The sequence below is a fragment of the Lutjanus erythropterus genome, chromosome 15 (genome assembly GCF_056507025.1).
Source record: "Lutjanus erythropterus isolate fLutEry1 chromosome 15, fLutEry1.hap2, whole genome shotgun sequence".
Taxonomy (NCBI): Eukaryota; Metazoa; Chordata; class Actinopteri; order Lutjaniformes; family Lutjanidae; genus Lutjanus; species Lutjanus erythropterus.
Window position 1 is genome coordinate 33,013,297 of NC_139331.1, and position 126,639 is coordinate 33,139,935.

The following is a 126,639-nucleotide window of genomic DNA, read 5'->3' on the forward strand; positions in this document are numbered from 1 at the left end:
TATTGTGAATGTAGGATAATTTTATCTAAATAAATGAGTGTTTAATGTTCTTTCTTTCTTTCTTTCTTACTTTCTTTCTGTGTTACAGTCCACCTCTCTGTGTTTCTCTGTACCCTGTAAATGCCAGCCTACAGATCAGATTTCATCAGCTGCTCTCATTAATGTGTTTATTTACTCAGCACTCAGCTCATCCTCTGGTGGCCCTGAATTTGACTCTTGTTCGTGTGTGCGGGCGGGTGTGTCGGTATGCATACAGTAGACATGTGTCTAAAAATAAAAGTTACAGTTAAGCAAGGCCACGGTTTGCCAGTGTCACAGCCGCATTTTCCGTCCATTTTCTGAATTTTAAGTCACTTTCAAAAAGGTCGAACAAATCACATTTGCCAGAAACACAGAGAACATTTCAAGAATCGATTGTTTTCGGTCTTTGAAGTCGCTGTTGAACGCATTTCCTGTAAAAGACCAGAAGCGGAAATGCACTGAGTCAGCACCAAACAATGCTCATACAAACACAATGGACATGAGAGAAACAAGATGAGGACTGAAGATGACCCTGGTACAATACAGCTAATAGTAACAGTGACATTTAGCCTAATATTTTACATGATTCCTTACAAATAAATCAAATAAAATAATAAAGAACAACGGTTAAGATGCACTAACTAATGTTCTTTCTATACATGGAAGCACCAGCAGCTCTGAGTCTTGGTGTTTAGACTTTCTCAGTCCTTGGATGGAGACCCAGAGACCTGAGTTTTCCTCCTGTCTGTTTGCAGGATGGTGATGGAGGAGGGGGGGCAGAGAGACAGAGGGAGGGGGACCCCAGTGACGACAGGAGCAGAGGGGAGTCAGATCTTAATAGAGCTCGGTGAGTGACCTTTGACCCCTAATATAAACCTCACATGGCCTCTGTAAGACACCCAGGTTGTTATTTTTCTCTTTTCAACACTGTAGCATTTATCTGATAGTTTGTGCTGTGCTTTATCTTATTTTTATTTCCTGTTTAACTCTTAATTGTGTTGAAATGTATTTTTGTATTGTTTTGATGTTCCTTTTACACTTTGTCTTGATGCTTTTTATGTTTTATGTAAAGAACTTTGTATTGCCTTGTTGAAATGTTCTGTATAAGTAAACTCGCCTTGCCTTTAAAATGCAGGATGTTCATTTTTAAAACTCAGCTACTTTATTCTCTGTACTGAAAAAGGTTCTTAAATTTATCTCTCCATCAATAGCAGTCTGAGGAGAGGAGCGGTTATGGTCTGAGATTGATGAGATTGTCATGAGCCCAGAGATTTTTGTCTCTTTTACGGATGCAGCAGAGCTCATGAATATCTTCTTCTTTTCGTTGCAGCGGAGCAGAACCTTGATGCCATTTGTCTCTCTACGTATCGAACAGCCTGCAAGCTCAGGTTCATACAGAAGAGATGCAACTGTAAGTCAACCCTGGTCTCCTTCAGCAGGGCAACTTTGGTTAGAGACTGACATTTATTGGTAGTTAAATAAAATAACCATCAGCATCATCATGTCAATACAGAGACTCTTTTTGTCATATCTTGCAGAGGAAAACAATATTAAAATGTGAGCTTTACCCCTTTTTTAAATTAGTGTCTGTTGACACTATGAACTGTAAAATACTGTCACAGCAACCGTTTTTTATCATAAGAAAGGAGGGAAAGATTTTTACACTAAAATAAACTTTCCAGAATCAAATATGCTTGTCAGGATTTCACTGACTCGACTCCTCTTGTTACAGTGCATCTGATCGACATATACAACGTGATCGAGGCGGTGCGGGACGCTGGTCTGAACGCTGTGGAGCTGAACGCCGGCATCTCCGTGACCAGACTGGAGAACTTGGTGTCCTCCCTGTTCAACCAGCTCAGCAAGCGCCTGCCCACCACACACACCATCAACCCGAGAGAGAGCACCGTCCTGTTAGTCGAATTCTTACTGGCCGCTGTTGACAGGTAACTACAGAGAAATCTGCAAATTGTGTTTTTGGATGTCCAGCTTTTGCATGTTGACATCCTGTTGTGTAAATGTAAAACACACGTGTATTCCTGTCACGATAACTACTTTTGTTCGACTATATGTTGCCCCCGAAATAATTGCAATCAACAACACTGCTGTCTTTTTAAGACCATTTCATGTTGCTAATAAAATGATAATATAATAGCATAATAATGCAAGTACACCCTTTCAAATAGTGATGAACTTTTAATTCAGACAGCAGATGACCGGAGGACAGAAGCAGTGCAGCCAGAAATAACATCAGCATAGGTTTTTTGGTTTGGTCTGTTTGTTTGGTTTTTAGGCGGTATGAAGAAAATGCTTAGATGCTGTGCCCAAGTCTTAGGTAAGTCGTAGGGAAAATCCTGCTGCTGACCCTGGAATCATGTCGGCTAAAATGTTGGTGACATTCTTATGTGAACAAACGGGCATGTAAATACAGCGAACAATATCATACAATATACTGACATGACCTTGATCGTTTTGGCTGACCTTTATAAACCGAGAGAAACATTTTTTTCTGTGTGTGTGTTTGTTTCAGCGAGCCAGGCAGCCGTCTGACCGTGCTCTCTGTGAAGGCGATGCTGTCCATGCTGTGTGGAGGGAAACTGATAGATAAACTCCGCTGTGAGTGAATATTTTTTGGTTTCTTTACTCCTCTCTGACAGCAAACTGAATATAATATAAGACATTTGAGGACGTCCTCTGAGGCTTTGAGAAACACTGATTGACATTTTTCACAATTTTCTGACATTTTAAAGCAAACAACTGTTCATCCATTAATCAAGAACAAAATCAACTAATTAATCAGCTATGAAAATAATCGTCAGTTGCAGCCTTAAACAGTCCAGAGCGACCAATAAATTGTACAATTAACCCAAATAGTGAACATAATAACCGCAGGAAGTTTGTGTAAAATGAAAGTTGAAAGTTTTGTTGATAGTTTTAACTCTGTACTCTGTTATCATGCAGGACGAGGCTGTTTAGTAGAGTGAAAACTGAACTGATCTGTGTTCAGGGTTTCACCGCGCTCTTTTCCTGTGAGATGTTTTTAATGTCTATATCATAATAATAACCCAAACTTTAACAGTAACGGGGATAAAGGTCTGGTGTATCTGTTTTTGAAAAGGTTTTCTTGTACCCCTGAGAAGACAGGACGACCCCCCTGTGGTGCTTTGTTGTTTCTTGACCCCCCCAGTTGGAGACCAGTGGTTTAGGACACATTACTGTGAATCACATCCACATTTTTACAGGTTTTATGTTCAGTAACTCAAAACTTTCAGTGTGGATTTAACATATATGTAGATATATTGACTGCATACATGTCACATATGTGCCACCTTGTGGAAAATGCAGGTCAATGCCGCTGTTCGGCCTTTCATTAATAATTTTGTGGGGATAAAAATGTGCTCGCAAAGTCACATTAAGCTCGTCCCCACAAGTTTAACCTTTAAAACTCAAGTTCACTTTGTGGTTAAAGTCAGAGTTAGGGTCGAGGTTAGGCATGTAGTGTGGATACGGTTGCGGTTGGGAAAAATCTACAGGAAGTTAATTTATTTAAATGCGGTGCTCTCCTAATTGTGTGTGTTTGTGTGCAGATGTGTTTTCTCAGGTATCTGACACCGGCGGTGCGTTAACACAGTCCAAGTTTGATAACTTTCTGAGGGAGGCTCTCAAGCTGCCCACCGCCGTACATGAAGGACCGTCCTTTGGCTACACAAACAATTTAGCGCGCTCAGTCTTCCCACAACAGGTACGCTCACACTCCTCATCTGTCTGTCCTGTGTTATATAGATTTATTTCACTGTTTCTTTAAACCAAATTTTCTCTTTTACCTACTATTTTTAATAGCAATATTATATTATTGACAGTGTTTCTGCAACAGAACAGATTCCCTGTGTAGGATTATAAGAACTGAATCTGATTTTAATGGTTTCATTTTTGTTTTGAGTTTTTTTTTGTGTGTTTATGAAGAGTTTTGTCTTTTGTTGTTGTTGATGTAGAAGAGGGTGATGCTCAACATGTTCCTGGATATCGTAGCTGATCCTCCTCCGTGTCTTGTCTGGCTGCCTCTCATGCACCGCATGGCCAATGTGGAGCATGGTACACACACACACACACACACACACACACACACACACACACACACACACACACACAGATACACATACACATATCAGGTGGCCAATTTTATCAGTTGAAATTTACTTGCACTGCAGGAAATTGCAGCAATGCGTGTTTCCATGCTGCTTTTTTTCCCCAGAAATTTCTGTTTCAGTTATTTTTTTAACTAATGAACTGTGGTCCTGTTGCTATTTTTATTTATTACTATTTTAATAGGAATATTTTGATAACCAGTAAACTTAAATGTTCAAAATCAAAGTGATCTTTTGCAGTGACATAAGCTGCTTCAGATATATTTTCGTTACAGTTCTAATAAAACTGTATATATTATATTAAAGTGTCAAACTTGTTGTCTCCATCTTGGATAAACCTCCAAAACTTTGAAACACTTTTCTGTGACCTTCTCCTGTGTCACGATGCCAGCTGTGTTTTCTCTTCTTTGTCCTGTGAGACTCTGAAACTATTGTTGACAGATGTTGTCTCTCTTTCAGTCTATCATCCCGTCACATGCTCCTACTGTCGAGGAAATGGCATGACAGGCTTTCGTTACCGCTGCCTCAGTTGTCGCGGTTACCAGCTCTGCCAGAACTGCTTCTGGCGCGGCAACGCCAGTGGCTCTCATAGCAACAAGCATCACATGAAGGAGCACTCGTCCTGGGTGAGTGTGATTACTGAATCATCACACCAGGGGGCACTCTGTGTGTGTGTGTGTGTGTGTGTGTGTGTGTGTGTGTGTGTGTGTGTGTGTGTGTGTGTGTGTGACCTCCATCTTTGTAAGGACAATTCTGAATTTTAGATGTTGACATTTTGTCTGAGCCTCGTTTAATCAAAGGGCTGAGACTTAGTTTTGGGGTTAATGCTAGCATTCAGATTAGTTTACACTGGTTAAAACTGGTTTAAAAGACGTTCTACCATAAAAAACACACATTTTAAACACACAACAGATCATCACAACATATCCTAAACTTGTAAATATCATTTGATAAATCCAGACATGGACTCAGTAGCCAAATACGGGTGTATTTCAATTCAAATGCTGCTAAGTTTTGCTAATTATGATGCATTTATTTCCAAAAATCTAAATGGAAATGTCACAATCCTACAAAATGTGAAGATATTCCAAAAAATTGTTCTAGCCTGAAGAGGGAAATGTTTTCAATGGAGAAATTATGTATTAATAGATGGAAACATAGTTGTTGAATTATTCATCACCCAGGCTTGGCATAATTTGTCTTATTAATGTTTCAGTTTCGGAGATAAATCTCTTCACGAGTGCAGCTCCTGGCTGTCCAGTAGCATCTTCTCATCTCAGGCAGCTCAGCCCAATAATCCTCAGCAGGCTTTACATATCATTATATCATTTCCAGCAGGATTCAGTTTTGGACTCTGGTTTATTCTCAGTCTATCTGCTTCACTCCAGTGTTGTGTTGCACCAGCTTTTACTGGTACACCAAAGAAACACAGTTAGATCTACCTCTCACGTCTGTTTGATGAGGTGTGCTGCATGAAGCATGAACTGAAGCCAGAACAGACAATAATTGCCTGATGATTGATCTCGTGGCTTTAAAGAGTTTTAACTTGATACAAATGCGGCGTTATGATGTTATCCACAGACGATATCATGTACTACAGGGACTAAGTTGTAAATTAGATATGAATATTTCTCATCTTTGTCATCATCCACTCTAATCATTCAGCCAACTGTTTGTTTATCTGTTTTTTTTTTTTATTTAGACCCTTATTTGGTGTTCCCAGCTGTTGTGTCAACAGCTGTTGTGCCTATAAACACTCAGAGGTGGCAAAAGTACACACATTCTTTACTCTAATACAAGTACAGATACTACTATGTAAAAAAAAACTCTGGTAAAAGTAGAAGTACTGATTCAACACAAGTAAAAGTGAAAAAGTACAGGCTCTGACATGTACTAAGTCAACCTCTCTTGTCTGATTCACCTTGTTACGTCTTTTACATCATTTCACATCTGTTGTGTGTGACATGGACTGATAAATGTCTTTTCTGTGTGTTATTGTGCCATTTGTTTAGGTTGAAATCAGTCTTGATATCAGGAAGGGGGGCAAGTTAATGCTGACCTGACATTTGTGTATCCCTTTGCTTTACCTTTTTGCAGAAGTCGCCGGCGACAAAACTTGGTCGAGCCCTGGGCAGGACTCTGGGCTGTGTATCATCCAGAGAGCCCCCTCATCCAATCTACCCCGAGGAACCTGTGAGGCCCCTGAACCTCGCCAACATAGTGTAAGACCTCTCAACACTCACACACACTTACAGTTGACATGAGAGGGTCCCTCCAGGCTGTTTTTGTGATTGTTGCAGACTAAAATGCCTGATTTCATGGCAGCTTTTCTAAAAAATAGCAGTGCATGTTGCAACATTTTTGCAATGAAGTAGCAGGAACAAATGAAAACTGCAAAAGGAAGTGGCGTTTTTTTTTTTTTTCTTTTCATTCGTTCATTCATTCTAATCAAGTCTCCTTACCAAAAAGGCTCTAGGTTACAAAAACCTCTAACAAAATATGATTTATTTGTAGATGAGGAAAATTATGAAATAAGAGTGCACAGACGATTGATAAATGTCAGTGACAAATGTGTTAAAATAAAATATAAATGTGAAAAAATAGTTAATAATAAAACAAAACATTGATTTGACATAGTTTGGACAAAATTGCGAGGACGCACAGAATTCAAGTGGACTGGTCAAATTTGCATGAATTGTTACAATCACAACATCACAACTTCCTCTTGGACTGATCAGAGTTGCTCAGGATTGGACCATCTATAGAAAACTGAACATTTGAATGAAGAAGTAGCACATCCCACGTCATGATGCTGCCAGATAGTAATAGAATAGAAAATACTTTATTGTCTACTCTTTGCATGTGCAAGGTGAACTTTGTCTTTGCTTTTTTTTTTTCTTTTTTTTTTGCTGTGCAGAAAATACTTGTAAAAAGGAGACATTTAAAGCACAATATATCACATCCAAACTGTCCACATTAAAACACATTTACACAGAAACACAATAAGAGTGACCTACATTAAAAGGAGCATCAGGGTTAAGAGAAAGAAAAGTAGATGTCAAGCGCTGTGTGCTGAGGTAGCAGGTCGTCTTCAAAAAGAGGCTGTCCTTGCTGATCAAGATATTTTATGGCAACAGACACAACAATTTTCTTGGCACATGGAAGTCTGTGCCGTTGCCCTGAGGGCAGCAGCTGAAAGTGGTGATTTAAGTGGTGGCTCATCTAAGATATTACCACTTACGCCTTGGACTGTTGGCTGTGGTGGCAGGATAGTTGGGTTTGATTGCAGCCTGTAATTGTACTGCTCAACTACAACTGGCTGTCACAGATAAATATTTTGATGATTTTATCATAAGAAAACAAAAAAAAACATATTATATTTACCTTATTCGAATGTAGGCTTGTTGTTTCTTGATTAAGACTCAAGAAAACCACGTTTCCACCCAAATTACTTGGAGCTTTTAGTCCAAATACTTTTCAGAGAAGTAAAAGAATCCGTCATCCGTTGTTTGTTTCCAAGTCCTGACAAGTTATGTAAATCAGTCTGCTCACATATGAAAAAGTGATAGCGGGTTTTATAGGTCATTTTTGCGAGTGACTGTACAAAGATGGCACCGTTGTTGTTGTCAGGTCAAGACTGACCTGTGAACAAATGCATACAAACAGGGGAGTTTATTTAACGTTTATTTTTCAACCAATGAGTGGTGTTACATTCAAGGGTTTATGATCTACATGGAGAAAGAGCAGCTTTTCTTTCTTACTTTGACTTGACATACAATCCAAACCCCAAATCAGTGTCCACATATATATAAGTCTAGCCTTAATTTAGTTCCTCCAAAGGTTTCTAGTCCTTTGAGTTCCTGTAGTGGAACATTTCATTCTTATGTGAAATTCAATGTGCCATTCTGTAGTTACACAGCTCAGTGACACTGAAAGTAGCACTATTATCTCAACAGTATGGATGAAATGTGCTTAAAATAAAAAATAAAAAATCAACACACAGTTTTCTTGGAATCATCAGCAAGAAAATTACAAAACATAACAAAATAGCACGGTAACACAGTTTGATTGGCCCAATATGGAACTATATTCAGTGTTAATGCTGCTTAAGACACTAGTTAATGTTTAGTAAGGCAGCATTTTTCATTACAGAGAGTGAAACATTTACTCACACAGAGGAGACTCTAAAATAACTCTCTGGTCCGTTATCGCCGGTGCAGTTACATGTACACACAAGTTCAGATAACACGAGACCTCAGAGGTCCCGCCTCTACCGCCAACCACGCTGGTGGCTCCGCCCCTTGTGGTGGATCCACACTGTTTGATTTTCCAAACTACAGCAGACTGGGTCATTACATACCTCGCAGCACTGGGCGCATATTCAGGCCAGCACACACAGAGGCTGCACTTAGCACAGATGTGAGTATGCTCATCACGACGCCGTGTCAGGTTTATTCCTCCTCTACCAAATGTTTCTGTGTTTTTTTTTCATTTCCCTTCAGCCTGCATTCCCTCTCTTTCTCTCTCCTTCTGTCTGCTGATCTTTGCCCTGTCTGTGTTTGCTCAGACTAGCACAATTCACTATTGCATGATTGCACTCAGAGGCATGTGAGAGTGTGTTAGTATGTGAGCCTGAGTGAAAGAATGTGGGTTTCCTGATAGACAGAGCTTTGTGTTTTAATGTTTTAATGTCGTGATTCTTATTCTATGTTTACACTGGTAATAATATGGGTCTCATTCATTGTCTCTCTGTATGTGTGTGTGTGTGTGTCTGTGTCTGTGTGTTTGGTGTTTCTGTGTGTGCAGCCCTGCTCGCCCTATTAGGAACACCAATGAGGCCGTGATGCTGTCCTCACCAGTGCCAGAGTCCTCCAAGAGGTAAAGACTGACATATTAAAGAGTGGATGCCAGTTTTGTGTCTTCCATCTTATTAGAAGTTTGCAAATTTCTTGAGCTTACAACCATTTCTGACAGTGGTAATGAATCACTGGAGACAGCATGAATGGGAGGTTTAATAGCTTCCTTAGATTCCCTTGTTCCTTGTAAATGACTTTTTCTTCTACAAAAACTGTTCACCAACTGCCAATTTCATTTCGCTGACTTGATTTGGTGAGAATGAAAAGGAAATTTGGGGTGTCTTGTGCAGGAATTTGTAACAAGATGAGTTAAAGAAGATTGACTTTAAAGGTGGAGTCAGGGAGTTTGGAGAAAGATAGTTGACTCAGTGATCAACTTGATGACCTGGGAGTGAGACTCAGCAATCACCAATCTTTCTCCAGAATCTCTTAAGCTCAGTTCAGACCAAAGATTCACGATGAGACTATTTAAAACTTGCAACTACTTGCAACGCACCGTTCTGCAACGCTCTGAAAACTTGCCAGTTTAGACTCATGCGATTAGAGGAGACGGTGTGTCATCTACATCACAATGACTGCCTGTACTGCTCTCACTGCTGGAAAGGAATTATTTGCTTCAGCTGCATTTCTTGTATTGATTAAACGGCGAAAACATAAAAGGTGTGTGAGTGTGAGACATGGTCGAATTTTGAATGCAGCCCCAGACCTGCGAAAGATCTGAGAGAGAGATCAGTTTAGCCCAAAACATTTTCTTCCCCTTTCTATCCAGATTTTAACTACAGCGTCGATACATTACGATATCAGGAGCCGTGCAGCTGTGGATGATCAGGTGTGTGTGTGTTGGTAACAGACAGCTGGTGAATCAGAGAAATATTATTTTTTTGGTTGTGTTCTCAGCACAAAAAAAAAAACCAAAAAAAAAAAACCACAGACCTCTGTCTGACCTGATTCTGTCTGAATGTGGACTAAAGCCTTCTGTCATACAGACAGAGCTCTTCCTCAAACAAATTGATGAGGTAATCCGCTTTTTTCTCCATCCAAAACTCTGACATTACTCTCAGTTTAGTGACTAAGCTGTGAGCTGATTGGCTGTTGAAACAGGAGACGTTCTAGAACCAGCGGATGTCAGTTTGTCAAACTCGGCCCTCAGTCAGCTTGAGTCGAACTGAGTTCACACTGCTGCAACGTCTCCCTGCAGTGTACTGAACTGGTTTTGTCTTGTTGTGAATCTTTGGTCTGAACTGAACTTTACTCCACCTTTAAGTGAACTAAAGCTGAAACACTTAGCTGATTAATTGATTAGTTGATTGGAACATTCATCTGCAACTATTTTCATAATCAGTTAATGACTTAAGTCATTTTTTCAGTTAAATTTACTAAACATTCCAGTTTTATGTTTAAAAATGTGTAAATGTGCTACTCTCCTTTGGTTTATGTTACAGTAATTGAATATATTGATTATTTTGAAAGATTTGTGGCTGTTCCACTAGTTGGCTCAACATGCTGCAACCCAAGAAAAAATTGTTGAGCCATTTCTTGTTGTTTCTTAAGGTGTAGCACATTCAGTTCTCTCACTGTACTTTTCACTTTTTTATCTGACATTTTGTGGACCAAATGTTTTTTGATTAATAAAAAAAATGACTGTTAATAATTAATAATATCTTTTTAAAAGTAAATGTTGATTGCAGCTCAAAATTTTGCAGAGAAATAATCAGATTGCATTTGAAAATGAAAATAAAATACATCCTCAGCACAAGTCAGCACATTAAAGATCTACATGATGTGGTTTACCCTTCTGCTTCATGAAAAAAATACTTCTTAATACATTCATAGATTAATAGATAAAATTTTCTGTTTCTTTTAGTTCCTATTTTTTAAATGTAAATATTAAATAAACATTGGAGGACTGAAAACATCAAAGACAACAAGTTTGATGGTGATTCTATACGAATACATTTTATTACCAAACCAAAGAAAACAAGATAATTTTAACTGTATGCAGCGTGTGCAAAACAATAGCAATAACAAAATATGTAAGAAATAGAATTTTATTTTTTGAAAAGAAATAAAATGATGTGATATTGTTGGAAATGTTGAATCAGTGAACGATTTATAATTTAAAGTCATGTTAATTCACAGACCGGATGTGTTCATGTCCTGTCTGTTTTTCTCTCGTCCAGTTTGGGAGCCGCTCAGCGTATGAACGAGGAACACGCTCTGATCGCTGCGTATGTAAATCGCCTCCAGAGCAGTCCATGGTGAGACGCAGCAGGGGGTGGTTACATAAGGGAGACAGTGTGTAAAGAGGACAGCAAGGTGCAGCAGTGCAGTTAGGACTTAATTCAGTCAGGCTGCTTCTAAATGTGATCTGGTAGTTCATCATTATAATAAAGAGCAAAGATCAAGTACAAAAAACTGAATAAATCATGTTTATTCATGATAAACTGTACTCAGGTTCTGCCAGAACCTCTTGTCCATATTCGGTCCCTGAGCTGAACGATACACACTTCTACTCTTTTCTTGAAGAGTAGCCATTTTTTAGGGGTTTATTTAACAGAACCTATTTCATCAACAGGGTACCTGATTAAAAACTGATAACCACTGAGTACATAGAACAAATCTGAATAAGATATCTCATCAATTGCTTTTGTAATAAATTTTTTAAATTGTAAAGAGACTTTGTGGACACCCTGTATATTTCTGTGAAAACAGGGAGTGAGGAAGGAAGTCGGCAAACGCGACCAAACATAACGTGAATAAAACTTTAAGAACATGAGGATGATTTCCGCTTGAGTCGTGTCACATAGATTTTCATTTGCAGTGGTGGTGGTTTAACAGTGGAGACAACAACTCCCATGATCCCACACCACCCTATGATGTCATCAAACTATGTATTTTGTTACTGTTTTCAATGTGAGAGACCCCTAGTGGCAGAACTTACATATTGTGCGTTTAAAGGCAAGTTTTGTGTTGGAATTTGTGTTTTGCTAAATTTTTTCTCCAAGATTTTCATTTTACTGCATCAGTTCCAATTATTGGTAATTGGTTTCCTTGCTAACTAATAATAGGAGTCGGTATCAGCTGTTAAAAAATAAATCAGTTGATCCTTAATCCATATTGGACTTATCAATGATTACTGGTGTATCTGGGGTTGGCGTGCCGTGACAACATCAATCAGGCTCCCATTTGTCACCTACCGTTGTTCACAGGAGACATTTGACGCAGTTTTAGTGTGTGTGAACACTTTGCAAGTCAAGGAAATAATAAGGAAATAAGGAAATAACTGATCATTAGTAACTGTCGCTGTCATGAACTTGTGGATGTCTCTGCTGTCTGTGTATGTCAGTAGTGTGGACAGTCCCAGCAGGCAAGATGAGGAGCACAAACTGATCGCCCGCTACACTTCCAAACTGGCTGAGACTGACGGCTCAGGAGTGAGTCAATAACACTTTGTTTACACACACACACACACACACACACACACACACACACACACACACACACACACACACGGTAAACTGCTAATACATGAATATACAACCAGGTACTTCTGTGTGCACAGAGCTACAGTACATGATTGTGTGTGGTCCCTTTGTATTCTTAAAGCCACTAAGATCCTCTTCAGGTTGTTAGATGATTTGTGATCAGCTTGAAGTCAGTGAAAATCCAACGAGGTCCAGTAATTCTGTTTGTCTTTCAGGTCATACCAAACCGGAGCATCAACTTTGATGTGAACAAACAGAAGAGGGAGCTCATCGCTCAGCTGGAGAGCAAAAACAGGTAGAAATGTTTGAATGGATAGATTGAGTTATTCATTTTCATTCATTCCCTTTTAGTTTGACTCCTGCTCTGGTAAGTCTGTGACTTGAATGGAGAAATTATGCAACGTATCATTATACAGCAAAACATTTTGAGGTAAACTTTATGAAAGCTACTAAATTTTATATCCCTACACTTAATGACATTTTAAAACATATAAAAAGATTATATTATATTTTTTAGAACTATTAGGCACAGTTTATAGGAGTTCAAAGGATTTTTTTCTTTTTTCTTTCTTCTTTTTTTGAGATCTGTCCACATTAATGATGTAATCAAAGTAGTGTCAACACTTTGCCATGTATTTCTCAGTCTTGTCTTCAGAGCTGCAGGATATTTGTTCATATCTGTGTGTATTTCTTTGCTTATTTACTGTGTGTCTTAATGTATATAATATGCGCATGTTTGAGTTTGTTTCCCAAGTGCAGCTGCTTGTCATATTTAGAAGATATTTCCTAAATCCAACATGTATTTTCCTCCAGAGAATCTGCCAACGCCTGCAGAAGCATGTGTGTGTTGTTGCCTTTTCGCAGTCTGTTCAGCCATGTAACGCCCCCCCAGCCTCAGCTGACGAGTATGTTTTTCATTTCCCAGAGAGATCTTGGCAGAGATCAAACGTCTCCGTGCAGAGCATGACGCAGCGTGCCAGTCCAGCCCGGAGAAGGGCAGCACCAACCCGACTCTGCTGGCCGAGCTTCGCCTGCTCAGGTAAACAAAGACTCCACCAGGGACTCTGCAGGAGCTGGGTAGTCCGGCGTCCTGCTGCACGTACACATACGATAATAACATATGTTTTATTGGTTTTAACTAAACACATTTTGAGTCATACGTACCGAAATTATGCCCAAATTTTTGTTTTTTTGGAAAACAATCACCGCTTAGCCCGCACTTCCTGCATTGTTTACCACAGTGTTAGATTTGGCGGGAAATCTGCCGTGTTGCTTTGCAGCACAGAGGGAGAGTGCTTTATGGCAGATGGTGTTGACAGATGGTGGATTTTGTTTAAAGCCAATATAAAAATCACTTCCAACATGTTTATGCTTTTTCGAAAAAACAAAAACTCCAAGGACACTTGATATAAAGCAATCCTGCTTTTGGGAGAGCTGCATTATTGATGGTTTTAAGTGGAACACAGTGCAGCTTTAAATACACTGAGTGTGGATTTTTATGTGATTATAAGATCTTTAAATTTATTCTCATGCTGCAAGTTTTTGTTTGTAGAAAAATGAGACAGTCTCTCTCTATGTGGTTGGTAGCAGTCTGCCTTGCTGTCGGTGTCTTTTTGGATGGGGCCACTGGGGGGCGCTAAAAAGTCAAAATTTATAAATTCTACACACGGTGGCTTTAAGTTGAGCAAATCAAACAAACTTTGAAAAGTTACCAATTATTTCATGCTGGAAGAAGTTGAACTACAGCAAACCTACCTTGGGAGAAATCTAGAAATATAGTTGGCTAATTAAAGCTGCTAAAATAGTTTTAGATGATAAAAAAATTCTTAATAAAATATAACACAAAAAAGTCACTCAAGTTTATTGCAAAAAGTGCCCTCTTGTTAGAGGTCATGCAAAGGTTAAAGCAAAAAAAGAAAATGCCCCACTATTCATGTGAAATTGCACAGAATGTCAGCTTTGGTTTTATAAGATGCAGTCAGTCAGTAGAAAAGCAACGCTAAAATAAACATTAAATCATTCCTTTCCTTTTATGGTCCAGTTTTCTTTTGTAGTGTCAGTGGTTAACTACCTAAAATGGCAAAAAAGTAATTTGACTGCTTGAATCACTGTGCAAGCTGCTGCAAAATATAGGTCAATTATTTTTTAAATTACATTACTGCCCAACACAAATGACAATACGTACTCTTACTCTTGTAAATGATGATAAGTAGAATATTAAAAATATACTGTGATACATTAAGCATTTCTCTGAAAGTTCTTTTATTATCTGACTTGGAACTAAATCATACGCATGTGTACATCACCAGTTCTTCCCTCCTTCTTCATATCTCATCGACAGATAGTGTAAATATTTATCCAGTGTGTAAATTATTGTCATTATCAGTAATGCTGCTATCTGGAGTTGTCTGATGGTGTAACCTCATGCAACTTGCACTTCCATCACATCCTTCCCTGCCTTATGAGAGTGATATGAAGCTTCCAGCCTCTACAGTGTCTGTGTGTATCTGCAGGACAGTTCAATAGCTAGTGGTTTCTCAGATATATCTATATCTTGATCATCTCCTCATTTAAATCTTTGCATTTTTGATGAAGAAAACCTCTTGTAAAATGCTTAAAATGATATATTTAAAATGGCTATTTTGAAGTCTTTGTCACTCTGCTGTTGAAGCTTTATTTTGGGATCATAATGACTCAAATCTGGAGTTACTGTGTGACTCAGACTCTTGTTTTACTTGTTTATTTACTCATTTACCCTACCATGTGAAGGGGAGCCAAGCAGGAAAGAGAATAGCTGCTCTAATGTTCCATCCAGACCACATACTGTTTGGGGAAAAAAGATTGTAAACACCTCTATATGTTTGTTACTCCGTTGTAAATGTTATTTACATGTGCTGGCTCTTAAATCTGACAGCGTCTTGTGCTGCCAGCTCATTGACGAATTTATCATTTGAATGCAGTTTGGATCAATTTGCTCTCCTCAAATACTTTGAAAGAAAGCCTTTGTGGTCTGTATGATGAACATCCCTGCTGCTTCTGCCATCTGAGAAACCAGTATACACCAGTCTTGGGTCTGCTTTCACGGTTTAAAAGTTTGGTTTCAAGGTTTTGTGGTCTGCCTCAGATGCTCATGACGCTCTCATGTTCCCTCTTCCAACTCTGAAACAAAAGAGTCACACAGGAAAATGTGAAGGATTCCTGACCTTGTGTTCCCTCTCTGTTGATCTCCAACCAACCATGTTTCCATACAATTGCTCTGTGATTTGCATTTTTTCTTGCTCTCACATGTCCTCTTCAGTTTAGGAGCAGCGATCTCCCGAGAGTCTCTCAAGGATGAACTTGTGCTCAGAAACCTATTTGAGTGCATCAGTCTCTTATTTCACTAACCAGGGGAATTGACAAGTGTCTGCATACGTGTAAGAGAGAGTGAAGAGTTTTAGTACTTTCCCAAGTATGTTTTATTCACTCATGAACATCATCCAACAGAACGCTGAGAAAACTTCAAAATTTCAAGGCAACTTGCTTCAATAGATTTTTGAGTTCTGAATCCAACTCCGACTCTTTTGAAAAAGTTTTACCAATCAGTAAGGTTTTGTTGAGATAATTTACTTCTCTTCTTTAGATAACCTTGAATCCTATGCTGTTAACTTAATATTTTCAATTGCAGCCATTTAAACCATTTTCATGCACCCAGATAATGACCATTCAGGTTTGCAGCTCACAGTTAACCACTTTTAAAGTGGTTCTGCTCTTGGTATTTAAGATGAAAAAAGATTTCCTGTTCATTTAGGCTGCGTAAATGTTATCTTGCACTTTTAATGCACCAGCTCGGTTTCTAATGTACAATAAGATTAAGACATTTGTCTGTGTAAATGCACAGGCAGGAGTCAGTCTCTCTCTCTGGCTCTCTCTCACATGCTCGCACAGAAACCCTGATCATAGTGACAATGTTTGAGGGAAATAAGCGTCCAAAAGTCTGGTTACACTTACTGACAATGCTCTTTGCCACAAGTGCACCAAGTCTTTTTCACGTAAGGGCCAAAAAAACTAGCAATCTTTCAAAAAATGTGAAGTGAAAGTCGCTGTCTTACACTCATAATTGCATAAACTACACTACAACTTCTCCTTAAAATACAAAACTGTGAAAACATTGGTTATTTGATTAGTATCGGCCATGAAAAGCAGGAAATATTGTGCATCCATAATAGATATAAATGTCTTATTTTCAAGTTATACACTAATGAAAACATACTTGAATGAATGTTATATTCTTCCACTAAATCTTACACACTGGATTTTAAAAAAATAACCAGTAAGAATACCTTTGAAGTACTGGATTGATAAGCAGTATCTATAAGAGTACCTGGAGTGTGTTAGCGTTGACCCAAGATAACTTTACACTTCTGCCTGCACAGGAAAACCAATTTAAAAAAAAAAAAAATCAGACATTGACATATTGACTGAATATGCAATGATCCCTCCAATGTGTTTATCAAACACTTAGACATGTAATGGTGGCGGGATATTTTTCAGTTTGATAATAAACTTTACTTCCAAAATGGCATCAGGGCAAAGAAACAGTAATTTTCACCAGATTTTTAAATAATCAGTCCCTCCAGGAAGTTGTGAACAATTCACGCAAATTCAACCAATCCCAGGGAATTCTGTGCAACCCTGCAATTTTGTCCAAACTCTGCAGTTTTTCTGCAAATTTGACCAATCATTGTTGCTTCCCACGAGTCCCCCACACAAACATCACACATGTACGTCTCAATGAACCAACTTTATTATTCACAGTTTTTTGCATTTATATTTTATTGTATCACGGGTACCGAAAAGAACACAACATTTGTCGTTGTTATTGACATTTATTAATGCCCTGTACACTTAAATTTTATAATTTTTTTGCCCCCAGATGTGGGTTTTCATCTACAAATAATGCATATTTTGTCCTCAGCCTTTTTAGTGAAGTTCCTTAAAACACTCAGAGTGTGTTTTTATTCTCCCTGGAACAAGTTGCCTTTGATTTTGATGAATTATTAAAAAAAAATCCCAACTTTCTTTTGCAATTTTCACTTAAGTACCGCCTTAAAACATTGCAACATGCATTGCAGTTTTTTTTTACAAAAGCTGCTGTGAGATCAGTTCTTTAAGGCTGCAACAACAGCCTGAGCCAGAGTTTTCAGCTTTCTGTCCTGTTGCCTGTCTTTACTCTTGTCCTTTTGTAACCTCTCATTCTTTCATGTTAACTGTGTCTCCTGCCTCCTGCGAGTCCTTGGATTCTTTTTATTTCTGCCTCCTGACACTCTGTTATGTGGTATTCACGAAGGGTTGGTGTGTGTGTGTGTGTTGCAGACAAAGGAAAGATGAGCTGGAGCAGAGGATGTCGTCTCTGCAAGAGAGCAGGAGGGAGCTGATGGTGCAGCTGGAGGGACTGATGAAGCTGCTCAAGGTGACACACACACACACACACACACGGATTGCTTATTGTTCTCAGCATGGTGTATTTTCACACACTAGAGGGCAAAGTTTCCCTTCTGCTTCACACCTCCTCGCGTCTGTCCTCACAGTAACAAGCCTGACTTTTCCCTGTGCTGTTTCCGCCTTCATAATTTCACCTCTTCTGGCTCTGACTGTTATCTGACCTCTTCTTTTCCATCCTTTTCCTCCCCATTTCTTTCCGACTGTCCATGTTGTGGCCCCGTAGGATGAGGAGCAGCGACAGGCAGTAAGTTTATCCCCCCTTATGTTGGGTCACAGTGGTGTAAATGTGAGATTTAACACTAAATTCTGTCATGCAGAAACTTTAAGGGCTGGTTTCACAGACATGACTCAGATTCATCCAGGAGTAGGCCTTAATCTGTACCAGTTAAACTAAAACATTTAAGTAGCTTTCATGAGTGTGGCTGAAATTTAGCTTAGTTAGTCAGAGACTTTGGACTCCCTGAGTAAGTTAATTAGTGGCTCTTTGATTGAAGTTGGAGTTTAGTTTTTTAGTCCACAAAACACTGTTGGAGTTTCACAGGTAAATGCCTCCATTCTGCTCGTCTGGTGTAATCTAAGTCTCCTAAAGACCCAACATGCCAAGTTGACTTGCAAGACACCATTTACAAAATGTTTTTAACCTAAATCTTCACTGTAGATCCTCACCATGGAGCCACGCTTGTGTGTGTGGACACCGTCTGAACTGGCTGTGTGTGGTGTGAGTGTGCGCGCACGCAAGGGAAGGGCATGTCAGGGCTTTAGGAGACTTGGATTACACCAGACGAGCAGTATGGAGGTGTTTTCCTGTGAAACTCCAGCACTGTTTTGTGGACTAAAAACCTTAACCCGGCCTTGAGTCAGCATGAAGGGTGGAGCATGAGCAGATAATGACTGAATTTAGATTTTTGGGTGAAGTATCCCTTTAAGGGGCAGGGGGTAGGGGGTTTGATCCCAGCCTGTGGCCCTCTGCTGCATGTTGGTTTTTCTCTCTGATGTTTAATTAAGACAAAAGGCTAAAAATCATCATCTAAAAAATGCTCTTTAAAAATCCATAATGATTTTTTTTTTCTCAATCTCAGCACTATAAGCAACAGTGCAACTGTGCAGAGAGTCAATTCAGGGAATTTGAGATCTTAGTACCATTTTTGCATCAGTGACAATAAACAATACAATTCAATAAACAACTATAGGTGTGTGCTTGCGCACATGAACAGGACTAAGCATAAATTAAACCTGCCTCTTTGAAGGCAGGCTAAATCTACAACTATTTTAAGATAAATCTGTGCAAGTTGCTTTGAGTTAAAACAGTTTACATCGGCATTTTAGTCTGGCCTGAAACCAGCCTCTCATGTCAAAGTAACTTTACAAGCAATAAGGAAACTGCTTCATTTTTCCAAATCGGGACTTAAATAATGGCTCCTCTTGTTCCAGCAGTAACGAGAACTTTTACTACATTTTGTGGATGATGTCAGCTGCTGCAAATATGACAAGTTAGATGTTTCTGAAAGTCATAAATGATGACACTGATGTGTAATAACCCTTACAAATCCATGTCTCAGGCGCAGGCGGCTGGCTCTTCGCACGCCTCTCCTTCTCGACCGAGCCCGTCAACCGTCCGCTCTGTGGGCGCCGCGTCTCCCCAGGCTCATATGTACCCTCCTCAAGATTCGCTCTCTGGGGTGGGCGGTGACGTACAGGAAGCGTTCGCTCAAGGTAAGTCTGAAACTCACAGTAAGGCAGAAAACACCGATTTGTCTTGCAAATAAAGTGTAATGCAGATCTGATGGCTCTGAGACAAAACACAATAAATGTCTCATCATTTGTCCCTTTTTCACCTCTTTGAGACACACAGGACAGATGTTTCTTTTTGGATTTAATAACTGTGGTTTCCCATCAGAAAACTCTGTCTGACAGCAAAGTAAAGCAGTTAAAATATTCTAAATATAGCATATCCTAAAGCTGATAGAGATTTTTTTTTTTTGCTGCTGACCCTGTCCACAGCAGTTCATTGCTACTTCTCCAAACTGGGGGCATGTCAGCGGCATATGGAGGTAATACACTTGACTATGGATAAGTGCCTATTAAAACCCCACAGTAGGGGCGCCCCTATAGCTCAGTTGGTAGGTCGTGCGCCCCATATACTGAGGCTGTTGTCTTCTGCAGCAGCGGCTGGTTTGACTCTCAATTGTGGCCCATTTGCTGCATGTCATCCCCTTTTTCTCTCTGCCTCCTTTCCTGTCATGTCTTCAGTTGTCCTATGATTAAAGGCAAAAAGCCCAAAAAATAATCTTAAAAAAAAAAAAAAAAAAAAAAAAAAACACTTTAAATATTCTGAACTATCCCTTTATGTGTGGGGCATCAGTTGGAAAAGTGTTAACTGCTTTTCAAAAAGTGAATTTAAATGAAGCTCCATGTTTCAGGTTTGCAGATAAAAGCTCTTACGCCAACCCTCAGAATAAATTTATTGGTATTTTAATTTTTATCTGTAAAACCATTGATGTTTCACAATTCCAGCTGTGTTTACCACATGTTTTCATTGACTCTCGGCTCGGCTACAGACACGATCTCACTGTAATTTCCAGCCAGTGTTTCAGATTAGTCTCACCTTATTAACAGTTCATGGTGCACTGTAAAACCTTAAGCCTGTAATATCAACCACTTGACAGGAACAAATTGTTTGAGAAAGTTCCCATTTGTCAAGGAAATCTGTGTCATAACAAAATGTTAAGTTTAACAAGAACAGATCCTCAAAAGATTGGTGTGGAACGCTGAGTCAAATCAAGCCAAATTTTTTTATTCATACACCCAAAATCTCAAATCACAAGTTTGCCTCAAAGGGCTTAAAAGGTGGTAGGAAAGCTGCGCTCCAGCTGCTCAAAGCTTTACTGTGTTTAATGAATTCTGCTCTGCTCCAGAGGTACTCCTGAGAAAAATGTGTCATGATGTGTAAGAAAGGGGAAAGACGGGGACTTAATTATAAAAGTGATGAGTTATTACGCAGACAGTGTAAAACCGTCACTTAAAGCTCATAAAGTGAACGATCACATATCACAAAAATCCAAAAATTAACACTTTTAGTCTTTAGTTACTACTAAACCGTCTAATTAGTTTAAATCTTATCCTAAAGTGATCATTGTTTTATTTTTGTCACGTCTCTCTTTCACAGGACCGAGAAGAAACCTGAGGAACGACCTTCTGGTAGCAGCCGACTCCATCACCAACACCGTGTCCTCGCTGGTCAAAGAGCTCCACTCGGGTAAACACAAACACACATTTCACAAACAAAAACAAACATTCGGTCTGCTGCCTGTCAGTTTTGGGGCTAAAAATGGTCAAAAAACAAAAGAAAAGGTTCATTTTTTTAATGTTTTCTTTATAAAAGCTCATAATAAATCTTCAGACAGTAGTTAAGTTTTTGTCTGACGCGTCTTCACCGTCTTTTTTTTTTGACAGATGATGTTCGAGAGGAAGAGGAGAGATTGCTGAACGGGAAGGACAGAGGTTAGTTAATCTCCTCAGTATCTCACATTATCGTACTGAATTATTATCCCCTCTTTACTCGCTCATTAACATTATCATTATAACTCCTAACCTTTGCACTGGGACTAACATGGGCGGCTTGAGATTGATATCAGTGCTGCTGAATTAACAGGCTTCAGAGCCAGATGCTAATAATCTGTCTTAAATTTCTGTCTTTTATTGTGGAAAATCAACCCCAAACAATTAAATAGCATAATAAAGGAATAAAGTATATATATATATTTTCTGACAAATTTTACATAAAAGGCCGTAGGCCTGCTACTAATAACTGCAACCAATTTTTAATCTCTTTTGCCACGTGAACTATTATTCATGGAAAATCACATTTGATACTGAAAGCACAGAAATTGAGGGTGAAAAATTTCTTTCAGTTGTTGACAGGAACAGACCTTCTGTTGAAATCGTGAAGCCAGCATTGTGAACAAATAGGACTAAAACTATTAAAGAACTTCCTCCAAGTTTTTAGATCCTTAGATTTTTGAAGCTCTTCTTCTTGCGTAAAAGAAAACAGTTTTACCAGCAAGTGCTCATTTTGCAGACACGTCCATTTCAGAGTGTTAAATCATGGTGCCCTCAAGGCCCTGAACGTAACATTTTGTGTGAACAGGTTATTATCTCAGGAAACAAGATCAAGAATAGACATTTTCAGGACTTGAGGATCTCTCTTATCCTGTTAGTTTAGTTTCAGGACAAGTTATAACTTGATTGTTCTTAGTGGTGTAAATCCCAGTGGGGCTTCACACAACTCCAACTCCAATCAGCCACGTAACTGAAAACACCTGTGTGTGTGTGTGTGTGTGTGTGTGTGTGTGCATGCATGCGTGTGTGCGTGTGTGTGTGTGTGTGTGTGTGTGTGTGTGTGTGTGTGTGTATGGTAATGCATTATAATTTAAAAGCTGGTTATATATTTTATGATTCAAGTATTTTTATTGAGTTTTTTTTATTTTATAGACAATGTAATGCAGCATAAAACAATTCATTACAGTAAGTCAAAGAAAAACAATTGACAAAGCAAACACAACAAATAGCAGATCTTGGCTCTAGACTTGTGAGTCCCAAACTTTTTTTTCTTTTTTCTGGGGACAGACTTTTTAAAAACCACAAACCATCTCATCCCAGTACAGTAAGACTTAATTAGTAAATCTTGGGAAGAGTTAAGTTGTGCATAAATAAACATGCCTGACCATTTTACTGCCATTTCTGCTTGACCTTATATTATGACTTTACTGACTTGAGTTATTGAAAAAAAAAAAACGTTAAATGCTTAATGAATGAGAAATAAATGCATGTAGGCTGAGTTAACAGTCTACATTTTTAAAATTTACTCTAATCAGTAAAACGATATAGAACATTTTAGCATTTTCGCCCTTCATAAATGAAGCAAAATAAGTGCATTTAGAACGAATTAAAAGGCTCTTCTTTTCTACTCTCCTAAGTAAAACAATACCTACTTGTTTTATTAAAGGTGAACTGCAGATATAAATCTTAAATCTGCAGAATTTCTTCTGTAGTCTTTTATTTATTTGGCAACCCAAATAAAATCTTCTGTGAGCCACCTGTGGGTCACGAGCCAGATGTTTGGAATGACTGCTCTACGTGATCCAAAAGAAAACATATTATTAAATAAAGAAAGAGAAGAAAAAAGAGTGTGCAAAGCACTTTTACAAATAAAAAGGTAGGAATATTTTCAATCCTTTATGTTTCTTTTTCATTATGTACATTAAAATATTGGTCCAGACTTCATAAAACCTCCCTTGGTAATTATTAATATATATAAAATGAATTTATCATAAGTAAATAGAGTGCTGATGAGGGTCCAGGGAGCATTACTCTGGTTCTGTCAACAAAAAGCCAGTTGGAGTTTTGCATTGGATTTTGGATTAATGCACATAAAAGCTCTATAGGCAAACAAAAGTTTATAATTTTCAAAGCGTAAATGAAGTCACCAGAAGTAAAAAGCTAACATTGGTCTATAAACGAACTACACCACAGCCACATGACTTCAGTGTCACCGCCGCTGAGTGACTAGTGTTCAGCATTATGTTTTTTAATGTCCCCGACAACCTCTGTGGTCTCATTTAGTCACTTGTCAGCAACCGCCTTTTTAAGACACGTAAAAGTTTCATGCTTGAAAACGTGAAAACCTCTTAAGCTTGTGTTAACCATTTCATACATATAAGCAAGAACTCATCAAGTTTGAGACAAGGGAGCTGGAGATGCAAAAATCCTAAATCATTTCTGGGATTGAAGACTCATTTCTGCAGCACTCTGTACTGGTGACTACAACACTGTCTGCAGAGAAACCTCAGTCATAGGTGGAATATATAAGTTAGCTAATTGTGAATAAAAATGAATATACTGCTGAGTCCCTCTGGTCATCATCATGAGCTGCTACAGTAAATGCATGTTTTCTTGAGGCTTTTCCCGCACGTCTGTCTGTGTCCGTGCGATCACGTGCACAGCCTCTGTTCGACTCCACTTACTCTCCAGGTGCTCCCGTCTGTACTGCAGCAAGCTTCATTAACATGCCATCTCATTAGCCATGCTTTATGGAGCCCCTCCTCTTTACAAGAGGACCGCCTGCGGAGACAAAGTGGTGAAACTGCTTCCTGGACTAGACCCTTATTAGAATACTAACCTGCAGTACTAACCCACCGACCCCCGAGCAGCCAGTCAGCCAGCCAGCCAGACAGGCAGGACCCCAGGGTTCAGCCCCACTGTTCACAGTTAAGTCATTAAGTCTGAAGGTAAAATACTGTCCACAATGTAGTTTTTTCACTGGAGTTAGTCAATTTGTGTAACACCTGCCAAGTACATTCACGTTTTATGTTTCTATGCTCAGACCTGGTCTGGTTCTTGTTACAGTTTCTGGCAGAAACCTGTAGCACTTGTTTTAGCTGCAACTCGTCCTGTAACTGCTAACAAAACCTTCTTTCTCTCTTCAGCAGGTTAAAATGATCGCAGGACAAACAAAAACAGTAAGTGTTTTTTTTGTGTTGCTTTGTGTTGATGATAAAAACTCAACTCAACAAAAAAGTACTGAAATTATTTAGTTTCAGTTAGTATGAGACAGATTTTTTTTTAGCACGCTGCTCAAAGGGTGGTCCAAAGGTGAGACTATTTCTCACCTTTTCTTTATTTAATCATAAATCAGTCAGCAGATGAATTTATTAGAAACATTTCTGCTTTAGAGCAAAAAGACTGCCTTCATGTTTTATGGGAAAAAACTGTGAATTATTTGATGACTCAAAGCAGCAACTTGTTTATGTGTTTGAACTTGTTTGCACAGGCCTCCAAAAGGCTTCTTATTATTTCCTCCTGATCCGCTTTTAAAACATTTTGTGATGTTTTATTTCAGTTCATGCTCAAAGTAAGCATTACATTACAGTGTCAACCAGGGACAGGAAAAAAATCTAATAAGTGTTTTTTTCCCCTTGATATTAGAAATTTAAAATTAGAATCACAAAATATTTTAATTTTTTTAAGTATTATTTTCTTTATTAGAGCACAGGAGTTATTTGTGTCATAAAATCAAATCAAAATCAGAGAAAAAAACTTAATCAGTCACAAGAAAGTATTTATACCAGCTTTGAAATAATGCATGGTGTTTTGTAGCAGTGATAACCTGCTGACAATTAAGGAAATTTAGAGAAATGTGCTTATTCCCTTTCTTCCCATGAGTCAGATGAGAAAACTGATGCCATTGTAAAGTCTCTTAGGTAAATATGAAGCCATAACGAGCAGCCAGTTAGTTTATCTGAGCATAAAGCCAGGATACAGTAGTAATTTGTTTAAGTTGTACAAAAACCAAACCAAAAACAGGACATTGTCGTAATTATCATCGTGTTCATTAATGAAGTTTAGAAGTGCTTGATAGGCAGATTTTTTTAACATCTGGACAGAGCCAGGCTAGCTCTATCCCTCTGTTTCCAGTCTTTATGCTAAGCTAAGCTAACAAGCGGCTGGATCCAGCTTCATATTTACTATACAAAATATGGATGTTAGGTTTGGTTAAATTTTAGTAGCCCATCAGCCATTAATTGGTAACTAATTGGTTGATTTTTAAGAAAAAAGTCAAAATATGATTAAAAACAAGAGGGACCTGTTGTCTGCCTGTCTCAACCTCACTAGTCAGCTTCTCGGTGACACGGAGTGGCTGATGCAGACATAGACGGTGGACAGACAGGCTGTTAGTGAGAGTGACGACCACACTGGACTGTGTCACCCAGGACTGATGAAGTGATATTTGTGATGTAGCGCTGGTCTGTGAGAGCTGTCCAGCAGTCAGTGGTCAGAAGAAGCCTGTCTGCTCCGGCTAGCTTGATTTTTAGCTCATCATCATCATCTTCCTCCTCCTCAGTATTTTTTTGTGTATTTTAGTTACACTGACTCTCCATGGGATAAGATACTCAGACTCAAGATACCGAACAGTCTCTTTGAATCCCTCGTCCTTGTCCTCGTCCACACTGATTGGCAACATATAAGTCCCTCATTGATAACCCTGCACCAGCGCGTGTCACACTTTCCCCCCTCTGGCCAGCAGCGACGGTATCATGGCAGCTGGGTGCTTTTTCTTAATGTGAAACAGCATAGAGTCTCTCCAGGAGACACAGTACCATGTTTGCAATATATTGCAAATTCAACCGATCCCCGTGAATTCTGTGAGAGGTTGCAATTTCGTTCAAACTCTTGCTTCCCAAGAGTCCTCCACATAAACATTGTACCTGTAGGCCTCACTGAACCAACTCAGTGTTTATTACTCACAGTTATTTGCATTTATATTTTATTTTAGCATAGCAAAAGAACACAAGATTTATTAATGGTCTGTGCACTTTCGTTTCATGATTTTGTGCCCCCCGGGTTCTTCATCTACAAAAAAAGTATATTTTGTTAACTTTTTGTAATCCCAGGGCCCTTTTGGTAAGGTAATTTAAAACACTCAGAACAGAGTTTAATTCTCCCTGGAACAGGTTGCTTTTGAATTTAATGAAGTACACAAAGGAAATACCAACTATCTTTTGCAATTTTCATTTGTTCCTGCAATTTCATTGTAAAAAAATGCCTAAAAACATTTAGGGCAATTTTTTAACTTAGGGGTCATCACACAAGTTTCTTTTGACTTTATCGCCTTTCTTGAGGAAATATTTCTGCACCAAGCTTCATTTTTTACCTCAGACTGCTAGCTAGCACAGTTGTTAGCACAGTGTGTGTGTATGCAAATTAACCAACGGACCAGCAAGTGTAACTGGTCCAAAATATTCTTGGTGGTTAACAGTTTAATGGTTAGCTGTTTACTTCCCTAATGCAGACACAAGAGTGGTTTTATTCTCATCTAACTCACATCAATAAAGTGAATAAGTGTTTTTCTGAAAATGTCAAACTGTTGCTTTGATCCTGTTTGACAGAACATAAAAAAGTGAACTTGTGATTAGCTGTCTGACTGTTCTGTCTGTCTCTCCTCAGGCAGAGTGATGATTCATCACGGCCAAAGAAGACTGACCCTGCTGGGATTGAAGTATATCTTCTTATATTCATCGTTAGCCAGTGGGGATTAGGGCTCCACTGCCAATCAACCAATCACGATGCTGGACACCAAATGACCGCTGGGTCCCTACTGATGTATAGCTGTGATTCTGTGTGTGTCTTGTCACTGTGGTTTTACTTTTGTTTTGATTTGATCATGCCTAGCTAAAAAGAGGAATCTGAAACCTACTGATTTGTACTGTAGCCTGTGTGTGCGTGTGCATGCTCTGCGTTTTTCAAGGTGCGAGAGGGTCGAGTAAGTGAGAGGGACACCGCGAAGAGACGGAAAGATGAGTTTAGAACATTTGTGAAGGATGAAAGTGCAGGAAAGTTTCAGGATGGAGATACGGGACGAGAATACGTTTAGGAAAAACAAAAGGAAGTGAAAAAGATGAGAAGCGAGTTGTTACGTTTTAAGTTTCGGCACTGTGTGCTTAGTATTTATTGCTTTGATTTGATTTTTGACATTTATCCATTCGGTTTGAGTGTTCATGTGTACGTGAGTGTGGTCAGGCCCTGCTGAGACGATAAGCTTTAATGGGACAGTTTCCTGCTGTATTAACCCCCCCGCCCCCCCTCTGGCTGAGGCGATGCAGGCTGGAAAGTTGGAGTCCCAGTCTGGTCCAGGTGTCTGAAACCTGGACGAGTTTAGTGCTGGGGGTGCTGGTATGACAGCAGCTCAGGTTGTCCAGGCCTCTCTGTGTATCTCGGTACTGCAGTGGGACTGTGTGTGTGTTTGTCTGTGTGTGTGTGTGTGTGTGTGTGTGTTTGTCTGTGTGTGTGCGTGTGCACGTGTATGAGAGAACATAAGACTGTTTGCTTCAACAGGGTCAGTGTAGCAGCAGAGCAGCAAAGTGTGTGGAAGAATGGGCTCTGGAAGTGTGTATCACCTTTCTTGTTTCTTGTACTTAAATATGCTCACTGCTTCATAAAAAACATTATGGTTAAAAGATTTTGCTGGGGAATCTATAAAAGCAGCGTAATATATATTCACATCTTAGCAAAATGCTAGCTAACTGGCTAGCTTATCTAAATCAATTGTTAGCTAGCTAGTTGACTTGTGCTTTGCTCTGTAGCAAAATGCTGGCCAACAATCTCGCTAATGTACATCAATTTTTAGCTAGCTAGTGACATCTGATAGTTGATGGAGTAAAAGGTTAAAAGGAGAAAGTTGACCCAGGTACCAAGCTTATTCAACCAGACGTAGGAAGGCAGGGTTCAACTTTAATTCATTTTTTGCCAGGCAGAGGAGTCAGTTTTTTCTTGCCCCCAACAACTTGTTTTATTAGTAGTTATTAAATAAGAAAGACTGAAGATTTTTGAGGGGGCTTGTATGTCTTTATGAGACAGAACAGCAGAAGATATGACAGGAAAGAGGGAGAAAGAAAGTGGGGAAGATGACAGGCAGCCACAGGCAAGAGTTGAATCCACGGCCGCTGCAGAGAACTTACAGCCTCAGAACATGGAGCGAATGTTCTACCAACTGAGCTGCCAGCAAAGATTATAGTTAACTGTCGTATTTAATCCAGGGCTGCAATAGTGAAAAATGTCCATCAGTTTTTAAAGTCCATGGGATGTCTTTAAATAAATCCTTTTCAGTCTAATACTGGAAGGTTTTCAGTGTTAATCAACAAAAAAAGCAGGACGTCTCCGTATTTGAGTAGCTGAAAACAGCATTTTGATTTTGTATTGATTATCAAAATATTTTAATTGTTTAGTTCTTTTTACCACTTTCCCAGTTGGGCAAGCGGTTTACATGCCCGGCATGGCATTTTACTTGCCCCAGGCAAGTGGACAATCCTTGCTGAGCCCTGGAAGGGTCAATTATTTATTGCATTTTGATAGATGTACACACATAATGAAAAATCATGTAAACAGAGACACAATTAGACAGAGTAACTTTATTACTTTTTAACCTGGACCCTATTTTCACGTTTTCTTGTCCTCTAGTTTGGCTACAGTACACTCCTTGTTGGGAACTGTACGCCCAATAAAAGCGCTTGTTTTGCCCCCGACAGGCGCAGATTGTTGTTCTAAGTGTCTGACATAAAGGGAAGGCTCCCTGCAGACGTTTTTAAAAGAGTAAGATCTTTTTTGTTTAACCAGAAACAGCTGTTTTATTGCTCTCATCAAAGCCACCAGACTCCATTTAAAGAAAGAGTAATTTTCCACCTTTTGAACCAAAGATTGAATCAGCAAAGTTTCTTGTTCGCTGCCAGTTCTCTCTGCCAGTTTCCTCACATTATATATGCGAAAACAAGATTAGGGTTTTTATGTAATAAACACTTCCTGCCAACAGTAACTCCTCACATTTTGCTACTCTTTGATGCCTCTCAAGCTTCCTGTAATATGCTCGGGATTGTGGGAGCTGAAGTTCCCACCCAGCACCCCAAAAACTTTTAGACTGTCTGTATGCAAATCAAACGTAACCCAAAGTGACTGACTGAGCTTTATTTTTCATGTAACAGATGTGAAATAATTTGATCAAAAATATATTTTTAACATTTCAGGGCATTAGTTTCAGCTGTACTTATCTGTGTTGTACATTTTTGGATCAGTTGGACAGTTTGTTTAGTCTTTCAGACTTCACCGGCCCTCCAGATTGTTTAACTGACTGCCTGTGACCGAGATTATCACATTTTCAGTCGGCTGAATGATTGACTGCCTGTATGAGTGATTTAATAAATGAATGAGCTCATGTTTCTGTGTGTGTGTGTGTGAGAGAGAGAGTGAGAGAAACCGAGACTGACAGGACAGACGTGTCCTGACATGAAACTGTAAACACCTTCGGCTCCGAACCTGCTGGAGCTGACGGTGCGAGTGAAAAGTGTTGATCTGTTTTTCATCCACAATAAATAATATTTAACGTCAGACTCTGAGCTTCGTCTGTCTTTGTGACTCTTGTGTCTTAATCTCCAGGACTGAAAAGGCTGGGCAGCAACATGAAAACGAGATTATGTGATGTATAATTCAATAACTTCTCCATGTTTTTCCACTACTGTGTCACAGCTCTTCCATGACCTCAGCACTTTATTCCCTCTCGGTTTGTTGATGTTCATGTTCCTTAAAAGTCTGCTCTGCGCCGCAATTTGGCAAAACAACATGTAATATGTATGTAATAAATCTAAAACAAGTTGGAAACCACACTCTGCTATATTCCTGGAAAGTTACCCATTTGTCAAATTCCTTGACTTCTCTCATCTGGAATACAGCTTTTCCAAACTCTGCATAAAAATCAACTATAGGCAAGAGAAACCTAAAACATAAGAGCGGTGATTCTTTTTTAATTTTTTTTTTTTCATGGATTTACATGATAAAGTTTTGGGTTAATAGTGAAGCTGAGCCTCGGCCTCACAAATGGTCACCTATTTTTAGGCTGCATCATCAAGTAGCCTACAAAATTAAACCATTTTAGGAATGTAGGACACAAAAATCCAGTGGTGGAAGAAGTATTCGGATTGTTCCTTAAGTAAAAGCATCAGCAGTATAATTTAAAATACTCTATTACAAGTAAAAATCCCCAGAGTATCAATTCAGAACAGGTCTGTGAGTGTAACACTCTTATATATTATATGTGTATTGTTGCTGATGATGTAGTGGAGTAAAACTATAAAGTGACATTAAATGCACCTAAAATTTGTACCGAACCACAGAAGTTTTTGCATAAAAAAATAACACATTATTAAACTTAAATTTAATGGTAAACTCAGAATGCAGACCTCTGCCAAGACCAAAACGCTCCGTCTCACAGTGTTAATGAAAGGGAACATTAATTTGTGCATCCGCCCAAAATGTACATGGTCCTTCTTTGGTCCATGCTGCACGCTTCATACACGTTTCATGAAAATCGTGTTTTATTTATTTATTTTGATAAACCTGCTGATAAACTGACAAACAAACAGCACTGAAAACAACCGCGTTGGCAGAAGTGAAAAAAACATTGTTGCTCAATTCTGTGCATTGAATTGTGCAACAATGTAGAAGTATTTAAGTATTAGCAACAAAATGTATGTAAAAGTATCAGTAAAAAGTAAAATCAGTGCTGATTATGCAAATTGTTCCCATTCAGAGTGTTCAATGATGTATATTATGTATAGTATTTGAATATTACTGATACTGATTTTATTTTGTTACATTGGAACTAATTTTAAAAATGTATTTTAATTAATTATAACATTTTAACAACTGATCATGTGTTTTACGTGTAAAATGTAACTAGTAACCACAGCTGTGAACAAGTAAATGTAACGGAGTAAAAAGTACAACATTTACAGCTGAAATGTAACGGTGTAGACAAGTGATAGACCGATTAATCGGGCTGATTTTCTGGCATTTTGAGATGAGCAGCATCAACCGATGCCGTCTGCAGGCAGCCTCGTCAGTGTGGCTGCAGTGGGACGATGTTTGCGCTCCACCTTGTGAGTTTTAGGAACGTGATAAAAAAGTTAATTTCAAGCAACAAGATGATGCGTCTTTGTATCTGTATTCAGATACATGACTGTACGTGGCTGTGGTTTATACTGGAAGTCACGTTAAAACAAGCATGTGTTGTATTTTCCAACCCTAATATTGATTGGCAATTATTGTACCTTTAAAGCATGAAGTTGATTTAATATTGGCATATAATCATTTATGATATATATTTCCACATGCTCATACTGTACGTTTTCTATTTTTTTTACGGACTTGTGGGTGTGTGTAAGGACTTGTGTAAAAATGTACTTAGATAAAATTAAAAAGTAGTACTCTGAATATGATTGCGTTACATTTTGGAAATATTTCTTTCCTGAATAATAACAAGCACATTCAGACAGAACAACTATCTGTTTCTACTGATTATTTGTGCTTTCCTGAACAATGTATTTGTATTTGGTTGCATCCTTACAGGCAGTGAAACCAGACAGACACAAAAATCACAGATTTCCATCCAGACTGAACACAGTGATCTTCGGAGACACGTGTTATATTTTGCATCATCTTCCTGAGTGTTTTTGGTCATAATAACCCAGTTTCTATAAATAACCCCTCCAGCATGGACTCCAAAAATACTCCCAATATTTCTCTGGCTGCGTGTTTTTTACGTTCTCCCTGATTTAGTGTCCTCATTAGTATGGATGAGCAGTTCTCACGTTTCCCATGAGCTTCCCTCAGAGGTCACCCCTCTGTGTGTGTGTGTGTCGTATATATGCGTTTGTGAGGGTGTGTGTGTGAGGCGGGGGTGTAAACTATAGACTGAATAAAGCTCATTGAGGTTGTCTGTTGTTGGTGACCTCACTGACTGCTATAAATAACCCCCTCCACCCCCCCCACCCAACACCTCCTATACTTACTCACAACACCCGGTGCAGTTATGACCCTTTTTAGTGAAGATCGAAACACTTTCTTCTCCTCAGAGGTCAAACTGAGTTTAACCTTTTCTCTCTCTGGACCCACAGCAGGCAAAACTCAACCAGACAAAATGTAACGAAGGTCAGTTTGATCTGATCGGCAGTGGAAATAGCAATTAATTCTGAAACAATTCATGTAAGGGATGTCACCAAAAACTCAAGGCCAGGCTAAAAAGTCCACAGTACGATAGTTATTGCAATATTAAATAACACTGATGGCTTAAAAAAATCTTATTTGTACTTAAAGTGCTTCTGCTTTCCTTCTTCAAAAAAATAAAATAAAAGTAGCCAACCTGAACTAAGATCTTTGGCTATGAAAGCTTAAATTACGATGCACTGCTGCTTTTTATAAAATCAAATAAAAATGATCAAATAAAATAATCAGCCATGTAATATCATGGTAGTTATTGACACAGTCAGATACAATATCAAGACATTTTTTGATCCCTAATTTATTCCCTAATTAGTCATTAACAGACAATTAATCATCAATTCTTTTGATAATCTACTAAACTAAGTCATGTATTAGAGAAGAGTTCTAAATATTCTTTGGCTCAAGCTTTATTATTATTCTGTTTTATTGTAATACTGGTTGAAACTGTTCCAAACATGAGATATTATATTTAAAGGTCCAGTGTGTAAAAGGATCTATTGGCAGAATGTGGTAGAAATCAAATATAATATTCGTAAGTGTTTTCATTAGTGTAAAATCACCTGAAAATAAGAATCTGTTTAATTTTAAATTGGATTTTTTGTTTTAGGGTCGTTTGCCAGACAAAATAAGCAATTTGAAGAATCTTTCTGGGTGTTTTCCACTATTTTATCGCATTTTAAGGACTAAATTAGTAAAAAGTTAATTGAAAAATGATTAATGGTTACTTGCAGCCTGAGTAAGAAGGATTTCACAGGACTATTTTCATTCATTTTTCTATATTTCTAGATGTTGTTTCAAAGAGAGAGACCACATAACTGTCTACATGTTTTACACTGAATCCATACTTTAGTATACGTAGGTTAAAGCAAAACCAGATGAACACTGTTCTTAAAAAGAATAAACCAACACCTGTTTGATTGATATTCTCCTGAGTGAACAATAAAAAAAACATTTCATTATTCATATTCATTGAGTGCAGAAAAAAAATATAGGATTTGGAAAAATCAGTAAAAGCTTAAGTTTAAGATTTTCCTACTGAACTCAAACACTCACACTACATTTACTGCTTTTTTTCTCTCTTTCCTGTGTCCACAGCAGTTGAGAGAGCAGGTCTTAACACGTTGCAGCAGGCTTTGACTTCACCTGCTGATGGACCCGAGGAGAAAGGAGGTAGACTGGGAGAAACTAACCCGCTGAACAAGAAAACGGGCTCATGTGCTGCTTTCATTTGTGAGTTGTAGGTGGAGACAGACAGGTAACCTAAAGGAAACATGACCATAAAAAAAAAACACCTTTGTGCAACAGCAACTGTTTTTAAAACTGTGTCTAACAGACAATGACTACATTTTGGTAGGAAATAAGAAATAGGAAAGAAAGAATTTCATCATCTTTTTATATTGTGAAAACTGGAAAGAAGAGATCATCAGTCTTCTTAAAGCTCAGGGGACGAGATATTGGTCCTATTTAAAGGGTCACATACCTAAAAAAGGTTTGGGAACCTGCCACATCATCTAACTAACTTGCAGATCCAATCTTAGCTGTATGGTAACCATGGAAGTAGTCATTAGGACCTGATTTAGGAAAAAAGTCGTTACAGATTAAATCAATGTTCTAATCCTTACTTTAGATACACAAATACAAACTCTCCTAACTTGAGTATAATTTTTAAGCTGTCCTAACTTTCACTTTTCTACCAGGTAGTTGCTTTTTTAGCCCATCTGAGTGCCAGCTTTTTTAGCCCACTCTCTTTCTTTTATTTAATTAGTGTGGTTGTAAATTTCCGAAAAAGAACATCTTTGGATTTCTCTACAGATGTTACCAAAACCTCTAACGCATCTGCCATCCATTTTTTCTATGTTTTAGCATGTTTAAATAAGGAAAACCAAAGCTGTGTAGCACAGCAAGATGAGAAAATTAGCATCTGTTGCCAGGTAACAGACACAGAAGTTGATAAGTGATGTTGGATTGAGTATTTAGATTTTCCTCACCTGAGATGAAATATGATGAAATCAGATAAGACAGGATTCCTAAAGTTAGTTAGGATTTGCTTCTGTGATGCCAAATTGTGAAAAGGCCTATCTTAGACTCTTCCAATCTTATCTTAAAGTTAGAATCAGAGAGATTTGTCCAAGTTGTTCCTAAATGCATCATTTCAAACACCACCACACACTTTTAGTGGATCATAAGTGATGATTGAAAGATGATATTTATGAGTTTACATGTTGTTTCTTTAGGAAAATGATGCAGATTATATTTTTAAGACTTAATATAAGAACTATCAATAACGCTTTGATTTCCAGGTCCCATAATTTCATGTTAAATAGGTGGTAATTACCAAGTAAAATATTTAAAATTTACAAGAAATTACCCCCAAATTTCATGGTCAATTATATGTTAATTAGCAAATTACCATTTTCATGTAGTTGGTGGTAATTACAAAGCCACATATTGGAAATTTCTCTGAATTTACATGCAAATTACTTCAGATTTCTTGTAAGTAAACAATGATTTGTGAGTATTGTTTTCATGCCAGTAATTACCACTTGCTCATTTAAAAATAGTGGAATGCAGTTACTAAATAATGTTGGGGTAATTTTCATAAATCAGTATAATTTCATCAGAAGAAATTTCATTTATGATACTTGCTAATCATCACATTTACCATGTAATTTGGAGTTAATTGCAGTTGTTTTCAAAGTATATGTGAAATTGTAATTACCAGCTACTTGCGAATTATCACATACTAACCATGAATTTTGCGGGTAATTAAAAAAAAAATAAAATGTATTACCTGGTAATTACCTCCTATTTACCATGAAATTATGGGACCTGGAAAGTTGAATGAATATGATGAATAAGCTATCATAGTGACCTTTAATACACTAAAATTCAACTTAAATCCTTTCTTAAAAAATCAGTTGCTTCCATGATTATTGCTTATGGTTGATCACAATTATGGGGTGGAGGATGTTTGAACTTCTTTTAGCTTCCAAAAGAAGGTGTGCCAGACAAAGTTTGGGAACCACGGCCCTGAGGAAATATTCAAACAGCCACATGTGCGACTAGTACAACTGAAAATGTACTTAAAAGTTTTCTTCCTGTCCTACGGCGGCTGAATCATTATTGCTGCTGAAGTGGGCAGACGGTACTGAAGCAGTATTAGCTCGCTTGGCATTAAATCTAAAGTCTGCACTTGACTCTGACCTGTAAAACAAAAGCAGACAGTTTGCCTTCAGGCTGTAACACACTGACATCAAGCATACCGTATATTGTTACACGAAGCTTGTGTTAACCTTTCCAGTGATTATGAGCGTGGCCAGACGTTAAACCCGGGACACAAATGAGCAGCTGGACTCCTACAAGGTCCCTGTTCCTCCCACTCTGTCTGCACTGTGCACAGTACACCTATACTGGAATATTACAAGGCTCCACGTTTACTGCGTGATAATTCAGACCAGTATCGCCAGGATTTAACGTCCATGTTAACAATTTTTCTTCTTCTCCTTTTATTAACCATAACCCAGATCTCTTCCTAACCTAGAGCAGATATTGTAGAAAGCAAAAATTTGAGGTGTTCTGCAGAATCATCCAACAGAATCGTTCTTGTCTGGTTATAGGATTGGTTATTTTATTAAACACCAAACAACACTGTTTATTGCATGGCTTCGTTAAAATACTCAATTCTGATTGGTCAATTACAGCGTTCCAAGGTCTGTTATTTCTATATAACAGACCGGTGTCATTAAGAATACACCGCTGCTGTGGACACAGTTCTGATCATAAACTCTGAAGGAGCAATGAAATCATTAACTTACTAAAATCATTTTAAAATTCATATTTTGTACAAATTATTATTATTATTATTATTATTTTTATTTTTATTTTTTTTTTGGTGCATAACCACATAACAAGCAGGATAATGTACAGTGAGCAGGTCATTATTGTGAAATAAAGCTGTAAAATCATTTCAAATTCATATTTTACATAAATGTGTGCCAAATATAAACCGCTTCAGGATGATTCATGTCCTGCATCATCCTATGGGGATTTATTTCACAATAACAACCTGCTAAATGTACATTTTCCCCTACACATTGTAATAGTAATCTATTTCACAATACGTTTCTGTTAGCAGCAATCTGTAAAAACAACCTCAACTTATTAAAGTTATTTGTTTAAACACAAAATAATTTAGGAATAAGTGCCATTTAAACTCAATATCACCTGAAATAGTGAGTTTTCAAAGTAGATTTATTTATGATATTGGACTTGCATGTATTACTGCACATTTCTGAATAACACACCTTACAATCTTAAGACCTTGGGTGTGAAGTTAATCCTCTATTTTTATTATTTTCCTTGAGGCAAAAGCGAGCTGTCTCCCGTTCTTTATGCATTTTCTATGTGTTAGTAATTAGCTTGTCTGGCAACTTAATTAAGCACACAGTTTATTTTAGAATATGTGCTATGTGAGCACAAGATAAACAGAAATAATAAAAGCTTTAAACTAGATTTGAATTAGTAAAAGATGAGGTAATAATGTTGGTTAGGACTGTGTGATATGACCAAAAATAGGTCATTTCATATCTAGATAACGGTACATTTCATTGTATAGCACATCGTATAAGTCTACAGTCAGAGTAAAACATGAAACACTTACATTAGAGCCTTAAATTTCATATTTATGTGGCTCATCTATCAGTCAGATACTCACACACTCTGCTGTCAGGCTCCAGGAAGAGATCGAAAATGATTTCTACTGGCAGTTAGCGTTTTTCAGGCTGTCTTTTTGAGCTCCTCATCATCTGTGACACCAGCAGTTCTTGGCTGCTTGACAGATGATTCACTCTCAGGTTTGTTTCTGCAGTAAAAGACGTCGGGAGACATTTTGACTCGCTTAATTTATGTGCTCTGTGGCAGTAAAACACGTTACATGAGCCATGAGAAACTCCTGTAAGTTGAGCAGGGGTTTCTTTACACTGTTAGGACCAACTAACTCTCAAAAAAACACACTTTAAACAGATTTGAACCTGCTAGATAAGCAACAATAAGGCTAAACAACCCATAATGCAACACAGGAGATACTCTTTCCATTTAAAGGACCAGTGTGCAGGATTTACTGGTATATAGCAGTGAGCTTGCAAACACCACATTTCACCCTCCCCTTCCAGGGCGTGTAAGATACCTATGGTGGCCACAAAAGTCAAAAAGCAAAACATGACAGCCTTTAGCTAGAGCCCATGTTTGGTTTGTCTGTCCTGGGCTGCTGTAGAAACATGGTGGCCTTCATGGAAGAGGACCGTAGATGTATAATACGAACTAGACTCAGCCTTGCCGCCAGTTTTTCCCAGTGGCCACTTGCAGTATTGCAGCAAAAAAGTTCCCCACTAGACCAAAAATCTATGGGCCGAGCAGTAAGTAGTGTGTGAGGGAAGGGGGGAAACACTACTACGCATATTCAGCAGGCTGTATAACCAGGAAGTAATCCTGGAAACTGGAAAACTTTTTAAACTTGTGCACCAGGTGAGCAACTCTCACTGGACTGAATAGGTACCATCTTTGCATTCACTATCTAGTTCATTATAATGTATCTATGGTAACCCCTCAAACACAAGGCTAACCCTGCTCTGGAGCAGGACCAGCAAGCCCTAGGCTTCAGTTAAGAGTTAGCCCACTTTGGAACGGCCAGGATAACGCTAGTGTGAAAGCTCTCTTAGCTCCAGGCTAAGAGAACTCTTGATCTGGGGCTAAATGTAGTGTGAAAGGCCATTTTTTAAACCCTGGGTTTTGTCAAATTTCAGGCGACATCCTCAAAAACTCTGGGCTAACTTTGCTCTGGAGCGGGGCCAGCCAGCCCTAGGTTTACATCAGGATTAGCCCATTTTGGGATATGCAAATTAGGTTTCTTTAGCCTGGGGCTAAGTGCTAAGTGAAAACCCTTTTGCTGACTCAGCAATTTCTCATAATGATGTCACTAAACCTGCTTTGAAATATTTCTAATGTTTATAGGTCATCTTTCTGTCCAGGTACTCAACAACGGACTCTTTCTAAAGTTAGATTTAACTGATGTTTAGTTCAAGGAGAGAGCTGTTGGTGTTTGTTCAGTCTGCTGCACTTCTACACCTGTCTCCATCTGCTTGTGTGCGTACACGTGCGCGCTCATGTATGTGTGTGTTGTGTGCAGCTGTAGACTTTAGGACCCCGCGGAAACTTTCTCTCCGGTGCGGCAGCCTCTGCGGCTCGTGAGAGAGGAGCAGGCCGGTTGGTGTGTGTGTGTGTGAGAGGAGCGCGAGCCAGCAGCGGAGAGAAGACCCGGTAGAGCGCGAGGAGGGAGAGAGAGAGAGAGTGAGAGAGTGAACGAGAGGAGAGAGAGAGCGACGACCGGAGGGACGGACGACACGGTAAATATAAACATTACATTTTAGCTCGTGAACGCACCCCCGGTACAGCCGTTAAGTTCGCCACAGTCATCTCCTAAAGTCATCGCTCGCGCGCTCCGGAGCCAAACCGTCGGTTCCGTTTTAGCAGATGATGTGCGCGTGAAGACGGAGCGGTTCGTACACGGGGAGAGTGAACTTGGGGAGTTTTTGTACGGTGAGACCGGACAGCCGTTACATAACGACTGTGTGTTAAACGTTGTCCGGTGCAGCGTACCCCCTTCCGTCTCCATGCTCCCCCCCGACAGCAGCAGGTAACGTTAAACCGGAGCGGTCCGTCCTCTTCTCTTCTCTTCAGCCACCAGATGCAGACAGACACATCAGCGCGCGGAACCGTCACCTCCGCGGAGAGCGAGCGGGCGGCCGGCGGGAGCGCGCCTGCCGAGGTTACTGAGTGCATTGGGTCTGGAACGCGCCCCCGTGTGTGTTTTTTACCTGACCCAGTAAGATTATCGGCGCTACACACTCACGCACGTGTCTCTCACCGGCTGCCCGCCCCGCACACACCCCCGCCGGGATTATACGGCGTTTATGAGAGGCCGTCCGGTAAAGGCCGCATGAGGTCGCTCCCAATATTAATTGTCATAAAGCTGGGCTCCGTCAAGTTTGCAGGAAGAAGTACAACACTTCCGCCATGGATTTTAAAAATAAAAGTCTCATTGACGAACGTTAGACACTGACCTAAACACAAATTTGCTTGTCGATGTAGGTCTCTAATCAAAATACTTTAACGCAGTTTGACCATATCGATATTCTGAATTGATGAATGCACATTTAACAAGCTGGGAGCCCTAAATTTGAATTGATATTCTATTATTAAAGATTAAATTTGTATTTTACCCATGGATCTTCAACAGGTGGTCCGCAGCCTGTAGGGAGTCCTCAGAGTTACTGCAGGGGGGCCTACAAATTACTGCTTGATGCATTTTTTCTTAAAAATTTAAATGGTTGTCTAAAAATACAAATTAACCTGAATTAATATTCTATTACTGAAAGATTCAATTTGTGTTTTAGCCCATGGGCCTTCAACAGGTGGTCCGCCAGAGTTACTGCAGGGGGGCTTCCAAATTACTGTTTGGTGCATTTTTTCTAAATTTAGATGGTTGTATAAAAATGCACATTAACCTTAATTAATATTCTGTTACTGGAAGATTTAATTTATTTTAGCCCATGGGTCTTCAACAGGTGGTCTGCAACCTGTGGAGGGTCCTTAGAGTTAGTGCAGGTTTTTTTTTTAATGACTAAAAATACACATTAACATGAGTTCAGCATAATATAATTTAGGATAAATTGGACTGTTTGTAAACCTAAACATTTAATTTACAGCACATTGATAGAAGCTAGCTAACCTACTAAATCACTGTGTGGCAAACTACTTTGCTACGTGTTTTAGCACTGTTACTGTTCAGTCTGCTTTATTATTATCCTGCTGTTAACTGCAGTTAATTCAGCTGTTACAGGTGAGCACAAATGAGAGAAATCCTGAAATGTTCAATGCAATACACCTAATAGAGGATCCCTAGTCCATCTTTCAATCAGCTGAGGGATCCATCGCCTGAAAAACATTTTAGGCTTAATATATTGTAGGGCTGCAACTTTAATTATTTCCTTGTTTTGTTTCCATCCTTGTCTTTCTATTGTCATTAATTTCTTGATTAATCAAATAATATTTTGATTAGGGCTGCACAATTATATATTATCAACATTTCAACATGGCCAAGTGCAAAATCCAAATCACAGGAACTGCAGTTTTTTGATCAAGATTATATGTGAAACAAAACAGTATTATAATGATTTAGAGATACAGAGATGTTCTGACCTACAAATCTAAGAAAATATTCTTTGGTACGCTCCAACAAATGTCACTTTGTCCTGATTGCAATAGTTTTTTCACTGAAAATTAATTTTGTGATGTAAAAATGATCATTCATACTAATCCAGAATCATATTGCAGTCGCAGTAAATTAAAATAATAACATTAAGATTTTTTCACTATATTGTGCAGCCCTAGTTTTTATCTGTAAAATGTCAGTAAATAGTGAAAGAAATTCCCGGAGTCCAGGAGTTCAAGCATCTTGTTTTGTGTGACCACAAGTCCTAAATGTCATGTTCATCTTATTGTCACAGGGGACTAAAAGCAGAAAACATGCACATTTGAGAAGCTGGCACCAGTAAATATTTTCTGTTTTTTAGTTCTTTTAAGTCTGGGTGTTAGAAGTACCAGTACTTGGATGGGGTCGTAGCTATCATTAAGGACACTGAGGTCATGTCCTGTGTATTTTTTCTAGGAATTATAAAGTTAACACTTATTCCTCGGCTTAAATTCCACCACCTTTAGACCAACAATAAATAAATAAAGTATTCATCGTTTGCTCTTGAGAACTTAATTCCTGGCAGTGTGGAGAAGAAATGATGGCTGAAGTAATAAACCATGACAAATCTGATTAATTAACACATCTTAGAGATTTATTTGTTGGTGTTTTATCAAGATCTGCTGAGGATATGTGTTAGAACATGATGTGTTGGTGGAAATGGACTCATGACCTCAGATGACCTTATTATTTATGAATCCTAGTCCACTTGGATTTCTGTGAAAATGGACACGTGTTAGAAGTTGGACATCTCAGTTGAGTTACCTGCCTTTGTCTTTACCTGCCTTTAGAATTTGTTGACCTGTGTATCTGTCGTGATGTTATACTAGTGAGGATGTGAGTGTCAGTCAGTTCAGATAGCAAAGATACTCAGATACTCAGCTCTGTCAGTGTAATAATGTTACAGCAGCACAAAAGATAGAGTAAGAGGAAAGAAAACAGATAAAGAGCTGTTTAAATTAAATGAAGAATGGTAAAGAAATGTATGTATTTGATGCTTTTAATGTGAAGATGAATCACCTACTTCCCTGTCTTATCACTGCCTCACACTCTCTACCTTGACATACCTCTGAAGCTTTTTCTCTGCGCAACCATTTTTCCTCCCAGTAGTACAGGCTTGTGCTTGGGCCTTTGACTATAGTTTAATTTAAACCACAGCTGCATGAAGACTTAAACAATTTGAATAAACATATATAGAGTTGCTATATGAGTGTGAGGTGTGTGTGTGTGACCTAAATACGCAGAACTTGGAGGAGTTGGTTGGCCTGGAGCCTGGAGCTCGTGTAGGGAGCCCCCGGGGGTGTGGGGTGGATACTGTACACCCATTTCTGCAAAGTTTCCACCCTTGTCTTTCCGCTGGTAACCCTGGCCGGCTGCCTGTTGTCTTCGCAGTAGGTGATGTAAGGCCACAGCGTGAGGAGTGACATACTGTACAATACGTCTTGAGGAAAGCCAGACATATTGGCTGCACTCGCACTGTGCTCAAATCCAAATCACTGCTGAGATCCAATTTTGTTTTAGGCACATGCAAACATTGTATTTTAAGCTGCTTTTGTGTGTAGATTGTGATCAGTATCTGACACCAGTCTGAACAAATCACACACCTGAACTGACTCGCAATAATACAGACACTAAAACTTGACCTGACACCTGACATGCTCATGCAGAAGTGAAATGGAGGCAAAGTGACCTATGCTATCATGTAATATATGGTGTAATTTGGATGCTAATGTGCAGCTAAACTAATGCTATTTGAAAATAAGTCGGTTTTAATTGTATAACCCAAAATTACAACTCTATAAAAAGGTGTGTGGCAGGTGTTCTCTGTCTGGTCAACAGTTTAATCACTAACCTAAATGCATAACGCACTGATCTATGTGCATAATTTAGATGATTTAAACCAAGAATCTCTGTGTGGCACCTAGTTTGTGGTGATTTGATTAGTTGCAAATTTGTTTGGGAATGTGCAGCACTAAAGGGCAATATAAACTGACAGCCTAAGGACCTTAATGCCCTGTGCTGTTCAGGGTGTGGCCGTTTGGAGTGGGTGCCCCTTTCGTAACGCGCCGATTGCTTGGCACCTGGTGTTGCTGCTTGCAGCATTGTCAGGAGGCGTGCCCATTTGGAACGCCTGCCTGCTCAGAGCCACACATGTACACTAAATGTGGTTGCAATAGCCTAAAGCCTTCAGTAGATATGACATTTTTTGTAACATAACCCCTGCCCTCAGCATTTAAGCAAACTTTGAGGGCATGACTGCATGATGCAGGGCAGTATTTCACAGTAGGGCACTGGTTGGTTGGTTTTTTGATCTTTGGGTAAAACATAATGCAGCTGCCATGTATATTCTGCAGTGCGTTCTGTACCTAATGGATACTTAGAGGTAACATGATACTGACACAATGCAAAGAGAACTGAAGGAACTGTTGTTATTAGAGCCCCACAACTAAATGTTGCCACAAGTTCCCCATGTGGCTTTATCCGGTCCTGCATAGCTATAGTACCTTTGCTTTATTCTGCATTACCAGACAGTAACACACTACAAACAAACTTTGAAAAAATGAGTTTATTAACCTTGTCTGCATTTTTAAATGGCTTTAGGATAAGCACAGTAATGCACTTTATGGTATCATGATATTGAAAATAAAAGACAAAACTTAAATTAGCCTGGTTAGTTATTTTTAGTACTTCACAGCTCGTAATTATGAATTTTTGCTTGCTAGTCACAAGCTATAGCCTTTTTAAAAGTCTTTTTTATGTCAGATCACTGAGCACAAAACCAATTTAAGTGATAATCAGTGAGGAAATCTAATGGGTCTCAGAATATGACGTAGCAAGGACAGAAACATGAGCTTGAGGAATGTTTAAAGCCACCAAAAGGAGTTGTATGTCTAGATTTGCAGCCTTCTCTCTTCCTCTTCTGGGTATAAATAACACACTGTTAGACTTTGAACGTGCATGCACATGCATATACCAAAATCCAATTTTGTGTACAGGTGATTCGCTGATGCTTTCCATAAACAAAAATAGGTGGCATGGTTTTAAGAGCAAGAAAGTCCACATATAGATGAGCTGGGGTGGTTGGATGGGTCAAACAAACACTCAACCTTCACCCAGGACGCCGGGTTCGTACCCCATGAGAAAACAAAACTCAGTGTTATTTAAAGTTTTAAGTAACATGACATTGCATGTATCAAGTAAGTGTGTCACATGACTCATTCCACCTATGTCATGTGACTTTTGTAACATAATGTTCTCATTTTTAGGGATGGTCCTATCCATACTGGCCAAAGTTAGTGGATCAGATGTATGTGTGAAAAAGTTTAAAAGGAAAGAAGCAGCAGTTTTATATAACGAAGCCATGTTACGGGCTAAATATTTCTTCCTTCATGGGAAGAGAATATTTATTTCACAGTTTAAGCATGCATACATACAAATGTAAATCAATTAACAGCTTAGTTGTTTAAGAGAGGGAAAAAGACATTATTGGAAAGTATTTTTGTTTTGTAAACCCAAGATAATGGCAAAGATTGGTGTATCACCTGCACACAAAATTGGACTTGAGATTTTGAGTGAGCAGTAGTCCATCCTTTACTGGCTGTCTTAAAACCTGCTTAACTTTTTAGCAGTTTACATGCGTCTCAATTTGTTTGAAAGACTTACAGTATGGACAGATAGCAGCCTCACAGCCAGTTATGTGCACATTTTGTTGAAGTCTGTCATTGGTAAACACCCTTTAACGGTCTCAAGAGCTTACAATCTGCCATAACAGCTGGAAGAAAACTGAGAAAGCAAATCAGGCTGAATGTTCAACAAATCAGGGTTTTACACTCCAGATTTGTTCAGCGCTGACAAATCTGTCCGAGTGCCCATTGTCAGGAGACATTTGATTAGATACTGAATTTCTCTTGTGCTCGCTCAATACTTTTGTCACTTATTAACTTCCAACAAATTAATGGTAATGAGTCTGATGAGACAAAAGAGAGTCAAGATGAGCCCAAGTACTTACAAGGTCACACATGGCTGACTCGCCACTGAGCACCTCCTTCACAGCTGCCCTCCATTTTCCTGCACTGGCTGCACCAATGATACGATGTATGCTTGGTTGCTAGGAGACATTAAAAATGTCAAATTGGAGTAGAGCTGCAACAATTAATCAATTATGAATCAGTTATTAAATTAATTTGCAACTAGTTTGATAGTCAGTTAATCAGTTTGAGCAATTTTTTTAGAAACCCCCCCCCCCCCCAAAAAATCCTTTGATTTCAGCTTCTTAAATGTGATTTATTTGCTCCTCTATGACAGTAAACAAAATATGACATTTGTGGACGTCACCATGGGCTTTGGAAAACACTGATTTTCTTAATTTCTCACCATTTTTTGACATTTTATGGACCAATCAACTAATCAATTAATCACGTAAAACGTAAAAAAAAGCCAAAGTCATTCGACTTCTCCAATTGGAAGATTTGCTGTTTTATATCATTGTAGATTTAATCTCAGTGGGTTTTGGACTGTTAGTCAAACAAAACAAGCAATTTAAAGATGTCACTTTTGATTCTGGGAGATTTTTAGTATTACTGTTCATGTTTGTTTGTTTTTTTTCATTAGATGATCAATAAAAAAAACAAAACAAAACAGCGATAGTTGATCCTGGTCGCCTTAAAACACACCTTTGTTGCATGTAACCTCCCACTTTCCTTCTGTGTTATCTGTACTACCTGCTGTTAAAAAAAGCCAAAAAACAAACACAAACAAACAAAAAAGGAAAAAAAAAAAAAGATAGAAAACTTATAATAATCAGTAATTCAAATAACTGTGAGGCGTTTGTAGTGTTCCCAAAATCAGACAAATTGAGATTAACAGATGTAGGGCCAGATATACAGTAAGAAAAAAAAATCAGCTTAAATGTGATTTGTCTCTGTTTATACCATCACATCATCACAAAAAAAAACAGATCTGAGTCATGTTAACGGGTTTTGAGGGATTTTCGATTTTTGTCCCCGTTACCTGCAGTTCAAAGGTGGACATTTTGTCTAATGAAAAGGGACAGTTTCATCCGGCCACATCAATCACACTGTGACAGCCATGTTGAAAGCTACCCTGATTCCTGCAGATTCCTTTGAGGACACCTGTGTGTGTGTGTGTGTGTGTGTGTGTGTGTGTGTGTGTTAACCTGTTACTGCTCTGAAATGGAATATTTTGTGGGAGGCCATCAATCAAGTACAGTGCAGTTCATAGAGACACACACCTGTTGTACAGCCTTGACCTTGGGGCTGTGTGTGTTAGCAAGAGGTGTATCGACTCAGGAAGAGAGAGGAGAAAGGGATAACAGCATGTCAGCCACTTACTGAAAATGATTTCTTACTTAAACTTCCTAAAAATTTCCTCTTACTGTAAATCCACTCATGTCACGATGCTGTTTGTGTGTGTGTGTGTTCTTCTCCCAGGAGAGGGGGAGGACAGAGCGAGCAAGTGATCGTCCGACCAACAGACAGACCGACCGACCGACCGACTGACCGACAGATTGAATGAAGCTGCACCTGGTGCTTCTGAGGGCCTTTCCCATGTTTTGATTTGCTCCATTTTTCACTTTCTAAACTTGGTTTCACCGAGCCGCTCCCTGCCATGCCGTCCAACAGTCCTGCTGCCGCCGAACCGCCCCAGACACCCGAGAACGACACCGCCAATGATGTGGTAAGGAAGATTTGGCTTAATTTGGAAGTAATGCATCATTACTACATCTGAACGGTAACACAAGTGATGCTACTTGCACAAGTACTTTTACTATTGAGTGAAACTAGCTGAATCACAATGATTAAAATACACCAGTCTACTTTAATGTCATGCAATCAAGGTTTTTATGAATATACAAGTACATGCAATGTATGGAGTCAGGTGTTAATGCTTAAACAATATTGTCTTTTACATTAAAGCACAAATGCAATGCATGTATTTATTACCATTTATCAACTGCATGTATTGTGTGTATCTGTTATATGAGTATATCTGTATTTTTCCCTGTTTTTAAAACAAAAAGCAACCCCTGAAAAGTCTTTTCATTCACTCCATTCTGAAATTTAATAATTATAGGAAACCGAATCAGCAAAATATCATGACCTTGTTAATTTTTAAAATTGTTTTAATGACAATTTAATTAATGAATTTACAACTCCTTTGTGAAATGTATCAGTTCATTAAGTTATTTTTAATTTATTATAATTAAACAGTGAAAACAGTTATAAATGTTTCTTTTGCACTCTTCAGACTATAAAAATGTGTCAAGTGTTACAGCAAGTATCAGAAGTACTCATTTTAATTGGTTCAGCATCGTACAAACTCATTTTTTATACTGTTGAGTAATTGAAATCATGGCAGTACATCAGTTGTTTTGCAGATAAATGTTTATGCATAAAACATTAAAATAATTCCCTCTGTAAATGCTGTTGTAAATGGAGACGGAGATACCAATAAAGATAAGATAACATAAGATAAGATAAGCCTTTATTGATCCCTAGTGGGGAAATCCAGGTGTTGGAGCAGCACAAAGGCATAAATAGTCATAGACAAATAATAGAAAATGAAAAAGAAATAATTTGAAGTAAAGAAAATATAAATAAAAATAGAATTAAAGCAAATTAAAGCAATTAAACTCAAAATTACACCAGTGGCACATTGGTGTAAGTAGCAGCAGAGTAAGATAAATGTAAACAGCATACACCAGAATAATACTGTGTATATAAAATTTAAATATTTCAATAGAGTACAGAAATACTGTATTTATGTCAAATATTTTAATAAATATACTTAATTTTCAAACCAGTAACTTTAACCAATACATGTACTTGTACAGTACGACTCTCTCAGCTGCTTCTCACTAGTACTGCTCCTATCACTGCTATTATTACTGCTTCTATTATTATAAATATTAAATTACTACTACTGTTATTTTTGTAGCCACATATATTATTACAACCACCACCACCAGCTTTACTACAGCTATCATTACCACTACTCCTTTGGCTTCTGAGCTCGCAGTTGAGAGCTTTATTTAGCCAACACACACAGAAAATCTGGCAGGCAAGACTGTGTGTGTCTGTAATAATTAAACTTACAGTTATTTATTTACATTCACTTCAGGCCTTTCTGCGTTCCACACACTCACCCGACCACATGCAGGTGAAACTAGCGCAGAGTTCAGAGTCTCAAACTTTTTTTTTTTTTCTTTTTTTTTAACCCAAATGAGCACGCACACACACAGACGCGCACATTAACACACAGTCAGACATACACAGGGTGAAAAATGGCTCCTTTCATTTGCGCCCCCAGAGCCCAGGGCAGCCCTCGTAAATCTGTGAGAAGTTTGAAGTTCATTCTATAGCGCCGCTGCTATATAAAGAGCCGTCCCACTCACTTACTTCCACATTCACACACTGGCAAAGAGCCAACACGTACAAAGTTTCCCTTATAGAGTTTTCCTTTTACTATAGAGTTTGTTGTGCTTTTTAACTTCCTGAGACTTAACTCTGCCTGGAGAAATCTGAGGGAGTCACACAGTCTGAGGACAGAGAGGAAGACATGGCAAGTCACTGTAAGAGATAAAGGGAGAGAACAGAGGTGTGTGAGGTTTGACTGACTGCAGCTATAATGTATTACACATGGCAGAGTCTGCTGTTGCAATGTTGAAGATGAATTTTCTGTGGGCTCAAATAAAGGTAAATATACTTTTGAGCTTGTGAAATGGTGCTCAGAAAAAAATCCAAAGTCTGCAGTAAAGCTGCAGCTGACAATTATTTTCATTGTCAGTTAATCAAAAGATTATTTTCTCAATTTACTGATTGAAATCAACTGAAAATTGTGGAAAATGTGTTTCCCAAAGCCTAAGGTGACGTCCTTAAATGTCTTGTTTTGTCCACAACACAAAGATATTCAGTTAACCGTCATAGAGGAGGAAAGAAACCAGAAAATATTGACATTTACGAAGCTGGAATCAGATCATTTTTCTGAAAAATTATTCAAACCGGTTAATCTTTTATCCAGATAGTTGCCAATTAATTTGACAATTCATAATCTTTGCAGTTCTAAGCTGTGTTTATGTATCTCCATTTGTAAAGCTGTGAAAAACTTAAATGTAAGTTAGTGAATGTGTAGAAAAGATTATAAGATGGAAAAAGAAGTTGAGAATGTTTAAATGACATGTATGCACAAATCATATCAGTGTTGAGGTCACACAAAGACTTTTGGCTGTAAAATCAGGCCAAAATACACACTTAAAAGTCCAGTGTGTGAGATTTATCTATTGGCAGAATAAGACAGGAATGGAATATAATATTTAGAGCTGCAACAATTAATCAACTAATCGACTATTAAATTAATAATCTAACCAATTCTTTGGATAAAAAAAGTCAAAATTCTCTGAGCTTCAGCTTCTTAAATGTGAATATTTTCTGTTCTTTTTACTCCTCTATGACGGCAAACTGAATATCTTTGGGTTTTTGACAAAACAAGACATTTGAGTACCACTTTTTGACACTTTATAGACCAAAGAACTCATTGATTAATCAAGAAAATAATTGACAGACTAATCCTTGATGAAAATAATTATTAGATGGAGCCCTAATAATATTCATAGGTATGTTTTCATTAGCGAATAGTCATCTGAAAATTTCTACAGTAGCCCAGAATGGACACAGCAAACACTGGCTCTAGATAGGGCCTTTTGCCTTCATGAGTTCTGCAGCTACAGTAGGTTCTCCTACATGGTTGGACAGAGAACGTGAGATGAGGTGTTTACAGTCTGTCACTAAATCCTACACACTGGTCCTTTAAGGTTGTGAATATATAAAAAGATTTAAAGATGCTGGAGAGAAACTGAGAATGTTTAAATAAGATGTACACACAAATCATATCAGTGGTGAAGTTGTACAAAGATGTGCTTGTGTGTGTGTGTGTGTGTGTGTGTGTGTGTGTGTGTGAAATTACTTATGAACACCACTTTACAAGCTCAAAGCTTTACTGACCCTTATTTGAACCATATATTTAATAGCTTGAGAATTTACTGTATCTTTTAAGGTTGTCAAATGTTTGAAAGTATTGATACTTTTTCAATAAGTTTCATTTAAAACAACACAATATCTGTTAATAATAGCATCAAAAGTACTAAAAGTACAGAAGCTATTTTAAAAAAAAAGATTGAAGTGTTCATTCGAGATCACATCATTACAATATGACTTTGATAAAAGTCCTTTAAATATGTGTAATTTTTTTTATATCATCAAATAGATGCTGTTTGTGTGGTTCAAGGAGTCAAAAGTATCAATATTTTTATACTTTCTCAATACCATGTGTTTAAAACGATCCAATATCCATTAATTGTGTTACTGGAAATACCAGAGCTATAAAAAAAGATTCAAGTGCTGATTTAGGAGTCATCTAAGTTCAGTTCAGTCTTATTGCCCTGCTGGAAATTTGGTTTGCAGCAAAACCAGACAGTGTTCAGTGACTTTTCAGTGAAAGTTTAAAATTCTGCTATTGTGACAACCCTAGTATGTCGAGCACTGCTCCTGTCCTTTCTATCCCTTAATACACCGGTCGCAGCTGAGCACAGTCTTTGACAACGTAGGTCATCTGTCCTCTCTGAGGCCTTTGCTGGCGAGTGCCCACATTTACGTATATGCTTTAAACTACAAAGACATTCTTAAGAAATGTCAAAAGACATATTATGCCTTGGGGACATGTCACATCCTGACTAATGTTGTTTTATCCCATCTCCAAAACCTTTAGGCTACAGTACACTTGAAACAAACAAGTTTGTCTGACGTGTCTAAAGGCAAAAGTGTTTAAACCTCTTTTGAATTTTAACGTTTTTGCCTGAAAACGTCTGACATCAAAGACTCCTCCGAGCTGCATCAAAGCGCCTTCCTGATTCCTCTCCAAGAATAAGTTGTCTCAACAAAATATATCAGTTTTAGATTTTCTCTTTTCGAAGATAATATTTTGCTAAATTGGTCACTCAAAATGTCTTAAACTGGGGAAAGTGAGAAACTAAGTCTTGAGAAAGAAGTTTAAAAACCTGCTCTACTTTCTCACCTCCTCACACCTCACCAGTCATTGCATAAAAATGGACATGATTGTCAGATTGTTTGTTTTGGAATTTTACAAAAATTATCGGACACAGCCCCCTGATTCTGACATCGAAAAGTTGGTTTCAGACATTGTTAGACCAGCATATGAGGCATTAAAGGGATAGTTCACCCAAAAATGAAAATCATCATTATCTACTCACCGTAATGCTGATTGAAGGTCGGGTTTAGTTTTTTAGTTCATAAAACACTGCTGGAGTTTCACCGGAAAACAGTGTTGCAGAATCTCTCAGACAATGGAAGTGAATGGTGACCACTTTTCAAACAGTAAAAAACAACCACTTGGTGTAATCCAAGTCTCCTAAAACCCCGACATGCCAAGTTGACTTGAAAGATATCATTTACACCGTGTTTTTAGCCTGAATCTTCACTGTAGATCTTTAGCTTGGAGCCATGTTCACATGTGCACATGCACTGTCTGAACTGGATGTGTGTGGTGTGATGTGTGCATGTGCTAGTGAACAGCATGTCAGGTCGTTAGCAGACCTGCATTACAACAGATGAGCTGTATGGAGGCATTTTATGTTTCTTTTGGTTGTTTTTTATATTTGAAAACTGGCCACCATTCACTTACATTGTTTTCCTGTGAAACTCCAGCAGTGTTTTGTGGACTAAAAAAACTAAACCTGACCTTCATTCGCTGTGAAGGTGAGTAGATAATGTCTGAATTTTCATTTTTGGGTGAACTATCCCATTAATGCTTTGGCTGCCAAGTGTCTATGTATACGACATATACTACAAATACACACTTTGAAGACAGGAAAAACATGTGCTCAGGAATCTGTAAAAATGGATATGATTGTCAGATTGTTTTGGAAATTTACAAAAATAGTCTGAGGCAGCCCACTGATTCTGACATCAGAAAGGAGGTTTCAGGCATTGTTAGACCAAACGACAAGCATTTATAGTGAAAAGATGTGCTCAGGGATCTGTAAAAGCAATACGATGTTTTCACCGTGTGGATGGTGTTGTTTATTCCATCTCTAAAAGGCTCATCTCAAATCGTTGACAGCTGCCAACAGTATTATAACAGTAATCATGGGAGAACAGAGCTTAGGATTGGTCAACAGTTGTGTAATTTTCAGTCCGTTGTAGTGTGACTGTGTAAATGTCCATGTGTTAATGCATATAATTTGTGAATATTGATTTTTTTTAACAATAGGTTTGCTTAAAAGTGACATCTGCTGTACTACTGGTGGCTTAAATGATCCAAATGTGTATGTAAGGCTGCAGCTAACAAGATTTTTCAATACCGATTAATCTGTCAATCAGTTTCTTGATCAATCGATTAAATGTCAGAAAATGGTGAAAAATGTTGATTACTATTTCCCAAAGCCTGAGGTTGTGTCTTCAGATGTCTTGTTTTGCTGAAATCTGAGATTTTTTCTTAAATGATGACTCAAAACTATTAATCAATTATCACAACACCTGGCGATTAATTTAATAGTTGGTCACTAATCGATTAATTGGCTCATTGTCGCATCTCTATCTGTGCAAAGATCTAGATAAATGTAAGTATTTGTTGTGATGACGGCTTTATCAGCTAATGATTAGGTGAGTGGTGGTTCAAAGTGAAATACAGAGAGGAAGCTGAAGAGGAGGGAGATACAGGAAACGAGCCTGATAAAGAAAACCGTAGAGAGACACAGAGGAGGACGAGGGGATGGGGTAGAAAGAAAGAGGACAAGCTGTCTGCTGCTGATGGGATCCTCCTCTGCCCGCCTGGTTTGCAGTCTGGTTGCTTAGCAACTGCGGTGGCCTAAAATAACCTGCCGGGAGACAGAAATAGACCAAAGATATATGGACAGATTGGCCAGTGTGTGTGTTTGGTGTTTTTGTGTGTGTTGACATATTCTTGAAGGGATTTGGTCGAGTGGTTTTCTGGCTTTGTCAGTTTATGTTTGACTTTTCTTTTTTCTTTTTTTTTTCTTTTTTTTTGTACTTGTTGTACTTTCAGTACATGATTGAGTACACTTGTATCATTAAATTGCGTGCGTGTCTGTAAGTGTACGTCGTGACACTGACATATGGACGGCACACCAGGCAGACAGGCGCAGGGCCATTACCCGTTCTAGCTGGTTGCTATGCTGATCGTCAGGGAAGTGACATCAGAATGTTTAGTCAGCACGGCGGCCCCGTCGGAGACAGTTGCTAAGCAGTTTCTGCACCTTAGCAACCACTCCACTGTCACCTCAACAGAGGGTCCAGTGGAGGAGAGAGAGGAAGGGAGGAAGACGTTAATGGAAACACAAGGCTGACAGCAGGCAGCAAACAGTTGTACAGGGTCCTACTGATCATAGCAGAAAAGAGAGGACTGCAGATATTATTAAGTTACAGTGTGACACAAAACGTGACAGTTTGTCCTGTAGAGAATGAACACAACAAAAGAGTGCAGGAGAACAGACTACACAACAATGTATCTTACACACAATATAACACAGGTATTGATGGAGATAGTTGATGTAAAAGAAGTGCAAGCGGTTCTGAGTTTTGATGATGACTGTCTGAAGCAGGGTTGGACGATAGGACAACAGAAATACCGTGAGACAATATAAATTTGCCAGCCATCAGAGATACTGCCATATTGTTTATACTTGACACTTAATCTCCTAAGTATCTCTGGATGAACTGAGACCAGCCATTCCAAACTCCAGAACGCCATAGCCCACTTTGAAATCAGAAAATCCTCCAAGGCCCACCCAAATTTAATCACAACTCTGATCAACACACAGGATTAATCATATCAGTGACGAGTACCTTCTGGTGTTATTGTGACAGAAGTAATTTTAATCCCATAGCTTTGTTTTATTAGTTATGATTACTTTAAAGATTATTGTAAATTTTATGGTAATTTTAAACTTATAAAATTGAAACTTTTTTTTAAATTATTTTTCATGGCCTCTCAAGGCCCACCTGGGGCCTTTGGTGCTTCTGATTCTATGATTAACAGATAGGGTATTGTTTTAAACAAGTTTGAAATAATGATACTTTTGACAACTTAATGATATATAAACCATATCAATTTGGTGATATAAAACATTACACATAACTCAAGGACAGAGGATTTTATCTTTATTGTCCACTGTTTGGTCTGAACAAGGTCTTACACTGCATTCCAGACAACGTTGGAGGTTGGAATTTTCTCGCCTCCTATGAGAAAATCTTCAGTTAAACTCCAGTTAAAGTTGGAGTTCCTTGGAAACTTGGGAACTTTGAAATCCATCTGGCCCCCGACTTCATGAAGGAGCACTTGTCTAATGTCACACAACAATGGCAGCTCCCATGCAAGCCTAAAATAATACATACTGTCATATAATAAAGTCTGTTCAGCATGTTAATTGATGTCAAAATGTGACGCCACTGTGATTAAATGTTGGAAAAATAAACTAAATATAATGTCGTCTGTTACCTCATGCGTCGTTTTTTCCTCCTCTGTGTCGGATATGCAAGGAGGCTGCGATGCTGAGGGTCCAGTTGAGTGTACACTTGCTCAAGAAAGTTGTCAGGGTCAGCCATGTTTTTTGTTTACTTTTGGCACTGGAAGGCTTTGAGGTCAAAAGCTGGACCGGGAAATTCCGACCTCCGATGTTTTGTAGAATGCAGCATGAGACCCAAAAGAAATGTAGCCTCAGTGCACCTAGAAAGGCTTAAACTCTCGCAGTTCTCTGATGTGCTGCCTCCCATTTGTTTTAATCCTACATAGATCATTTGCGTCTGTTATTTTTGAAGAAGCTTTGAACAAATTGGGTAAAGCTCTGATTAAAAACAATATTCCTCCTAACTCATATATTTAAAGCCATCTGGTTCACTTCAGCACTACATGAGTCTAATGGTTCTCCCTTGTAATGGTGACATTTATTTAATTTCTGCCTGAGGCAGCGATGCACATAGAGAGAGCTCAAATATGAATAAAAAGGCCTATAATGAAAATCACTGCGGCTGGCAAATTCGTACCTCCTGGCTAAAATATGATACTCTTAAAGTAACAGGCATCTCACACTCAATGAGGCCACATTAAAGTTTTGACTGCTTAACTAAAGATGCAGCAGGTGTTGCTTATTTTATTTGGCTCTTTCATGTGTCCTCTCGGGTGTAATAAAAAATTTTGCACAGACCTGAGACTCTTAGCAGCTGAAATCTTGGCCAGAGCTGATGTAAAAATAGAAAGTGAGGATCTGACCGGGGTTTGCTCAGATGCTTAAATTATCAGAGATTACTACTGTATGGGAGGGAGCAGTTTAAAACTGACTGATAATGAATGAGTGGATATTTTGGTACTTTGTAAGTGATAGTGAAGAGGGCAAATAAACAGTGACAGTGACTTGTGTATGTGAGGGTTTGTACTCGGAAATCTCCTCCTCTCAGGCCAGTTTCTATAGTAATGCTGCTTATCATTGTGTCAACAAAAAGGCAGAGGTGGTAGAAAGTAATTGTTCTGCAATCCATTTTGCATCTCTGACCAAATTAAATGCAATTTTTGCAGATTAACAGCTAGTATAGTAAATTTAAGGCCTTTTAAAATGAGTATTTTGTACTTTAAAACAATTATTGACCTTGTTAGTTGGACCAAGTACTGATCAGATGTGACTGTTAAACATAAATTACAGTGTCTTCATCTTTGTCATCATAGGATTCAGTTATTAGTGCCACAGCAGTCCCTAACATTGACTTATTCAACACTATATGCCAGACATCAGATCTGTATTTGGTATCAGATATCCTGAGTTTAGGTACTCAGCTAATTGGTATTTGAAGAGAAAAGGTCAGATAGATGCATCTCGGCTTTCAAATGAACACACTGTACATACACTATTTTAAAGCTAAGTGGTCTTTTTTTTATTGACCACAGTTCAGTCTTTGCATGCAGACATCATAACTGAGGTTTTATCTTTTGTCTAAAGGGTCACAATGTGAAACTTTCCCTTCAGTGCACAAAGTGTGACTGGCTGCAATCAGACTGATTCAAAATATATCTATTGTCGGGAAAGTCAGAGGTTTATTTGCTGCATGCTTTTTATATATTTTTTATTCTTTGCGCTTGGGGAATCAAGCGCCCAATAATCATCTCACCCCAATAATCGCCCAATAATCATCTCACGACCCCTCAGATTTATCTTGTGACCCTTTTGAGAGGCCAGACCCCGAGGTTTGGAACCACTGAACTGATCTGGCCAACTGTATCTAAAGTAGCTCCACCTCCAACAACAGTAAAAAGCTGCTTATACACTGTTGTATCAGTATTAACAATCTAATTTACACGCCTGCAAAAAGGCCTGTAAATCAAAGAGCTGCCAACGACACTGACATTAAGAAGATCACAAAAAGTCTTTTGTAGTTTGACATGATATAAATAATTTAAAGTAAAGACAGAAAGAGATCTCATCAGGAATCCTTCTGTTAGAAGTTTTTCAGAAGTGTTTATAACTCTGCTTTTGAACACACTCTGGCCGACGCACAGGTGCAGCATGCTATTTTTGTTTCATATATCACTGTAAAATTACACCACTGCTATTCTTCGACTGTGCTGTACTATACCACTTTGTCTCTGCTGCAAGCTGAGCGGAGGAACAAACTGCTGAGCTGAATTCATTTAGGTTCAAAGCTTCACCAAAGGCATCAATAAGAGGCAGTGCAAAAAGGCAGTATGTCACCTACGCAGGTTTTTAAATGATGATGAAATTTGATGTTTTTTTTGTTTTTTTTATCTTATAAGAGTTTCTGTTCTAGGTATCCATGCTCTTAGATCAGTCCAGAGCAGGTCTAGCAGCACTACAACATGCATCCTGTTTGCTTTACCAAACAGCTGGATTTCATGTCTGCAAACATATAATTTACTGGTTTTGTCTTTCATATTTCGTCCATTTATAGTTTGAGAACTGCTTTGTTCAATCAGAACTGGGCTGGGTTTCAAGAGCTTAGTTTTTAAAGTAGTTTGTTTTGAAATTAGTCTTCAGTTTAGGTTTTTGTTTTCTAGTGAAAAGTACATAAGAAGTGTCAAATTTCGCTCCCTAAAAGCTGCAGATATTGTCAAGAGTGTTGCAACCATTTATTCACTTTATCATGTTTTTCCATTTACTGCCCTGGAGTGTTCTTTAACCACACATCCTTGAATGATTGTAGCTTTAATGCGGCCTCACTGCTGACATCAATTATAACTTCATACAGTCATCGGATTGGCTCAGTGTTTGATGTGGGCTCTCTATAATTGGACAGAGTGAAGATGGAGCAGACCAGGACAGTCCAGAGGAGGGGACGCCAGCGAGCCCCCGCACCAAGCGCAGAGTGGGTCGTCCTGGCAGGAAACGCAAACAGCTGCTTCCTGTGAGTACTGTAATTACAGGCTGTGGTCGGCCTTTCATATTCCACACTGCAGCAGAGTGATTGATTGTCTATTCACCTATACAACATCCTCGTGTTTAGCCTGAAAGGATGTGTTGAACATGTGCACATTGTTTCCAGGAACACTTTGCTTACATTTACCCATTGACACCTGCTAGCTACTGAGTGGCAAATGCAGTTAGCTCAGCTTTTAACACACAACACACTTTCTGCATTAATTAATTGTCACATCTTAGAGTGTTTGACAGATAATGTGACAAAGCACTTGCCTCCTCACAGCAGCTTCCTTTGGTTGCTTTTCTTCTGGCTTTACATGCTTCAGCGAGACAATTTTTACAAGCAGTGTGTCTAAGAACAGGGATTTCCCCACGCATTGACTGGCTGCAGCGTTTAACAGTCGATGCATATACTCTCCCTCAACATGTAAAGCTTCATTTCCTCATTATTCTGTCATCATTTGCCAACATTAGTCTGTCATTCATCATATTTTCCATGTACTTGCTGTCACCATGCACTTAGCATTAAGTTGAAATGAAAGAAAAACTATGATTTATTAGAACTAATTTAATAAACCTCTGGGCACAAGTTCTATTAATGTTATAATAACATTGCACTCACCAAAGTAACAGCTAGGTTTTCAGTGTGCATTCATTGTCGTTGTTTTCTCAGCCAAATCTTGAATCCCACCGTTTGCTGTAGGGCTGAACAATTAATCGAAATTTTATTGAAATAGCGAAATGGTCTACTGCAATTTTCAAATCACGGGATGCACATTTGCATTGAATCATTTTGAATTAAATATTATAGTGCTGCAGAGACGTCCTGGCCGACGCATCATTCTCTGGACTTAAGAAAACATCTTTGTTTGGTACAGATCCCTGAAAAAAATAAGACACCGAAATTGTTTTAACATATTTTTCAATAAAAATGAGAAAAATTATGTTTCTCTCTAGTATCACAAATCATATCGCAATTGCAATATCAGTCAAAATAATTGCACTTAAATTTTTCTTCAAAAATTGTTCAGCCCTAGTTTTCTACTCTGCGACACACCTTCCTCAGAGACAGTGGCATCTCACATGAGTGCATCAGCTACAGCCACGCTGCCAGAGGCTTTAAGACCAAAATCCTGAGGCAGGCATTTGAAAAAGACAGTTCATACTTTGCAGAACTACACACAAAATCTGCTCTGTTTTACTTTGGTTAGTTGTACTATCCTTTAACTCGCAAAATAGTCTTAAAGCCACAACAAACTTTTATATTGTGTTGATTTTGGAGGCCCTTGTGGACAAAAACAGTAACGTTTCTACTGTAAGAACCACAAAATATAATGTCAAATATAAAACTGTCTAAATAAAAATCTCCTCCTGCTTCATTTAATGGACTAATGTACTACTGATTGTAACTCTGCTTTTAAATATGTAAACAGAAGTTTGTTTCATCTTGTTTCAAAGAGAGTCCAACCCCTTGGCAGGCATTAAGAACAGCTATACTGAAATAGTAGATCTTCTCACTGATGGTCTCGTTTGTGTATGTGGATCAGAGACATCAGTATTAAATTGAGACAGTTTCAGAACCAGTTAAAAATCCTTGTATTTACTTTTAGGAACCAACATGAAAAAGAATTATGATAAGATCGTAGCTTGTGATCCTGCCTGAACACTGTGATGATATTTTTGACGTAACGCCCACTCGTATTTAAAAGCATGTGAGACAGGATCAAGGTCTTTGAGTCAAATTTATTTCAAAGAGAAAACAGATTTAGGTGAACAGAATACCACAGTGAACTTTAAAGTTACTACCAAAACTGATCATGACGGCTTACAGCTGAACTCCCTGGTTCAACTTTGACCGGTCATATTTGGTATAGTTTTGCACAGTGAGGGATTATTAGCTGTGTTGTAGCTGATCTGCCAAAATCATTGGCTTGATTTCACCTCCCAGACCTATTTTTAGATATGTTGACACACGCTGAAATCTCTGCAATTACCCTGGTGAGTAAAATGTTATTATAACGGATAGAAATGATGACTGGAGACTATGAAGGAAAACCCCAAGCTGTAATTAACTGTAGTTTTTTCTGAACTAGTATTTTCCACTTTTTTGTTTTACAAATCCTGTCTGATTGATTTTGAAATTGTTTGTTGTCGAGCTTTTAGCTAGTTAGTTAAGCTCTATTAAGTCTCATTATGTGTCATGATGTGTTTAGTGAGCCAGACGTTAGAACAAATGACAAACAAGAACACCAGGGATTCCCAGTTCTGTATTTATATTATTACACTGAGAAAAAAAAAGAATGAAAAGACAGAACAAACCCACCTAGATGTAACTCAGCATTCTTTCAAAGAAGAAAATAAAAGAGCATGTTAGAAAGAAATATAGCTTAGGTTACTCAGCTTTGACTGATCATTGGTCACAGATCTTTTTGAACCAGAGGTTTAGTTTATTTGCTTCCAGGATGCCGGTGGAATCAAGATTATGGTATTTGATCCCATAGATACTCAGTAGTTAAGCCAAAATACAAAGGTCTGTCCTCGGGAATTTATTAGTGTTTCTGATAAAAGTAGAATAAAACACTATAATTCCCCCAAACTACTGTAGCTCTGAACTAACGCTGTAGCTAAATCACAGACGTTTAGGCTATTATATCTTGTCTCCTTGATAACTAATGAACATTTTTTTTAATCAAACATCCCCTAAAACATTTTGGGGCCACTGGGGAGGCCTGGTTTCCACTTTAAAAATCTCAGTGATCACACAACAGCATACGAAAACTACAGGTTCATACCCACACAGGTGCTCTTGCTGGATTTTTCTTTGTAAATGTGCATGTTTATGAGCGATGAATGTCTCCAGTTCAGCTGTGTGTTTTTTTGTGATTTGCTCAGACAGTGACCGCTTCTGCTGAGACAGGTGTGAACTGATTCCTGTTACTTTTACACAAGGTGAACGTGTTACTTACCTGCTCTGTGTGAGCTTGACTGGGGGTTTGAACTGGCAACCTTCCAATCACCTTTAGCAGCAATAAGCTGTGAGTGGTGTTGCAGAGCTGCATTGTTACTGTAATGGCACAGTACTGTATATTTCTTCACTCTCTCTCACTTCAGGTCTTTGGCAGCTCCTCTTCACGTTCATCCTCTTATCACTCACCTTGTGTGTGTGTGTGTCTCTTTGTGCTCACTGAACTCTGTGGTCAAATCAGCAAGTCAATATAGCTGATCAAACAACCTCAGACAGAAAGGAATACCGAGTGAACTACAGTACTGTGAGAGAGTGTGTGTGTGTGTTATCTTTGTGTGTGTGTCTGCAGTATGTGTGTGCGCGCATTCATGTGTGCAGGAGAGCAGGTCTGATCATGCTTTGATGTCTGAGCTCTGACAAGGTAGGCAGGATTAATGTGGGTCCTGTCTGACACACAGACATACACACACACACACACACACACATAGATAACACACAGACATGAAACAAACATGCAGATATAACACACACACACACACACACACACACACACACACACATACACACACACACACACACACGTAGATAACACACAGACATGAAACAAACATGCAGATATAACACACACGCACACACACACACACACACACACACACACACACACACACACACACACACACACACACACATATATACACACACACACACATGGCTGCAGACAAAATATACATTTTGCACATAAAAGTTTGCAGACAAGTGTTGTTTGTTCTGCACTACTAGTAGTTGCTGTAATAACACCATCAATCACAGTACTACTGTGGTAGTGGTATTTGTAGCAGTAGTAACAGTAGTGGTACTGGTAGTGGAAGGAATAAATCAACAGTAGTAGTATTAGTAGTGGTATTATTAAAAGGTGAATACATAAATAATAGCAGTAATTGTAGCTTTTCTTTATTAAAAATACCAGAGTATTAGTGATGTGTTTTCATTTGCTGATTGTTCTGATTTGTCATAAATAATTAATCATAAATAACAGGTTGTTGATCATTCAACCAGATGATGGAGAGTGCAGCCACTACTGTGGTAGGAATATGTGTTAAAAAATATCTAAAAAAGCTTATCTGCTGAAAATGCGTTTAAAATATCTGGGACGCTGAAAAAGTTATGGAATAGAGTACTTTATTGGTATCAGTATTGGTACTTTAAGGGTACTAGAAGTTGTGCTAGTATCATAGTTTTTTAAACAATACCCAGCCCAACTGTGCCTCATATCATCCTCTCAGTGTCCCCCCCTCCTCCCCAGGCTCAGGGAATCTCAGGCAGGCTGCAGGAACAATGCGGGAGCGTAAGACACGTGCAACATCGTGACTTGACAATAACAAGTCACGACAAGTCCTCCACCATAAGCTGATCCTCTGTTTATAACTCCGTCACTTGTCTGTCAATGTAAAGTTAAGCCTGTTGTCCTGAAAACAAAAGCCCACTGCTCTGAAAATACACACTCTGGACTTTGACTGCCTGCCCTCTGCCTGCCAGACTCCATTAACATATTATAACCATTATAAACATCTATGCCTCCTTACGGCTCATAAACAGACACTTACCCGTTCTGTGGACATTCGTCAGTTGACAATTTGAACTCTAATTGATATGAAACGGGCAAACAAAAGTAAATCCTGCCTGGAAAAGAAATTTCAAAGGGGGACACCGCAGCTGTAGCGTTGTTGTCAGAGAAGCAAGTATTTCAACTTGACATGTTTCCTTAATCTCTGATGAAATATCATGGTCATTTTATGATTTATTTGAGTAAACAGTGAGTAAAGGATTTCTCCTTTAATAACAAATGAAGTTGCTCTAAATCAAACTGTCTGTGGCCAAGGCACACCAAAGGACAAGCCAAAATATCAAGGCACACCTATATTAATATCTGTTATATCTGAGTTCCTGGAGTGCAGGTAGGAAAAAAAGGTGTTGATCAATCAGGGCCTTTGATGTGTTACACTTATAATTCCCACCATCCAGCAACTGATGACAGACTTTTCTTTTAGGGTATAGAATTTGCCTCTGTGTTGGAAAATGATTACCTGCAAAGTACTGATGTAGTAAATCAAAAATTCAGTGGCACAGTGGTTACCACTGTCTGGTCGAATCAGCAAATCAATATAGCTCATGTAGCCTCACAGCAAGATGGCCATGACTTTCTTCCCGTTTTGGACACGGCCTTTCTGTGCAGAGTTTGTACGTCCTCCCTTTGCCTGCGCAGGTTTCCTCCAGGTTTTCCCCGCCATCAAATACATTTATGCTGGCGGTCAGTTGGTAGAGCGTTTGCCCCATGTGCCAAAGCTGTGAGTCCTCTGCAGCGACCATGGGCTTGGCGACCACCTGCGGCCCTTTGCTGCGTGTCATTCCCTGCTCTCTCCCCCTTTCCTCTCATGTCTTCAGCTGTCTTGTCTGAATAAAAGTGTAAAACCCCCAAAAAATATTTAAGAAAAAACATTTATGCTAGGTAAATTCTCCAGTCAGTATCCCTGAACAAGGTGCTGGATTAGAACTGGAGATGGTCCCTGGGCGCTGTACAGCGGCTGCCCATTGCTCCTAATAAGTTAAACGCAGAGAATGAATTTGACTGTATAACTGTACCGTGTCTAATTGTATGACAGTAATGTACAGTAAAGTTGGCGCTTACCTTTAGTCATACTAACAGTAATGATAGTGGTGTTACAGTTCAAATAATAGTAGTAACTGAAGTAGTAGTAGCAGCTGTTGTAGTCATAGCAGCAGTGATAGAAGTGGTCATAGTGTTGACAGTAGTGTAATAGTGGTTGTTATATTAGTAGTAGTAGTACCATCAGTCATTGTGATGATACGAATGAAGCAGCCCTTTTCAAGAAAAGGGGTTTTGCAAGATGAAATAAAAATAGCAGGCAAAGAGTGATAAAAATAATTTAAAAAAAGTTATACAGCATTAAGCAAAAGTAGCTCTATGACAAAAGGTAAACAATTGGGGTGGAAGAAAATACTGATACACCTGAGTATTGCAGTATTGTGTTTTGTGATACTATATTGATTCTCAAAAACACTGTATTGTGATATAGTGATAAATGCAAATGATTCATGGCAGTGGTTCGTTTTGAACTTTTTCACTCAGATTTTATATATATGGTGGTGTGATCTTCATACCACGACAGTTTTCCAAAAATTAGACTGAAAAAAAAAAATAGCAGTATATCAACTTGCTGATACTATTGCAGTATATCATAGTATGTTGAATTGTAACCCCTGTATCATGATACGTACTGTATTGCCACTTTCTTGCCAATACACTGCCCTAGTAAACAATATAAAATGATTAAAGTAGACAATCAATGACAGGGAGAATGCATTCATATAAAGAAGGCTTTAAGAAGTGACGTAACAGAAAAATTCAGATTACAGCTCCTGTAAAAGTGCACTTACAAAAATATGTTATAAAAGAGATTTAAAAAAGGATAAGGACTGATCAGTCTCGCTTCCTCAGGGAAGTTGTTCCGAAGATTGTAGGCAATAGAAGTGATAATAGAAAAGAGTTGTTGTCTTAGTAGGTAAGGTAATACTTACTGATGATGATAGTACTGGCATGTAGTATTATTAAGTGTAGTAGTGGTGGAACGTGCTTTTAACAGAAGCTTCTTGCCCACAAAACAGTATGTTACCCATTAACTCTCTCTCTCTCTCTCTCTCTCTCTCTCTCTCACACACACACACACACACACACACACACACACACACACACACACACACACACACACACACACACACACACACACACACACATATATACACACAGAGTGGAGTGTATCCAGGAATAGAGGCATTGTGTGGAGCTCAGGGTGGAGCTGTCAGTGACACTAACTATAGAGAGCTGAGACGGACGGAGTCTCACTTTGTCTCCTCTGTCTCCTTCACTCACTCCTTCACCTCCATTACAAGCCATCACACACACATTTACACACATACACCCCTCAGAACACACACATATTAGTACAGCAATGATGACAGTTTCATGCATAAGCAGATTAGCTAAACGCTCCATAACTCTTTCAAGCCTCCATCTTTGTTCTTGTTCCTTTCACTCTCTTTGTTTTTTTTGTTTTTTTTTATGGCTGCTGTTTAGTGTTTTTCTTTTTTTTTGCGCACTCACACAAGGCTATAAGTTAGGTTAGGTGTCGATGGTCTCTTCCTCTTTCTTCTTTCTTTTCCTCCCTTGTTTCTCTCCCATGTGTGGAGCAGCTGGTGGGTTTTTATGCGTGTGTGTGTGTGTGTGTTGCGCTTGAGGCTTTTGCTTAAACATTTCAGAGCAGTTTCAAGTGCAGTAGGACAGAAGAGATATGTTGGCACCTTTCCCGACATTTATGTAATGCTTTTACATGAAAATCCCCCCACAGTCACAGTCAGATGTTGATGTCAACGGATATAAATAATAAAACGTTTCATTCACACTAATAACTAGATTTTATCCAGAGTAAGGCTAAACTATAATTACTAGAACAGTCATGTGAAACCCCAAGTCTTAACTTGGACTAAGCATGACTTGATAATCATTTGATGTTGGCATGTGTGCAGCTTAGTTTCTTTTGGTGTTTCCGTTTTGCACCCAAAACCACAAAGGTCACAGAGATATTGTGGAAAAATACTGTGGTTGTGTTTGCAGTGTGTGACAAAAGTGTCATGACTTGTGGCTGGGAGATAAAAAAAAAAAAAAAACTTTTCTGGGCCAAACGTTGAACAATTAACGCTTCAAGTAACCGAGTTTGTATTGGGGTGTTGTATTAATTAACTTAAATGTCCTCTACGGTGCTACAAACCACACAGATTAACTTTCTGAACTCAAGTTGTTGAGGAGGTCGGATTACTCCAAATGGTGTAAAATCTTCAAATCACTACCTTAAAGGGATAATTAGGATTTTTTGAAGTGTGGTTATATGAGGTACTTATCCATAGACAGTGTGTTACCTGCAGTAGATAGCAGCGTGCACAACCCCAGTTTGGAGAAGCAGCAGGCGTACTGGTTTAGGAAGCTCAGCAATTAACTGCTGTGGACAGGGTCAGCAATAAAACGTATTTTAGCCACCTAAAGCCTTGCCATCAGACTACCTTTTCTGACAGGAAGCTGCTGCTGTATCTGCCAAATATTGATCTTTCTTTTACCTTGCAGAAGTCAGGAGTTGCTGGTTTACCGTTGCCTTGATCTGTTACTTTGTTTGTATTATCATCTTTTTAGGGGTTAGTTTGAATTCACTGAAACTTAAAATACAAACTATCTCTTTAATCTGGGTATTCACTGCCATGTAACTGAGAGATCTACTATAAAAGTAGTGAAAGAAGATTTGAAATTATGGGCTTTTAAGATAAAGAAGATCTCTCAGACCTTTTTTCTGTCATAATCATTTTTTTTTAGTTTAGTGTGAGATTGTATAGTACTTTATTTCAAGGGTTTGGGTGGTTTTAATTTGACAGGACAGCTTAAGTTAGTACATGAAAGGGGGAGAGAGAGTAGAGGGATGACATGCAGCAACCCACAGCCGCTGCAGAGGGCTGACAGCCTCAGTACATGGTGCACATGCTCTACCGGCTGAACTACCAGGCCACAGATTGTATTACATTACACAAAAAGGAATTTCTGTTTCTGTACCCTCATTGATATGAGCGGGCAATAGTTGGCAGCTCTTTTGGAAAATCATTTTAGCCATTTCTTTGGCCAAAATGCCAAAAATTTTTAGCTCATTAAATGTGACCTTTTATTTGTCAGACATGAAAGTAAACTGCAAATCTTTGTGTTTTGGACAGTTGGTCAGACAAAACATGACAATTGAAGACTGTACCTGTGGAAGATTATGTGGGCCAACTTTTACTATTTTTGCTTTTTTTAGGCAAACTGATTAATCAATAATGAAAATATTGTTAGGTGCAGCATTAACAGAAACACTTGTCAGTGTAACGCTGTGCAGTTAAAAAGCTCCATAAACAGCAGCCTCGTCTCTAAAACATTTTCAACAAAAACTGAACTTAATAACCTTTATGGAGGCAGGATTTAATGTGAAACTGTTGAGTTACACTGTTTTAGGAAGGTGTACCTAATAAACTGACAACTGAGTGTAGTTGGGATGAGTTCAGTGTATAAATTTGCCGCATCTGTCCCACTTCCCTCTTTTACTCACCACACAGGAAATGGTAAAAAAAAATCATTAGAGATAGAAATTTTGGGGTAAATGCTTAAGGAAACAACATGTTTGTCATTTTTCACCACTGTTAGGTAAGGTTGCCGGTTTTGTCCTTATTTACTTTTAGATAGTTAGATAGAAAACTCAGTTAATCTTGCAACTAAGAATAGCTACTTTAGCCTCCATGGCTACAGTAGCTATCTCTAGTAATAACAAGTGCTAGCTAGCAAAACTGAGGCAAACACAGGAAATGTAGTGAAAAGCAGATAAGCAGTGTTGAGCTTGAAAATGAGGAGCGCAGTGGAAAATATTGCACAAGTTATTATTGCTTTTCCTTTTAGAGGCTGTTATGTTTTTGTTTTTTTCCTCACTGACTATGATGTAAAGCAGGGCACCGCCAAATCTGAGACGTGTTCAGTTTGGGCAGTTCTCCAAATCATGTCACGTCCAAAACATAATCTGGACGAGATTCACAGCCACTGTGATGGGAACTACTTACAATAGCTAAAATAAAAAAAGTGCCTGCTGTGCACATATTTCTGCCCGTATGTGTTACCTCCATCTGTCACACTGATATTGGACACAGCTACAATACATTTTGGCCTATCATGAATTATTATTTGCTATATTGGTGTGACTGCTTATTTTATTATTTTTTTGGTGCACTATTGTTTTATTGTTTGCTACATCCTGTTCTCTCCTCAGCCTCCCCTTGGGTATCATCAAAGCTTCATCCAACCTAAAAACTGCCCTTGGTTGGATTGCTATATTGTGCTCTCAGCTTATGATAGAGACAGTAAAGTTGGGTACTTTCCACCCCGTATGTCATTCAAGATCAAGGTTAAGATGCTGAGAGAAGAGGAAGTGCAGGTTGAAAAGGTTGAAACCACTAGTTTACATGTAGTTTCTATGTTTGTGTGTGAGTTTAACCCTAATTATGACTGCTGTTAAAGGTAGTCCGAGTTAAATTATTGCAATACAACTTTAAAGCTGCATTAAGCAATTTCTTTGATGGTTATACTGAAATGACTCTGCAATGTGAATCAACACTATAGTCTGCAGCCTGCAGCTGCATTGAGGTCATACTGTAGTTTTGGTTCACCGGCCTAAATGAAACACAACCAATGCACACGCTCTCGCAGAGGGAAGTGTACAACCAGCTCACACAAGCCGATCGTACACTTCCTGTTTAGCGCAAAATGGCGGAGAGGCAAAGTGGCTGAAGAACGTCGAACATACTATAAAGCAATCCAAAGACATCCAGATATTTTTCTCAGGAGTTGGTGGACCAAACCAGGGCTGAATTGGATTTTTCATTCGACATGTGACCAAAAAGATGACTGCGAGTCCAGATTCCTCTGTTTCTGCTGAATGTGTAAGTAGTCAGTTGTTTGCTTAAAAGTTAGCTGGTGTAGTTTCAGAGTCTTTTTGCCTCCTAATGTTAAAAATTGCTTAATGCAGCTTTAATATAAGTTTGGGGTTTAAAACAATGAATGCTAAAGGCCGTGTGTTCACATCAAGGGCACGTGCATGTGCACAAGATAGATACTGGTGCACTCATTTTAATTTAATTTTAAAGTCTCTCATCTCGGTTAATTCATGCCATGATTTTGATTATTTTGTGCGCACAGTTTTAAAAATTCATGTGAGCTAATTTATAACAAAGCACCTTTTTTATGTAGCAAGTTTTACACTGATTTCAACCACTTGACTTAAGTGGCTGAATTAAGTTTTGCTTTGAAATATTTAGTTTGAATGTTTTGTGTCTTTTAACGGAGTCTGTGAAATGCTGCAAACAGAAATATTTGTTATTTTTCCAATCAAGTCTCTTCACTTTTGTTCCAGTAGTTCATTTCCCTACATTTTGTCTCAACTTCAAGTGAACATGTTGCTTTTCACATCTTCTCTGCTAATAATTTTAACATCTATACATTTTTACACAGTTAAAACACACTTTTTAATCTTTTATTAATCTCCCAACAGGGAAATCTGCAGCAAAGTGGATAGCAAAATAGAAAGAAGCATCAATTAAAAGCAATAAATAATAGCTACAAGAATAGTTGATAGCGACTTCTTTGATGTAATCTAATTGTCTGCTGCCAACTCTCTGATATATAGCAGTGTTGTTAATAAAAAGCACAGAAATAAAATTTAGTGCTGAAAGGATGTACTGTGATCTATATGCAGGCTGGAGACATAAAAATCCTGCTGGCTTTTAGAGCTTGATCATTAACTAGAACCAGGTTGATGCAGTGGCTAATAAATGGCTTCATACAGGACATGCACATAGCTGGTTGCAATTATTTTACAAAAGGGCAAGCACACCTTAATGCAAAGTATACATTTTTGAGTATAGGTGAGAAATTTTGGGCACTAAAAGCCTCTGAGCCACCAAAAATCCATCCATGTTTCAAAAACCTTGTTCCTGTTTAAGCACCCAGTGTTAAAAGCGTGCACTGGTGTAGTTAAGTTTGCCCTGAGGCCCTTTTAGTCACCTTTTGTGTTCTCAGCCTTTTACAGGCCTTCTCACCTGCTCATTACAGCCTTTGTGGGCTTGTTAGCCCTAGCTAGCGTTAGCGTAGCCTTTGAGCTTGACATTCACCCCTGCTCTCCACTTTCTAACTACCAATCTATAAAATCTGTTCGCCTGTTAGCGACACACACACACATAAAAACCCTGCTGGCCTTTTAGAGCGGACACATGATCAGAGTTTAGCATCGTTAATGCTGCTGAGCTAATGGATAAGCCATTGAATTAGAGAAAGGATTATAAACACAGGAGATTGTTTGAGTGTATAATTAAACAAACCGCATACTGTCATCTCAGTATTTTGCTGTGTAATAATAATACTTCTGTTCAAAAGGTACTGAAGCATATTTTTTAAGTTATTTTACTTTTTATGTAATTTTAACCCAATTTAATGAGGGGTTAGCATCATTTAACACAAGCAGTTCCTCCCACACATACTCATTAATCATTAGCACTGTTAACGACATCAATACTGCTCCCTTTCTCATCTCATAAGTGTGTGTGTGTTTGTGAGTGTGTTAATGGGCGCTGGGGGTGTTTATTGTACTGATCCTATGCAGACACACTCTGCTGGACGTACCTGCTCTGCATTGTACTAACAAGGGCCGACTAATAGGTATGTGCGTGTCTTGCAGTAGCTCTTTGATTGTGTATTTATGCATCAGTTTTATGTGTGCTTGTGTGTGTGTGTGTGTGAATACGGCCTGTGTGTGTGTGTGTATAGTTATTATGTCTGTGGAGTCCTTTGATGAGTCTAGACGAGGGCCAGCAGCAGTTTTCTCAGACCTAGTCTGTGCTCTGTCTGTTTCCCAGGAGATGGCGACCTCTGACCCCTGTGCAAACGCCCCCCCAACCCCACCGGAGGAGCCGGAGCCCTCCCCCTCCCCTCGAAAGAAACGTGGGCGTCGGAAACTTGAGCAAACCGAGAAGAATAAGGGTATGGATTCAATACAAAAGTCATATAATTCTTTTAATATGACTTTGCCCATATATACAGTGAATAAATTCACCTAGAGAAGCCTTTGCTTCAAGAACAGTATGCAACGGCTAATTTTTTGTGATGATTTAATTAAAAGCTATTTAGCCACAAGTCTTTAAGAGTGGTTGTCAGTTTACCTGACATTTTAATAGTCAAATAACTACCAGATTGCAGTGTTTCAGGGCATTTTAACGTTAAATATGGATGCCTGGGCAAAGTGATGAAAACCATGACTTTACCTCCTCATTAAAGCTCTTGTTAAATCTGTACAAATGGGCCATTTCCTGTAACTTTTCTTCTCCTGCAGACGAGCCAGACGACAGAAACTGCGACTCCCCCAGAGAGGTGAGAAAACCAGTCACTACTCTGCTTCTGATGGTTTTTTTAACATCCCAAAAAATGACTCTCAAAGTACAACCAGATTTAGGAGTAAGCATGTAACAAGCTTTTGTGTGTGTGTGTGTGTGTGTGTGTGTGTGTGCGTGTGTGTATGTATGTGTGTTCAGGGTGAGACTGGGAGGCTGCGGAGGAGGCCAGTCCCCAGAGTGACTTTCCAGGCTGGAGATCCATACTACATCAGCAGGAGACAGAGAGAAGAATGGCTCAGCCGCTGGAAGATGGAGGTGGGAGAGAAACAGGTCTCTGTCTGTGTGAATTTATAGCGACAGCAACATGCAGGCTTTTATTTTCTAAAATGCCTCATGTTGACACCTCAGTGAAACGCTTTTTGACAGATCATAGTTTTCCACGTAACCACTCCACATTTTAATTTCGGAATATCTTTGTTTTTTACTGCAGAGGGGATTTGTAAGCCATTGAATTGGATTTGTAGCGGGGTGCTTTGTATTGTAAAGCCACCCAAACATTGCAGAAGTTAGCTGTGGTTTGCTCTGTTTAGTAATGAGTAGTCAAGTAAAACAGGGAAATCCCCTTGAGAAATGACACAACAGACGTTCACTTGATCAGCAACATGATTAGCAGTTAAATTTCATGTGTTAGGGATATTAACTCTGCTGTTTTTTTGTTAAATGTTCATTTTACTCAAATAAAATGAGAGAGCAGTCATAAAAAATAACTATTGAGGATTATTTGTGCTATTACGAAAATGAAGTGAAACCTGCAAGCTAGCTCAGTTCAAGTTGGCACTATATCCAATGCACACGTTTAATCATGGCTGTGTTCAGTCTTTTGCTGCATGCTGGCTGCCACACTGTTCACCTCAAAGCTGCTTCTGCTGCTGCTGCTGTTCATGTAGCATTTCAAAAGCACCACCTCCACCTCAGCATCCACCTCTCACCTCTTATGTGCTTTATTTGTGCATATAATAAAACAAAAGACGTGACATATACAGTAACATTTAAAAGAAATACACAGGTGGGATTACAAAAAACCCTGAAGAAATGTAAAAGAAATGTAAAAATCTAAGAGAGCGAATGTGCTTTCCACAGAATAATCATTAGAAATAAAAAGGCCAAGGAGAGGAAAAAAGGAATAAAAACAAGGATTGCAATAACATATGCTTGGACTGCATTCATATAATAATATCATACCTCATTAACATAGTTGTATAATCCTCCAAAAAAGTTGTTTCAGACCTGTTTTTTAAAATTCATAATGAGGAGTGACTGGGAAGTGAAGCAGAAAAGCTGTTCCATATGACCGGGCCTCTGAACCTAATTGAACGCTGGCCAAGACTCGATCTGTAGGACTGACTACTGTATATAGAAGATCAAAAGACGTGGTGTGATGACAGTGTATCTGGGACCATGTTGCACAGAAACTTTGAAAGGAAATAGAAAGTGAATTACTATAGTTTTTCACAACTGCTAAAACACTAAAACCCCATTCCGTATACCACATTCTCAGTGCCTTAGATGAGTCAGAGGTTTTGTGACTCTACTGTAGTTTGGATATTTGGTTTTGCGTTTCAGAGTTGTGAGAAAATGGTTGAAGGTTTCAAGAAATTTGTCTTTGGTGAAAATTGTGAAAAACTGTAAGAAAGTAGTCTTCGAGTCCTTGAGGCCGAAGGTTTAGTATCAACACTCCCCACTTTCTGCTGTGCCAAGTAGGACCTGAACCACCACCTTGATTTTTGGGGTTTTTGGGATTTTTGGTCATATTAGGGGGAGGATACAAGATACAAGATACAAGATACGAGAACAACCTCCGTGCTGCGGCCTTCTCACTGAAAACCCCAAATTAGCGCCTGGGACGCTAATAGTACGAACATAAACAAGCTAACAGCTGTTACCCTTTTTTTGCAGTGATGTAGCTATTTTAATGCTAGAGCTCGCCTCCTGACATGCAAAACAAGTTCCCCCTCGACACTACTTTGCAGCAGCACTGTAGCTGTATTCAGGGCTTAGCGCTGCCCAATACATTTGTGGTTGATTTAAAGAAATGCAAACAAGGCAGGGTGTTTTTTCCCCTATAGCAGAATGTGTGGAGCCAGACCTTCCACAGCACTGGATGCTGTGGAGAGAGGTACGAGACTAATATTGAACCAGAAATAAAGGTCAACTGATATATTGGCCGGCCTGCAGTTTCAAAGTGGGTATTTTCTTTTGGGGACACATATATCTATTCCATGTAACATTCCAAGAGATATAAAACACAGTAAGCGCAACTACAGGCCTTTAAAAGTCTTAAAAATCAGAATTCATTCTCCTCATAATGGCTTTAGAAGGTATTAAAAAGTTTTACATATTTCCTCTTTCCCGCTCTGGGCAGTAATGTTAGTTGAAAAATGCTTTTATCAGATTGTAGACTAATGAGAGAAGATATGGGTATCAAGAACCAGTACTAAATTAGTTCTTACTCCTGACTGGTCAGCACCAAAATATTGATAAGCTCCTGGACAAATGATACAGCTATCTGTATTTATGTAATGCTACATAAATAGCTGACAGGGCAAAATGTTCATAAATGTGGGCTCATTTGCAGCTAAAGAAAATAACTCAGAAAACTTTTTAACTTGTTAGTTCTGCAAAAACGAAAAAAAAGATTTTTTTTCACATCTTTCCATGTCACGTCTTTGTCACTAAATTATATTAATAATAATATGTATTGTCCACAAATGTGGAAATTTGCCTTCGACTTCACAGATTGGTTTAAAAAATACATGACATTAACTTACAATAGACACAATAATAACAGAACATGCACAGTGCAGATAGTCTGAATCATGTTTACAAGTTTAGTAAAGTTATTGCATTTGGTATGAAAGATTTTTTATAAATATTCTTGGTTGCTGCAGTGGCTCTGTAGCATCTGCCAGAGGGCAACTTTATGACTTCTTTAAAAATGGGATGAACAGGATCAAACACAATTTGTTGGGCTTTTTGTTTCACCTGTGATTTATATTTACATTCCAGTTGTTTCTACTCTTTGCCAATAATTTTACTAGCGATGCTTTTGATTCTGGACAATCTGTTTTTGTTCTTAGCCCCCAGATGCCTGTACCACGAACACATGTTAAAAGTTAAAACACTTTCAACAAGACTTCTGTAAACTGTCTCTTGCTCGTATCGTATGACTTCAATTTTCTGATTAGATACAAGCGCAGCATTGCTTTTAAAAAAACAAAAAATATGTTGTGTTGGCTGTAAAACTTAAAGTGCAACCAGAAAGGTTCCTCAATACTTCAGCTCCTCCACTGCCTCAACAGGCTGCTCATTAAACACAACAGGTGAAAAATAGTTACAATAACCAGCTCCTTAGTCTTACTTTCATTAATAAAAAAAAAGGCACTTTCTTCACACTATTTAGTAAAGCTCACCAATATGATTATGGCAAGTAGTATCAATAAGAGTATATATAATTATAGTTGTTGATGAAATCCTGCCAGCTACAGTAGCGAAGAAGCTCATCAATTAACAGAAATTTACTTCTTAACTTAAATAGTTTTTAATTGGTTAATCCAGCCATCAAGTTTTTACTGCTTATCTGGGTCCAGGTCATATTAATTTATTATATCATTAGGAATTAATGTCATACTGCTTGGAAGAGCTGTAAAATCTGAAATAAAAGTAAATAATTCTAGTTCATATTCTCCCTACGTTTTTTTTTTTATTATACTCTGATACTTTGATCAGTATGATTCTGAAACTGTGAATTTAAATTGTGAAATGAATTGCTTTCCACGTGGTATCAAACAGGTCCTAAAAAGTCTTAATTTGGTGAAGCCTACAGAAAACCTGCACAGTGAAATATTATATTTCATTATCTAACAATAATTAGATCATGAGATGTAACTAAACATTACAGAGCTTTGATTCAAAGCACTTAACTGTCTTTAAAATTATTCAAGACTAAGAAGAAGTTTCTTCTGGTTCTTATCCATTTTTCTGGTGTTTGTTGGAACACGTCTGAGCATATTCAAGAGTTCGTTTGCAAAAACAGATAAATTACTTTCTTAAAATGAATAAACCACCACCACTTTAACTGATAATCTCTGTATTGCACACAGAAAAGGAGATGATTTAGGAACATAAATAAAAATGCAGGTATCAGTTTTTGCAAATAAACTCATAACAAAGGACATTTGTTCTGTCTTGGGTCAAACTGTAAACAGCCAAAAAAAAAAAAGAAAAAAACCCAAAACACTGATGTCCAAATATATTTTTTGTCAACATTATCATCATCTTTAGTTGACATTTTCTTCTGTCTGCATCACTCACGTTTGTTTTGCAGCCTTCTTGCCCTTCTCTGCTCTGTGGTGTGTATTTGTTTACACTGGATGGGAGTGGACTTCCCTTCTACACAGAAACACACAGTTGGCTGGTGAAAGATGAACTGTTTTCTTTCAGTTTCATTGGGTCTTTGCAGTGACATTTACTCAACACTTGACAAAGTTATGAAAGTTAAAATGGTGCTTTGCCTTTCAGTGACTGCAAATCCCTGCCATGCAGCATTTATCATTTTAGAGGATTTCGGCTTTGGTTGATTCTGACAAGCACTGCTCTGAAGTGCAGCGGTGGTAGCACTTCATCATTGCTATAAAAGAGTCGTTCCCGACCTTTTTTGTCCCCCGCAGCCCTGTCAGATGGGTTCATAGACTTTTGTGGAATGGTTTAATTTTCTCTGCAGAGAAAACACACCGGCTGTGTTGAATCATGCCATCTGAATTTGTATGAGAGATAATGATCCTTGAATTGTTGATGTTTAGGCTTGGTCTCTTTGTTCTGTTATGATTCTTGCAGATTTAGTCTACTTTGCATTTGTGCGACTACCACCATATGGAGTGGCAGAAGCTTAGTGTTACTTTTAGCAATGTCATCTTTACTGCTTTCAGTCTAACTAGGGCTGTAGAGGACAACAAGGTCATGACCTCAGTAATATTTCTGTAAATCTGAGGGGTTTACCGCCACGAGTTCGCACTCACATGTTACACATGTTGCAGTTTAAGACAGATTCTGATATTTGTGTGTCTATGATTACAATAAATCTTTCTGTTTAGATCCAAAATTCAGTGGAATTTAGTTATTTGGGGGATTAGTACTCTTCATCAGAATTGCATATCTGTAGAAAAAGCTTTGAAACAACATTTCCATGAATTAAAACAGGATAATCTGTGAATTTCTGTAGAAAGTCAGATAATTTTGCAGAGTTTGGTTGGTGGTTGGACAAAAATAAGTGGGTGAGGCTCTGTTGGAATTTGGACTCGTAACTACAGTATTTCTAAAAATCCTGGCTGCTGGCCCTGTTGCTTACTAATGTTTATACACTCTCAGTTGCAACATGTGCTGTGAAGGTGTTACAGGTGACTCAGGTCAGTGGGAGACTGAATCATGTTGTGCAGTTGGACTGCGGTGACTTCAAGGTTACTATGACAATACAGTAGAGAGACTTACACCACTTTGTAGTCCCCTTTGGCTTTTTATTTCCCTCCTAAATACAAATTTGTGGTCTAAAACAAAAGATTTAAAGCCATAATTTAAAAATTTTCAAATTAGCTGAGCTACTCCACAATTTTGTCTCTTACCCCCTGGTAACTACAGAAGTACCCGCTGGGCCACAAGTACCGTAAATTGCAGTCGCTTGTATGACAGAACAAAACCGCGGCGCATCTGGTGGAAATCCCGGATAATGATGAGGAGTTTGCTTGGAGCAAATATCTTCAACCCCCATTGGGGCCTTGTGATTGTGATATGCAGTACAATTAGTGGGAATTATCATTTTTGCATTACAATTTTAATTTTTACTGAAAAAAAAATATGATGAGGTGAATTTTTTTTGAACCAAACAAATATGTTTTCTTTCATCTAGAGAAGAAGATTTGTAGGTCAGAACATCTGTGCAGCACTACAGTTCTTCTTATGATTCTGATTTCTCACACAATTTTCTTTTTTCAAAAAACTTGCACTTGGACATACTGTTTTGATAATATTGTAAATGATTGTGCAGCCGTAAAGCCTGAAAGAACAGGCAGTGATGCTGATGCAAGGCAGCAGTGGCGTTGACAGGCAGAGGGAGAGATGGCAAGTTTTTGCAGTTTAAATAGGCCGCCAGATTGGAAGGGTGCATTTGGTGTATATAATGGAGAGTGAAGGATGTCACGTGTATTGCATTACAGCTTGAACTGACAGCGTGAATTAGTTTGCAGGTGTCTCTACATTAATACAAACCAGTTTGAGAAAGCGGTCACTCATGTTGATGAACCCACTGAGAGTTATCACCCAACTCTGCAGTGAGCATTTATTAACACAATGCTCTCACATTAACTGTTTTTGTTCATTCTCACCTCCTTCATCCACCTGCTTCAAAAAGCCTCTATACGCTATTTGTATTGTACCAAACAGCAGACAGTGGCAAAGTTAGCAACAAGCTGGTGAGCAGAGTGGAGTAAAAAAGAGGGAGATGTTTTTATCAGGAGTGGAGACCAAAAAGAAAGGTAAACGAGAGTAAATTTCAGCTTTACCATCACTAGATGCCCAGAAATTCGACTCTAAATGAAAGCTAATGTTGCTCCACGTCTCACGGAAGTAAAAATAAGCAAATGTTTCTCCACATGAGAACTTATAGCTACTACAAGGAACTTTCATATTTTGTTGATTTTAGAGACCCCTGCAGACAAATAAATAAAATAAAATAAATAAATAAAAATCTCCTCATGCTTCTTTCACTGTCACTTTGCCCAGGAAAATGTAAAGATGGGCTCGTTTAATCTGTTTTCACGAAGAATCTGACCCAGTGGCAGAAATGAAGAGTAACTTTATAGAAATATTCAGTCATCTCTCTGATGGTCTTGTTAACTTATGTAGGTCATATAGAGTCATCAGTTATAAACTGAGGCTGTTTCATAACCAAAAACTCCTTGTAGTAGCTCTAAAAGACTTAAAAAGTAGTAGTGGCAGTGTTGTGTTTGCAAAAAAAGATTTTATGACATTCGTGCACTTATGAATTATTGATATATTTGGCACTGATGTATAGAGCTGCTCTGTAACCCAGGCCATAAAGGGACTGTGCATGAGTTGATGTCTGTAGATGCAAGAAAGCGTGTGTCTGAGGAGAGAGACAGGATGTGTGTGTGGTCATGAGAGGCAGAGAGAAAGTCATCCAGTCTGATTGACAGACAGGCTGGTGGAAACACAAGGATGTGAGTGTGTGAAGTAGAGCAAGAGTGTGTGAGAGAGAAAGGCCGATACACACACAACAGATCTGCATGACTTATGAAGATGATGATGGTTTAAAAAGCACAATCTTTCTTGCATAATTAAACCATATGTAAACACACCCAAACTGTGGTTGGTCATTATGATACCAGCTTGTGTTCAGACTGCAGACTGTTGCATGTGCATGTGACAGCTGGAGAGAGACAGAGAGAGAGACAGAGAGAGATGCTGTAGAGGGAGGTGTGACTTCCTGTCAACACTATCATCTCACTTACTGACTCATCACCTACTCTGAAGCCGTAAGTGATGTGTTTTTGTATGAATGTAGTGGAAGAAACTGAGACTAAAAGGCAGGTTTTCTTCATGACTATATTAATTTGAAAGACTGAAAGAAAAAACAATCAAATAAAGAAGAACAGGGACGGAGATTAACAATGTGGTTTGTAAAAGTGAGCAGAAAGTGAAATAGGAACAAAGAAACAAGTCATTAATAGAAATAAAGGAAGGAAGTACAAAAACAGTTAGGCAGTCAGATCCCTTTTTGAGTAAGTACCATACATCAGGGATGTGTGCGATTAGTTGAGTACACGATGAAATGTCGCCATCCTCGCTAGTCGGCACCAGAAATACTAGTCGGTTCATGCACAGTGTCAGTTAACTGTTGCCTCTAAGGTGTAGCAGCCCGCCACTAGTCAGGCCTGCAGCCCCATCAGATGTCAGCTCCTCTCACCGTATGCTGTAAGCATGTATGGCCCAGGCGTCCTCAGATGTTTATATCAGCAAAGTCAGACAGGTGACAGCTCGTAAAACGAGCCTGGTTTGGCAGTGTTTTAATCCAGAAAATGTGACCACATTCAGCACAGACACGGACATTAACCTGAAAACGCTGGCAGCTAACGTCATCTCCAGGTCATTTATCTGCAGACACTGTGATCCTCGTCGGTCTGAAAAGTTGAAGCATTTAGTGAGTTGTCATGTTTTGTAGGTTAATGTGTAATGTTTTTATTGCACAGGCACACCTTTCAGTGGCATTTAAAGTACAATTTGGCGATTGTAGACCCTGATTAACGGCTTCAAATGGCTCTTAATACACGGTATTTTTTCAGACAGTGTTTAACATTATAAATTAATAAACTGTGCTCAATTTAAATGCTTTCTGAGTGTTTTCCTACTGTTAGATTAATTCACTAGTCTAAATTAAATTTCTCGTTTAATCGACAGGGACATTAGTGGCCAAGAACATCCCTACTCTACTTCATTATTTTTTAGTTCTAGGTTCTCCTACATGCTTGGAAGGGGAGAGTGAAGCAATGTGTTTGCATTCTGGAAGCTCGCCGCGCACTGGTCCTAAGTAAAAGTGCAGATGTGTTCTTAGCCAATTGGATCAAAAGTAAAAGTACCTCCCACCTCTCAAAGGGTCACCAGATAAATCTAAAAGGTTTTGAGATGATTAATGGAAGAGAAAACAGGAAAAAAAACAGTTCTGCTTGACAAATTTGTTATCATTTTTTTGGTCCTTTCTCTACTCTGCTTTTTTTTTTCTGAAATGTTTGATGATTTAACCTCTTTCGGCCTCAAACAATTATTTAAATCAAACCATGTGAGAGGTTTAGTGTGGAAATATCATGCTTTGGTAAAGCTGTTAACAATTCATGGATATCAGAAACATGACATGGGGCTCCAACTAAACACTGTTATCTGTAAAACATCAAAAGCCAAAACACTGGGAAACACTGCTTTAATCTTTAATAATTCCTTGTATCTTCTGAGCTTATCATAAGCAGCTGTCAAGTAAATGTTGTGGGGCCAAAAGTATAGCATTTCCCTCTGAAAAACAGTGGTGTAGAAGTGTAAAATAAATACTCAAGTACCCTTGTGCTGAAGTACAATACATAAGTAAATGAGCTTCTCTGCTTTCTGAGGAAACTGGGTAAAATTATAAAATTGGATGGAATGACGAATTTTCTCTGTCTGTCGTTGCAACCAATAAAACAACCAATCAGGTTTAGGGAGCACGTAACTGGCGAACCACAGCGACTCCATACAAACAAGGGTCAGAGAGCAGCCAAGAAGAAAAGACGTTAATTTGCTGTTTAGTCACAACGGTTGACAACCTTGATGCTCCGCTCCAAGCTAAGCAAAATCTGCCTGCATGATTTGGGGCTGTGTGGACTGATACAAGGCAGCGGAGAAAGAGGCTGACAGTTTTACATTGTGTATGTTGGAACTGCCTACTGCAGCTTTAAGCGGGATTGAAAAGGGAAAGGAAAAGCAGAAACGCTGCAGAATAGGGGGAAGAAGGAAAGAATGGAAGGAAGAAAGATAAAAAAAAGAAGAGCAGGGAAAGGCAAGTAAAGGACACGAGGGTGTAAAGAGAATGAGGGTAAGAAAATAAAGATAAGGGAGTAAAGGGTAAAGAAAAAGGAGACTTGACAAAGACGTAAAGTGATGAAAGAGATGGATATTGACAAAGTGAAGGAGTGAAAGAGCACAAAGAAAAACTGAGAGAAAGTGTGTGTGTGTGTGTGTTTGACAGAGGGAGAGAGTGAGGTGAAATCAGTGACGGAGACAGAGGTTAACCAGTTCCAGGTTTCTGCCTCTGTGTGTGTGTGTGTGTGTGTGTGTGTGTGTGTGTGTGTGTGTGTGTGTGTGTGTGTGTGTGTGTGTGTGTGTGTTTGCTCTGTCAGTCAGCTGAACTGCAGCCAGCTGTTAACACCCCCATCAATATCCCCGTCTGAAGGAAACCTGGTAACTCTGCAAAGTCTTTTCCATCATGAGATGAAAAAAAATCTGGCATCTTTTCACTTCATGTCTAAAGTTACAGCCAAGAAAATAAATACTGAGTGGGGGTATAGTTAAGTGTACTGCATGTATTAGAGGGTGTACTCTGATTCTCCCTTTAGAAAGGAGCTGCCTTAACCTCATCTTGTGCTGATTTGATACACTACATACACTCAGCGGTGACTTTGTTTTGACCTCTAACCACTCGGTGCGATGTGCAGGACCGCAGTGCAAAACAGACACATCATCCCTGAAACCTTCTGTAACCAGATCTGATCACCGATGACTGAAATAATAGACATACAAATGAGTGAATTACAAACAGCACTATTACTTTTTAACCAAAACTGTTATGTTTACATTCAGTGTTTCTCACCTAAATGCGTTGTGTGTGTCCTTGAGGCCAAACAAAAGTGAAGTGTGAAATTAATTTCCTTCCTCTCCATAAAACATTTGTAAAACTGTTTCTTTTGAATATTTCAAAATCTGCGTTCTTTACATCCTTGTTCAAGTCAGCCGGCAGGCGCTTGTTACAGCCACCAACAGTTGAGCGTTTTGCAGTCTGCTTGTGGAGCTTCAGCCAACTCTAATGTGCCGACTGATTTATAGATTGTTTGGTCTAGACAATGTCAGAAAATACAGAAATATTTTCTTGCTTGTTTTAACTGGCCTGCAGTCCAAAACCCCAAAATATTTTACAAGCTAAGATATGTAACAAAAACGAAAAGCAAATTCTTACATTGGAGAAGTTGCAGATAAATTTTCTTTCAGTCAATCAATCGACTAATCGTTGCAGTTCTGTTGACAAACCATGTAGCCAATAAGGCTTTTAATTTAAACTCCACATGACTGCTGCTGCTGCTGCCTTTGCTCTTTTGTGCTTTTTCTTCAAGAGCACTAGCATTTGTTTATTTAAGGTCCAGTGTGTAAGATTTTCGGGGGTTTATGGGCAGAAATTGAATAAAATATTCATAAGTTTATTTTCATTAGTGTATAATCACCTGAAAATAAGAGTTGTTATGTTTTTGTTACCTTAGAAAGAGAGGTTTATGTCTACAGAGGGCACAGGTCCTCTTCCACAGATCTGTCAAGTTGCACCGCCATGTTTCTAGAACAGACAAACTAAACACTGGGTCTAGAAACGGCCTTTCACATTTTTTGGTGGCCACTGCAGGTTCTCCTACACACTTAGAGAGGGAGGGGGAGGCAAGCGGTATTCAGTTGGTTGCAAACTCCAACCTCTCCGCTAGACATCACAAAAACCTATGCACTGGTCCTTTAAATGTATCCCAGGATTTAACCATTGACTCCACTGTGTTTTTCTACCTTAGGTTCAGTAGTTGGTAACACAATAACCAGCCACCACCAGAAAACGATGAGCAACTCTACAGAGCTTTTTAGCCCATTTAAGCTCATTGTTTTGATTTTCTTTATGTCTCAGACTCTCACGCCACCATTTCCAGAAGCAAGGACTAGTTTTTTTCAGCAAAAAAAAGCTCTGATAAGCCCAATACACATTACCTTCCAAGCTCCAACTGCAAACTGCAAAGCTATCAAATACTGCAGCTGCTAAATATAGTCGAACATCTAGCATCTTTGGAGCCAAATGTTTTTCTCAGGAGTTGGTAAAAACCAAAACGGGGCTGAAAAGAAAGGGGTAGGTAGCTTATGCCATAGATTGATTTGCAGAATTGTTGCTACACATTGTGGCAGCACAGACCACAGCAAGTGTGATTGGTCCACTTCAGTGTCTCTTTTCCTCTTCTATTGTGTCTTTTTTTGCTTCTATTACTTCTTTTTTTATGTTACCCATCTGTGTGACACCTGTGCTATTAAAAAAAGGTTTTAGGTTTTGAATCTAAATATTTAGACCCATCATAAGCCTTATAGGCATTTGGCCTCCCTTGCGTATTCTTGTTATTATGTTTATTTTTATTATTTTTTAAATATTATTTATATACATTGTTTGTTTATGTTTTAAATCGAATCCAATAGTGGCTGGACAAGCGCAGAAAATTCACCCTCCTTCGGTTTCACTCTTTTAAAAGGTCGTACACAGGGTTTGAATTTCACAGTGACTTTGGGGGAGCCCTATTTTCCACTGTGTGCTGCTACTAAAACATGTCAAGTACACATAAATACATTGAGGTGTGCAGCAGCACAGCCAGTTTCAGGGTTACTGAAAAAAAACATTCTGCTCTCACAACTACAGAGAGTTAGTCCTGTGAATAACGTTTCATAGAGGCTACATAAGAAGAATGTAAGGCTACTGTTTCAAAAATCAAAGAGTGCATTTATTAAGCAAGAGCAAAAAATAAACGAAGTCATGAAAACAGCAGGGGGACGCAGACAACATTTTCCTGCTTTTCATGCACCCCTCTTCTCAAATCATATCATCATCATCTGAGCTTTGTGAATGTAAACTAATGTGAAGAGTCAGAGAAAATCAGAATTAACTTCCCTGCCATTTTCCTTCTGTCAGTGGATTGTTAGAATCGGGAGAAAATGTAATCAGGTTCTGTTTCCAACCACGAAAATCAAAGTAAAGTAAGTGACATGTTCTGCCTGTCTGTCCGTCTGTCTGTCGACCTCCTCTGCTCTGTGTCAGAACCATGGACAGTGCGGCTGCCCCGGTAGCACACACAACAAACAGCGCACACAGCTTTGTGTTAATTGGTGAAGATAAATGTTAGGAAATGATACTGTAATAAGTGAATAAACAAACAATATTGGCATATTTTTACTATTATTACTTATTTCAGGAATGTTTTAGAGCACCCCCAAAATGTCTGAGCTCCCCTTACCTTTCCCATAATTTGAAACATGGTCGTCCACACGGTCTCCTTCGACTTCTCTTCTGTTGTCTCTTTTCTGCGTTGCAGTAATGTCAGTGAAAGTAACTGTTGTGCAATTTTTTTTTTTTGTTGATCCAACTCCAGCATGATCCACTCAGTTTCAGTCGCCATTGTTTAAAGAACACAAAGAAACTCTTTGGTGGTGTAAATGCAGAGGGACGTGGACACACCACAGCACAAGTATAAATGCTCACAATGGGCTTAGGCCACTTGTGCAGACTACAGCGTAGAGTCTGCTTGTAACTATAAATGAACTTGTAGCCAAAACAACTTTTATGTGTCAAGGTTTTTGTGTTTGTCAGCGTGGTTTATTTATTTTTATTTATTTATCCTTTATTTTAGCAGGCCTTCAAGTGGTCGAAAAAGTAAATCAGTGCAGCTGTGAGTGATTTTTACTGGACTCACTGATTCAGAGTATAAACTGAAAAGAGCTGGTGTTCCTCCTATTTCATACATTCAGTATATAGACATTATGTCAACGTCATTTTATTTTCCTTTCTGTAACCCTAAACTGTCTCAAGTGACTTGCTGTGTAACTGCATTTCACAGTCATGTACACGTTTTTGTGTGTACGTCCGTGTGTGTATGTGAGGTCCTGACCCTAACACATCCTATTGCCTTGTCAACTCTGAGGCTTACCTAACCTTTGACCTCAGCGCGCATACACACATCATATACACACACGTGTAAACACAAGGCTGGATTTGTGTGTGTGTGTATCGTCATCACCCTTAAACCCCCAGGGCTCCCAGACACAAATCTACACCACCACTCACTGTGCATGTGTGTGTGTGTGTGTGCATGTGTTGTTAAAGTTCACCTAAACATCTGTTAGGTTAAGGAGCCAGTAAATCACACACTTCAGTGCTAGCCAATCAGCAGAGAGGGAGAGGGTAAAGAAGACTCGAGGGTGAGTGTATCCGAGGAGACACACTTAGAGAGGAAAGTGTAGGAGAAAGAGAGACAGACGCAGAAAATGACAGAGAGAAAGAGAGCCAGGGAGGAAGGGTTGCAGTTACAGAGCTGCCATGTCCGGTCTGTAAGTGATTTAATTTTTTTTTTTCTTTTCCATGTGTGCACGTGTTCAGAGTATGCAAGTGTGTGAAGTCTGTTGAGGTTTCCTTTTAAAACAAGAAGCTGTTTCTGTTATATCACGGCAGGTTTGTTTTTATGTTTGCTTGCAGGGTTCCTTTTGTTAGCTGAAGTAAAAAAAAAAAAAAGTGTTTAATGCAGTTTTAGTTTCAGTTTCAGTTTTTAATTAATGCTTTTTATTGGCTTTATGCCAAGTGCCTGAACACAAGGGAGGCCTCTGCAGTAAAACATCTGGAAGAGAGTTTCATTAGACTGAACAGAGTTCATTTTTGTTTGTTTGAGGGAAGATGGGTGCTCAGATAAAATTCTGTCTCTCTTTTCCACTTGCAGCAAAGACATGCAAATAAATCCTTAGTGTGTTAACCGCCCAACACATTCTTCCCTTTTGGGGTTGCTCTGACAAAATTACATGCCCAAATGTATGAGCTGCTAACTCAGCTAATAAGAGAATCCATGAGGGTCACATTCATGGTTGGTTCATTTGAATTTTCTCTGGATGTAGCATGGTACAGCTGGTTGAAACACAGTGCAGTGTGTTGTGGTTCCCAACATTTTTGGCTTCTGACAAAACAAAACAACCTCCACTTGTGATCCAACATTATTGGTTGAATACAGTTTGTCTACCAATTGTGATCACCACAGTCAAATTGTCACATTGAAGTAAAATTGTTCTGTTTTTTGCAAGAAAAAAAGAAAACATTTGGAGGAAGTTAGCAAAACATTGGTGCATAAATAAGTTTTTCACCCTTGGGAGTCCTGACCCAATGTTGGGAACTACTGGTTTGACAAACAGAAGTAAAATACAGAACATCTCTTATTTGCATTTTGTTTTTTTTTACAAACACATCTCATAGTGCTGCAGCAATAAGGATTACCCACTTTACCTGGAGCAAATTAAATGTCCTGTTTGGGCAAGTAAATTCAGCAACTCACTTTTCAAACTTGGCAAGTGGTAAAAAAAAACCCTTAACTATTAAACTAATTAATCTCAATAATCGATTAATTGTTAAAATAAGAGACATTTAAAAACATCACCTTGGACTTTGAAAAAGTGGGATAGACAATTTTCACTGTTTTCCAAGCCATTTTTTGCTTTATTTCAGTCATTTTGAAGAGTTTTCCACTCTTCTAGATAGATAGATAGATAGATAGATAGATAGATAGATAGATAGATAGATGCTTGTGCTATACTGCATTATGTGCAATACTGTGCAGCATTTGAGGTTATTGCCCACAGCAGTAAGTCTTTTTCTGTCTTTGATAGTGGAGGGTAAACAGAGGTTACAGCTTTTGGAAAGAAGCGGCTTTAAATTTTATTGTTCTGCTCTGATGCTCCGGGGTAAACATCAGAGTTCATATTGTCCTTTAACAGACACTCGTTGTTTAGTCCGTTTTACCACAAGGTCATTTTTTGTTGTTTTTTTAATCTTTACTTCTTTATTGTATTTGTTTACAGGGTATGAGTGAGATTTGAATTTTAAAAACTTTTTGTACTCACCATCAAATCTGTGCAAATAATTTCTAAATATGCCAGTAATTGGAAAATGACACCATATCACCATCATGATTCAGACAGATGTTGTTTAGTTCATTTTATAACAAAATGTCTATTTCCAGTTTAAAGCATTTCCCAGTTTTCCACTGTCTTAAACGACCTGCGGATGGCTTTCTAATGTGTTAATGATTGGAAAACAGCACAAAGGCACCAAATTATTACTCCACAATCAGGTCGGTATTGTCCTTAAACATTCAGACAGATGTTGTTTGGTCCTTTTCATTCCAAGAGACCTCAGGAGAGCTTCATGGAAAAAAAACACTGATTGTTTTCCTTTAACATGTTCCACGGCAGCGATCGATCGATGCTAATGAAAGAGCAGTCACTTGGTGTGTTGCCCATTGACAATGTGAAAGAGGGTCTCAACTGCTCTCTTAATTGTACTCAGTGTGTTTGTTGAGCAATGTCGGGTTCATCTCCAGGTCAGGGTCAGTCACGCTCATAAAGGGGGCGTGGTTTTAGAAATGGCTCATTGGCGAGGTCGTGGGGTGACGGGTCGGAGGTCAAGGGGGGCGGCGCTAAGAGTGAAAACACTGACCAGGCCACGGGGTTCGCCAAAGTTCAAAGTCGTAACTCACAATGTTACAACCTCTGGCCGCCTTTATTTCTCCCTCACATCAAAACACATATGCCTGCTGTTTTTTTGTGCGCGCTTTAATATTCTGTTACAAAACCGTGAAGTTCCACAGCTCAGTTTTATTTTATTTTTTAGCTTTATTGGCATGAACAAAAACATGTTATTGCCCTAAGTAGTTTACAAAAATTTACAAAAGTTCACAACATCATCATAACAAATGACATACATATTAATTGCATATGCGTCACATGCATGCACATATTCGGTTTCTGTATCAGTCCCTCCAGGAAGTCATGCAAATTCAACCAATCCCCATGAATTCTGTGCGACCTTGCAATTTTTGTCCAAACTCCACAACTTCTCAATCATTGTTACTTCCCGCGAGTTCCACCAATCACAGCAGTCCCTTGTGCAAATGTCCTGCATGTACATCTCAATGGAGCGACTCAATGCTCTGTGCAGTTTTAATTTGTGCTGTTTGGACCGAGTTTGAGCTCTAAAAAGATTTTTATATTCTTTTGGTGATTGAAAGTTAAGAAGCTACACTGAAAGTTGTAACACTCAGAACAGTGCAGTTTTGTTCTTTCTGGTAAAAGTTGCCTTCGATTTTTAATGAATTATACAAAAAATATCTCAACTTTCTTTCCTAGTTTTACTTGCCTAAAAGGATCACAACATGCACTGACTTTTTCAGAAAAGCTGCCGTGAAATCAGGCATTTTAGGCTGCAACAATCCCAAAAAAAAGCTTACAAAATCCCGGAGGGACTGCTACGTTATACAATATAATGCAGTATATTAACTCATAGTTAATATTAAATATATCTCAGGCAGATCCATATTCAGCTGCCCGAGGAGCTGTTGTCCTTTCACCCAGGAGAACTACCAGTTTCTCTTCAGGAGTTAACATTTGAAAGTTTGGTCTCTTAGTGAAAAGAATTTCTCACAGTAGAGGAGGAAGTGCATCTCAGTTTTTATTTCTCCTGTTGCGCAATGACCACGCTCCTCCCTGGGCATAAACGCTCTGGGCAGTCATGTCTGTCTTTGTCGTCCTGTTTCTTTTGCCAGGTGGTGGTCACTGAGCCCATATTTGGTGAGGATCAGTCTCTGTTTCCTGTCTCTGACAGAGTGAAGATATTCAGGCTATTTGTATTCTCTGCTTAGAATGAAATACCAGTTTAGTCTATTTTGCTTTTTGTTTCATTTCTCCAATCTTCTAAATAAAGATCTTTTGATTTATTCATAATTTCTTTTATTCTGCTGTGCTGTTCAGTGCTGATGAGAGCCTGGTCAGTTAACTTCATTATCTGACTGAGGGGACTGGTTTCAGGGTTCAGCTCTATTTATAACTGTAAATGTTCCATAAAATGTGAGACATGCAAGTTATCTGCTTATTTTTTCAACAGAAATACAGATATTTGCAAATGTTCCCACAACATAGCTAAATAAGCTAGTTAGCTCTGTTAGCTCTGGTGAATGTGGCACAAAAACAAGGAGCTCAACAACTATTTACGTCTGCATTCAAAAATAATAAATACAGACTTGTTTCATCTGATTTCAAGGAGAATCCGACCCAGCAGACATTAAGAATAACTATATAGATAAATATATAGTCTTCTCGCTGATAGTCTTAGTAACGTAACTTTGTAAAATATCAGTCATTATTTTCTTTTTTCACCTCTCAAATATCAATGTCAGTAGGGTTGTTCTGATACTGATACCAGGATTAGGTATCTGTATGTGAGTCTATGCACCAATCCAACACCACGTGATTTATTTAAGTAGATCAGGAATAGGTATTGGGAAGGGAAAAAATTACTCTAAATAAAAGTATCTGATATTGTTGGGCTCTAGTACAAATACATCAGAAAAAAACAGTTTTACGTAACTTCAGACATTTCTAAAACACATTTTAAACTGATACACAAATGCAGTTGGCATTCAGTCTGTTATGCTCTAATTAAAACTGTACTTAACATTTTTTAGTGTATTAACGGGACAGTTCATCCAAAAATCAGAAATACATGTTTTTCCTCTTGCCTGTAGTGCTATTTATCCACCTAGATTGTTTTGGTGTAAGTCGCAGAGTTTTGGAGATATGGGATCATAAAGTTGCCAAGTGCCATTTAGTCCCATTATACTGGAGAGAAGACAGACCTTTCTACAGCTCAAAAACTCTGCAGCTCAGGCCAAAAAAAAAAAATCTAAATGCCAGGGGAAACATATGTCTTTCTGATTTTGGGGTATTCTGTCCCTTTAAGCGAGTTTGAAGGCAAATTCCCAAATACAGAAGCTTCTCATGTGCACAAAGAGCAAAGGATCTAACTCATACATTAAGCTGTAGTGTAGTGTTTAAGTATGCAATATGTCTCAGCTCAGTACTAAAATATATTTGCCTTTTTTCATGCTGTGGACGCACCATTAGATGATCAAACAGCTGGCGGTTTTGGGCAGTTGTTGAGCCTTGATTGCCTGTAGTTTTTTTTGGCATTACGTCCACTTGATTTTGTACCAGTCAGACTTTATCAAAGAGCCATTCAGTCAAATGAGGCATCAACCAATGAATAAATCAATGATTTATAAGTGCAAACCACTGAGTAGTTAACAGTAGAGATACAAATGTTACATCCATGCTGGAGGTCAGCTGTTTCGTAGTCTGATCAGTGTATTGATTGCATTGGTGGTGCCAATACTGTCTTTGTAAGTCAGGCCCTCTTGTTACAGCAACTTACAGTAAGTCTGACTTTTGCAGTTTTGTTTATTTTTGCGTATTAGAATCTTTTCTCTATAGCAGCTAGTACTATTAATTATCTTTATGCTGTTTCCTACCTTTGACTGATTACTCAGACTAGCTTGAATCTATCTGTTACGTAACAAGCGGCAAACGTAACATTTATAAGTACATGGTAGTGCGTTGATCTTATGTGCAGACATAATGTCCAAACGTTCTGCACCGTTGAGGCTTTGAATTAGGCCCTGCAGAGTGAAAGCCTCCTAGTTAAAATGCTGTCAACTGGCCTAATTACTGTACTTTTTATGGGTTAGTAGGTAATTTAAAGTCTCACTGGTTGCAGTGATTTTGCCCCATTCTCCAGGTCAGTGTACAGAATATTCAGGGAAGCTGACTGAATTTAACAGGACACTTTTTAGTCTTATAACAAACAAAGTCGCCTAGATATATACAATAATAAAGCAGAGCATCATACATGTGTTTTTTTGTTTTTTTTTTTGTTTTTTTGAGGTTGCATGAAGCTGACCCCTTAGTTTACTTCAGACCAGAGTGTTGCTTTCAAACCTGAGCAGATGAATACAGATTTGTCTGTCAGTGAGTCATCTGCATCCCTGAAAGCAGCAAAGCTTCCTGATGGGGTGTTCAATCACCAAATGTTGCCAGGCAACAAACACAGTTTCATCCAGTAAGCAGGATTTTGGCTGATATCTCGCAGCAACAAGAGTCAGGTCCAAGTCTTCTAATGAGCTGATCCGGTCCAGATGCTGACAGAAATGATCAAGTTTCCCTCACGACAGCTACAACAAAGTGTAGAGTTGTTGCTGCAGGAAACATGTTCGTTGATGTAGGGAAATTTTTACTGATACATCACTGAAATGCAGAAATGAGAATTTAGCAGATTGTGATCAATTGCAATTGAGTTTACAATAATGAAACTTTATTAATCTCTGCAAAGAAATTGTATGCAGCAGCTTATACTCAAGGTCAACAAAAACGCAAACAAGAAATAAAAGAAAAAAAACTATATGAATTGGTGATGGTAAGATGGTAATAATTAATATAATTATCTGGAAAACATACAACGCAATGAAGCAGCACAAAACACAATCCACCGCTATTTCAGTGGTTAATGACAATGAGAGAAATGGACCAAATTATACATTTTTAGTACAAAGTGACAGCAGGGCTGATTGCACTGAAAGTTAAAATTTGAATTAGCTCTAAAATAAATGTTAATCAAATATTTGCAGCATCGAAAAGTTAAAAAACGTGAAATGTATACAGCTTAAAAATTTTAAACTAATATAAATAAAATAGAAACAAAGATTTTCAGCATGTACCAAATCCATATAAACTGTACACTGATTCTATACAGTATATACTACGTGCCTCTCTATTTGGCCTTTCACAGTTTCTTCTACACACTGGGAAGAGGAGAGTGAGGTGACCGATCCTCAATTAGCTGCAATCTAAAACCTCACTGCTATATGCCACTAAATCACTCTGATCCTTTAAGCTAAACAAATGCACAGCAAATGTCGTCTTTAGGATTTAATACTTTTTCTCCCAAGATGTTTGTCAAGCCGCTCACCACCACCCACAATTAATTTAAATTTGTTGCAGCTGTGAGCAGCTCCTTCATTTCCTTTGTGCATTGCTTCGTGTCCATTGACAGGACCCTCAGAAATCAACCATATTTAGTCTGCATGCATAATGTCTGTTTTGAGTATACTTCATTTTGTCTCTTGTGCGGTACATAATCAAGACCTGCTCACAAATACTGACGCTTCAGTCGTATGACTTTTTGCTCAAGCATTCCAGATGTTTTAGAAACTAGTGACGACATATGGAGTTTGCCTTACAGTGCACGTATGTGTGCTTGTGTGTTGTGTCAGTGTGTTTGTGTGTGTGGTCTGTCTACGATCCGTGTAACAGGCTGATTAGGATTTTATGAGGTCAAAGGTCAACAGGAGCGGTGAGGAGTGACCTTGTGGCCTCGGGGTCAAACAGGGAGAGAGCTGTCATGACCCGACACTCTCACTTTTACTGTCTCCTCCACTTGAATTTATGCCGTCATTCCCTCCCACTTCTTCCCATGTGTGTTTCCTTCTTTCTGGAGGAATTTCGCATTCTGAGCGTGTTCCCACCAAATTGTTTCACACATTCATTACATTAGATGGTGGGTTTCAGCTCGGCTAAAGTGGAAACCAAACTGTTCGCTCCAGTGTTAAAAACCAAAACGGAAGAATGTTTTTAGGTCATGGAAATGCTCTGGAGGAGTCGTGGGACTTTACATCTGGGCCAGTGAGATACTTGCAGTTTAGTAACCAGTGAGGTCATGATTATTTTTAATTTTATCTCTTTTGAAGCGGAGCGCTCACCGCTGCAGTGTTTCTACACTGGACTCCCCAGATGTCACTTGTCAGTTAAACAGTATCGACAGCGCTGTTACTTTTAGCTGTGATTAACTTTTTGTTTGTTTGTTTGGTTTGGGCTGTTTGTTTGAAAATGGAGGCTATAACTGCAATCAGAGGTCAATCTAGTACTGTAGTAGTATTATAGTATAATAGTGGTAGTATTTTCTGGTTTCTTTAATCTTTTATGACAGTAAACTTAATATCTTTGGATTGTGGGCAAACCAGACATTTGAAGTTGTTATTTTGGGCTTTGGGAAACAGTGATCAACATTTTATAAACCAAACAACTAATTGATTAATCGAGAAAATAGATTAATTGACGATGAAAATAATCTGAAGTTGCAGCCCTGATTTTGACAGACGTTGCGATCGTAAGAGGTTAAGATAATTTTTGCATCACAATTTTTATATTAAATGAAAACAACTAGTAAAAACATGATGATGTAATATTTGTTTGGGGTCAGTACCAAAAAAAAGAACTGGATTTGTGGGTCAGCTCTTCTCTGCAGCACCACAGTACTTCATTGTAATTGATTATATTAATTGTGCAGCCCTATGCTGTACATATGCATAATTTAGAAGCACTTGCACTTAGCATTTATAGTTCTACTTCACTACATTTCAGAGGGAAATTATATTCTTTTACTCCACTACAGTTATGTTACAGCTATGGGAACTAATTACTTTAAAGGTCACAATTTTGCATGAATAAAACACGATCGTCTTCTGAAATATGCTGCATGATGCAGATTAAACAACCCAACAATATATTAACTAGCTAAAAAAAAAGCTCCACCTCAACCAGCTAAAACATTAAAATTCTTTATACACAGTAACGTATTAGTACTTTTACTTTTGATACTTTAATCCTTTTAAGGATTTTAACAGTTTGGGAAATACACTTGTTCACATTCTTACTGAGTGTTAGATGAGAAGATCGATATCACTTTCATGTCTGTCTGTTAAATATGAAGCTACAGGCAGCAACCGTTTATCTTGGCTTACCTTAAAGACTTGAAACAAGTGGAAACAGCTAATCTGACCCTGTCCAAAGGTGTCAGAATCTACCTACCAGCACTCCTAAAGCTCATGTCAAACATGCTATGTCTTGTTTGTTTAATTTGTACAAAAACAGAAGTATAAAAACATCAGGTTGCGGTTTCTTTCAGGGTTATGTTTGAAATCTCTGCCCCAGGCCAATAAACAGTCCGCTTAGCAAAATCACAACTGTTGGATTGTTTTACACTTCTGTTCTTGTAGAACGAACAAGATATAACTTCAGGCTACAGAGTCTCCTAAAACTAGATGATTTTATAAACCTGGACGACTATAAAACCAGGATAAAGAATTATTTGACCACCCAAAGTACACGTCATGTTACTGAATATGGCTAATTCATTGTTTGATGTAATCTGCTGTTTGTTTTGCAGGTTTGCAGGTTTCTTTTATGTGAAGTCAAACTTTATTTCCTGCTGTCTTAGTCAGGGCTCCTTTGAAAAAGAGATTCTAGATCTCAGTGGAAATATTTATGGTAAAATAAAAATAAAATAGATGAAAAAATAAGTGGGTTTCAGTGGCGACAGATGCAGGCGAGCTGTTTCCTCCTATTATCCGTTCTTTATGCTAAACTAAGCTAAGTGGCTGTTGGATTGAGCTTTATACCTGACATATAGATATGTGAGTGGTATTGATCCTCTCATATAATTTATACCAGAGGGCAAATAAGTCTAACTATTCCTTCAAGTGCATTTTGTTGATAATACTCCTATATAAAATTAAAAAAAAACTACTTAGATAATCAATTAATTAGTTTCAATAATTTTTAAGGAAAAAAGTCAAAATTGTCCAAACTTCAGCTTCTTAAATGTGAATATTTTCTGATTTATTTACTTTTCTATGAAATCAAACTGAATATAATTGCGTTTTGGACAAAACAAGACATTTGAGGATGTCTTCTTGGACACCCTGACTGATATGTTTCACCATTTCCTGACATTTTTTAGATGACAACTAATTGATTAATCGCGAAAATAGATTAATTGATGATGAAAATAATTGTTACTTGCAGCTATAAAATGCAAGACTGATATTACTTTTCCTTTAGTGAAAGTAATGAAGTATAGAAGCAGATTTGACTTTAACTTGTAAACTCTCTGTACTGTATCTCCTCTCTGTCTTCCACTAAGCATGCTCCGCTTTCTTTCTGTCAGTGTTGTATTCCTCCATTTTATAATATAATCCTATTTACTCTCTCTCCCTCTCTTTGTCTTCTCTCTCTCTCTCTATCTCTCTCTCTCTCTCTCCTTCCTGAGCTGAACCCGTTGAACTGCCTCCCCACCGCACCCTTTCTCCCCACTCACTTCCTGTTTAGAGGAACAATTAAAGGATTGTTCCTACGGCCCGGGGCACTAAGGCCTTGATCTAGAGCAGCCACCACATCAGCTCGAAAAGACCCACATGAAACATCAATTATGGGAACTCCTTGAAGGACAGCTTTTGCCCGTAGACCCACCGGGTATAAAAGATAAAGGTTATGATAGAACAGCAGCTTGCGAGGGGAAGATGCCCTCAGCGGGAACCAGAGAGTCGGAAATGATCGATAACAACATGTCAGAGTGTGAAGGAAGACTGTAGTTGATATGATAGTTGATGAAATGACCACGTAGTGTTGACAGTTTGTCTGTTCTAACTCTTCCTCTCTACTAATGTTGGACAGAACATCATGTAGGTTTGATGATGTTGCCATTATATCACATCTAATTAAAACACACGCACACACACCTGCACCTTAGAGTGGCCTGTTTTTAAAATGACAGTTATGATGCAGTTTGATTGTTTATGTAGATTAGATTAAATTAGATTAAACTTTATTGTCATTGCACGCTGTAAACAGTGTTGTCAAGTTCACCCTTAAAAAGAGTTAAGTTCACGCTCTTTAGCTTTCTTTTAATTTAATTTGAAATATAGCTTCCTCCTGCCAGGGACACTGGAGTCGACATAATGACGTTATACTAAATGATGCACAACATTCATTTTTCTGTATTTCTTAGTGTAAAATAACTTCAAATTCAAATAATTAAAATATTAGAATAGTAGCCTAGTCTCCTGCAGAAATAGATGGACTTTTGCTATGGATGCAGACGATGCCAGAATTTAAATCACATACAAAACAAACAAAACAGAAAACGAGTAAGTTACATTATTAGATACTACAGCAGTAGTTATTTCAGATACAGTGACTTAATATGACTTATTTTTTCAGTGTTTCAGTTCCCGTCACCAAGGTGGTTAATGAAGTTTAATGTTACAGTCTAGTCCTTATTGATGAAAATATATCAATTGGATTATTAATTAGCGCACATATATGCGTTTCTCATAGCAAGAGATCACTGCTGTATTTCAAGTAGTCTGTGAGTTATCAGGGAAATAAAAAAAAAAGAAGTTGTTGCAAATACCCCCAGTCTCCCCTATCTTGAAATACTGAATTAATATCTCAGAAAAACTGAGAAAATAAGAAACTTTATAAAAACAGTGACTTAATCTCTCAAAAATAAAGGCTTAATATCTAGAATATCAATATTTTCCTGGACAGCACTGATTTAATTACCAGTACAACACATTTTGTTGTACTGGTTCAGGGTTTTCCTCAGTGTATTGTAAGCTCAGTGGCCCACCAGGCCAAAGGTGACCCCCCCCCCCACCCCCCGCGCCCAAGCATCTGGGAATTTTAGCATTCCAAGACTGCACATTGTCAGATTCTTTCCAAACTCCACTATAGTTGTTGATGTTTTAAAATGTGCGTTGAATAAATGATTTATTTATAACAAATTATGTAGTAATATCTTTAGATCTCTCCATGAAATCTGTGTTATGGCTTTTTTTAAATTCCCAATTCCACGATTCCGACAGTGATTGTGTTATCACAGAGACAACAGGGCCTGACCTTAGTGCTGTCAGTCTGTCGCTGGCCCACAGCGGGCCTCCGCCAAAGAAGACACTTGGCCGCCGGCCCCCGTCAAAAGTTACTTGCCACCAGGCCTAGCAGCTTGGCAGAGAGAAACCGTGCTGTATGATGAAAAACATCTAACCAGTATAATATCAAGGTTATTCTGTTTTTTTTATTAAATGAAACTAGCTACTACGACACAAAACCAAGGGAAACACCAGACTTCATGTTGTACATGCAGCACCATGTTGGCAACCTAATCAGTACTACAGCATCCACTTATTGTAATCATGTTTTAAAATGTTGGCACATGCTGTTAGTACCAAGGCGTCAGTAACCAACAATGCTATTTACACCCAGGATGGAATAGCCAGTGTGGCAGAGAAAAGCACCAATTGCTGTGCTTACCATTTATTGTCTTTTAAGCATTGTTTTCCTCATTTTTTGTTCTGAAACACAACATGCACCACACTTATATCGTATGTCCAAACCCATCTAGTCAACAAATGTGTTACTACAATATAAAATTGGAGTAAAAGCACTTTGTGGACCATTTAACTGCCAGTTAGCTTTCATATTGTAGTTTAAGGAAACTGCAGCAAGAGACTGAAAAGTGTCCCCGCTTTTTCTGTTCATTCAGTCAACAAAAAGATTCGGAGTCACATCAGATAAAAAGATTCCCACCTCTAAATGTAAAATGTCAGATTGAACCAGCGACCACTGCAGAGGACTGAGAGCCTCAGTATATCAGGCGTATGCTCTACCAACTGAGCTACAGGGGCGTTCCCATCGTGTTTACCTCTAAACTACATTCATTCTTTAGTTTTAGGGAGGATGGCTGAGCGTGAGCAGCTGCAGACGGATGCAGTCCAACCAGTCCCCCTGATTTAAAAGCTTAAAGAATTGTTTTATCATTAAATTGTAGCCCTCTGAATCAGAATCAAATCAAATCATGAGGTACCAAGAGATTCCCACCCCTACTGGCTAGTGCTAACACTAGTTAGCAAGATTACTGTGTGCCGCTTTGTGCCGTTTGTTTGTTTGTTTATTACATTTTCACATTTTTTGTTGTTTTGTATTTGATTGATTGCTTGTTTGCTTGATTGATTGATTGTAGAAGATGCAATAACAGTTATGGTTTTATTTGTTTGGGTGTCATTGGTGATTTGGCCCTGCAACCATAGTAATAATCATTTTTCTTTACTGGTTAATAGACTGTTGGTTTCTGTTTTTTCATTCTCAAATTGTCTGTGTTCATCAAAAGTTGCCAAAGTTTTATTGTTTATTATTAATTGTTTTCCATTTTCCCTTTTCTCTAACTAAAATGTTATTTATAGTATTCAATTTATAATATTGTGAAAATGTAGAGGAGTGCTTAATCCTCCCATCTGAGAGACTGTTGTAAATATTTTGTATTTTTGCTCAGTAAGACCTGAATGAGTAATCTCTTATCTAATCGTGTCAGCACTCGTGGAGGAGGCTATGGAGAGTATGTGGAGGCATTTTCCCCAAAGGACAATCTGACCAAAAAAATCAGCCATAAATGGTGAATCCTGCAGTTCTGGTTCTGGTGCGGTTAGTAGAATAACAAGGAAATTTGTTTGCCTTGTAATTATGCACAGATAAGGTCAAAAAGCCAAAGGACTGTTCCCACAGCAAGTTTATTTGAGAAATAATTTCCTCAGTACTGCATAAATATTCACCACTTTGAATCAAAGTGAATTTTCAATTAGCTCATAGTTGATTCATGAGGAATTATTAGCTATTAAACTTGAGTGCTAGTCCCATGGTAGAGCTGCTCGTGCAGCCTTTTATCGTCTTGTGCTGTAGTTAACTAGGTTTGAACTTTACAGGAAGTCAAACTGATTTCAGATCCACTCCAGCCATTTTACAGGAATAGATATAAAGGCAGCAAGTCTAAACGATATAGACGTGTTAAAATATTCTTTCAAATGTTCTCTGGTTGCTTATCGTTTTCCTCTGTTCTTCCTCCACAGGCAGAGCGACGGGCCTACAGAGAGGCAGAGATTAACATGATGGACGACCTATCAGAGGGTGACTCTCACAAAGAGGAGGAGCCAGCCAGCCCGAGCCCTCCTTCGCAACAACACACAGACCCCGCCTCTCCGACAGTCGCCGTGACACCGGAGCCGGTTGCCAGGGGAGAACAGGCCACACCCAGCGAGGTAGAATACCAGGTATATACTCATTACTGACGAGTCATTAGAATGACTTTTATTAAAGATTCGGCCTCTGAAATTCATCTTTATTCTTTAAAGGACCAGAGTGTAGGATTTAGTGGCATCTAGCAGAGCTTGCACATAGTCACCCTCCCCTTCCAGCCATATAGGAGAACCTGAAAGGCCGTATCTAGAACCAGTGCGTTCTTGGCTAATGAAAACACAGAAATGAAAACACTGTTCTTATTTTCAGGTGATTATACACCAATAAAAACATACTTATGAATATAATATTTCTTGAATATTGTATTTTCTTCTGCATTCTGTCAATAAATCCCTGTAAATCTTACACACTGGATTTTTAAAACCGCTGATAAAACAATAAAAGGCCGTTTTTGTTAAGGGAATAATAGTTGCAGGGCTGCAGTGATTGGTCAATTCATTGATTAGTCAGTCAAAATAAAATTAGTTGCCAGCTATCTTGATAATCGGCCAATCAGTTCAGTCGTTTTTCAGGCTAAAATGTCAAACATTTGCTTGTTGGAGCTTGTTAAATGTGATGATTTGCTGTGTTTCTTTGTTATTAATGACAGTAAATGAAGAGCCTTTGGTTTTGGACTTTTGGTTGGACATAAGACACAATTTGAAGACATCACTTTGGGCTTTAGGAAACTGTGTTGAACATAAAATTACAATTACAGTTTTTTTTGTCTAAACAATTAATCTGTTAATCATCAACATAATCCTTAGTTGCAGCCCTGAGTGGTAGAGCGCACTGGTGGAGAAAATAAATAGAGTCTCCAAAGATTCTGCAAATCTTGTACACTTAAAGTAGTAATTGGAGCTCAGAACAGGAGTTATTATCAAAGCACACAAGATAAAAAATAGAACCATCAGAGGCTTCATAGAAATAACATCTTTTACTCATTTTCTGCTAACTCAAATAATAATAACCTTTTGGACACTGAACCAATAAATTGTGCTTAAAGCGATGTTTGGTTGAGGTCCAAAGCCAAATCTCAACAACAATCTGAACGCCAAAAATGAAAACCTTCCTCTAAGTAAAAGCAGAATATCTCAGTCTGACGACCTTGATGATGGAAGTTGCAAAACAGACTGAAATGTCAGGTTTTTGTACTTTTGTAAAAGTTCCATTTTTAGCTCTGAAATAATTATTTTCCTTTTTGGACACTAACATTCAGTATAAAAAATTTGTCTTTAATTAGTTGCAAATTAAAACAGTCTTTGCAATACTTAAAACACTGTTTTGTTGCAGAAATTAAACTACCACACTTGGATTGGCCTGGACTCTGTCTGTTCTACAGTGACTGCCATATTGTTTTGCGTGTGCTCACAGGATGGCAGGGGGTTTGGAATCGGTACACTGGTGTTTGGGAAGCTGCGAGGTTTCTCCTGGTGGCCCGGCCGGATCGTTTCCTGGTGGATGAGCGGCCGAAGTCGAGCTGCAGACGGAACTCGCTGGGTGATGTGGTTTGGAGACGGCAAGTTCTCTGTGGTGAGTAGTTTCATTGAAGAACCCCTTTAAAACAAATGGATCAAATTCCAGTCTAATGTGTGTTTAATCCTCAGCAGAGACGCATCAGATCCTCAGAAGTCCTTCCACAAAGATTAAGAGGGAAGGAAAGAACATCTGTTGTTGTCATAGCTACATTTTTCATGGAAGTAATTTGGCCTTAAGGCAGGAAAGTATTTAACACCCCATTATTCTGATTTCATGTTTTTATAGACACTAAAATACTATCCCAGTTAAGGCATCATCACCTTATCAAATAAAATTTTACTATCCACATCTCCGCAGGTTTGTCAGTGTAATTCAACGCTTAATTTGTTCGAAGCAGAAACTTTAGTAATTGGATATGATCTTTTACTTTCACTTTATCCAAGATTATCTTATTTTTACCTTTTCCTTTCGACTCCTTTACATTTAGAATTTAATAATTAAAATAAATAAATAAGACGAGATGATGAACTATCTTTCCAAAAAAAACTGTCACACACAAAATTAAAGGGCGCCTTCTTTTCAGGGGTTTTGATGAATGATGATGAATGATAACTCCTATCCAGCCGTTAGCAAAAAGCAGTAACTTAGTTATGTTAAGCTTGAAACAAAGTTAGCCAGCAAGCTATACTGAGGAAGCTAAGCTATGAAAACAACAGTGGGATGATTGAAAGACACACAAATGGCGGTCCACAGAAAACAAACACCGCTGCCATCAGTGGGTTCACCTAACTGGGCAGGTTCAATAAAAAAATAAGAGGAAATGAGAAAATAATGAGCAGGACATGGAGATGTGATATTGATGGAACAATCTACAGCAACAGCTTCTTTTATTTCCCTCTCCTACACGTCAGAAATGGAACGAGACTTCTGCCTTAGGGCACGTCTGAAAGGACAAACTACCTGAAAAGGACTTTAAATCACAGTGTTACAATGATGACTGTCAGCCCTCGGTGATGGACGATAGCATCGACCACTGGCCCCATAGTCGGAAAACAGTTTTAGGAGTGCTGGGGGGGGGGGCACGTCCCATGTACAGAGGCTATGAGTCCTCTGCAGCGACAGAGGGCTCCACTCCCGCTTGCAGCTCTTTGCTTCCCCACCCTCTCTCCCCATTTCCTGTCATATCTTCAGCTGTCCTATCAATTTAAGGCATAAAAGCCCCCCAAAAATTTTTTAAAAACAAGTACATGGGAAAATAGCATTTTGACATGCACAAGGAACATAAGGAACACAATTATGAAGCTACAGAATTATATAAAAAACTCAAAATCAAAAATAATCGACCTGCCGTTTAAGGATTTGAAGGACTTGTTAATGTTCACCTCTTTTTCCTTTATCTTGATGACAGTCAGGAACAGAAATGTTTGCTGCTGTTTTTATTCACCTTATATTTTTTGCACTGTAAGCACCTTTTATTTGAACCCTCATGTCTTAATTAAATAGGCTATTTTTGGATTTATCTCAGCCTCTGGACTTTTTTGTGGCCTTCTAGCCCACACTGGTGTGCGGGTGTCTCCTTTGCCGTCCGTTCGAGTTTGCCTCTGTAACTGACGCACCCAAGATTTACTTTTTTGATGCCCCAAGTGGGCGCAGTTTCCCAGCACTCTGACGAATTTCCTTTTATCCTGATGACAGTCATTATGATTTCTTTGTCTTGCAGGTTTGTGTGGAGAAGCTGATGCCTCTCAGCTCTTTCTCATCTGCCTTCCACCAGCCCACCTACAACAAACAGTCCATGTACCGGAAAGCCATCTTTGAGGCTCTGCAGGTAACAGGTCCACCATTCGAACTCTGCTTCTTAATGTCAGGGAGTGTTTGTGGCTTTGTGTCATTAATGATGACTGATTTTCTCTGTTGCTGCTCTCATTGTATTTCTCTCTGGATGAAGTCCAACATCTAAAAGACCAAAATATAAATGCACAAGACTAAAGGTCATATGTTACTCATTCTTCTCTTATGTAACCAAATCTGCCGATTTGCATTGAAACTGGCTGGTATTTTGCATTTGTGGAGGTGTTGTTCTCATCTAGCTCTGCCCACAATTTATGAGTGGTAACATGTGGGTACATTAGTTTCAATTTCACATTTTTATGGGTTATTTTTTGGTCCAGCAATACTTCATTTTTTTCTTTTAAGTAATGCAGAACACATGGTCATTTCCAGAGCCACACTGGCTTATAACTCATTCTGTAAAAGTGAAGGATTTGTCCACTAAAAGCTGCACGTATCTGATCTCATTTGACATATTTTTACTGTTTGTGTTACTGTGCCTGAGCCATGTTGTTGACAAATTTTAACAGAACTGTAAACTAACAGTGTGTGTGTGTGTGTGTGTGTGTTTGTGTGTGTGTGTAGGTGGCCAGTGTACGGGCGGGGAGGCCAGTTCCTTCCTGTGATGCGAGCGATGATGCAGACGGCGTAGAGATCCAAACCAGACAGATGATTGAGTGGGCCATGACAGGCTTCCTACCCAGTGGTCCACAATCACTGGACCCTCCAGAGGGTAAACACACAGTTATTAATGTATAATTTATGGGGAGGGGTTGTCCATCACTGCAGTTCAGTTGTGTGAACTGTAGGTTTCTTCTTTCAGGTTACATTGGAGACTCAGTAGATGCGAGTTTCTTGTGAGATGATGCTGCTCATTTTAACTCTCAGCTCAGTAAAGTCCCCTCTGCCGTGATTCTGATATCCAGTGGTGGAAAGAGTACTGAAAATCTGTACTCAAGTATTTCAAGTAATTACAAGTACTGGTGTCAGAAAAATACTTAAGTAAAAGTACAAAATACTCATCTTAAAAACAACTCAGAGTCTTAGTTACTTTGGTCCAGCGATTTCATGGTAAATAGGTGGTAATTACCAAGTAATATATTTTAAATTTCTTAGAAATTACCCCCAGATGTCATGGTTGATTATTTGATAATCATCAAGTACCCTCTTCATGTAGTGGGCAGTTATTACCAAGTAACATATTAAATTACATGGTTAGATTACATGGTTTAATAAATACTTGAGTATAAGTAAAAGTACAGACTTGAAAATCTACTCATTAAAGTACAAGTACCTTAAAAAACTACTTAATTACAGTAACCTGAGTATTTGTAATTAGTTATTTCCACCCCTGCTGATATCAAAACAAAAGTTTGAAAGTTTGGAAAATACTTAAGTATAACTGTAATGTTTATGTGTGAAAAAGTTTTATTTTCAACGTAATCTGGTGTTTTTAAATAAATAAAAACTAGTTCTAGTTTTGTTTTAATAGAATACAAAATAACAAAAAACAGACAGGTCACTGGAGGCAGTGTAACACAGCTCATATGATACCAGCAGTGAACCTTTTGTTAAGGTTTACATTCCCAATAGTCCCTGAAGGGAAGAGAAGCAGACAAAAACAAAATCAGCAGGGCATCACTCGAGGATCACCTCACGTCCGTATCAGTCCTCTGCTTGCTGCTAACAAATCTTCACCCCTTACGTTTTTTCAAGAACACGCTTTACCAGAAATGATGCTCATCTCTTGTTCTCCACAGGTGTAAGCTCACGACTTCACCATGTTATTATAAAGGGCCACCATAAAGACTTTGAAAGCTGGGAGACTGTCTTCAGTCTCTGCTGAATGTTTAGAGACTGACAGAACATATAGTCAAAGTTAATATGAACAGCTGATTGTTGTGGGCATAAAGGAATTATGTTAACTTTATTGTTTGGAATTACATTCATAATAAAAATTTAGTTGAGAGTGTGGAAGTTTTTGGTTTAGGAAAGTGAAAGTTCTTGAAAAGTACTTGAATTCTACTCTTAAAAAAGTGTATTTGTATTGGTGTTACATTCTGTTCAAGTAAAAGCACTTTTTGTAAGTGACTTTGAACAAAAGTGCCTGCCTGTTGATGTGATCTAAAGTAAAAATAAAACCAGCAGTATTTAAGATTTATTTTCCTTTAGATCACCTTGAGGCGACAGCTCAAACAGTATGACGGATGGGCACATTTACTGATTGGACGTTTTTGTTTTTTGCTTCGAAACAAATGAACTCTGTTGTGTTCTTGAAACTAACTGAGTTCTTCAAAGTATCTAAAAGCAAAAGTGTTTATAACTGTTCTGAACGGCCAAACATGACTGGTGGTCATCAAAGGCAGAGTGGGGAGATGTGATAATTGCTCAAATGGGGATAACAGTGCAAGCTTTCTGACAAATCTTTCTGTGAGAACGTTTGAGGGGTTGCACTCGTTCGTGACCATAGAAGTTGTGTAAAGAAGGAAAAGCTTTGTTCTGTTTTGTTTGAAAGACCACACAAGCTTCTACCAGTGACTCCACTGCTCTAAACCAGTTCAGATGTTAATTATGTCTCCGTCCTCTCAGTGCTTTAGAGCCTGCATGTCCCAAATGTTGTTAAAATACCTCTAAAGACGATATTCTTTATCTACGCAGGTGAGCAGAATCCATATAAGGAGGTGTACCCAGAGATGTGGGCGGAACCTGAGGCGGCGTACACGCCCCCGCCTGCCAAGAAACCACGCAAGAACGCAGCTGAAAAAGCAAAGATCAGAGAGGTGATCGACGAAGGGACCAGAGGTAAACGAACAATTTCAGCTGCAGCTGCTTATTTTCCAAAATGAACCTACAACTTCTCTTTAAGTTTATTTAAAAGTTTTCTACAAGTGGAGGAGTGAGGGAGTTCTCCCCATCAGAGGAACATGTTGAAATAAGAACCAAAAAATTGTAAAGTTTATTAAGATTTGAGTCTTTTGGTTGTATTTGATTCTTCTCATATTCTCATATTTGTTTGATATGATTCTTGTGTCGGTGGTAAAAGAGGTTTGTGGTGTTTGAGTCTGTTGTGGGAACAGGTCTGCGACATAATTTATACAGAATGGTTTTCTGGTGTGTGTCAGACTTTTCATGCCCAAACACGTCCATGTGGCAGAAGTAGCCCCTTGTTTTAGGTACATGCTCCTTGTTTTGTCCCTCTCCTGCTCAGAATGATCCAGTTCTGCGTCACATTCACTCTCCTCCATGTTTGTTTGTGTTGTCTTCATGCAAAGTTCCTGTCTGCACCGTGTCGTGCAGAAGAAACCAAAGTGTCATCCAAGTGGTGAAAAGTACAGCCTCAAATAGTGTGATTTGCAACACAACAAAATAAACAATAGGGCATATAGACATTTTTCTATTGTCACATGATATATATCATCATATGACACAGCAACAATACTGACTACACATAGTTTATCTGAATTCCTGTGTTTTTTATAAACTGCCTGTATGTGTTCAAACTCAAAATGGCGTGTTGATGTGTTGTTTATGTATTTTCTGTTCCAGAGAGACTCATATTTGAGATCAAAAAGAAGACCAGGAACATAGAAGGTAAAAGTTTCACTTTTGTTCAAGCCTCATTCTTAAATGTGATGCATTAATTATGTCATTTTTGGGGGGCGGACCGTACAAACGCCTTTGGCTTACAGAAATGTTTTTGCTTAACTCTGGTTAATGAGCTGAGTAAAAGCTCATTTATGTCACCTGCTCCTCGTAGCAAGTAACACTTTAATTGCTGCTGAACAGCATTAACAAACACAATTTGTCAAAACTTAATAAAATATCCCTCTTAAATGGATTGGAAATGTGACAAACCGTTAAATACAAGACCTGCATCATTATTTAATGGGACAGTTTACCCCAAATCAAAAATACATATTTCTCCCCTTGCCTGTAGTGTTATTTATCCATCTAAATTTTTGGAGATATCTGCCGTAGAGATGTCTGCCTTCTCTCCAATAAAATTTGACCTAATGGCACAAGTCCTATGTTGCACAAAGCACCAAACAAACACCTTTAAAAAATTCAACACCAGTGTTTCTTTCCAAAAATCATGACCCAGTTACTCAAGATAATTCACAGACCTTGTTGTGAGCAGTTTCATGTAGAAACAATGTAGAAAGAAAGTAGTTCCTGTAGATTCTACTGTAGAAACTTGGACCTGTGCCTTTTAGTTAGTTAATCCCATTATATCTGAGAGAAGGTGGATATCTTCACAGCCAATATTTCCAAAACTTGGCAACTCAAACCCAAACATTATACGTGGATAAATAATATTACAGGTCAGGGGAAAAATAAGATTTCGATTTTGTAGTGAAGTGTCCCTTAAAGAAAATATCATCCCTTTGAAGTTATCATCGTTTGTTAATGAAATGTTTTTTGTTTTTGAGATTATCTGCTGTTACTGTACCGTACATGCCGATTTTGTTCTATTCTCAGCCAAGACAGGGGCCAACTTTGGGTGCATCTTAAAATGTTATGTCACTAATCATTAGTACAGACACAAGGTCAGTAAAGTCAATTAGGGTAAATCTGTCATGCATTTTACATCGGCTGCACCTAAATTTAATTGCTTAAATCGTAAATTAAGTTTGGGGTTCACTCGCTGTGCAGTTTTCCACTGTAAAGTGTTTCTGTAGCTCAGGGCAAAACATCTCTGTAATCCAGCTCTTGTTCTTGTTTACATTTTTGGCATGTAGCAGATTCATTTATGCAGCGAAGTCCACACCAATAATTCACCTGCCTGGGCATCCAAATTAGATTATAAGTCGGGGAGTTCATTTTAAAGTTATAAATCACAGCACCTGGCCAAGTAATTATTCAGCCTTTGTTATTGATCATAAGCAGATTGTGGTTGTTTGGGGCCAACAGGCAGTAAAAATCTCATTTGTCATACCTTTAAATTCCTGCATTTATGTAGTCAAAAGGTTAAACAGTGTTAAATGTAGTATTGTGAGTATGTGTGTGTGTTTTCTGTCTGTGTTTGTTCAGATATCTGCATCTCCTGTGGAAGCCTCAACGTCTCTCTGGAGCATCCTCTCTTCGTAGGAGCAATGTGCCAGGGTTGCAAAGTAAGAAACCTTCCAGAGAAACCGACTGTGGGCTGAGAGATAATTTAATATTTTTACTATGTAATCGTTTAAGGATGTTATGATCATTTCATGAGGTCATTATACAAAATTCTGAAGTATTTCATTTGCATTTGAGGAGTCTGATGTGATGCATAACAAGCTGGGTTAAATATCATTCATTATTTTTGCCACATTGGAAACATTTTCTCAATAACAATTAGGGGTATCATTTAAATATTTATGACACCAGTACCGTTACAGTGATACCAAAACCAACAAAGTCCCTCATTCAATATATGTTTTTTGGTGGCATCTCCATCAAATACACCACGCTCAAACCTGATTTCTCTTTTTTAAAGAGCCTGAAAAATTGAATAGTTTTAATTGAAAATATTAAAATTTTAACATTTACTTTCACTTCTTGAGTGAGGGGACAATGGAGCGTAAGATGGGCTGGAGAATTGGAGCAGCGGGAGCAGTATAGCGTTCGCTTTACCGCACAGTGAGCCAGAAGGCAAAGCTCATGATCTACTGGTCAGTCTTCATTCCCACTCTCACCTGTGGTCACGAAGGGTGTGACATGACCAAAAGAACGAGTTTTTGATTTGGAATGTTTCTCAGGAGAGTGGTTGGAATCTCCTGTAGGGACAGGGTGAGAAGTTCAGTCATCCGTGAGGAACTCTTAGTAGAGCTGCTGCTTCTTCACATAGAAAGGAGCCAGTTGAGGTGGTTCGTGCCCGGTCGCCTCCCTAGGGAGGTGTTCCAGGCACGTCCAGCCTGGAGGAGGCCACGAGGCAGACCGAGGACCAGGTGGAGGGATTCTATCTCCACCCTGGCCTGGAAACGCCTCGGGATCCCCCAGTCAGAGCTGGTTAATGTAGCTTTTTATAATACTTTTTTAAATGCAATATTTTAACTCTCTAAAATTCAAAGCTTTAAGTTTATCTAAAGACACAAAGTAAATTATTTCAACAAAACATCAGTAGTTGGTAAAACTTTTTCAGAACTTATGAATTTGAGTCGGGCTGCGCAACTTCTTTGTTTTTACAGTGTAGCTACTAGCTGCTGCTGCAGTAGTTTGTCAATAACACACTCCATTAAATTAAAGAGTGCTTGTATAGTGATTGACTGTGACTGTGATTAACTGTGCAAAACAAATAGTAAATAATAGTGATAATAATAAAAATAAAATACAAATAGTTATTTTTGTCTATACCTGGATAGCAAAAGGATGAATGCAGGTATTGTTTGACTGGAGAAGTTTTGATATTACTTGGTTCAGGGTTATTTCTATACAAATGACTACCTTTAAGGCATTGAGTACAGATACACACCCTACTGAAAATAAAAACTACTGAAAAGTTATTGATGCACACAGGCAGAATGTGATTGAATGCAAGTACATGTCCTAAACACAAATTAAGCTCTATTCTTAGATGGGACTAGTATTACGTGGAGACCTCTAGTAATTTGTAATAATTGCAGCGTTGCAGGTATATGCAAATCTGCCATGTCTGTAAATTTTCAGGTGACAATATTAGTCCCATGCAAACTGATATCTCAGTGATTTGGGGTCTTTTTTTACGTCTGTTTTTTGTTGTCAGACAAAAAAACAAGTATAAAATTTAAACTCAGTCAACAGCTGTGCTGTGAGGCATTTAAAGTGAGTAATGATGACAGAGAAGGTTAGAAGCAAATGTATATTTTTGCCTGTAACACATGCAGAATGAAGGGGAAACAACTCTAAACTGTATTATTAATGTGGCTGCTGAAAAACAGACGCTCCACATCAGAAACCCTGATGTTACACAGAGCCTTGTTGTCATATCCACGGGATAATGACAGTAAATTTGAGTAAAATATAGACTTCGCTTAACCCATGCAAATGTGTGCAGGGGGTCATTTCTAAATCACATGAGGTTCCCTAGTAATACTAGTCCTGTGCGAGCAGGGCTTAAGGCTGCAGCTGATGACCATTTGATCACTGTTTTATGTTTTCAAAGGGACACATCAACCCCAAATCAAAAATACACGTTTCCCTCTTACCTGTAGTCCTATTTATCCTTATAGATTGTTTAGATGTGAGTTACAGCATGTCAGAGATATCTGCCATAGAGATGAGTGCCTTCTGTTGAATACAATGGAACTAGATGGTAAAAAAATACATCTGAAATATTTAACAGCAAAGTCTCTGTCCAGAAATCATGACTCAAGATAATCCACAGATCTTGTCGTGAGCATTTTCATGTAGGAACTACTTTCTGTCAAGTAGAAAGAAAGTAGTTCTGGTAGATTCTACTGCAGAAAGAAAGTAATTCAAATATATTTTTTGGTGCTTTGAGCACCACAAGCACAGTGTTATTTAGTCCCATTATATCAGAGAGAACGCAAACATGTCTGTGGCTGATGTCTCCAAAACATCACATCACTACACTAAAGGTCAGAGGGAGAGTATGAAGTTTATTGTCTTCCAAGAGCCCAAGGTGACGTCTTCAGATTCCTTGATTTGTGTGACCAACAGTCCAAAACCAGAATATATTTGGTTCACAATGTTGTAAAACAGAGAAAAGATTCAAAACCCCACATTTGAGAAGCTGGAATGAGAGAATATTTGACAGTTTAGCTTGATGAATTATTTAAACATCAAATTAGATCAGGGGTCTGCAGCCTGCAGGTCTGTAGTTGGAGCTCTTTTGCCCCTCTCCCTGTGACTCCCTGTGGCTCTGACAGATAATCAAGTGGAAATGTTTGTTTTTTTCCATTTATGTTTATTAAGTTTTGAGTTTTTGTGAACACACAAATAAACAGCTCAGCAGAAACATTGGCCTACACAGTCAACATTAATAATGGTTAGAAAAATACATAGGTGCTCTTTAGAAAAATAAATAGAATCCAACAAAATCCAACAAAAGTTCAGATGATAAAAGGAAGAATTGTAATTGTTGAATTGTTGTACAGTATATACAACAGCAACAAGGGGGCATGGGGATGGGTCCACTGTCAGTGAATGAGTTTTTTTTAAAAGCATTTTAATTTTTATTTATCATTGTTGAAGGCCTAAAGTAATTCTTACATTATGCACTTATGAAAACATGTAGACTAGACCTCGAATTTAAAAATAAGTTTGAATATTTCGTCAACTAAAATGTGCATCACAGCCTCTTTTCCTCTACTTCCCTTTAATTTTGTCATTGGCTAGTCTTGAGTCTTCCTAGGCTCACTATGGATGCTAAATCCATCCTTCTTTGGCCAAAAATGGCTCTTTTGATAGTAAAGGTTGCAGACCCCTAAATTAGACCAACAGATATCTGTGGAAGTTGCATTTCCTCGACTCCTTACACTCTCCTTTTCACTCTGTTTTAAAAGCAATGAGAACATTGCTCTTGAACACTGGCTGAAGGTCGGTGATGTCTGAGTTTTCATTTTGTCGGACAACAAAGACACCCTCCCTCTCTGCCACCTCCTGACTCTGCTCTGTCCTCCGGCAGAACTCGTTCCTGGAGTGTGCCTACCAGTACGATGACGACGGCTACCAGTCCTACTGCACCATCTGCTGCGGAGGAAGGGAAGTGCTCATGTGCGGCAACAACAACTGCTGTAGGTCAGTACAGTACCGTATATACACTGGTGAGTTCTGAGACTGGTAAGCGGCAGTCGCCTCTTCTTTTGTGGCCAGGACATGGGTTTTGGATTTCATATCAACAGAAACAATTTACCCATAAATGTCAGATGTGATTTATGGCTCCCTTTATTGGTGACTGAGTCAGCCAGCTCGTGTGGAGCAGATTTATTTATGTGAATATACAGTTTATTTTGGCATCTTGATCCTGACCTCATCACTGCGAACAGGCAGCAGCTCAACACAGCAGATACTGGGAGTCAAGTACTCAGGTCTTACCACAATACCACAGTGTAAAAATACTCTGTTATAAGTAAAAGCATTCAAAATCTTACTTAAAGGTGCAGTATGTGATTTCTGAGAAAGATAGTTGATTGTTGAGTCTCATTCCCAGGTTTGTCCTGAAACATTGAGAATGAGACTCGATAATCTGCTATCTTATCGAGCCGTTGTTGGACAAAGTCTCCTTTCATGGGATTGATTTTCTGAAAACAAAGCCACGAAGAGAAACAGAAGTCCAGTTTCCTCTCAGACCACTTGAAGTACATTATGTTTAAAGGTTATTATGGAACCTTTGCCCAGTATAAACTGCCTACCCCAGCTTTAAATCAACTTAATTAACTTAACTTAACTTAACAAAAATATTAACATCAAAATATACTTAGTGTGTCAAAAGTAAAAGTTAGAGAGGATGGTCCACTTCATATTGGTTGATTATTGAATTATTGAGGTGTTCATACAGACCTGGAATTTGACACTTCAGAGGCAAGGGCATGTTGGTGTTGTCAATTTTTTGAGGAGTACAAAAGGCCAAATGCCAGAGCAGCAAGGCCACCAAATAAAACTATGACTTTACAGTTAAGGATAACTTTATTTTCATTTTTTTTTCCTATTTTTTTGACACTAAGTACAAGGGACACTGGAAATCAGTCAGAGGTCAGTCTATACAATGACATCATACTAAATAGTGTGGAATATTTAATGAGTAAGTATCTCAAAATAATGAACTTTTTCAAAATAGTCACTAAAATAATTAGAAAGTTTCTTTTAAGACACTAAGTCATTATTTCAGGAAGGTTTCTCATTATAATGACTGACAGGATCTTTTTTGGTCACATTTGCAATAATGGGCTTCCATAGTGAGAGGCAGCACATCCAGCAGCACAATGAAGACAAGATGAGTGTTTATAACACAGATCTTGCTGTTTGTCAACTGTTAACAGAGACTCCAGTCTGCAGTGTAAACCACAGAACTGTAGAATATCATGAGGCTTCATGATCAAAGACAGTTTATATCACGTCAACACTATTGTCCATTAATAGCACGTTCCCTCTGTCGCACTCGTCCTGAGCGTTCTGTCTTTGCTGTGTGTTTACACAGCCTGGAGGTTTTCCAGCGGTGCATACCAGGCTCAAACCACTGGTTATGTGTGCAGCATTTCACTTGATGTTGCCCAATCAGAATCTCAACAAAAGACACTGGTGTCTAAAAAACTGTATTGACAAGAAAGAAGCAGAGGAGAGAACAATAACATCATCTGGGACAGTGTGGGCAAGGCATCGAGACCACTGTGGCCACATGGCATATAATTTTCTGAGGCTTAGGGCCAAACTGAGGGGCCACAGCGCCCATGGCCGTCTTGGGTGCTGTGAAAGTCCCACCCTGTATTCATATGCAAGCTTCACTTATGTTGCAGCCAATTTCAACTACTTTTCATACTGCTGTGTGGTTTAATCCATAATATATCAGAATGTATTACTTTATTTAGATTTGTATTAATAACCTGAATGTGCAAAGTAACTTAAGTTTTCAAATAGATGTATTGGAGTAAAAAGTACAGTGTTGACTTCCAAAATATAGTGAAGTAGCACAGAGTAGAAATACTAAGTAAAGTACAAGTACCTCAAATTTCTACTTGAAGCTACTACGAGTGGTTTCATATTTTGTTGGTTTTGAGGCCACTGTGGACTAAAGCAGCAGTGTTTTCTCCGCCATAACCACAAAATATAATGTCAGAAATAAAATTATGCAAATAAAAATCTCTCCTTGCTTCTTTTTAACTTGCAAACACACTACTTGCTGTAGGTTTGGCTGGGAGAGTCTTGTTAACTTATGTAGGTCATATAGAGGCATCAGGATTAAGTTAACAACTCCATGTGGTTGCTTTAAGTACACGACTTGAATCAATGTACATCTTTATATTCCAGCAGTGGAGTCATGATAATAAACATCATCCCAAAACTGCATCAGACACTGAACACAAAGGCAGCTATCATTTCCCCAAGAAAGCACCTCCTGTTTTCAGGGCATATAGTAATAAAATACTTTTATTCACTGATTCATTCAAACTTTTATTTAATCCTCAAAAGTCTTTGAAGTTTCCCTCATTTGCCGCAATGTCGGGAAACAGAGAAATATGCAGATAAAAAAAAAAGAAACCTAAAAGAGGACAACACTCAGTCAAAGGTGGAAGGTGAAGTGGTTTGAGATGATCGTCTTGAATTGTCCAGAGGTGGTGAGAATGTTGATCTTGAAAATGTGCTGTAAACAATTCCATGTGTTTGGGAGGTTTTCAGAGTTCAGAATAAACCCGCGAGGCTTGAAGCATGACACAGTTAATGAAGCTCTTTCGGTAAAGTCCTGCAGCCCGGTCCAGCATAGATGTTGTATAGGCTGGCGAATGTCCTGTCAAGTTTAAAACCAACAAAAGGCAGCAGGTGATGGACAAAATAAGTCTACAAAATGATAAATCAATATTTGTGTGTGTGTGTGTGTGTGTGTGTGTGTGTGTGTGTGTGTGTGTGTGTGTGTGTGTGTGTGTGTGTGTGCAGGTGTTTCTGTGTGGAGTGTGTGGATCTGTTGGTAGGAGCCGGCTCAGCGACGGCAGCCATCAAAGAAGACCCCTGGAACTGCTACATGTGCGGCCCCCGGAGCACCTACGGGTTACTGCGGCGACGGGAGGACTGGCCCTGCAGACTACAGCACTTCTTCGCCAACAACCATGAACAGGAATTTGTGAGTGTGACGGTTACTATTAATTTCTTCAAATATAATACATATTAAACGATGATGATGACGATATACATCACAAGCTCATATTCAAAAAGATAATTTGATCTTCTTGAATATGAGCTTGTGATCGTGTTCATAGGTGTATGATTACATCAGGTTATATTACAGTATAGAGTTCCTGTGATGGAAGAAGTATTCAGATCTTAAGTTAATTGAAGACAGACCCACATATCAGTTGACTGATATTATCTTGCTATCAGCATATTTGTTGTCTGATATTATTTTTTACAGAATGTAATACAAATTTTCTATATTTGAAATATATTTTTAGTTTGTTGTAGGCAAAATTTTATGTGTATTTGACACATTTTCTTAATTCAAGTTTTTATATTTGTGCTGTTGTTGTTTTTTAAATTTATAGTTATTCATAATTATTAAATATACCGGTTAAAGTTTGCTGTTTCATTGTACTGGTGTCATTTCAGGTTTTATTTACATAAACAAAGAATGTCAACCTATAATATTGTCATCAACCTCAATATTCCATCATCTTTCAGAATTAAAAGTAAATACTACAATAAAACATTACAGTAAATTATCCTGCTACAAGTAAAAGTACTGCATTCTTTCTGCATCAAAATATATTTAAAGTACCAAAAGTAAAAGTACACATTTGCCTATTTGAGAATCCTATATATGATATAACTGGACTGTATTTAGTGATGCATTCATGTGTAAATCACTTCAGTGTTGGTAAAGGTGGAGCTAATTTTAATCAATTAACATACTGTTGGGTATCTTACATTTAACAATATGTTACATTGTATTGGTTTATTTATTTGTTTAATTAAAAAATCTAAATCTGCAAAGTCACTTAAAATTGAAGCTGTCAAATAAAATGTGGTGAAGTAAAGAGTACTATGTAATATGTACCTCATTATAGTGATTTATAAATATATAATATAATTTTCTCACACATTTTTCCTTTTTCAAAAAATAACGATGTGGTTCTGGTTCTGCAGTTTGGATATTGCACTTCACCATATCGTCATTTTATTTTGATTGTGGTTAATTATTATACAGCCCTGCTCTGGTCTCTTCTATACATACCTGTACTTCTTTACTGTACTGCACCAGAATTCCTTCTACAACGACCCATTACATCAACTCTTCTTATAACAGCCATCCATAACTCAGTCACTTCACTTCAGTCCTGACAGCACACTGTAAGTCAACTAAAGGTTGTAAATTTGATTTATCAGCTGCCCTGTATCTCGTCCTAACCCCGCTGAAGAAATTCATCGCAGTTAAATGAGAAACATCAATTTATCAGGAGACTTCAGTGAGGCTTCTGCCCGAGAGCTTGTCACATTTAAATTAACCATAAAGGCTAATACATGTCAAAACAGACCATGTTCACATTTAATTATTGATGCTTCTCAGCCAGACTTTGGCCAGAAGAGCAGGTCATCATCATAAATAAAGCTCAGGTGTTACGTGCTACTTTGTCCTCTTCAGTCTTTCTACATACTGTCAGATATAGGGTCTTGTCTGATCTTGTTCTCATCATTGTCTCTTATTTATTTTAACTCTCTTTTAGGAGCCAGCCAAGTTGTATCCTCCAGTTGCAGCAGAGAAGAGGAAACCAATCAGAGTTCTGTCCCTGTTTGACGGTATCGCCACAGGTACATATGAGCAGTATATTTTCATTATCTATTAGTCTTTGATTAATGGATGATCTTAGTCCACCACTTTGGTTCAGACTGAAATGTCTCAACAATTATTGGATGGATGTGCCTGAAGGTTTGCACAAACATTCATTGTACACTCAGCAGGAATCCTGCTGACGTTGGTGATGCCATGACTTTTCCTCTTGCACCACCATGAGGTTCAGATTTGTGGTTTTAAGTAAAATGTTTCCACAACTATTGGATGGATATCCATAAAATCTGATGCTTTCATGTCTCCCTCAGAATTAATTGTAATAACAACTCTTAACATTTAGCATCATTGTCCAATACTTTGGTTTATGACCAAATACCTGATTATGTGTCATTCTGAGCATGTAAACATGCTGATGACGGTTCTCATCTGACACTGATAAAGCCTCTGATTACGGCGGGCAATGATCCAGAGGATATACAGATAACAGACATCGAGGCTAAGACTTCCTTTTCTGTGTTTACAGTCCGATTTGCAACTTCAGACAACAGAATGAAGTTGGAGTTGAGATCTCTGTAAACAGATATCTGTATAAGAATGCAGATTAATTTTTAAAACGCTAATAAAAATCTAAACGATCTTCAGCATTAACTGGTGGGTTGTGAGATTATTTTCAGCCTCTTTTGCTCTCCACTCAGTCTGTTTACCTGTATGCACCCAAAGTCCAATTCCACTTGGAGTACAAATGGAAACTAGAACACTTCTGATATCGACGTCTTGTCCCTTACAGACTCTGCATTCATATGGAGATGTCATTTTATAAAGATTATGTTAGCTTTTATCAGTTAAGCACCACTGTAGCTAAGTCTAGCCTTATAAAGCTGCTAACCTGGCTGGAGATTCTTCATAATCATTTATTCGTTGTTCAGTCTTTAAGATGTCAGAAAACAGTGAAAATGTCACAGCACAAGTTCCAACAGTCCTAAAGCCAGAAGTGTTCAATTAACAATGATATAAAACAAAAGAGAGGGAGGAGGGGCAGGAACCAGAGGAGGTTTTTATTGGATAAAAGACTTAATTGATTGCGGCATTTAAAAAAAATGTTGCTGACTAGTTTTATGTCGCCCAACTAATCAATTATTCAACTGATCATTTCAGCTTTGAATATGTGTGTGAGCAAGTTTGTCTGCATGTTTGTGTGAAACTATAACAAGAACAGGCTCATACTGCAGAATGCTTTATTAGCTTTGATGAAAATGAACACTTTAAGTCTCACTGCTTCAATAAAGGAGTCGTCAACATGAGTGATTTAGTTTGCAGTTAAAGCTTCCACAGTTTTATTGAACCAGGAAAGTATCACTGACAGACCGGAGCGCCGTCTTCACACTCACACAATTACAGGATTACAGGATGTGTCTTGTAAAAACTTGGAAATCCTGAAAATATGTGGGCTACTTTTCAGGTCAAGGACATGGAAAATTTGAGAATTGATAAAATGTACTGGAAATAATACTGAGATCTTGAAAGGTTATAAAGTGGACAACCTTAATTTGAGATGCAAGTGTCAGAGTTTAGAGCCTTTTGGCCAATTTGTCCAGTTTGAATCATTATAAGACGACCCTCTGTGAACAACAATTAGCATGTATATAAGCTACTGAACATGTCCTTAAATATCCTGCAAAATTATTGTGGTGTGTTTTTATTAAAATTAGTGTTGGTGTGTTTGTGCACTCAGGACTGTTGGTGCTGAAGGATTTGGGCATCCAGGTTGACAAATACGTGGCATCTGAGGTGTGTGAAGACTCCATCACTGTCGGCATGGTTCGACACCACGGCCGCATCATGTATGTGGGTGATGTGCGCAACGTAACACACAAACATGTAAGTGATTTTACTCTTTGCAGAATAAATAATAATCTGTAATATTCATCTGTTTACAGCAGCACAAGATGCATTTAGGTGTAAACAAGATGATAGAGACATTTTTATTTCTTCATACATGCTGGTTGATTGTTTTTTATTGTTTTACTCCACCAAACCTCTTCTTTACAGTTTTTTCTGTTCTGTTCTGATTTGAACTCATGCTCCGTTTTGTCTGGTAGATCGAAGAGTGGGGACCATTTGACCTGGTGATAGGAGGAAGCCCCTGCAATGACCTCTCCATAGTCAACCCTGCAAGAAAAGGCCTTTACGGTACCAGAGTATAAAATATTTATGCAGTGAAAAAAATAAATAGAGGCTGAATTTTCTCTCTTCTCTTGCAGAGGGAACCGGCCGGTTGTTTTTCGAGTTTTACCGTCTTCTGCACGAAGCTCGACCAAAGCCCGGCGATGAGCGGCCGTTCTTCTGGCTGTTTGAGAATGTGGTCGCTATGGGAGTTAGCGACAAGCGGGACATCTCCCGCTTTTTAGAGGTAGCATGAACACACCAGCTAGACACAGTCATAAAATACATGCATATAAATACAGATTCTACTGAATTTCTACATATTTAACCAGTGAGAGGTGACTGAAACAGGAGAGAGATTTTCTGTCCTGTCACAGTAAATGTAAACCACTGCCTTCATAATACGTTTTGACTTTAGAAGGTTTGTTTTAGATACTTAAAAATGCCTTTTATAGTAAACATAAAAACTACCTACAGCAAGAAAAACACAGATAACACTAGAGCACTTGAGCATAATATATTTTATTATTTGTTTCAGTTGATTATTAGGTTAGATGGTCCTCACAAATTAGTGCAAAACAGTCTCAACAGACTTTAATAAAGTTGGAAAAGTTTGATACTTGGATGAGCCTCCCTCTCAGACAGAGAATGTTTATATTAAAGTGATTGAAAAAAGGCTTTAGGAAGTCAGGTGATGAAGTATAGAGAGAGAGACAGAGCCCACATAGGCAGGAGGTCATGGCTCAAGAGTGGGTCAGAAACAGGGCTTTTGTCCAGGAGACTGGGGTTCGATCCTGTGTGAAACAAAAACTCACCACTGATTTTTTATTTTTAAGTTGATTTATTATTTACAGTTTAAAACATTATATTTAAAGCTTTCAGTTGGGTTAGGTTTAAGCAACAAAGCTACTCTAGGAAAAGATTGTGGTTTGGGTTTAAATCAGATATTCCCAGAAACTGGGTCGTGGCACACAGGTGGATCACAAGAGAGTTTCTTTGAGTCAAATAAATGAAAGAGTGTGGAAGAAATTCTTCTTCTTTATAAGCGTTTAAAATGTGTGTATTGTTTTACTGATGAGAGGTTAAAAACAAGAGCCTCCAAAATTCACCTGTTTTGTCTCATTTATGAAGTAGTCTAAAATGTGCTGGGTTTTATTCTGATGACAGGAAATAAAAACAATGAGTTGGCCTATTAACTCAGCCCTAAATGCATTTATTTTTCATTTATTAATTATTTTACATGTGTTTTCAATAACACATGTTAAGATAATATCAAATGATGTGGACATGGCAATAAAAATGGTCAGGAATTTAATTTATGCATAACTTGACTCTTCCCGAGATTTACTGATAAGGCCTGTTGTGAACCTGGGACCCAGGTTTTCAACAGGACGTGAGCAGCAGCTTTCTGGCAGAAAGCCCTGAGGGCAGACTTCTCCCATGTGCGAGCCATTTCAAAATATGAAGAAGCAAAGTGTTCAATATGAGAGACTTTCTCAAATCTAGGTCTACCGTCTGGACGCGACCTGATTAGAGGGCGTTGACATTGTTTTTTAATATAAATTTCATGACATAAATTAGTCTGAAAGAGTCGACTGTACGTCAGCATCGGCCTTGCAAGTTTCAGGGTTCATTTAAAACTGTAAATGACTTGTTGAGGAATTTTCAACCTATGAAATGCATTTTTTAAAATATATAAATTTGTTAAAAAATGTCAATATTAACAGCAGCATTGATGTGTTTCATGACAGAGCAGTCACATGATTTAGTTTACAGCTCAAAAAGCACCTTTTTAAGTGAAACAGGAAGTAACGCTGCCATTTCTCTTCAGTGTAACCCAGTGATGATTGACGCCAAGGAGGTCTCTGCCGCCCACCGCGCGCGCTATTTCTGGGGAAACCTGCCAGGCATGTCCAGGTGATACAAACAAACACACCAACACACACCACCTTCATGGTCAGATCACTCTCCGTTTACTTGATTACAAGTCTAACTTTTTCATAAATATTAAAGCCCTGATACAATTTCATGCTTTAATATTTCATCTGCTTTTTGTCTCCATCTTTTGTTCATTTCAGACCTCTGACTCCCATGTCGAATGACAAGCTCGACCTACAAGAGTGCCTCGAGCACGGACGTACAGCCAAGGTATCCACCTCTGTCAGTGTGTGTTTGTGTGTGCGTCTGTGCTTATTATTTTGTGGTATTTAATGTTTCTGACTAGTGGTGAGCAAGACTGAGGGTTTGACACAAGTTTGGAATGTAAAGCCAAATGTGGAAAGTATTTAATGGTACTTTCTGTGGTATGTGATGGACAGAAAAACAAAAATCTACTAATTTTGTGTTTTTAAAGTTTGGAAATTGGGCAACAATCTGTATCAGTGGTACCAACAACATCTAAAAGTTGATGTCTGATTGTTAAATGTCCATTATTACTGCATTTTCCCTGTTGCTACTGTTGCACTTTTGCTCCACAAACGAGGAAAAGACAGTCAAATAATGATCATTTCTTAACAACGACTCTAGTCTTACTGTATACTTCTTCAAATCACAGTGTGTCGTAGAAAGTTTGTGTACGAACAGAGGACAGCCGTAGGATTAAAAAGGATTTGTGTGTGTCTGTCTGTCTGTGTCTGTGTATTTGTGTGTGTTTGGTTCTGGATGATAATTCCAGTTTGAGAAGTTGCGTACGATAACGACACGCTCCAACTCTGTGAAGCAGGGGAAAGACGAACATTTCCCCGTCTTCATGGACAACAAGGAGGACATCCTCTGGTGTACCGAGATGGAAAGGTACAGTGGTGTGCAGCTGTTGTGTGTCTCTACTCTTCTGTTTGTGTCCCTATAATTTTACTTTGTGTGCATGTTTACAAAAGTAACAGATGAATACGAGTGTATGAGTGTATTTCTGGATTATTTTGTGAAGTTCAGTTGGATTATGTTTGTATTTTTAATCTACCACAGCTACTTAATTTGTATTAACTCTGTATATTCACACTTACTGAGGTTAAATGTTAATTTTTTGTTCCAGTGTTTGCTGATATAATTGTCATAACTTTCAGATCTGTATTTCTAACACATTTGAGGCCCAATCTAAGCATGCAAACTGTAGTGTTAATGTTAACGTAACTGCATTTTGCTAGCTAACTATTAGTAACATCAGCACAGACAACTTAGTGGATAAATCCAAAAAAACGTCTTTTGACCGACCAAAAACTGTAACTGTTACAAGGACAGAAAACTTTCTTTAAAATGTTCGTCCTGGACTAAACAAAATGTTTACAGACCTCGATGTGAGTTCTCAGGTTGGACAGTGAATTTTTGAAGGTAGTGATGAACATTTAAAATGATGTAAATCTCTCTTTATTTAAAAATCTCAAACATGAGCTTTGTTGTCTTGATCTGCTGTAGCCGTCACGACCACGGCCAGGTCAAACTGATCTGTTCAAACAAAAGGCAGCGAGGATCAGAGCAGTTCAAAAGAAAAGAAAGTTCATCTGCTCACTTCAAAGAAGTGTTAGTGATAGTACAATATATGTCTTTCAAATGTAGTGGAGTAGAAGTCATAAGTTTAAAAAAGTACCAAGGTACAAATACTCCAAAACCTACATGCTCATGTTAATGTACTTTGTTACTGTCCGTCCCTGAACTCTTGTCTTTTTGTGCAACATTTGGACAGTATACTGTTAAATCAACCTAAAATATACTTGGAAAAGAGGCTAAAAATAATTCAGAATTAAGATTTATGGATGTTTGACTGATTTTGACCAAAATAATCTATATTTCTTTAGACGCCAAGATCAGACTTTTACTCACATTCTTTGTTCCCGTGCAAATTGGTTTACTGCCACAGGAAAGTGAAAAATAGTGAGAAAACACAGATGAGTGGTGCATTAGACTCTCAGATTAATAGAATAATATCAGTTATCAAATGGTTTGACTAAAACTTGTACTTTTTTAATTCAAAATAGATATTTTAATTACTGATTTTTTAAATCAGATTTTTAAAAAAGAGACAAAAACTGAAAATAATAACCATTATTATGTCAGATTAGGTTTGTCTGGTCAAAGATGTATAAGGTTATGTTACACTCAGGCTGCAACTAATGATTATTTACATTATTTATTATTTACTTGGTTGATTGATTAATTAGTTCAAAATCCCAAAATATAAAAAAAAAAAATGCAACTCAAACTGCTTTACAATAGAAAATAAAATCAGAGAATAATCAAATCAAATCAAATAAAAATAAGTGTCTTCTAAAACCGTCAGCAGAAGTTACCAGGGAATGTTGCTTGAAGAATAAACAATTGATAAATTATTAAAATAGATGCTGATTAACGTTCTGTCAATCAGTTATTGATTAATTGACTAATAGTTTGAGCCCTGCTTCATACACCTTGAGACTAAACAAATGAAATGTGTGTGTGTGTCCTCAGGGTGTTTGGTTTCCCCGTCCACTACACCGATGTGTCCAACATGAGTCGTCTGGCCAGGCAAAGGCTTCTGGGACGTTCCTGGAGCGTCCCCGTCATCAGGCACCTCTTCGCCCCGCTCAAGGAGTACTTCGCCTGCAACTAGTCACACACATGACACACACACATGCATACACATATACATGCACACCACCAACTCTCTCTTTCTCTGTCCCACACACACACACACACACACACACACACACACAGAGAGATATAAATTAAGATGTAATGACACACACACAGGTGATCACACACGGTAAATAGCGAGTACATGAAGGTTGGCTGATGCAGGATGACACAGTTGACCGGACATACACACATTTACACACACACACACACACACACACACACACACACACACACACACACACACACACACACACACACACACACACACACACACTGTAAAGGACTGCTTCCCTAGATCCCATGTAGACCACTGGCTGACCTTAGTCCCCCTGGTGCTACCTTGCTGATTGACACACACACATAGACACTGGCGCAGGGTCTCTGTACTGTACTTGTTCACACACAAACTTCCTGTCAGACCTTGAAACTGGTGTCTTCTGGCTTTACTGTGTCGTAGGAGCTGGAGTCCAAAACCTCCAGGAGGGGGGCGAAGATTTCTGTTTTTAACAACAAATCAACACACCAATGAATCCCTCTGAACCCAAACACTTAACTCAACTGTATTCATGCATAGTGACAGTGCTGCAGGTGCATTACAGTGCAATCAACACAAATACACAAACACACACATACACATGCGCACACACACACACACCAGTTAACGCTCATGGTGCTGGTCAGGCAGTGATAGGGTCCAAATGGTGCCACTTTAATACAACACTTTTACAGTTTTTGGTGCTCTTGGAGACTGAACGGTCTCTGGTTGTTTCAGTCGCTACAGTTTTGTTTCCCTAACTGAGTTCAAATGCTTACGAGCAGGTGAAAGCCGAGAAAAGTGAATTTTAAACGTCTATTTATTTGTCAAATTTAGTGAGATTGTGCAAAGGGAGCGTCCAAAACAAAAAAAAAAAAGATTTTTTTTTTTTAACGTGACTACAACTAAATAAGATTGTAAAAGCTGCTGTGGAGGTACAAATGGTTTAAGAAGTTGAGTTAAACCTCAGTATACCGAGCCAAAAACACACCCAAAATAACAAAGTAATATTCACCTGCCTCTGTGTGAAATACTGAACTAAAAGAGTGTATTTTTGGGTTATTTTTGTCCTTTGAAATTCTTTATTTTGAGACAGTAGTTTATATTATAAGCCATACATCGGGACAGGGGAAGTTCTATTTCTTCAGCCATCCACAGATTTTTTATATTTTGGGAGGGGTTAAGTGTGGACACAAAGTTTGTCAGGTGGAGAATGTAAATAAAATAAAATAAAAGTCAGACGTTTTGGGGAATTTGTTCATGTTTGTTATCTCTGTTGCCTCTACATAGTGCCTACTGTTTGTAGAAACTTCCTTTAATGAATATGCCAGTCTTCCTTGGGACCATAAATACCCACAAATATACAAGGGACAAAATCTATAAAGTTAAATAAAAGACTACTTTGGTACACTATATGGGGAAAAAGTAAAAGACCATATTGATTTGCATGTGCCTTCAAGAAAAGATCATGATGAGAAGTTACTGTGTCTTCAGTGTTTGGAGCGTCCTCTAGTGGACAAACCAGTGTACAGAGAGTGAATAACAAGGACACACACTCATGTTGGGGTAAAACAATCCACAGAGTTACTGTTTGCTGTCACTGGATTAGAAAAATTGCAAAAATAAAGACAGAATAAAGTCATTTTTAATATTTAGTACCTAGACATCCTCAGGCCATTCTCATATATATTAAAATATAGAATATTGATGCATGGCTCTGAGTTACTACGTGCGTGCTTTGATTATTTTTTTGCAATGTTTTCGGCAGTGATTGCACATTAAGGTTAGCTAATCGATATGCTGTGATAAACTGTGTACACTAGTAGCATTTTAAGAAAAAGGTTTATTTCCTCACGCTGGTATGCAATACTTACTCAATAACATTCGTAAAAGTGCTCTTGTTTTGCATTGATAATTGTTAACTGTTGCTCAAATGACTGTGATGTTCATCTTAACGGTGCAAAATTGGAATAATACTGTCGGTCACTTTAGAAATTGTGTCGCCTGCCTGATAGATAGATAGATGTCATAATACTGTACCAAAACTTTGCCTTCTTAATGAGATCTTTTTATTAAGTTGGCAGTGAAAAAGTATTTGTCTTTATGTTGATGTACTTTATGTTCAGATGATTCTTAAACAAACTCCAGAAAAAAACAGTTATACTGTGAAATGGCGGTATGAGGTAGTTTTTCTATGTAGCCTGGTTAACTTTGGTGTTTGATTCGGTTTGTTTTTACCCTTCATGAGAGTGTCTGTCATTATGTGTGAACTGTCTCTATCAGGTATCAGGATGAGGCAGTTAGTGATGTTCCAAGATCGTGAATGTGAGCCAACCTCATCATTTACTGGCTCTTTAAAGGAATTAGAAATTAATTTTACACAAGCGAATATATATCCTGTTATTTTAGTGGTTTTGTTTTGGAAGAATCTTGAATCTGTATAGCATCTTCTTGTCCCTTTGGTTATTGTTTTGTAAACAAGAAGAAGGTGGATGTTTGGCAAAATGTTTTAATTTGGCTCAACCAAACAAGTTTTAATTCATCCAGCTGAGATTATTTGTACCTCTGGAGCAGCACTGCCCCTGAAAAACGTTAAAGGCGCCATGTGTAAGATACGGCCAGAATTGTTTATTTAAAACTAACCTTATCAACAGAATGTGAAAAGTAAAAGACGGTATGTCAGGCGTCTATGTGCTGTGTTGTAGAGAAATCCACTAAAGTTAGCATGCTAATCAGCTAGCTGCAGCCAGGACTGTTTGGTAATACCACTTTGTGCCTGAAGAGGCGATGCAACAATCCCCCTGTAGTTTCAGCTGGTAGATGCAGACGAGCGGTGAGCTTCTTTCACAAACTCTCTTACCGGTTTAAGTGTAATAAATGAACACATAAACTCATAAAATGTCTATCATGTCAGAAATATGAGGCTGTGAGGCCTCTGCAGCGGCCATGGTCCAACTCTCACCTGTGGCTTTTTGCTGCATGTCCTTCCTGACTCTTTTTTCCCCCTTTCCTGTCATATCTTGAGCAGTCCTATATAATTCAAGCCATAAAAAGCCCTCGAAAACAAAAAAAACCCCTCATAAAATGTCAAGAAAGGAAATATTCTTACACCTATGTTACATAATAACCTTAGCACCTTCCAAATCCAACTTTCTTTTTTTCACTGAATTAAGATGAGCTTGTTTGTTAAAACACACTTCAGACTCGACAGAAGCAAAATAAAACTCACCAAAAAATGTCTTTGTTTGTCTTTCATTGAAGGACGAACAGCAGCTAGCAGACTCGCCAACGCCAGCAAATAGTAAACTGAGCAGGAGTCAGCGGTTACTCCTTTACCCCTTTATTTGTCTGTTACCTGTGACAGGTGGCCGTATCTTACACGTTGCCTCTTTAATCTAAAACACCAAATGGATTTTTTTTTTAAGGAGCTCAGTGTCTTTCTCACAGCAGCACAGCGAGTAAAAGAAAGTCAGCGGGGGATTAAACCTGAACCCTTCCAGTTACTGTACAGCTTCAATTGTGTTTCAGATCCATTGTCACCATTTTGCGTCATGTGGAAAAAAAAAAGTCAAAAGTGACCAGTTAACGCTCCTGCTTTGCTTCATAGGGATCCAAAATGTCCTCCGGTTATCGAAGCGACGCCCACTGAAACCAGATGCAGAACTTTAATCTGTTAACACTATGCTGGTTTTCTACTTCCTAAGACTGAAACAGATAGCCCTGTGTAAATAACACAAAAATAGAAGTGCGCCACCTGTCTTGGGTGTGTCTGTCGCCCAGTGCATGCTGGGATAAACTCAGCCGCTCTGCGACCTTGAACAGGAATAAGCACTTAATAAAAATGGCTTGTCATCCATTAAAATGTCTCCCAGACTATTACAGAAACAGCAAACGTCCCTATAATGTGTACTGGTGTTTTATTTAGACGGGGCTGTCTGTTGAGAAAACATCCCGTTCAGTCTGGTGCTTTTGGTCCTCAGACGACCATTTTTCTCCAGGAAGCCTTCCGATCCTCTGACCTTCCTCAGATACCAGCTAACAACTGGACACATGCAGTCTATGCTGACAAACACACACACATAAACACGCAAACATACATACACACACATACACATACATGCACAAACAGCAACAAAAACCAACAATAAACCAGCAGGTTCAAAGGTTTTTTTCCATCATGTTTACTCTCCGTTTATACAACCAACCTTCAGGTGCTTTTTAAACTCTGCTCTTTTTTACAGTGCTCTTGCAGGTTACACACACACACTCACACATAATATGGATTTGCTGGAAACACAGTTCAAACGCTTCTCTAAACTCATTTTGCTACAAAACACAGCATCAACACACATACATACACACACATGCATACACACTGTGTTTTTTGCCGGCCGCCTGTTGCCATCAGGCTTCCCACGGCGCTGCTGGGTGTGACATCATCACCCCGCGTCGCTTGGTGCTCCCAAATACCCCCCCCCTCCTCACGCCCTCCCAACCCCACCCCCAACAATCCCCGACCCCCCAGGTGCTGCATGTCAGTCAGTCAGTGTAATCTCCGATTCCATGTTAGATTAGGGAGTAATGATCATAATAATAATGGTAATAATAATTACAATAATAATCTGTTATTGTGTGTGTGTACTGTTCCAGGTTGGTGCTCAGTTCAGTTCAGTCTCAGCCTAGAGGGGAGAGAGGGAGGCTAGAGAAAGCATATATTACAGTTAGTATAGTGACTTGTTCTATTGTACCCAAGGATGCCAGAAGAAATTGTGAAACCGATGAGCTAAAAGACACTCTCAAACAAGAAACAGGTGAAATAACACCGAATGTAGTGTTAGAGAAGAGCCGGACGAGGCAGGCTGTGGTGAAAATATAAGTTACTTCATCAATAAATACCCTGAAATCATGACCTGGGTGTGAACTTTCTCCTGCAAGGGAAAATGGATAAGAAATTTCCCACATTGAAGCAAAATCCAGACTTTCCAGTGGTTTCCAGAGTTTTGGTCAAAGTGGAGGAGCGTGTGGAGGACTGTAACTGACAAAAGCAAAAGTAAATGTCAACCCAACCCATGTCAGGGTGGAAAAAACGGCAGACGCTACTGAGAATCGCAAGCTAGTTTCTTCTTAGCGGCGCACCCAAAGTGAGCCTGGCCGGCATGTTGGAGCCCATCGATGCACGCAGAGTCAATCAATCGATAGGTGAAATGTTGACACCATCAATTGACTGACAGACCCCTCGTTTGTGTAATGAGGCAGAAATGCGTTTAGAATAGTAAAAAGAAAACACAGAAATAATATAAGATAATACAGAAATTAATTTAAAAATCTATCACTT

The 126,639-nt window shown here is 38.5% G+C and overlaps 2 protein-coding genes across 7 annotated transcripts in view; both read left to right on the forward strand.

Annotated features, from left to right (window-relative positions):
- Positions 1 to 28,006, forward strand: part of LOC146314723 (dystrobrevin beta-like) — a 44,066-nt gene extending 16,060 nt beyond the window's left edge. Inside the window, exons 3-22 of one of the 6 annotated variants that reach the window (XM_084737696.1) lie at positions 777 to 868; positions 1,352 to 1,432; positions 1,754 to 1,967; positions 2,552 to 2,637; positions 3,609 to 3,763; positions 4,014 to 4,113; positions 4,626 to 4,792; positions 6,264 to 6,388; positions 8,973 to 9,044; positions 11,203 to 11,280; positions 12,369 to 12,456; positions 12,723 to 12,802; positions 13,433 to 13,546; positions 17,863 to 17,959; positions 18,215 to 18,235; positions 19,551 to 19,704; positions 21,158 to 21,247; positions 21,445 to 21,492; positions 24,480 to 24,509; positions 26,995 to 28,006. In XM_084737696.1, coding sequence (XP_084593822.1) covers positions 778 to 868; positions 1,352 to 1,432; positions 1,754 to 1,967; positions 2,552 to 2,637; positions 3,609 to 3,763; positions 4,014 to 4,113; positions 4,626 to 4,792; positions 6,264 to 6,388; positions 8,973 to 9,044; positions 11,203 to 11,280; positions 12,369 to 12,456; positions 12,723 to 12,802; positions 13,433 to 13,546; positions 17,863 to 17,959; positions 18,215 to 18,235; positions 19,551 to 19,704; positions 21,158 to 21,247; positions 21,445 to 21,492; positions 24,480 to 24,484 — 1,866 coding nt within the window. In that variant the 5' untranslated portion in view covers position 777 and the 3' untranslated portion in view covers positions 24,485 to 24,509; positions 26,995 to 28,006. Of the gene's footprint in view, positions 1 to 776; positions 869 to 1,351; positions 1,433 to 1,753; positions 1,968 to 2,551; positions 2,638 to 3,608; positions 3,764 to 4,013; positions 4,114 to 4,625; positions 4,793 to 6,263; positions 6,389 to 8,972; positions 9,045 to 11,202; positions 11,281 to 12,368; positions 12,457 to 12,722; positions 12,803 to 13,432; positions 13,547 to 17,862; positions 17,960 to 18,214; positions 18,236 to 19,550; positions 19,705 to 21,157; positions 21,248 to 21,444; positions 21,498 to 24,476; positions 24,510 to 26,994 lie in introns of those variants that run through there. The other 5 variants (XM_084737695.1, XM_084737694.1, XM_084737699.1 and 2 more) reach the window with 5 other exon arrangements.
- A 10,852-nt stretch (positions 28,007 to 38,858) lies between these two features.
- Positions 38,859 to 121,331, forward strand: LOC146314724 (DNA (cytosine-5)-methyltransferase 3A-like). The gene is made up of 23 exons (XM_084738023.1): positions 38,859 to 38,996; positions 46,354 to 46,600; positions 57,259 to 57,366; positions 69,889 to 70,012; positions 70,362 to 70,399; positions 70,561 to 70,677; positions 97,617 to 97,817; positions 99,157 to 99,315; positions 100,982 to 101,089; positions 101,677 to 101,824; positions 103,750 to 103,893; positions 104,638 to 104,682; positions 106,123 to 106,202; positions 109,691 to 109,803; positions 112,654 to 112,837; positions 114,435 to 114,519; positions 116,232 to 116,377; positions 116,599 to 116,689; positions 116,761 to 116,909; positions 118,494 to 118,579; positions 118,741 to 118,810; positions 119,337 to 119,455; positions 121,103 to 121,331. Exons 2-23 carry the CDS (start codon positions 46,532 to 46,534, stop codon positions 121,242 to 121,244), a joined length of 2,526 nt encoding a protein of 841 aa, XP_084594149.1. The 5' UTR covers positions 38,859 to 38,996; positions 46,354 to 46,531; the 3' UTR covers positions 121,245 to 121,331.
- The last annotated feature ends 5,308 nt before the right edge of the window (positions 121,332 to 126,639 follow it).

What these genes read in the sequence shown, in the direction of transcription:
- LOC146314724 (XM_084738023.1), top strand. Translation starts at nt 46,532, where the DNA reads ATGCCGTCCAACAGTCCTGCTGCCGCCGAACCGCCCCAGACACCCGAG. An exon ending in GAGACGGCAAGTTCTCTGTG is followed by an intron (nt 99,316 to 100,981) that starts GTGAGTAGTTTC and finishes TTTGTCTTGCAG; the next exon opens with GTTTGTGTGGAGAAGCTGAT. An exon ending in AGCACGGACGTACAGCCAAG is followed by an intron (nt 118,811 to 119,336) that starts GTATCCACCTCT and finishes TGATAATTCCAG; the next exon opens with TTTGAGAAGTTGCGTACGAT.